The sequence below is a fragment of the Mustela erminea genome, chromosome 18, assembly GCF_009829155.1.
Source record: "Mustela erminea isolate mMusErm1 chromosome 18, mMusErm1.Pri, whole genome shotgun sequence".
Taxonomy (NCBI): domain Eukaryota; kingdom Metazoa; phylum Chordata; class Mammalia; order Carnivora; family Mustelidae; genus Mustela; species Mustela erminea.
In genome coordinates this window covers 36,771,565-36,878,087 of record NC_045631.1, presented here as the reverse complement: position 1 = coordinate 36,878,087, position 106,523 = coordinate 36,771,565, and the positions used below count along the sequence as shown (strand labels likewise).

The following is a 106,523-nucleotide window of genomic DNA, read 5'->3' as shown; positions in this document are numbered from 1 at the left end:
CTTCCTCACATCCTAGAGGTGGACATGGATGCTTTACCGAAGCGGATTCCCTCCGGTTACACCTCACCAACAATAGAACAAACCCTCATGCTGCCCTCCAGATTTTCCCGTTCGTGACCTCCTTTTGGAACCTCTCCCTCATCCAAGGGTTGGGCCTCCACCTGAGGGCCCCAAGAGCTAGGGCAAGACCCCAGGACGTTCCACTACAACCTCCAAGACCCACTTAGTCAGTGGACTCTGGGCTGCTATTTGGGTAGAGGCTCCTTCTCCCCTTCTGACAGCCCACTTCTTTGGCACAGCCTCAGGCAAAGGAAGGAAACTCCGGGCAGCACCACACCCATCACTCCGGGCCTGACTCACCAAGGCTTTGGGGGTAGGCCAAACATCTTTCAGGGGGATGGGTAAGAAATAGAAAACAGGGTCTATCCTCAATCCCCCATTTCAGTGGGGATAGGGCCCCCACATTTGTTCTCTCGCCCAGTGGATTACTCCACGGAATCAGCCTGTGATGCCAAGGCACCATACAGTAGCTGGGGGGAGAAACCTGGGTTCCAGACCCAGCTCTGCTGCTTCCCCAGCTGGGACTTCCAACAATTCTCTTAGCCTCTGAGTCTTTCCTCATCTGAAATTAATGGGGAAATAGTAACAAGTGGGAGAGCACTGTGGTTAGAAGCATGGGCACTGGACTCGTGTTCTGCTTCCCCATCTCAGCGCCCCCACTTTATATCTGCCTCTTGGGGGTAAAGTTATACAGTCTTTCTGTCCTCTCATCAGTCCAGTGGGATCTATCAATTTCTCTCATTGGGTTGCTGTGATATTTTGGTAACATTTTATGTCAAGCACTAATGCAGTATCTGATGCTTATTGAGCCGGTGAATGGTCTTCTGACATAGATTCGACTGTAGTTATTATGCCTGACCTTGGGGTAGTCCAACTTTTCACCCCTATGGTGGGGAAAATATGTCGTGAAAATGTCTGTAAATCATAACGCGCTATCAGAATGTCGGGATGGTTATTCTGAGTTCTCCCCAGAGCCTCTGAGCTCTTACAGGTGCAGCACTATAAAGCGGAGAGGCGGCAAACCCCTCTGTGTTCTGGGTCCTCATGAGATGGAATGAATACTCCAGAAGGGTAAAAGCTTCCCTAAAACTGGGCCAAGAGATTCAACCTGATGACCATTCCCTGGTCCTGATCCCCTTGCCGGTGCAAGGAGCACCCACAATGTCAAACTTGGTCACCGTTGCTTCCTCTCTGAAACCCACTCTCCCTAGGGAGCGTTCGCAGACTCATCCGAGAATTAGTGACATCCCCCACTGACTCCTTCACCCCACCAACACCACGCTCTTCATTTTGGACAGCCTTTCCGTGGACCTATTGCTTAGACGTCCATCTAAAGAATCCCAGCCCTGGTGACCTGAGGACAGGGACTCTATGCATCCACGTAATACCCACATCCACGTAAGGCCTACATCCACGTAACGCCCACATGCATACAACACCCACATCCACATCATCCCGTGCTAAGTAAAGACCACTCTTGAAGACAAGGATGCTCAATATAACACATTCAATCTCCATCCCATTCCCCTCCCCTAAAAATGTTTATCAGAACCTCAAGCTGCTGGGAATACTTATTTATTTGGTCTATTAACACAAAGATCTGCAAAAAAAAAAACAACTTCTAAACACAGGATAAGAAAACTTGAACATTAACATTCTTCAATTTCGTGTAAGCTCTGCAGTACGGAAAATATACAAACTTCAAACAGCTGCAAAAATAGTGTCTTTGGGAGAAAATAGAGTTTCTACATCGATACAAGAAAAATAGGCATTTTTCTAAACCACCCCAGTCCCGGGGCAGGTGGGGGGATGTGTGGAGTCGCCGCTTGCCACCGGGAGGAACGCCAGCTCTCCCTCTCTGCCACCACCCACCTGGGGCTGGGCAAGCCGGGCTGCCGCTGAGGACAATCTTAGGGTGAAAGCGAGATGAAAATGCCACTTGGGAAAAACGCTTGGTTCCCCCCTCTGCCAGCAGCTGGATTGGTCAAGTGTTTTGGCCCCTTTAGGGCTACTTTGGTCAGCTCCTCCAGTGAGAGGGAGGCAAGGGGATGGGGGCTGAGAGGATGGGGCTGTCTCTTTAGATATCCTCTTCCACGTCTGTGGAGGAGAGGGGAAGGAAATATGTGGGGCTCCCTCTCCTTCCATCATGGTCAGCTTGCTCCATGACAAGGTCAAGGGCCCCACAGACAGTCCTTTGGACTCACACCCCAGGGTGGGGTGACACAAGACCTTCAGGTGAATTTTCCACCAAGTGAGAGAGGCGGCAGGAACACAGGTGTGACTTGTGAGCTGCCCAGCTGCTAGTGGAGAAGGCAGGTCCCCTCACATTCGGAGGGGCCAGTGTCCCTCAGGAGGACGACGCGGGGCTTTGACACAATCAATGAAAGTGCTTGAAGGCCGCGAGGGAAGGGCTCCCTCATCCCCCACCTCAGGGGAGCGAGTGAGGGGCCTGCCACCAAGGCACTGGTCTCCATGGCAAAGTGGTGGGGTTGGGGCCCTCAGACCACCAGGGAACTCTGGAAAAGCACGGGCTCTTCTGACGGCGGGGTGCGCTGCCACGGCTCGAACGGCAGCGAGGCGGCTTTGGGGGCCTCTGGATCCTTCCGAGGTGGTGGCCTGGGGCTGGCAGGGGGCAGGGGGGACCCCGGGCCTGAGGGGCAGTTACGGAAAATGAAGCCCATGCTGGGGAAGAGGGGCTTCATCAAGCTGACGGGGCAGAAGGCCGAGCCGGTTGGGTTGAAATGGACTTTGTTCTTGTCAGGACAGGAAGTCAGGAAGGCCAGGTCAGGGCCTGGGGACCTGGAGATTGGAGAGAGAAACACACACACACAGGGAGAGAAACAGCCAGTGAGAAGGGATGGGAGGTGCCATGGCGTCAGGGGAGCAGGGGAGCTGGGTGTCTGTTCAAGCAGGGTGCTTATTCAAAGTTACTCAAAGAACTCCAGGCCATGGAGCAACAACCAGTCTTTAGGCTCAGTAGTCCATTTATGAGAAATATGGCTGAACAACAGGAAATCTGGGCGCCTGGGTGGCTCAGTGGGTTAGGCCATTGCCTTCGGCTCAGGTCATGATCTCAGGGTCCTGGGATCGAGCCCCGCATCAGGCTCTCTGCTCAGCAGGGAGCCTGCTTCCCTCTCACTCTCTCTGCCTGCCTCTTTGCCTACCTGTGATCACTGTCAAATAAATAAATCTTTAAAAAACAAAAACAAAAACAAAACAACAGGAAATCTACTTCGGCTAGAAACAGGAGGGACTGAAGCTAGATGGGAAGGAGAACTTCCTGATGAGGTGATTTTAGAAGAGGAGACCATGGGATCTTTTAATTTGAGAGGTTTCATCACTACAGTGTTCTGAGGGCAGACTGCTTGTCTAAAAGCAGAGACCCAGGCAAAATGATTTCCTAAGACACTGCATAGCCTGAAGCAGGGTCTCTCAGCATCAGCACTATTGACATTTTGAGCCTGTCGTTGTGGGGAGCTGCCCTGGACACTGTAGGATGCTTAACAGTGACCCTGGCACCTCCCCACTAGAAGCCGGGAGCGCCTGTGCCTCCCTTAAGGTGTGACAACCCAAAATGTTCCCTGACATTGCCAAATGTCTCCTGGGGGGCTGGGGGTGGGGAATGTGTCCTATTGAAATCTACTGACCTAAGGAATCTCATTCTTGAACACATTTGAAAAGTGTGATTTTCCAAAACCCTTGCTCAGACACAAGGATAACAACCCGGGTGAGAAGGCGGGCGGACCTTCGACCTTCGCAGGAGGTCTGGCCTCTAACTCAACAGGTGGTCTTGACCCACCCTCCCAACCCCACTCCTCTGATCATGTGGAAGAAATAGAAGGATAAAAGGAGGGAAGTCAGGGAGTTCTGGAGTAATGCATGCCTATAAGATGAGGAGCATCTGGCCGTACTTTAAGGGGGAAGCAGCTGAGAAGCCGCTGGTTGTGAGGGCTCCTAGGAAGGCCAAGGTGTGGTGCGATGGTGAAGCTCTGTTACCAGGAGATCCCTCGATCGCCTTCCTCTTCACGTATAATGTACAGACAGGAAAATGCACTTAGCATATAGCATAGTAAACTGATGACCGTTCTAACTGCAGAATTCTAGTAATTCCAAACCCAGGAAATAGAGGGAGACAGCAGAAGGGCAGGGGTGAGCCCAGGGCAAGAGTTGGAAGAAAAAGGTGAAGACCCCTGTGCTGGCGGTCTCTGGGAAGGCCTGGGGTCCCAGCGGAGTCCACAGCGGCCAGGTCTCCGCTGACCAAGAAGGGTTTACAAGAATCCCACCTTACGGACAGTGAGGAATGGGCAGGAGAGGTTAATGCTCTCAGTGTGTGCATGCCCACGTGGGGAAGGTGCCCCAGGAGGCCAAGCCCCACTCGAAGGACATGAGGGCGAATGGTTTGACCCTGAATGGCTTGACTCCCCTCCTGGGAAATCCAGACCATCTTACAGGACCAGCAGCTAAGAAAAGGAAAATGTGACAGAAGAACTGTGAAACACAAGAACTTTCCCAATGGGCAAGCTGATACACGAGAGAGGCCCCACTGAGCTGAGAATCTCTCTCCCAGGGTCTCTTGGAAAGCAATCTATAGGTCACCACCTCTTTTTTTGTTTGTTTTTGTTTTTGTTTTTGAGATCATGACCTGAGCCAAAATCAAGAGTCAGATGCTTAACCAATTGAGCCACCCAGGGCCCCAAGAGTCACCATCTCTCTCAAAGGATTAACGCAGGGGCAGGAAGCCGGAGGAGATGGCTTGAAGACCCATGTTGGCAGTCATGAGTGTAGAAGAGTCAGGGAAGGCACCAGCCTCATTTCCACAAGTAATCCCAGACTGTGGCTCCTCAAGCGTAACGTGGACTGGGGAGAGACACACAAGCCCAGTCTGCTTAAGGGGCAAGATGTGGTCTTTTCCTCCACACCGCTCCTGAGGACCCAGGAGCAAATAGCCTGGGGGGCCATGTTTTCTAACTCCCACTCTGCCTTCGAGCTGTACCCTCTGTCGCTACCACACACTGTCCTCTCCCACACCTGTGATACGACTGGAGCTCTCAAGGCTCCAACTGTGTCCTAGCGACATCTCAGCTCACATGGCCAGGACCAAGTCTTCCTGACTGAGAATCTGTCCCGCTGACTGTGAAGCTGATTGGGGAGGGGAAGGAAATGAGCTCTTTGGGGTGCCTGCTATGGGGGACCAGGTAGGCGTCTGGAAAGGTTCAGCCCTTGATCCTCTCTGCTGATGGGAAGGCACTGTGGTAAAGTCAATCAACATCAGAATGACTTCTGAATTGCCCCACCTGGCTTGGGAATATTCCACAGTCCTTCCTTGTAAGGACTGGAAATTTCTGTCTGGGAGTTCATGACATTTGAACTACTACAGCCCCAGGGTGAAGACTGGGAAGCAGGGAGGAAGCTGTTCAGACCCCCCCGCCACCACTCCACTGGGAGCAAGACACTTCCCCTCTTTGCCTGAAAAGAACTACTAGTATGTTCTCTCTCTTTCCGACTACCATCTAGCAAACTCCCACCTTCCCCAGGGATGGGGGGAAAAAGAAAAGAAAAGAAAAAAACAAAGGGTTTGGGTTTCAGATCTCTTTCCTTTCCAGCTCCCCTAGCACTTGTGGCTGGCATGTGGGCAGGGAGCAGGTTTCCATAGAGATCATGATAAGCAAAGATTGAAGGGCTCCGAGTAGGTAATGTCAACAAGTTTGGTCGCGGAAAAAGTGCGATCCCGAGCATCTGAAGTTGACCATGGCCCCAGGCCGAGAGAGAGTCCAAGGCGGAAGAAGGGCCTGTCAGAGAGGACAGCGCAGGGGTGTCACCCCCATCCCGACCCCACCCTGTCCTGTCCACAGTGCAAGGTCCACAGGAGGTACTCACACGGCCTCTTCGAACACACGCACTCTCTCGCAGCCTTCCGGGGGCTCCCGTTTGAAGACGTAGCTATGATTGGGCCGAGGGGAGGCGGCAAAGGCAAGGACCGGAGATGGGCTGCTGTCTTCAAGGCAGGCTGGGCGGCCCGGAGAGGACGCTGCAAAAGGAGTGAAGCTGAGGTCAGTGGAGTTGAAGGAAAGGAGGCTCTTTGCCTTCCTGGGCTCAGGCTTCAGTGTAAAGGGGTGAGACTAGGACATGTGGTGGGGGGGTTGGCAGAGTTATGCTAATAATCCACATTGTCTGACCATGCTTTACCTGAAAACAGCTTTGAGGCAGCTAATGAAAGTCTATACCTCATTATGCAGGATAAAAAATTATCGTTGAGGGGTGCCTGGGTGGCTGTCAGTTGGGCAACCGACTCTTGATTTCAGCTCAGGTCATGATCTCAGGGTCGTGAGATCGAGCCCCACGTCAGGCTCCATGTTGAATGGGAAGTTGCCTGGGATTCTCTCCCTCTGCCCCTCTGCCTCTGTGCTCTCTCTAATATATAAATAAATAAATCTTTTAAAAAATATATAGTTGTTTTGATGGAAAAATCAGGTCTAACAGCAATTCTGTATTCCCACGAGGCAGACTACAACTGGGACTCCAAGTCAGGATTCATCCTAACTTCTGTCTCCCTGCTTTCTTCCAAGACCACACCGCCCTGCTACAACATACCACAGCTTCGTCCTCTCCACAGTGTTGTGAAGCTATCCCTTCCTCCAGGAAGAGCTCTTGTACAGTCTTTACTCAACCCCACTCATGGGATAAAATCCCTCTCCCTTTCCACTCAGCGAACATACTTGGTCTAGGCTGCCAATATTGACTTTATCTGTATTTATCTACCATTTATTCCTTATTACTCTATGCTCTGTTTACCTCTGTGTAGTGTGAGACATGCCCTTGACCTGCCTACCTCACAAGCCGTTGTAAGGATCCAGTTCAAGGAGGCAGGCCACAGAGCTATAGGAGAGGAGGGTCATTATCGTGGGGAGGAAGGGCTTGGGTCTTTCCTCCAGGGAAGGAGCCAGGGCACAGGACAAAGTAGAGATTTGGAGTTGGAAAGGGTGGGTTTCAATCCGGGTCAAGTAGTGTGACCCCAGGGTGAGAGACCACATTCGCTCATTGTCTATTTTTCCCAAGTGCCTTGAGACCTGTTGCTAGTAATGGGCACAGTGGACCAACCAAACAGACCCACTCCGCATGCTAACCTTAGCCAAAATAGGAGGATGAGAGGCGCTGCTGCCTGGGTCCCACTGAGACTAGAAGTGCAGGTGCAGAGACTTTATATAAATTATAAATCAGAATCTGTGGAAAGCACTGTTTCTATGGCTAGTATGGCACACAGAATAAAGACGACCCATGAAGATATTCTATTTGGTTAGTAAGGAGGATTCCCAGGCTTGAAATTGATTAGAGGGGGAAAGCACATGGAGGGCCCCCTGGACCTCAGGCGGGCCCTGCCCAGCACCCCCTCTGCTTACCTTTGTCATGAGGGATGGATGCCAGCTCCTCGACTGTACCCCGGTGTTCCTCGCGGCTGGCCGGGCCCGAAGGCTGGGGGGATGCCAGGGGCATGGAGGGAGAGCTGGCAAGGTTGCCAGGCTCCAGAAGGAGGAGGGGGTGGTCACAGCTGCCACTCTGGGGGGGAGCTGGGGCGCGGTGCCCATCAGGGATATCAAGGATCTGCCAGGGAAAAGGGTGGGGAAGTACTCTCAGGCCCCTCTCTTCGGGGCCAGGAGAGCACCAATGTCCCTTAAGCTCCTCCCCTCGCTGTTCTGGCCACTATCCCTAACACACAGCGACACTGGGACATGGCTTTCTCAAGTCACTGATTCAAGGGAAAGCCCCTCTTTATTTCTCCCCTGGCCCTTGCAACCCAATCTAGAATCACATGCTTATTTGTACAGTCTCGACAAGGTGACGCCACCAGCAGGCTGTAAGCCTTGAGGGTGGGGACATTCTCCAAGAACACAAAGATGAAGAACATGTGAGAAGCATGCTAAGGGATGAACCAACAGGCCGCTGACCACGCGAGCCCCTGCAGGACAGGCACAAATGTCATTATCACGTAGGAAATACCCCCTCCTTGCTTCCTGGTACTAGTACTAGTACTAACTAACCCCAGTACCTAGTACTACTAGTAACTAGGTACTAACTAACCCTAGTACCTAGTACTACGTACTAGTATTGGTACTAACCATCCCTGGTACTAGTGCCCACAGCTCACCGAACTGTGTGCAGGTGTCTGGGTGGGTATCAAATCCTACACGGACATTGATTAAAAAACAACCAGCACGTAACTCATAAACTGAGGAGTGTGCCCCTTGGAATTATATTAATACTGCCCAACTGGCACTGTCTAGTTGTACTGTGTCAGTATAAGAACGTGCCTGAGATGGCAGAAAACGCAGCACATGATTCTGCCTGGGAGTGGGGTGGGGTGGGGGAGGCTGCCCAGGGGTACCTGGACATGGATGAATGCTGGACATGGGGGGAGAGGTGAGAGACACAGGCAACTGGGGCATGGGCGGGGGACAGTGATGGTGACAGGGATGAGAAGGCGGGGAGCAGGGAGCTGGTCGGTAAGCTGAAGAGCACTGCCGAGACCCTTCCTCCTGGCTGTGGAGTCTCCCCTCCACTTGAAGCCGGCTCCCTCTTTTCCCACCCAGCACCACAAGCCTGCCTCCACTCCACCGCCTGGCTCTGCTGTCCTGCTGGCCAAGTCTATTCTAATCTAATGAACTCGATTTGTGTTCCTTGTGCAGGCTGGTATTTGCACCGCGCTCCCAACACGGCCACGGCCCGGAGGCCCCCAGAGAGCTGGAATCCTGCCGACCTGCACCCACCCTCAGCAGGCCGCTGGCTGTCCCGCATCGAGGGCGCGCCCCACTCACCCGCAGCAGCTCCTCTTCGCCCTGTTCCTTCACAAACACCTCCTCCAGCTCTTGATTGAGCCCTTCCAGGCTCCGGTGCAGGCAGGGGCTGAGTCGCAGGACAGGTGATCCTGAGGGGAAGCTGGGAGGGGAAGTCTGAGGAGGAGGCAGACAGTGATCACAGACCACTCCTGCCCCTGGCCCCGCAAGCCACGCAGTTACTAGTTCTGACTGGGGAGGGTAAGGTCATGTCTACACAGCAGAACCAAGTGGGTCAAGAAGGATCTGGGGACAGGGTCGACTGCATTAGGAAAACTCAGGGGGCTTTTCTTCAGAAGTTAGTGCGTTGAGAGGTCTAGAGTGTGCTTCTAGAGTGTGCAGGCTCACCACTGGGTCAATGATAAGGGGGCGTGGGGGTGGAGGGGAGAGCCATTGGCCCTCCCGGGTTCACTCAGCGAGCCCAAGTTGGCGCGTAAACCACCTAAGCACCGGGTGGCCACAGGGCAGGCAGTGTGACAGGCTCAATCAGCGACCATAAGACCTGTGAGGACCTGCCCACACGGGGCGATGACAAGGGGCGCAGGCCCAGGAAGGGGGCGGACACATACATACCCTCAGGGCTCCCCGAACGGCATGGTCCCCTGGCAGGGGGGAGCCCCGCTCCTTTTCTTTCCCGCTGCGGCTTAGCTTTGTCCTCTGCAGCTGGTGCTTCAACTTAGAAATCTGTCAGCCCAGAGATGGGAGAGAGTGGGGAGAGGAAGGTGAAGCAAAGCTAAAGGGCACGGAAGTCCCTCCTCCCTGGTGCGGCTGCTGCCCAAAGCCCATCAAAATGCCTAAGAGGAAGATGGAAAACTTCCCAGGAAAGCTCGGTGAGTTCAGAACCGATACACGCTCATCGAGCAAGCCAGAGACCTTATGAACGAGGTATTTGCGGTTCCTGAATTTCATGTATTCCACGGATCAGTTAGAAAAATGAATCAGATGGATCAGTTTCCAAAAAATTCAAAATACGCAATGCCGAAACCATTTTTGTCTTTCACGGATTCCAAAGGCGTGGAATACCACGCTATTAATAGAAATGGGAAATGATGATTTTGAATTCACTCTTCAAAGTCCATTTACAGCTATCTCAGAGGCCCTGGGACCAGGAAGGTTGGAAGGATTTCCCCTCATTTTAAAGGAGACTGCACCGAGCAAGGAGCCCATGCTCAACAGGGAATCTCAGATTTTGTCCTAACTTCCATATCTTGTAACAATTACGCATTATTAGAAATGGTTTGGATTATTATCCCTGTCACATGTGTAATTCTCCACTCGCCCTCAGCTGGCGAAGGCTCAGGAAATGCAGATCTTTTTAAATATGGGCCCAAATTGGGGCGCCTGGGTGGCTCAGACACTAAGCGTCTGCCTTTGGCTCAGGTCATGGGGGATCTAACCCCACATCGGGATCCCTGCTCGGCGGTAAGCCTGCTTCTCCCTCTCCCAATCCCCCTGCTTGTGTTCCCTCTCTTGCTGTGTCTCTGTCAAATAAATAAAATCTTTTAAAAGACCTGTCAAATAAAATAAAAATCTTTTTAAAAAATTTATAATAAATAAATAAATACGGGCCCAAATTAAATAGGATCCAGAGAAGAGATCTGCCATACAAGTTATGACCACTGCCAAAAAGAAGTGGTTTTAGATCTGTTCTCAGGCACCATTCACACCGTGACCACGCTTAGTGTAAACACCTTGCTTACTGATCATTCCAAACTTCACATAGTCTGTATTTCCCACTAGCTTTTAACTTGTAGAGCATTCCCTTCACATTTTCTCTCTGGTCTTGCAACCAAGAGTGGCTCGAGGGGACTCCCAGAGGGTCGGCCCTCAGGCGCTGCCAGCTGGTGTGGCAGGTGGAAGTGGTTTGCAGCCCAGGATCCCCGTCTGTGCCGCTCTCTACTCGGCCTCAGTGACGGGCATCCTCCTGAGAGAGGGGGAGGGCCAGCGAAAAGTGGGAACACACTACTATTTTTCTCTTTTTCTAAAAATAAGGCTGGGGGCACCTGTGTGGCTCAGTGGGTTAAAGCCTCTGCCTTTGGCTCAGGTCATGAACCCAGGGTCCTGGGATTGAGCCCACCGCACTGGGCTCTCTGCTCAGCAGGGAGCCTACTTCCTGCCCCCTCTCTGCCTTCCTCTCTGCCTACTTGTGATCTCTGTCTGTCAAATAAATAAATAAAATCTTAAAAAAAAAAAAAGGCTGGATGGGATGCCTGGGTGGCTCGATTGGTTAAGTATCTGCCTTTAGCTCAGGTCATAATCCCAAGGTCTTGGGAGCAAGCCCCGTGTCGGGCTCCCTGCTCAGTGGGGAGCCTGCTTCTCCCTCTGCCTGCCCCTCCCCCTGATTGTGCTGTCAAATAAATAAATAAAATCTAAAAACAAAAATATATATATATATATAAAAAAATAAGGCTGGATGCATAGTTAAGTAGGTGGTGAGGTTGGAGGCTTCCAGTTCCCGGAAACTCACTCCCTGTCTTCCTCCAGCCTTGGAATGGCTTATCCAGATATAACCCCCAAGCACACGGAGAACAGTGGCAGCTCCCACCCTGCGCCTGGCTGCTGGAGGGCACCTGTAGTCCCTGGCAAAGCTCCTGCCGGTGGAAAGGTATGGACTCCTAAGCTGGGCCATGACACTGACAGGTTAGGAAAAGGCAAGTGAGACCGAAGATCTGAGGCCAATTTGGAGCAGACGCATCTACAACGCTGGGCCTAGGCAGGAGGCAGCTACAATGGCCACCGAGTCAAAGGGGTCAGTTACCTCTTTTCGGTGGTCTGTGCTGCCCCAGGATGCTGAGCGCTTGTGCGTACAGGCGCTGGCCCGCTCTCCTTCCAGCTCTTGCCAGCACAGGGGCGTCTGCAGGGAGAGAAACGCCATGAGACAGAGTGGCTTCTCAGGCTCCAGGGAAGCAGCCACTTCCTGGTCAGAAGTGGTGGCTCTCTGAAGGCTTCTCTGTCGTCTGGTCATCAGCCTCCCGAACACTGCCAGCCTCTTTTATTCTTTGAGGCTTCTCCACCTGCACTGTCCCTCTCCCAGTCGACATCCTCCAGGAAGCCCTCCCTGATAAGCCAACAAGGCCAAACTGCTTTTATTCTTGTGACCTTTACACATGGATTTTTGCCGCAGCTATTCCAGGTGCTCCCCAAGGGACAAGTCCTGCCCTCCCTATCCCAACCAGCCCCAGAAAAACACAGGCTCAGGGAACCACCGGCATCCTCATTCTTGGACCCTTTATGGGTCTGGCACAGGTCTGGGATCCTGGGAGCATTATGCAAAACAAGTTACTAGACGGGACTCCAGTAAGCAACCATACTTGGTAAAACAGGAAAAATGTCAGTAGGGGTCCCCAATCCTCCATCTTCGACCAAAGCAGGAGGCTTCCGTGTAGCACAGTGTCTCCAGCTGGCTTCATGATTTTTCCCTCCACACGGACTGAATGCTGGGGGCCCCAAAGTCCTCCTGAATAGTCATGGGAGGGGACATTCTCAGCAAGGAGGAAGCCAGAATTCTGAACTCAGCCCTGACCCTGACCCTTCCTGGCTTTATCACAGCTCCTTCTCCTGGGCCCTGTGCTGCCCTTTGTGGGAAAAGACCTCTCAGTCGGCCATAACTCCCTCCCTGGCTGCATAGGAAGGCCAAGGGCACAAGATTGAGGCAGAGGGGGTCGCCCCACTTCCTGGGCCCCAACCTGAGGGAGGAAGTGTTGGCTCAAGAAGGAAGCAAAGGAGGACTAGATCACTTCCCACCACCAACACCCCCTGCTTCCATTCCAAGGGAGGGGCCCAAGGGGGAATGTTCCAGGGGAACCAGCTCTAAGTTCTCTGCACGAGCTGCCAAACCATGAGGGCCTGGGAACCATCTCTTCCAGCAGATCTGCTGACCTCCCCCGAGAGGTTGTTGCAAACAGAAAAAGGGGAGGATAAGAGCCGGGGAAAAAAAACCCAACCACTCACCACCCAACAGCTGTGAAGAAGAGCCGGGGAGGGGGTGGGGGGCAGACTGCCCTGTGCAACAGCTGGACGGAGGGGCAACAGGGAGCGGAGTCTCCCTGGCTCTTCCTTCTCCCAGCTGCTGACCAGGGCCTTTCCTGTGCGACACAGCCAGGGTAAGATGGCTACCCCACCCTCTTTCCCTGACCGCGCCACAAGGAAGACCAGCCGGGGCTCCAGAGTCCACGGCCCCCTCCTTCAGGAAGAGGGCAGGCAGCACATCCTTCAGGCCACAGCCCAGACCCTGGAGGCACAGCTAGCTGTGACAGCATTCGGCATCCAAGCGGCTAGCTGGTCGACTTCCCAATGCTTGCTTCTCCCCGAACTGGGGTGCCAGTACACAGAGCCTCAGGAGAGCTGCTGCGCAGACTGCAAACGAGGAGGTCCCCCTCTCCCACAGTCTCCTCGGCCCAGCAGACGCACAAACGCACCTCCCCGCCCTGGGCTTCAAAGCCAGCCCTACAGATGGATAGCTCTACTCATCCAAGCTGAGCTCGCATACAGGTCACAGAGGTGGGATGGTGATGGTGATGATGCCCATTTCCCTTCCATCGGGAAGGCACCACACTCACAACAGCCCCACCCATTAACATCTCTTACAGGCTCTTCAACTGCCTTCTTCCCTCAGAGAGGTGTGGGGGGTGGAAGGAGACACATGGGTTGACAGTGGAGTCTAGAAAGGATGTGAAAATTCACGCCAAACAGGGATCATGTCTCTCGGACCATCTTACCTCACCTCTCTCTGCTCAGCCACATCTTCTAGCAACCAGGGCCACCCCTGTGTAAACCATGCTACAAGGTCACTGCTTTGCCGCAACACCTGGCTACGTCCTGGTCACGGATGTCGCTGTCTTACCTTCCATCCCATGGGCCCTCACCCTCACTGTCTGTACCCAGGCAAACCTAGTTCTGCCTCCTTTCTCCCCTTACCCTGGACTTCTAAGCCTGCCCTCTCCATCTAAGAGGGCCTGCCCTATCAAGTCTTCCCGGCCTGCCCCTTGGGGAGCCCATCTAACTTGTGTATCTCTTACTGACTACTCCTCTGCTCGTCTCCTCTGTACAGACAACTCAGAGTACACATCACCCACACACCAAACCTACAGTTACTGAACACACACCGCATGTCAGGTACTGCTCCAGGTGCTGGCGATACAGCCATGTGCAAAACAACAAAAATCCTTGTTCCCTTTGAGTTTATGTTCTAGCTGGGGACACAGTGATACGTACTAAGAGAAAAACACAGCAATGAAAGGAGATAGGAATGCTAGACAGGGGAACATGATTTTAAATGTCAGGGACATCCTCAATTAAAAAGTAACATCTGAAGGAAAAAGTGAAGGGGATGTGGGAGTGAGCCAGGCAGATATCTGAGGTGCAAGAGATCCAGATGGCAGAAACAGCCAGTGCAAAGGCCCTAAGGCAGGAGTGAGCATGGTTTGTTTGAGAATGATAAGGAGGCAAGGCCAGTGTCACTGGAGCAGTGTGAGCAAGAGGCAAAGCAGGAGAAGGTGAGGTCAGTTGGTGTGACAGCCTGAAAAATGGCCCTACAAAGATACCAGATCCTGATTCCTGGAATCTATGTGTGTTACCTTATATGGTAAAGTTTTTACAAATGTGATTAAGTTATGGATCTTGAGATGCTAAGATTACCCTGGTTTATCCACACAACCTGGGTCATTACAAGTGTCCTTATAAGAGAGACAGAGGGCAATCAGACACACACGGAGGAAGATAAGGTGATGTGACCACAAAGACAGATTCCAGAGTGATGTGGCCACAAGCCAAAGACCGCTGGCAGCCACAGAAGCCGGAAGATGCAAGGAATGGCTCTCCCAGCACCCAGCCCTGCCAACGCCTTGATCTTGGCCCAGTGAAACAGAATTCTAACTTCTGGCCTGTGGATCTGTGAGAGAATCAAGTTTTGTTGTTTTAAGCCACGGAGTTTGAGATCATTTGTCACACCAGCTCTGGGAACCTAAGACAGCAGGTCATCCTGTGCTTGAAGCCATGGACATCTGAGCATCTGTAAAGCAAGCCCATGCACGAGTGTGGGCTTTGGCCCCTCCGACTGAACGGTGTGTGTCAAGAGTGGGACCCACACCCTGCTCCCTAGTTCCAGTGCATCTGGGCAGACGGGCGGCTTCACCTCTGGATCTCACGGCAGAGGTCTAAGCCGAGGTCTTCCTGGAGCACAGAAAAGCCACAGCTAAGGAAGCCTACCTTTAGAAGAGCCCCCCTTTTATTGCACAATAAGGGTCAAGCCATGCAGCAGGATGGCTTCCAGATGACCCTCTGGAAGTGGAGCTTCAGCTCAGCAGGCCAAAGCATCATGTTCATCAAGGGGATTCAGGCACTGGAACAGATTTATTTTAACACCCTGGCCCACGGGGAGTAGCCGAGAGAAAAGCAGGACCACGTACTAGCCATAAGCAACATCACCAAACTGTACAGGACGCTGATCAGATTATGCCAGCCTGGATAGGGGTCAAAGCCAGGAAGCCTTGCCTGGGCATCTCAGCTGCCAGAGGATTAACTGGGGGTGGGCATGGAGGGCAGCTTTCCAAAGAACAGCCTGACAGAACAAGTAGGCAGGGGCGGGAGGGAGCCGAAACCCTCCGAATTGGAACCTGGTTCTCTGACGCCAACCCAACTCACTTTCCACCTGGACTTCCAGGCAAGAGTCCTGGCCATGCAGTTTCCAGGAACCTTGGCAGAGCCTGGCAGGCCCTGGGAACATAGCTCTGCATACCTGTGCAGGGACCAAGAACAGCGTGGTGCCTGGCCTGGTACAGACGCTCAGTAACTACGTGCGGAACATGACAGTCAGAAGGGACTCAGCCCCCGGGGGACTCCGGCGAAACACAGGCAGGAAAAGGCTCTCTGAGGGAGGTCCACCGGCTCAGGCCAGGAACTCCGGCTGGAGGTGGCCAAAGCCACTGGCCTTGGTCCTCCAGTGACTATGGAACCCTTGGATTTTCCAGCACGGACCCATTTTCAAATATTCTGTGCTGCTGTCAAGCCATCTGCTGAACAACTGGTCTTGCTTGCCAGTTTGGAAACCAGGCGCCATGCCCAGGCCCCACACCCAGGGCTGGGATGAGCAGCATGGGGGGCCGAGCAGAGCGGGAACCCAGGGTCCCGTGTGTCTGCAGGATGAGACCAGCGGGGGAACTGTGCTCAAACAGTCATTCCAGCTGTGGTGAGACCACTTCCTCCCTGCAGAAGAGCACACGGAGACACGAGGGCTTTGCACGGCAAGAAGGGAGGTGGAGACAGCACCCAGCCCTGGCCCAGCCACTAGCTGGGCCGGCCCAGAGCACTTGGTGGCCGGCTTGGATTTGTCAGCTAACCTGGGGACACGGTGGTCCAGAGAGGGGAAAACATCTTCATACTGGCCTGAAGAAAACTGAAGAAAGTTCTCTAACACACGAAGAACCTCCTCCTGATGATGGTGACTCCATCCAGGAGCCTTGCCAGTCCTCCCTGACTGGTCGCTCTGTGCCCTGCTCCCACCGTACCCAAGCCCTTCCTTGGGCTCACCCAGCTTGTCTCTGGCTGGGCAGCTCTCTCCCATGGCTCTTCCGGGCTCAGAACATGCAGAGCTTCACAGAACACCCTATTCCACCAAATAAGACTCATCCCCCTCTCTTCCTCCCCTGACCCAAATAATCTGAGTAACCATCTTGTGAGAAAAATTTGAGAATGCAGCATGCTCGGCTATCCAAATGACAGGTGCTCTATGTCTCCTGCCTAGGTCAGAAACTTGCTTGGAACGGGGAACATTCTTGTTTCCTCTAGAATGTTCAGCCTAACAACGGCTACTGCCTTCACTACAAGACATGTCCCCGGGAACACCAGGGCTGATGTGGTTTCCAAACACACACACTCTAGCTGCTGGCTCTGGGGTTGGGGGTAGGGGGCAAACGGGAGGGCAGAAGCGCGGGCCTGTCTGCCAAACACAGCAGGAGTCCTAACACTGGTGTGTCTGGAAGAGATGGGGCAAAAGGCAGGGGTAGGGCTCAGAGGAAGGAGGGAAGGGTGCCAGCCTCAATTTTTTTTTTTTTTTTTTAACAACATAAAAGCTTTCAAGGACTTTGGTAAATCCTGCCTCCTTACTTTCCCTCTACCTTTGTCCATGCTCCCTTGTAGCTCCCCAATAAATCCTCTCCCTCATCTCTAGTCTGTTCTGGGGATATGCCCGTTCTGCAGAGAGAAGGAACACCAATCACTTAGGGAGAGGGCAGGGCAGGGCTTCCTGGTATAATGTCAGTGTTGAAGGAGGTAGCCCGTGCCAGGCTGGGGTAGAGTGGGGGCCTCAAGCAAAAATGTGACTGGAGCCCCAAGTCTAGAAACCGAAAATTCCCAGAAGGCCAGGACTGAAAGATGGGCAGGACTGCATACTTTGGTTTGGATGCCTACGTTGATCAGAATTCTCCCACGTCTTGACTCCGGCCACAATATTGACAGGTTGCTAAGAGTTCCTCGAGGGCTGGAGCCCATCCCGGGAAAAGAGGAAAGCTGCACAGCCTGGCCTTGCCAGACCCACGGAGGCGCATCGCTGACCTCTGTCTCGCCGTGGCAAGAAGCCCAGACTTGTTATATAAAAGATCTGGCCTGCAGCTGGAGCCCGAGCAAAAACACACAGCCTAGAGCCCAGGCCTCTAAATCCCGCCAGGGAACATCTGAGGCCAACCCTCCCTTGAGTTGACAAAGAGAACAGTCTCCAAGGAGTGGGGTAGAGGCTTCCTAGAAGGTCGGTAGCCGGAAGTGACAGGGGCAGGGAGAGGTGGGAAGCCCGCACCTGACAAAGGGGGATGTCACACTTGAGCTTGCACACTGGAAGGAGCCTCAGGTCCTGTCCTCCTAGAAGCCCTGCTTGATTAGATACCTTCTTTGAATTAAACCCTCCTCTCCGAAGAGAAGGGAGTGTGTACTCCAGGCCTGTGAGGGGCAGAAGGTGTCTTACTCAGCCTTTCCCAAGGATACAGGGCACAGCAATGCCTGGGGCTCCAAGGAGGCAGGCCCCTGCTGTCCACCACTGGAGCATGTCCTCCCTTCACATTCTGTCCGTAGATCCAAAGAGGGCCACTGATCTCAGCTGCGGCAAATTCCTTCTGGTTCAAGGTGGGGCATTCCCATGAGAATTTCTCTCCTCTAAACCATGCCAAACATTTGGCCTCATCTCATCTCTTGGCTGTCTGTTCACTGGCCTTCATGGAACTGGCATCCAGACTCACAGAGGCCAAATCTTGTTCTCATTTCCTTATCCTTCATTCCAACATGCCGAGAACAGTACTGGGCATTCAGACGTTCACTAGCAACCTTTGAAAATGGAGCTTACTAAAAAAAATAATAATAAATAAAAGCAAGGGACCAACGGGATGAAGAGGCAGGGGGATGTCAGGGACGAAACACTTTCACGCTTGGCTGTCACCCCACCTGCGAGCAAGCCAAGCGGGTACACACTCCCGGCTTGCAAAGGAAGAGCTGACTTGCTCAGGACCCCCCAGGATGCAGGCCTGCTTCTGAGGCTACCCACCCTGTTTCCTCTTTCTAAGAACAAGTCGTTTGTTCTGAAGTCAAAGAGGAATGGGTTTATGTATCAAAAGGGAAAAGATTGGACTCAACTGCTAAGAATGGTGAAGTCCTGAATCAGATTAAGAAGTATCTTTGTATGGGGTGCCTGGGTAGCTCAGTCAGTTAGCTCAGAGTCCAACTCTTGATTCTGCTCAGGTCGTGATCTCAGGATCATGAGATCCAGCCCCGAGCTGGGCTCTGGGCTCAGCGGGAGTCTGCTTGGAATTCTCTCTCTCCCTCTGCTCCTCCCACCCCTGCGTGTGCATTTCCCCCACTCAAATAAATAAATCAATCTTTAAAAAAAAAAAAAAGAAAGAAAGAAGTATCTTTGTATAATTTTACATAGGAGATGACCCCTTGCTCAGGTGAACACTATCTTATTTGAAAACTGGCCAAGGGGCCAGGTGACCCGCGGAGTTTCCTCTGAAGTTCAGGATTCTTAGTGAAAAGACCACCAGGAAGAAAAATACTGACAGAGGACCTGGGCTCCAAAGGACTCAAACGGTCCCACTGGACTCCAATGGGCTGCTGGCTAGGGCTGGAGTCTTCACAATCTGAGAGCTTTCCACTCCTACTGCTCCAGGGAGATCTATCCCAGCTCAAGACACTTTCTGGCCCCCTCTCCCAGTTGTCTGGGGAATGTAAACTCGGTTGAATGTTGGCCTGCTTAATTTTAGAAAGGTAAATCTCATTTTTGAAAACCTAGAAGAGATTCCAAAGTCAACTCTTGCTGACCCACACACAAATACTCAAAGTCAGACTGGGAAACCCAGACTGACCTCTCTTGCACCAGCCAGGTGGGATGCAAGCTCGTTTTCATGGTAGGTTTACAGACAAAACTGAGCTGGTAAGTATCAGATGCTGAGAAGCCACATGGTGAAGACATACAGCCAAAACCCAGGACAGATCATGTCAGTGACTGCAAGTTGGTAAGCAGACCAAAGGCCTCCTGAGCCAACCCCCGCCCCCCATCCCTATCCCCTTAGGAGAACGAGTCATTACCTGGGTGGCTTTGTCATTGGTACAGCAGGTGAAGGCCCCATCGGCATCTCGTGGCCACTGGCCCAGAAGGTAGGAGCTGAGGATGGTGTCCAGGGAGAATGTACGCCGGACCTGGGGCGGCTGAGGCCTACACACTGACTTTTCTGGGGCCACGGAGCATGGGACGCTGGCTGGAAGAGAGCACAGCCCGCACACCTTGACGTCAGCATGGAGGAAGGAGACGAGTAACCAATCCTGTCTCCTAGGAAAGCCTCACCTGACGACCATGTCTTCACTTGTATCCACCTCCATCCTAAAAGATTATTTGAAGAGGCCTATAAAAGCAAATACAGTCTGACCAGAGCTATTCTGACTTAACCAGCTGGTCTTTATCACTGGAAATGATTTACATCATTTTACTTCAGACAAGGGGTGATTTTATTATACATGTCTTCTTTCTCCTGTTCCTAAAGGACCAGGAGCTCTGAACTCCTAAGTCTCGAAGTACCCGAGGGCAAGACTGTTTCCCATCATTAATGAGGGAACTCTAAGGGGCCCCCAAAACAAGTTTTTATCCTCTGCCCTGCCTCTCTCCGGCACCCACTGCAGGGCTCCTGAGGACTGCACGAATTCAACCCAATTAACTGAAGGACTCTTCACATTTCCTTCATGACTGGTTAGCTCAGGGAACCTAGGTGACTAAGACAAAGAGAACAATAGAACTCCTTTCAAACATCAGGAATGGAGGAATCTGGCTTAGGAAAATCATTCTTTTGGTTCCCTCCTCTGTCTCCCCTCTTCTGGCTAAATTGGACAAAAATAAAGCAATTATAAATCCATACATTTAAATTTTACCTTGGTTAAAGCTTTTTGGGAGATGGTAAAAACTGAGGCTGCTGATAAAATCTAAGGGGTCCGGAATCATCTGTTAAGTTTCAATCAGCTGGGTTGACCCTGCTTTCCACAGCCACACTCAGAACATTCTATCTTGGGGTGCCTGGGGGGCTCAGATGGTTAAGCGTCTGTCTGCCTTTGGCTCAGTCATGATTTCCAGGTCCTGAGATCAAGCCCCACGTTGGCAGGGGTGGGGGAGGGGTCCCAGCTCAGCTGGGAGTCTGCTTCTCCCTCTCCCCCTGCTTGAGCTCTCTCTGTCTCTGTATCTCTCTCAAATGAATAAATTTTTTTAAAAACCTTAAAAAAAAATTCTACTATCTTATGATCTGTAAAGGCTCTTTCCTTTCAACAGAGCAAAACGTTTTCACATCTGTAGCAATCCCTTGATAGTTCGTGTGTGCATTAAGCAGAGCAAAAGGAACTAGGGATCGTAGGTATAAATAAACTTGAAGAGCTTTATATTAAAAACACACCAACAGGTTGGCAGTTCCTCAAAAAGTTAAACATAAAATTACCATATGATCCAGTGATTGCACTTCTAGGTAAACATACAAAAGAACTGAAAGCAGGGTCTTGGTCACTCATGTTCATAGCAGCGCCACTCTCGACAATCAAGAAGTAGAAGCTACCCGATGTCCATCAATGGGTGAATGGCTAAACCAACTGTGGGGTATACATGCGATGGGCCATTAGTCTCCAAGGGGGATGAAATTCGGACTCATTCTACAATACGACGAAGCTTCAAAACATTATACTAAGTGAAATAAGACAGACACAAAAGGACAAATACTGTATGATTCCACTTCTAGAAGGCAAACTCATAGGGGCAGAAAGTAGAATAGTGGTTACCAGGGACTTAGGGGGTGAAGGGAATGTGGAGTATTCATGGGCACAGAGTTTCTGCTTGGCATGATGATAATGTTCTGGAAATGGATGGTAGGGAGGTTTGCACAATATTGTGAACGTACTTAATGCCACTGAATAATGAACTTGAAGTGGTTAAATGGTAAAATTTATGTTAAGCATTTACCATGATAGAGAAGTAGATGCTAACCACACTGTATATTCTCTAAACCTGTTTACCTACTTATACACATTTTTACATAGTTGAAATCAACATGAAATATACATTACGTTCTGCTTTGTTCTACCCATTTCATATACCCACTTCCAAGTATCAACAATATACTTATTTGCCATTTCCAATGACTACATAATATCCCACTAGGTTGGTATACAGTTGCCTGCTTAACTACTCCCACATTATTATCCCATATTTGAAGGGTCTCCCTGCCCACAATCTGGACATCACAAATGTTACCACCTGGATAACTTTCAGACTGTTTTTATCTAATTCCTGGCATATTTCTGAGACCTCTCCTTGAGCTATCATATGTGTTCATTTAAAACAGAAGAAAATGGGGCACCTGGGTGGCTCAGTGGGTTAAAGCCTCTGCCTTCGGCTCAGGTCATGATCCCAGGGTCCTGGGATCAAGCCCCACATCGGGCTCTCTGCTCGGCAGGGAGTTTGCTTCCTCCTCTCTCTCTGCCTGCCTCTCTGCCTACTTATGATCTCTCTCTGTCAAACAAATAAATAAAGTCTTAAAAAAAAGAAGAAGAAAATGACACACTGCAATAGTAGTAAGTGTGAACTGCAGAAAAGTCAGGAAATACACAAACAAAAAGAAAAACCTTGACTCTCAATACCCAGAGATAAGCCCCACAATGCTATGAGATACACCTTTGTCCGCCAGACTGCTGTGTGTGTGCTTTAAAATAAAAAATGGGATCATGCCGTACATACGATTTTGCAATATGTTTTCACCTTATACCATAAACACTTTTCCAAATAGTATATACTGGCCTGCAAGATACCCTTTTAAAAGATCTTCAACATTTCTGTTAAAACTCTTCAAAAGTTCACTTTCGTTTTCGAAGACAGTAGCCAAAGGCCTTATGTCCTGGTCCCACTTACCTTTCCTGCACATTTCACTCCTCCTCAGGGTCTCTGTGTCCTGGACAAGCTGTAAAATGCACCATTTCCCACCATGTCCTATGCCTTCCCTCCTCTAACGTTTTGCACAGGTGCCCAGAGTCGGTATCTGCCCCATGTGCTGGGGCCAGCCTAATTGTCTCCACCTCCACAAAGCCTGCTGGATTCCCTGGAAGAATTTTCTGATTTCCCTCAGCACTTTGTACTCTTTTAGTACCTAGAATCCTCTCTCTTGGATTATGGGTATTTTAACTCCTAGATAATAAACAACCTGTGGCCAAGGACTGTCTCTAATTTATCTTTGTACCCCATACAGTGCTGAGAACACAGGGCTAGTGATTGGCAGATGCCTAAGTTTTCATATAAAATTAAAAAACCATTAATACAAGGGCATCTACTCTAATCAGATCAGGGATTTGAAGTCTGTCTGCCTGGCACATCCATGCTCAACCCCCTTCCCACGAGTAAAGCCCCCATGGCTGCTTGTCTCTTTTTTTCTCTGGCTCAGGAAGGCCTGGCCTCTCTCTTCTCCTCCCTGGGCCTTATCACCCAGTCAGTCAGTGACAGGCATGCTGGCTTCAAGTCCCAACTTCACATCCCCCATTTGCAGTCAGCCACTCTTTCTCCCATCCTAGGTTTAAGATTAAAAGGTGGCAATCCAGGGGCGCCTGGGTGGCTCAGTGGGTTAAAGTTTCTGCCTTCAGCTCAGGTCATGGTTCCAGGGCTCCTGGGATCGAGCCCCACATCGGGCTATCTGCTGCTCGGCAGGGAGCCTGCTTCCCTTCCTCTCTCTCTTCCTGCCTCTCTGCCTATTTGTGATCTCTGTCTGTCAAATAAATAAAAACTTAAAAAAAAATAAAAATAAAAATAAATAAATAAAAGATGGCAATCCAGATATTTTGGGGAGGTTTTGATGCATGCTGGTCAAACACAACACCGCTGCCCCGTAGGCCTCTAAAACTGTCTTAGGAGAGCCTAGGGAATGAGGTGGGCGGCAGCCCCAGAAAGTGAGTTTATGGGATCACATGACAGAGCCGTAGAGAGGTAGGTGGCAAGCCGATGAGGAAGAGGCTGGCATAAAGGCCAGAACGTGGTGATCCTGACAGCTGCTTCGTCGCTGTGCGAATGAGGGCCAGGACTCCTAGGCAGGACAGTGAGGAGGGAATCTCTGGGAACAGCCTCACCCAGTCTTCCCCCAGAAACTGCTGCAAAAGCCTCCTGGAGATTTTTCTTTCACCGAGACCATGAGGGCTCTCTGGTATCTACAGAGAACTTTTAAATTTCACCCCATCTGCAAAGTCCTTTCTGGGTCTTTACTCTCCCATCAGCCCCAAACGGGGCGGGGGGTGGGGGTGTAAGGGAACCGAGGCCCAGAGTGGGCCAGTCTCATACTGGACTCGGTTGCCCATGAGGTCTGAGGCAGTCCTACACCTAAACCAAGTCTCCTTCCTCCTCAATCACCCCATTTGGGCTCCTGGCCCTTCAGCATCAGAAACACTCTCTGAGGTTGCAGGGGACACCTGCCTACACACCTGCCAGAAGGACTGTCTTTGGAGCACCTTTTTGGGGAAGGGAGTCTTTTGATGGCAGGCATTATCCAGGTGTCTGTACTGACTTTCTGTTTTTCAGGTTGGTTGGGTTTTTCTTTTTCTTTTTTTTGACGTTTTTGAAACCTTGGCCTTCTACGATCTCCCAGGGATAATTTAAAGCACACCCATTTGATAACTGTTCACATTACCCCTCATAATCCACCCTACTCATGAGCTGCAGCAGGAACCCAAGCTTAAGGGTGGCAATCAGAGATGGGACCATACTCTCAGTACCCCTGGGGTAAGGCAGAACCCAGAATCCTAGAATATGTGGTGAGAATCCAACAACCCACTCTGGTCAACTCTACATGCTTTCTGGCTACCTTTGACCAAAGTGATTCACAAAGACCCTGAGGGGGTCATGGGTCCTGACTTGCTCTTCCATATACCAACACCCCCACCCACACACAAACACACTAAGAAAGAAACACACACAAAAAAGGAAGAAAACAACATCGGGGTGGGAAATAGGAATGGAGAGAAACTGAGGACCCCAATCCAGGACCAGTGACCCCTGATGCCCTTCTCTCTGCCAGACCTGCAAGGACCTCACTGCATCCAAGTCAAACCTGGAGGTCTTGCCTCAGTTTGTTTTCCTTCAAGGAGGCAGCTGGGCCTCAGCCTTATTTCTAGGGTGACCACATCCTACCACTGGCATAGCTCCTACCAGTCACAAGGTGACAGAATCACCTTCTGTCTCAAGACACCTCAGCAAGTCCCCACTTCCCCTCCCCAGCCCCCAATTCTTGGCAGTCCTGACACCTCTGAAGAGAGTTAAAATGCCATGTTTCCTTCATGCCCAGAAAATGAGAGGGGCACTTCTTGAAAAATTCAATTTTGATAGGAAACGAAAACTCACCACTTACTTCAGAAACCTCATCCTAAGTGGTTTGGCGAGCACCTGCTGATGTGGGCGCTGAAACCGATGAAGGGCTAAACCCATGTGTCAAGTTCCCCCCAAGTACAACACAAACCAAAGCTAGAATCTGACAGTGACGGGTCTTGTGCCATCCTCCAAGGGGCGACAGTGGAGTGTGAGCAGTGTGGTCCCCAAGAGGTCAGATGTGAGGGACCCACTTCTTACAGATTTTATTTATTTATTGGACAGAAAGAGATCACAAGTAGGCAGAGAGGCAGGCAGAGAGAGAGGAGGAAGCAGGCTCCCTACTGAGCAGAGCGCCCGATGCAGGGCTCGATCCCAGGACCCTGGGATCATGACCTGAGCCAAAGGCAGAGCCTTTAACCCACTGAGCCACCCAGACACTTCAAGGGACCCACTTCTGACCAAGGCTCCAAAAGGACCCACTTCTGACCTTCCTTCTTATGGGATTGCAGCCACCACCACCCAACCTCCCAGGGCCTGCTCTCCCATCTGGCAAGTGGGAGCTCATGCCCAGCCTAGGGCACTTCCTAGCGATGCTCTTAAGAACAGAGGGTGAGAGGCAAAGCTGCTTTAAGTCTTCACTAGAAAGCTTACGTCGAACCAGTTAACATCACTTAAACCCTCCCTCCTCCATAATTCTTTAGGATACAAGGTCAGGTAAAGGAACCTAGAAAAGGATTCAGCCCAGCAAAGATGCAATGAATGAATTCCAGCCACACTGTCCCTTGAGACACATGGACGGAGTGACAGCCTACCCCAGCACAGATACCGCCTTGAGGAACTGGTGGAGAGGCTGTCTGTGTGTGCCCGTGCTGCCCACGGGGGCCCTAACTCTGTGGGGAATGTCCCCAAAGAAAACTCACAAGTGAGCGTAGTTCAAACAGGAGCTCGTGGGCTTCTCCCTCATGGAATATACCAGAAAGATCTGGGAACTGGGTTCTGCCCCGCCGTTGTTGTGATTATGGTCAACGAAGAAGCATTGAGAAGTCACAACGGCTGTTTGTGGCTGGAAGCTGAACTGGTTTCATTTCTGGAAAGTACCCCTCTCTCAGATTTGGGAAACGGGGGTGGGGGGGGAAGAGGACCATCGGCTCCCCTGTCTGAGCAGGGACGCCCAGATCGTGCCAGGCCATGACAAAGCAGCAGGCTGCAGGGGCCCCGGCTGGGTGCCTGCGGGAGGGTGGAGTGTCCTGTTTACGGCGCGGTGGGGTTTTATCGGCCCATCGCATGCAGCCGCCTCCACAGCCCAACCACCTGGCGAAGCACCCTGGCACGAGGCCAGGCCATTTCACCAGGCAGTGGAGCAGCGGCGGATGCTGGGGTTCTTGGGCAAAAGCAAATGGAAAAAACAAAACAAAACAGCACACACCGGAGATAAGACGCCTTGGGTGCTATCTTCCAGAGCCACCCGCTTCTGTTTCCCAACTGCTGCATGCGTAAGGCTGAGGGGACAGGGGCTCTGAATGCAGACAGCCAGCGGTCAGGTGTCTGTGCTTTGGGGGAGGAGTCCACGGGCACAAAGCAAAGAGCAGACCAGACACTGGACCGAAAGCGGCCAAGAGGGGTCCAGCACACCACCAGGGACCGACCGATTCCAACGGCGGGACTTTGAGTGCCCACACCGAGCCCGTCTACAACCACTGCTGACACCAGAGGAGGAACACCAGAAGCGGCCGGCGAAGGTGAAGTGCTCGAGGCCGCTGCAATCCCTAGGATCCAGGCTACCAGACACAAAGCCTGGGGACCCCCCCAGCAAATGACACTTCAGAAGGACCAGCAAACTCTCTCTGCACCTCCCTCCTGTCTCTGGCTCAGGCTGGGACCGCGCCAGCAAGCCCCCAGCCTAGGAACCCAGAGGAGGAGGATAACAGTACTCAGAAGAAGGGCAGGAGGGGGTCAGGGGAAGGCAGCAGACGAGGCAGGAAGTGAGGCTTCTGGGGCTGCCTTTCTCAGCTTGGCCAGAGACAGAGCGTGGGGTGAAGGTTTGGCAGCTCACAGGGAGAAAGCGGCCTCTGGCCAAAGGGTCCCAGCTGGGGGGCGATGTCACTCCCGTTACCAGTTACCACCTCCGAAGCAAAACAGAAACCTGGGAAATGAGACGAGGCTACTCTCCCCCACCCAAAATACCCAAGAAGGACAGCCAATGAGCTCATACGCATGGCCCAAACACAACAGTCAACTGGTCTAACAAAGGAGGTACGAGTCACTTTCTCCTGCTGTGGGGGCTCTGAAGCACTGTTAGCACCAGCTTTCCACCTCTCCTCTTAAGAGATAGCTCGCGGTACCAGAAGCTGTACCTATGCTGGAGGAAATAAGAAAATGCAGATGAGCAAGAAGTGAAAAATAAAAACAGGGCCTGTCCCCTGGCCTGAGATCGCCGCCTGTCCACATCCTTCCTGGTCTCTCCCCATGCACACATGTACATGTGTCTTTTTAATAAAATGAGATCCTATTATATGTATTTTTCTGCCATCTGCTTATTTCCATCACAGATCTTCCTTTGGAAAAGAGGAGTAGGCAGGGGCAGGGCAGCCTAGGAAGCGGAGGCCAGGCACAGGGCTGGCCATCAAGGGAGCAGGCCCTGCCCTGTCCATCCCCCACCAACCCCAGCTATGATACAGTACTACTTCTGCTGGGGGCCCAGGAGGGAGGGGGTATATGTCAATCTGGAGAGGAACAAAGTAAACCAGGGCATCAGAATTTCTAAACATTCCCCCAATAACAGATTGGCAGTAAGTAGGGGAAGTTCCTTCCAGCAGCTTGACAGGGATTCTTTTTCCATTTCAGTCGTGTGTTGGGATTAAACACTGCGGGAAATCTTCTGAGCGATGTGTGATCCAGAGCCACTGAACCACTTAACTCAGGGACATGTGGGTTCGGGAGGGAAGTTGTGGTCAAACTGAAATCCCCACTTATGACGGTACAAGAGTAAGAAGCCCTCCTTGGAAAGCCCAAGGAGACCCCATCCATCCCAGCTGGGAAAATTACACCTGGGGCTCCGAGTACTCTCAACATCAAGCAGAGCGCTCACTTCAGCCACAGCAGGGAGAAGCAGCTACAGAAACGAGAGTTAAAAAGAAAGAAGGAAACAAGAGGGACATCGCATTTCCCTGACCAAGGAGGCTTCTCTAAAGAGAGAAGAGTGATAGTTGTATACGCATGGAAAACGAACTCAGCCGGGCCCTGAATTAATGACTAATTCCACGGTTAAAGGTGCAGCTCATGTGAAAGCCTTTCTGGGCTCTGTGTCTGACTTCCTAGCACGCAGGCACCTCTATGGGAAGCTGAAGAGAAGGGCCAGGAGAAACCCATCTAGAGAGGTCACTGCGCAGAAAGAAGAAAGAACACACTGAGTCTGTATCAACAGGGAGGGAAAAGGGCGATCCCAAGTGTGTGCGCACGTGCATGGATAAGGAACAGACAGCATTTCTGTAGACGGTTGTTCAATTCTCAAGAAGCTGCAGTTAGAAGAGAAGGAAGTGGTGTGAACTCTTCACCTTTTATCTGAATTCTCTGAAGAGTTCTGTAGGATTTCAACATATTTAAAACAAAACAAAATACTAGCAGTTAGTGATTGGAGCAGGCTTTCCTTTGGGAGCCGTTCCTTGGCCTCTGCAAGAAGAACAGAAATAGCACATAGCCTGGCCCTCTCCATCTTAAAAAAAAAAAAAAAAAAAAAAAAAAAAAGTCCCCACTGATGGTTATTTGGGAGTGACCAATCTCTAAACTCAGGGGACAGGCATAAACCCTTGAGGATCTCCACTTCTCATAACAGTCTGATTCCTATCAAGGCAAGAAGAAATCACGACATCCAGCTAGCCCTCAGGTAGTCTTGGAAGATAAGTGAGGGAGAGGCAGAAACAGAGATCAAGGGGGTTCATTAATAAACCCCATGAGAGGGGCGCCTGGGTGGCTTGGTGGGTTAAGCCTCTGCCTTCAAGCTCAGGTCATGATCTCAGGGTCCTGGGATCGAGCCCTGCATTGGGTTCTCTGTTCAGCGGGGAGCCTGCTTCCCCCCCGTCTCTCTGCCTGCCTCTCTGCCCACTTGTGATCTGTCTGTCAAATAAATAAATGAAATCTTAAAAAAATAAAAATCAAAAAATAAACCCCGTGAGAGGACAGCTGTGATTGAAACTTGCAGATTCCTACTCTAACAGCGTGCACCCTATACACTCGTGAACTCATCTATGGAAGAGAAGGGAGAGCTTCCAAGGGGTCACAAGTGGGGGCCTGTGATACAGATCTTTCTTCCTCAGAAAACTTGTGACAATCGGATCCCCACCTCTGTGTTCCACTGTCAGACTCAACTGTCATGACCGCTTGGCTGGCTGCTTTGGTTCAGGGACTAGTCCACGGGCTGGAAGGGTTCTAGTCCTTTCCCTTGCTAGGAACCAGGGTGATCATACCTGGGTCTCAGGAATCCTGTTTTATCCACTGGACATCTTGGGTGAGTCAAGGGAGAGAAAACAATTAAAAAAACGAGAGATTCCTCTTCTAGTGAGGAGAGCGGAAACTGCATGAAAGAAAGAAAAGGAGAAGAGAATTACAGCTAACTCCCAAATAGTCAAAAAATTTCTGCTTTGTGAACCAACTTATTTTTAGCTCCATCCAGCCTGCCTTCCCCTGACCTGAAGAAAACTGCCAGATAGAAATAGTTGTAAGCAAAAAAAAAAAAAAAAAGGAAAAGAAAAAAAAGAAAAGAAATAGTTGTAAGCAACTATTTCTTAATTTAGTATCAATACCAAGTCATACAAAACACCTAGTCTTTGACAGAATTTGATGGAACCCATTTTGTTGCCTTCCCCCACCAACCTATGATTTCCATAAAATAAAAAAATTTTTATTCCTCTTTTGAACTTCTCATGTCCATACTCATGTCCATTAGTGCTAATTCAGAACTAGCCTTACTGCAACTCTCAAAGTAATCTCTTAGCCAGGAAGAGCCACCAGTGGGTGCCAAGCCACTGGGAGAAACACTACAGGGAACAAAATGTTCAAATAAACGCCAAAGTATCAAAAACCACTTATCAAAAGAAGAATGTATTTTTACAGTGGGAAATCTGCTGGTGGTCACCACCTCATGTGATCAAGGTTAGCCATTACTCTTAAGGGATACTCTGACCTAATATACCTCCTAAAATGATACAAAGTACCCAACTTCACCCATGAAATGTTCTTGCCAGGAGTGTTTTACCAGAACCAAATCAGGCCCCAGACCTAACTTTCTAGTTACAGGAAATACAGGGGATAGAGGAACAAGCTAAATGCCACCATGAAAAAAACAGCCAGAAAAATGCAGAATGTGGGAGAGTTAGAAGGCAGAACTGGTTCATGCTTTTCAAAGTCCTTGAAAACCAAAAACCAAAAACACAAGTGGAAGGGGAATTCTTGATAAAGTTTTTAAAAAGACATAACCGGGGCATCTGGGTGGCTCAATTGGTGAAGCGGTTGCCTTCAGCTCAGGTCATGATCTAAGGGTCCTGGGATCGAGCCCCATGTGGGGCTCTCTGCTCAGCAGGGAACCTGTTTCCCCCTCTTCTTCTGCCTGCAGCACCCCCTGCTTGTGCTCTCTCACTCTCTCAAATAAGTAAAATCTTTAAAAAATAAATAAATAAAAATAAAAAGATATAACCAAACGAGAGTCTTTACTGGATTCTGGCTCAAAGGCAAAAACAAGGGGCACCTGACCGGCTCAATCAGTAGAGCATGCGACTCCTGATCTTGGGGTTGTATGCTCCAGCCCCACGTTGGATGTTGAGATTGCTTAAAAAAAAAACAAACCTTAAAAAATAAACAACAAACAAACAAACAAAAGAGCAATCTGAGGGGCAATTTGAAAATGGACTGGATACTAGATGATATGGGATTACAGATAATTCCGTTAGGGTAATAATGTTATCATGATTATGTAGAAGAATGCCCTTACTCTCAGCGGATACCATTGTGGCTAAGGGCAAAAAGTGTCATGACATGTGCAATTTATTTTCAAACAATTCAAAACAAATAAACAAAACACACATACAGATGCATATGTAAGTCTAGACACACACATATGTAATCCCCAGAAGGAGAGAAAAGAGATCTGACAAATGCAGCAAAAAGTGATCAGTGAGTCTAGGTTAAAGATAAATGGGTATGCACCGTGCTTATAACTTTTCTGTAGGTTTGAATTTCTTCCAAAATAAAGTTGTGGGGGGGGGGGGGTGGAGGGAAGGAACCGGCTTAATTTGGAAGGACGGAAATTCAGTTCACTCCTCAGCAAGGATTTAAACCTTTTAGCGTTTCAATCTTGGCAGGTTGTAGTCATAGAATTTGTAGTCAAATTCAACTGAGTCACTGCTCTGGACTTCTAATTTGGGGAAAGGGAAGGTAGGCAGGAAGAAACGAAACCCTGAATGAAGCTTAATCTGAGGCCAGGAATTGAAAGATGTAAATCAGGACAAGGTAGAATAAAGATACCGAATGAAGGAGGCGATGATAAATTAAGAAAGATAAATTAAGAAAGGTGACAAGATCCCGGTAGCAAGACCAAGACCACAAGACTGTGGGCAGAATGAAAGGGCTCCTGCAGGTCCAAAAACACAGCTGAACTGGACAAGAGCTTGGCTCTGCCTGGCAAAGTTAGCACTGGGCATTCATTGGCCACAGGCATAGAGAAAGCAGTGAGATCTCATGGAAGATGGGTAAACATGGCTGACAGGAACGTAGGTAGGTAGGTAGGTCGCAGGGAACGGTGAAGGACTTAGAATTTATCAGTCTTCTGTACGGATGAAAAAATGAAGGGACGGTAAGAGACTTCAGTTAGGAGAGAATTCAGCTAGATAAAAGGAAGACCTTCTCGCTGATCCCAGTCAGATGAGGAAGGCGACTACGTAGAGTCTGCCCTGAACAGCTCTGGGAGCGAAAATGACAAGCCCCCCCAGATGGCTCAGTAGTCCCCCCGGGAAGGCAGGGAAGTACAGCAGAGGAGTCTGAGTCTCCTCTAGTTCTAGAATTCCCCAAGTCTCATTATAGGGTAAACAAGAGATGGCCAATTCTGCTTAATGGAAAGCTCAGGGCTATTATCTGGGGTGAGATAAGTTCAGTGGTTAGGTGGGGGAGGCACAAATTCAAAAGGATATTTGCCTTACCTAAGCTGATCAGACAGCTGTGCCGTGGGCTCCCAGACCAAGCAGGAGGGTATAAACAGCACTCAATTTACCTGTGGCTAGCCACAGGCAGAAGGCTGATCACATGACTGGGCAAGCAGACATCAGAGCTCAGAGGGTGGGTTGGCTCACTGGCTACACCTCACTAGGTTGGAACCTGTCAGGCTCTCTGCTCTGAACACTGACTCAGGTTCATCTTGCTTGGGACTGAGGGCTGGGGCGAGGAGTTCCATAAGAAGCAGTTGCTCAATTATTCAGGACCAGGAAGTTATAGTCACAGCATCTGCTTTGCCTTCAGGGTCTAAAATCCTATTAGGGTCACTCTGCCCAGCCCTGGCCGCCTTACAAAGCTGTGTGGACCATGCTGCCCCACTTGCAGAAAGCCTTCTCTGGTTACCTCCATCTCCTTCCGCAGGTTCTACTGTGTCCCCGGCTGCAATGGGGAGAGACATCCAAGTCCGCTCCATCCCACCTGGCCTCCGACATCCCGTACCTGACCCAGCCTGACCTCAAATCCCAGGCAAATTCCTGAGCCGTCACCCCACCACTGGAAAAACCCCAAAGCATGCCAGGCAACATTCCGGGGCAGCCCCTTCGTGGCAGCCTTGGTCTTGCCAGTTGTTCCGATCTCTTAAGGGAGGCTCAAAGGTTATGCAGTGCCTCCAGGGTAAACCTCTTCTGAAAAGTACAATCAGATGGTCCCCCTCCAGAAACAGCCTAGAAAGGCATGACATTGGGAAGGTTTTTCCTACCATCAGTGTACACCCAAGACCACGGAGGACTTCAGAGCAGAAGGACGCTGGTCAGGTCACCTCTCTCCATGTGCTTGCAGAGGCAGAGGCGGGCAGGACAACACCCATCACTAGAGGGTAAGTTACACTCCCTCCACAAAGTACATGAAGGGCTTTGTGTCTGCTCTTAATCAAGGGCTTAACAGTACCAGTCTCTTCTTTCGTAAGTCAGGCAAAGAAAAGGCTGAGGCTCCTGAAACAAAGGAGAATTCAATCCAGGCAAACAGTGAGGGATGTTCATCACCAAGACATCCATCCTACCTATATGTCTAAGAACCAGAACGCAAAGCCGTCCCATCTTAAGATGGCTCTGTGGGGCACCTGGGTGTCTCAGTGGGTTAAAGCCTCTGCCTTTCAACTCAGGTCGTGATCCCAGGGTCCTGAGATCAAGCCCTGCATCGGGCTCTCTGCTTGGCGGGGAGCTTGCTTCCCTTCCTCTCTCTCTGCCTGCCCCTCTGCCTACCTGTGATCTGTGTGTGTCAAATAAATAAATAAAATCTTAAAAAAAAAAAAAGATGGCTCTGGCCATCTGCACACCTCCATGCTGCACACGAGTCATCAGGAATCAGGCAGGCAGCCTTTCCTCATCCTGCTGTACCCTATTCTGCCCCTAGATACATCCACCCAGAACTTATGCTGGGGCAGAACAGAACCAGGAAGAATCAGAGAACAGAGGCGACAGCCTGAAACAGGATAACTGCCTAAAGACAAGTGATCTCAGTATAGGGGTAATAATACAGTAAATGCTCACAGGTCTCTTTCACGTAACTGGCTGGAGCCCATGGGGAAAAAAATACTTTGAAGCCAACTTAACCACAGCCTCATGGCTCTAGGAAGGCACTGCAGATAAAGGACACTTGCTAAAACTAAGATTCCCAAAACTGTTTTATTAAGAAGCGGAGTCAGACTCTCACTCAACCCTAATTCTGGAAGCTGGAGGGAAGTATCAGTAAGCGAAACTGTCAGGAACGATTTAAGTGCCTTCCAGCACAGAGAGATGGAGGCCATGTGGTTTGGTGTTAGAGAAAAGGGGCCAGGAAACAAGCAGCCGTGTTTGAACCTCTCCTTCCGCCGCCAGCATAGCAGGACCATCAAATGCCTCCCTGGGCCCTGTGGTTAGCAGTTTTCCCTGACAGCGAGTCCTCCCTCTGTGGATGAAGCTGTAACTCCCAACCCCTTGGTAAGATCTGCCATAAGAAACCACATAAACGTCCTCCCTCGGGCTCCTGTACCTCCACAGACGGGACGGGTGCGCAGTCGAGAAAGCTCTCTGGCCCGGGGTCCACACTCTGGCCTTGCTCTCCATGCCAAACCCGACTGCTTTTAACCCATCCATTTCGGACATAAAAGCTCGAACTAGAAGAGCTCTGTGGTTCTGGCATAAGAGGGTTCTCATCTCGTGCTGTTGCAGAAGCGAAGAGAGTCAAGTGAACAGCAGAGTAAGAGTGTTTCTTAGGATAATGAAGCAGCTGTCCCCAGAAGGTACCGGGACATCCTGTGTGCGCTTGGCACACTTTGGCAGATTGGGGCACGCCTGCTGACCCCCTCCTGGGGGAGCATGGGCCATGCACGGGGCGTGCGCACACCGCAGCAGGTACCCGATTGTTCCTGGACTGGACGCCCCCCACCCCCAGGTCCAGTTTAGGGAGTCCGGGCAAGCAGCAGTCTAGTCTCCTGAGGGGTGGCCTGCCACAGTGGTCAGTACCTGGGCCCAAATCCTGCCTCGGCCCCGGGGTGCTACATGAACTCGGTCATTTGACTTCTCAGTTTTGTTGTCTGTTACATGAGGAGAATAAGAGATGTTATAAGAGGAAGAGAAGAGAACTCACACTCTCAAGAACTCCTGGCACCATCAAATTAGTCTAGCATGTACTTAAAAGTTTTTATTTGGAAGTAATTTCCAACTTCCAGATACGAGAACAAGAGCGGTACATGGGACACTCATAATAACCTTTACCCAGATTCACCGTCAGGCAAACATTTGTCCCACCTGCTTTGTCACTGGCTTTCTTTCTCTTACATGCACTTTTTCACACACATGCTCACACTCAGCACCTACATGCTCACTCACGCTCAAGACTCACACTCACACACACTCACATTCAGATAAACACACGCTCTTACATCCTTTGTTGGGTTTTGTGTGGTGTTCCATTGGAAAACAAGGATGTACCAGACGGTGGGAGGTTTGAGATGAAATGCAAACAGAGGGGGGAACCTTGCTACTTGGTGATGGCTCCAATGCTCCTCTCCCTCCTCCCTGCCACCAAGGCAGATGGCTAGTGGGGGGGCCCTGACTTAGGGATGGACCATCACATGGACAGGGACCAGAGAAAGTACTTGATACAGAAGAAGTTAGTTCCTCTTCTCTTTAAACAACAAAAGCCACAAAACAAAACAAAACCAACAAAGCATTGATATGAACCATGGAAATAGCTTTATTATACAGAATTGTTTTTTTATAACGTTTGTTATAATGGGATTTTACCTGATGAAGTGGAGTGGTCACAGGCAAAGAAAGGATGTGCATAAGCCTATGGTTACCAGGACATTCAAGAATTCTATACAGAGCCTGATTTTCTAAGAAAGGCAAGCGGGTAAGAGCTGCCTGGAATCCTCTCAGGAGGGCTAGGTAATCTCTGTGAAGCAGGCCAAGCAATTCCCCATGATACCAAGTCCCTAGATGGAGCCTTCTCTCGAGTTCAAGTTCCCACTAGTCCCCTCTACTGGGCACATGCTTGTCTCATAAAGGCATTACCATGTACCACAGTGATTCTACTTCCACTTAACCTAAAGCTAGGAAAAGGGACATACTCAAAACAGAGCGTGGCAGGGAGGGTGGGGGTGGTTTGCACTACAGGTTCCCTACATGGAAGACTAAGCTGTCATCAAGATGACATGCCACCTGAACCTACCCCCGTCAGAGGAACGCACCACCCACATTTATCCCCAGATGCTCTTTGGGGTTCCACATAGAAGAGAGACACCCCTTCCTATAAGCTCCATCTTAGCGTTATCTTCCTGACATGGCCCCGAGCCCAGTAACCATGACCATGACTCCCCTCTTAAAAGCAGGAAAACCCTGCCTGCCTCCTTGGGTCTATCTGTCCCTGGGGTTAGCTTCTTGTTCCACCTGGAAACTGCGTATCTCAAATCTGGTGGGAGGTACTCAAGGGCCGCCACCGTGTCACACATTTAATGTAACAACCGTCACCTTCCAATTAGCCACACCAAGAGAACAGTCACTTAAAGGGCGCTGAAGGAACGACAGACTTCGCTGCTGCCCATCTGCCTTTCCAATTTTCTTTTGGTCAACTGAACAGATGATTTTTTGATCCTGGGATCCAGGCATGTGAGCAGAAGGGAAACACGGGCTGGGCGTGTGCTGGGCCGGCACACAGACGATGCCAGCTCAGGAGCCCATTCACAACAGACTCGCCCTGCATGTGTGGGAAGAGCTCTGGGATTGGGAGCAAAAGGGCTCTAGAGTCATATGGTCTTGGGCAAGTCACTTCCTTCCTAGGCCTCATGTAACTTCTCTGCAAAAACAAGTCCATGCCACCTGCAGCTGCATGTCAGGAGGATAAATGAGAAACATTCCAGAGTTCCCACCAGGAGCCACAAAGAGCTAAATGAATGGAACACACTGTTAAAACGAAAGCTATCTATATGCTCAACTTCCCTGAAAAGTACAATTTGTTGTGATTCCCAAGCTTTTTCTTTCCACTGAAGCAGCTGTTTTTGCCTTCTCCCGTGAACGCACAGCTACCGAGGACTGTGGTCCCAGTAACAGAGAGCCCAGGCGCTACTCTGGGCGGTCAGGAGTGCACGCACCACTAGGGCAGGACTCACACTGCCATCTTCCCAATCGCTGCCCCGGACCACGTAATCCTGCGACAGCTCTCTGGCTGCATCCCCCTGGGCTCGCCAAATGGCATCCAGCCCCCACCCTCAGCCCTGGCACGTCCTATCTGATGGGTATGAGTTACAAAGACAATCCCTAAATGGAGGCCGCGCCAGCTTGCAGGTGTGGGGCAGGGAGCGCACGTGTTATCAGCCGTGGTTCTCTCAAAGCGATGTGGGCGATCAAACAGATCAAACACACACCGAGCACAGAAAACTCGTTAAAGGGAAGGTAGTGTGTGGGGCAGGGAAGAGAAGAAGGGAGGGCAAGGTAAGAGAAGAGCTCTTTCCGTCTTCTCAATTGCAGTTTTACTCTGTTCCAGCTGGGCAGGTTCAGAAAACCACCTGACTAAGCTACCAGGTCCGTGGTTGGCAACCCAAACAACAGGACAACGTGAGCCCCATGGATGGCACTGTATATGTTCAGGGGGTGGGGAATGCTAATAAGCATCTCTTTCCAGCATTTCCCAACTTGCTGGGGGGGAGCGAGAGAGGTTGGGGGGGGGGCAGGTATGGGGAAAGAAGGTGAAACAGGATAGTGCCTGGCTTGGGAAAGGGGGCTTCCAGCCTGATCACACCTCTGGAGAAAGCCTGAAGCCTCCCCTAAGGCCCATAGACAGTTCTGTTCCCTAGCCTAGAAAAATCACTGATGCAGATTTCATTTTTCTGCTTCCCTTTCCTATACATTAGCCCTACTAGGAATTTGTTATAAATCTACCTGGAGTGAAAGGAAACCCAGTATTCGTCTTGCTTTCCTTGGCCTGTCACCCATATCCACTTCTAAGCCTAAAGCCAGGGAGTCTGGCTTTTTTTTTTAAATAAAATCCTAACAAAATCCTAGGTGTTGGCTGTTTCCATGGATCAACCTGGTAACCAACTGCCCAAGCTCACCCCTCTGGCTTTAAGTGCGAGGGGAAGGGAACCTACAGGCCTAGCAATGACATCCATGGAAATGCCACATCTTTGCCACCAGCTGGGCTTCAGGCCCAATGACCAGGATGAATAGGAGACCAGTGATTTAAAGAGAGAGAGAACACTAACACTTCGGTGGGGGTGGGGGAAGGTTGCCTTGGAAGTAGCTGCAGAGAGGGGTATTATAAAGGGGGCACAGTGTGTGGGGACCAGAAGTGGGAAAAACCATCTCAAGGGAGACTGGGGGAAGTGTGGCTCGCTCTCCCCACCCCTGCTGCCTTTCCAGCAACTCAATCCAACAAGTATTTATTGAGCACGACACTCCCCATCTGCCCTGGCCCTCCCTCTGCAAAAACACTCAAATCTGTTCAAGCTGCAGGGTGAGTTCCATTGCACTTGAACTTGAAACATGAGGTGCCTACCTTTTAAAAAGGCAGGCACACAATTTGCAGCACGGGCTGAAGAGACTAAAGAGTGCTGAAAAAGTGAAGAAACATGGTTGACTAGACAGGGCCACACCAATATGCCACTTTTGAAAGGGAAGGGAAGGGAATTAGTCAAAATTTCATTTAACCTTAGGGAGAAAAACACACTGGCCAATTAAAGAAAAAAAAAAAAAGCTTACTGGAAATATCCCGGTTAATTCTCCAATTAACCCTACCTAACACAAGAATAATAAATATTCCTTTATTCTATGCCTCCTCCAGCTTGAATTAAATTTTATCCACTTGTGGATGTGTTAGTCATTTGCTTTTGGAGTCCTATGTTTATCCTCCTTTCTCTCTTAAGGAGGTGAGACCTCAGTGCTCCCCTGCATGTTTTCATTGAGGATCAGATGACAGGGGATTCAGGTAACAGAGCTAGGGAGGGACTAAACCTATGCATATTGGCATAGTTCTCTCCACCTCGAAAAGCCACACGAAAAGCCACACTCGTTCCTAAGATGGGGAGCTCAGGGTCTGAGAAGAGGCATCCCAGACTTACAGCTCTGCCCCGCCAAATCAAATATTCTAAGAAGCCACATCCAGGCGGCCTCTGAGAAAACTCTACCATCTTGATCACAGGCCTACTGCTTCAGAGCAACCAAAGCCCTAAGAGGAATCTTCCCAGGCCTTCTCCAACCTCCACCCATTAAGGAGCTGGAAGCAGAAACTGCTTGTGCACAGGCACTGCTGAGCCCAAAGCTCTCCATCCATCCCCAACATCAGCCGGCTGGGGCGCACAAGCAGGGCATATGGGAGGTGTCCAGAGCCCTAACTTCAATTCCAGGTTCCCCAAGGGCTGGTGCTAATAGATTCCCTATTATGAAATACTTCGATAGCCTTCTTTTAAGTTCATTAAAGCCACCCTTGGCTGGCTGTGGTTTTCTGACACAGTAGAAGTCCACTGAGGCTTATTTGGGCCTGAGGATAAACATTTAAATGGCTCTCAGCTGAGCATGCAACTTTGTAGTGACCCTGAGGAAAATGCGCGGAGGAGGAGAGCCAAGTGCCAGGAAGAGTCTTCCAAACCAGGAGGTTTGGTGGGGACCCTGAGCTGGAGGCCGGAGTGTGGGCAGCCAGCTGTAGAGAAACTCCCTCCATCCAGCTGTTCCCAAGAACAACGGCCCCTTCACAAGCTCCACACCACTGGAGAGGAACTGGTGCACAGATAATTTAGAACTTCAAATAGAATCCAAAACTCTTTTCTCTCTGAGAGATCAGGATTTGTTTTTGACCTAACAATGTGAATAGATTCGGCTGGTGTTTGGTTAATTCATAACCCTGCAAAGCAAATAGTGCAGCCCTCTATGAAGACTCAACTCGGCCCTCAGCCGGGGCACGGCGGGGATGAGGACCGGGTTTCTCACTCATCTTTCGTGTTTCCACTCTTCCCAGCCCCTCTTCTATCCCCTTAGAAGTGGGATTAAAATTTACTAACCCAGGGGGCGCCGGGGTGGCTCAGTTGGTTAAGCCACTGCCTTCGGCTCAGGTGGTGATCCTGGAATCCTGGGATCGAGTCCCATATGGGGCTTCCCCTGCTGAGCAGGGGAGGCTGCTTCTCCCTCTCCCTCTGCCTGCCTCTACCCCAAACTTGTGCTCTCTCTCTAATTAAAAAAAAAAAAAAATCTTAAAAAAAAACCCAAAAACTTACTAACCCAAAACTTACTAACCCAGCAAGAGACTGTCCATTCCCACTTAGCGAACGTGCTGGTGGGCACCCATCTCCATCCTGAACTGGAAAGGAAACACAAGGTTTCCCCTTCCAGCCCCTTCAAAGGGCTCCAAACTGCCTACAGAGTGAGGGTAAGCCCAGGCAAGACTGGAGCTTGGTGTCACATAGCACTGATAAATGCGATAGTGTCAGTGAGGTTTCAAAACCAGACCTGCCTCCAGAATGTGTCACACTCTAAAGTGTGAATCCTTTCGGCACAAAGGCTCTATGTGAGAGGTATAAAAATCCAGAGGAGAATGCTTGATTTCTTTTCTCTCTCTTTTTTTTTTTTTTAAAGTAATCTCTACTCCCAACGTGGGGCTCGAACTCACAACCTGGAGAATCAGTCGCATGCTCTACTCACTGAGCCAGCCAGGCGCCCCTGAGGACACTTGATTTCTAACAGTTCCATGAAGATTGAGGGATACACTGAGTAATACAGAACTGTTAAGTCCTTATGCTGTACAACTGAAACTAACATAATACTGTAATTAAAAAAAGAACAAGATCAAAGAACAGTGTGGCGTGGGTGCCACATTCAGTATAAATTAGCCAAAAACTATGAGTAAAGTGTTCTCTGCCAATAAGCCCACCAACCACTTTGGCAACACTCACATGGCCACCGTAACTGGAAGTTTTGCAATCCTGCCCCAAATCTTCTGGAGATCCATCTATATTTGGAATCAGAGAGAATGATGTCCTCTTACCACCACACCCACTTTTGTTCTCACCCCTCCTCCACTGACCTCAAATGGTTTAAAATATCCCAGCTCTATGTTACATGAGTGGAGAGCTTCCCATCTCTACAATCCTTTGCTATCCGAAACACCGAAGAACACACAGACCCATGCTCTTTTAGATATCAACGGGATAAAGCAGTTAGGTACTCTGGAACTCAAAAGGATGCCGTCCCTGGTGATAACCTTTAAGACAGATTTCAGCAGTACCTCCTGGGGACCACGTGTGTCTGGGGCAAGCGAAGCTGTCAAAAACAAGCTAGCAACATCAGGCTAAGCAATGTCCAGTGCTTCCCAGTCCAGAGGCTGCCTCAATCACAGAGCATTCAAGGACGGTAGTAGCTCTTAAAGGCTTTTAAATGCATTCCCAGACTTCTTCATAGCAAGATGGGTCCTTGGCATTGAGAAGTTTGACTACTTCTAGCTCCAGAGTCCAAGAGGACCATGACTTGAGGAGGGCTTTTTCTCAAAGTCACTAATAAAGGCCCTCCTTTATGTGGTTCCAGACCTATCTAAACACCCACCCCCCCCAAGGACTAAGTTTTCAAAGCATTGCAAGGAAAGGAGTTTAATAATTACCAATAGCACTGCTAATAGCAATGCTGCCTTATATTCACTGAATTGGCCATCCTGGAGAACCGAATGCGTGTTTGAAATAAACCCATCCTACATCCCTGCGGGGAAGCCAGTATTTTAAGACTACTGCCGGCTGTCAGTGATCTGTTTGGAAAAATAAAAGGTAGTGAGAAAAATCCCAGAGAGGACATAAACCTAAAGCCATTTCCAACTGATCTGAAATGTGTTTGCTGCAGTTGTGGGTGGTTTGGGAAGGGTTATGAGGGGAGAGGGTGCACATTTGCCTAACAGTCAAGCTTTTATGTAAATCCAAATTAGTTTATGTCTACTGAACACATGCCACCTGACATTGGGGGGGTGGGGCGCAGGCAGGGAGGCAGCCTCCATTCACATGTGCTGATCCTCCACAAAGACTGAGAACTGACTGGAAGCTGATGACCCCCCCCTTCTCTTTTCACCTAAAACAGAAGTGGGGATACAGGCTTGTTACTTTTCTTTATCCCCTTAGAATATTCTGAGAAGGTGTACGCCACACGCACTGAAACTCATCTCTATATAGGAATAATGGGAAGGAACACTGTTTAAGACAAGGGTAGGCCAACTTTTCCTGTTAAGTGCCATGGTAGTCAATATTTTAAGCTTAATGGCCTTCTGGTCTCTTTGACAACCACTCAACTCTGTCACTGTCGTGCAAAAGCAGCCACAGACAATACTAAATGAAGGGGCATGGCTGTGTTTCAACAGATCTTTATTTACAGGGTGCCTGGGTGGCTCAGTCGGTTTAGTGTCTGCCTTTGGCTCAGGGGATAATCCCAGGGTCCTGGGATAGGGCCCACCATCAGGCTCTCTGCTCAGCAGGGAGCCTGCTTCCTCCTCTCCCTCTGCCTGCAGCTCCCCCTGCTTGTGTGCTCTGTCAAATAAATAAACAAAAATCTTTTTCAAAATTAAAAAAAATCTTAATTAAAAAAGCAGGCAGAGGCCTAGATTTGGCCTGCAGGCCATAATTGCCAACCCTGGGTCTAAGAAGGTTCTGGTGTGTAGAGGAGGTACAGAGGCAACATGGGGCTCCCCCAGGACCCAGCTGACCCCTGGGAGGCTGGTCCACTAGGGAGGAATTTGTAAAGCTCAATTAAACATTATCTTCTTTCTAGAGATATGGAGACAGAGACACTAGACAGGATAGTAAAAACCAGAACCCAGAACAATTTTCCCAGTCCCGTTTTGTCCATCAGTAATCCTAGAGGCACATAAAAGTTAGCAGCCTCCAACAGACATAAGACACAAACAAGAATTTAATTAAAGGGGGAACTGCCGTAATAAATGTATCCTGGGTTGCTACTCCCCATGGGGGGAATCTTAGCTTTCTTAGACTTGACCTTCATTTTTCTAGCTGTTCTCTTTTGCCTTCCACACCCCTAGCCCAGGCTCAGAAAAAGGAAGCCATTCCTCACTTTATAAAGACATCCTGCATGGATGAATGGCCACAGAAGGTAAATCCTGTTCTTTCCATCATCACCCTGTTTTTACAAGGTCTAACATATCTTGTCAGGAACGTAACAGGGCATGTGGTACAGGTAAGTGCACAGCCCAGGGCACTTCGGCACTTTAGGATGGGAAAGAAACAGTGACAACACCTAACTGGCCCTGAAACCCAGTCCCAGCTCACATGCCTCTTTAAACAGTTGGGGTCTGGAGCCCTGATTAGAAAAGCTCATTTTAAAAGATGAGGGAATACAAGTGCAAGAGGAGGCCTTGAAATTCTGAAACCTGCAGTACTGGTTTCAGACCAATATGGGTTTGCTCTTTGAAGCCTGAAAGGCAATGGGTTTTGGCCAACAATGCTCTCTCACGTTGGCGGGGTGGAGAGAAGATGTAAGCAGCGGTGAACACGGATGACATCTTCTAGGTACCTCGGCGCTTTATAACTGTTAACTCAGGATATAGTTATGATTCACATTCTAACAGATGAGGAAACGGAGACACACAAGTTAAGAAACTTCTTCCACGCCACACACCTAGTAAATGGCAAAGCCTGGAATTGAAATTCAGGAATCCTGGTCCCCAACGCCGGGAGGATTCTCTTAAGGGTTTATGAACGTAAGGCGTTTCCTCCTATCAAGTACGCCCCTGACCTAGAGGAAACCACTTCTGCCACTTCTCAAGTGCAAGGAATGGAAACAATCTGAACACACAAGGAGTAAAGTTAACGCGTAGAAGACCCGATGTGCTCCCAAATCAAAGGCCAGGTACATTCTCTTAATGCGTGCTCAGGAGGAAGTCCACAGGCTCTGACCACTCTTTCCTTCTATCTTTCCTCTCTACTGCCTCACTGAAAATCTATAGATAATCTACAGATAATAGATAATATACACCAGGTAAGTGCTTCATTAAGTCCTCTTGGATACTAAAAGGTGGAGGGATCACCCCTCGGCCCAATTCATACACAAGAGACCACTCAACTTGCCCTGAATCATCCAACAAGTTAGGTAGAACTCTAGCTTCTATGGTTTTTACTAGGATCTTCAGGACCCTGTCCCTGTAAAAAGGAAGAGGCCATGTAAAGAACTCAGTTATCCAAACCTACACTCTTCTCCATTCCACAGCATCCACCATTGTTTGTGACTTTCATGTCAGTTCTATAGCAGATATAAAATAACTGCCCTTAAAATATGACTGCTAAGGGTACCTGGGTGGCTCAGTGGGTTCAAGCCTCTGCCTTTAGCTCAGGTCATGATCCCAGGGTCCTGGGATCGAGCCCCACATCGGGCTCTCTACTCAGCGGGGAGCCTGCTTCCTCCTCTCTCTCTGCCTGCTTGTGATCTCTGTCTGTCAAATAAATAAATAAAATTGTTAAAAATATATATATGACTGCAAATAGATTTCCAGCTATCGCATAGGCAGGCTTTCTGTTGATTTCTACTAAAAGTGACTAAGGTTCTAGTGCTTGCTGTTACTACAAACTTCCCTAGACTCCAAGGAAATCCAAACAAAACCAACAGGTTTGTAATCTTGTGGTTTGCTTTATAGCTCATGATAGGCATGAGTCTGGGCATTGCTCTGCTCTCCACCACCAGAGTCTAGGCATACTTTGACTAATTGGTCACCACCTTGCTACCAGATTTGACCAAGTTTCTGCATTCCAATATGCAAGGTTAACATTTACAGTGAGGTCCAGATAGAGTTGGCCTTTCTACTTCAGAGACCCTCTTAACCCCATTCCTACCTAGAAAAGCACTGTAGCAGCTATACTTTCAGGAGGGAGTGAAGCCTAGTAATTACAAAAAGCTCAAGAAATTCTGGTGTGGAAAATGTCATTAACCATTAGAAGGTGGGGACCATGACTTTTGTACATTTGGTAGGCTCTAAGGCTTTGGAAGTGTGCAATGATCTTTTTCACATCTGGTGTGAATCAAATGCACGCCTCACTTTCAACTTACTGCCAACCTCCTCATGCAAGTAGGTTCCTTTTCCCATTCCTCACTGCCTGCCTTTGCGGGGGATCCATCGCAGCTTTGAGTGTGAAAGCAAGGTTAATCTTGCTCCTCCCCCGTTTCCCCACAACCAGCACGGCAAGCTGCTATTAAGAAGCCGTTTCAGGGCTGTTCAGAAAGTGGGGTTATTTGCCACAGTGTACTTGACTGTAGCCCTCACCCCACTGCCACGTTGGCTGGCAATGCCGAGGACTAAATAGCCCGGGTGGGGGTAGGAGAGAAAGGCCGGGGGCAAACTGCCCAGGCCCTACACACACACACACACACACACACACACACGCACGCACGATGGCTGGAATGAGACAGCCATATTAAGCAGGTCAATGATCTGGGAACATACAACTTCTGGGCCAGCCAAGAGGAATGTAGGGAATCGGAGCAGAGCGTTTGTACCGTAGTAAAAGCCGTTAAACTAACTTATTCCAACGGCTCGGATGAAATCAGCTCCGGAAGGTGGCAATATAGGGAAGTGCACGTGAAGGGGGTAGTGAGGGGGATGAACTCCAGAGCCGTAGTGCGGGATGCCGGGGCCAAACTCAAGTTGGAGAAGTAACACATGGCTCCACGGGGCTCTCCTCCATGCCCCTCCCCCTCCCCATGCAGACTTCCAGCGCCCACCAGCTCCTCGCTCCACAGCCAGCCGGCACAGGGCGCCCCCATCACGCGCCACTCACTCCTTCCTCACACCTCGCTGCCACCCCTACATCTTCCACTCACCGCCACACGACACCTCTGCCCACTTTTCGGTTACGCCCCCAAAGCCAGCCTCCGTCTGCCATGTCCCTCCCCTCACCTCCTGGCCCCCGACTCCCTGCACACTCTGTCCCAGCAGTAGACCCTGCGTTCACCGCTCCTTGCTCTCGCTCCCTCCGCCCTCGCAGACTCTGCGCGACCCCCTTTTTCTTCCTTCGCTCCCATCCACTTTCCCCTCACGCTTCTCCCCGGACCCCTCCCCCTCGTCACGCGCCCCCCCTCCCCCAACGGCTCCTCCCCCCGGTACCCGCTCCAGGCCCGGCTCACCTGCGCGGCCACCCCCGTCCCGGCGCTGGTGCGGCTGCTGCAGCTGGAACGGGACCGTGGCCCTGAGCGGCTGCAACCCAGCCCGGGGGGAGCCGGCGGGGGCTGGGGGAGAGCAGCCCCGCCGGAGCCCCCCGGCCCCTCCGCGCCCCGGCCCCCAAGGACCTCCGCCTCTGCCGCCCGCTGCGGCCCCCGCCATCGCCCGCCCGACAGCCTGCCTGCCTCGGCCCCACAGCGAGCCCCACACAGCCCCCCAACCCCCGCTGCTGCCGCTTATCTGCTCTGCGGGGCGGAGACCAGCCCCCTCAGCCCAGAACTCTCATTGGCCTACAGAGTCCCAGACCCCGCCCCCCAACCAATCCCTGGCTTGTTCTTCCCATTCCGGAGAATGACTGGCCGATATACCTAGCGATCCAACCCAAGACCCCACCCTCATCCCGCCCCTCCCGCTTTCCTCAGTCCGAGGGGGCGCTGATTGGTCCGTCCGGAAGAGGGCTGGTTCTCCGGTACCGCCAATGAGAAGACGCAGAAAAGGGGAGCGTCACACCCAGTCCCAGGTAGTATGCAAATACACTATCACGTGACGTCAGGCTAAGCGGGGGTGGGGCCGGCTGGAAGATGGAATCAAGCACTAGTGAAATCATTATGGGGGGTAGAGAAGAGTGTCAAACTTTGAGCAGTTGAGCCCGGCAAGCACCGAGAAAGCGGTAACTTCAAAAAGCATTACTTTTGATTTAACCTAAAAATATTAGCTGTGAGTCCTCATAGGCTCTCAGTGCTGCTCGCAAGCTCCAAAGTAAGAGTCTACAAATTAATGCAAAGTTTGCATATATTTGCATGCGATTTGCATTATATTCATGCACTTAATGGCCACCATGCCTCATGTGACACCCACATTTGTCTTTCTCCACGTTTCCATGTCCTTAGCTGGTGTGGGTCCAACTCCCCCCCGCCCCCAAAAAACACCCAGCGCTAGCCTGTAAATTATATTGAGACTGAAAAGGAGCAGGGAATTTCCCTTCAGAGCCGTCCATTCCAAGTCTAGCTCAGCGGAGTGTTAGGAACAAAATGACTGAGAAACGTGCCCAAATTTGTACAGTGACTCCATTAACAAATCCTGGTCTTCCCAGTTCAGTGCTCTCTGACCTACAATGAGATGGTCCCCAAAGAGAATGCATGCAGTTGAAAAAATCACATGCTCTAATATATATGAGGACATTTGGGAAGGAAAAAACATTTTAGTTACTATTAAAAACTATTACTCTTCAAAAGAAAAAAAAAAGTATTACTCTTGGTATTTATTAACCATTTTGTTCTATATAAGGAAAAAGCAAAAGGCAATCAACCCTGGATCCTCTGTCATAAGGGACCATACAAATAATTGGATAATTCCCTCCAGATTTATATTTAGCTATGAATTCTATTTTTGATCTTGCTACAGATTTATCTTTCTATTTCTGTTTTTGCCCACTTTAATGTTAAAATGAAGGTATTCCCTGAAGCCATCCTAACTAATCAGAGAAAGGAGGTAATCTGGGAGCATCCTGCAAGGCAAGGAGAGGTCACTCTGTGATTACCTATTGAAAACACTTAATACCCAAAGCAGAAATTCAAGCATTGGCTGAATATTAAAATCACCCTACATACGCACAACAAATGTGAGGCAATGGAACATCCTAAAGTATGGTTTTCTTTGCGAACAAAGAGTGTATGTGCTCTAGCAGATTCGAAGGGTTTACGTCAAGATCTGACATTTGAGGGCGCCTGAGTGGCTCAGTGGGTTAAGCCTCTGCCTTCGGCTCAGGTCATGATCCCTGGGTCTGGGCATAGAGCCCTGCATGGGGTTCTCTGCTCAGCAGGGAGTCTGCATCCTCTTCTCTCTCTGACTGCCTCTCTGCCTATTTGTGATCTCTGTCAAATAAATAAGTAAAATCTTAAAAAAAAAAATCTGACATTTGAAATCTTTTTATTGTCTGGGAAATGCTGTATTCCTTTTCCATGAAGAGGATGACTTTAATACTGGTAGATAGGGATCAACAAAAACTGATGGATGATAAGGAGTAGAAGTCTTTATAAACTTAATTCAGTTCTTAAAAAAAAAATCTTGCTATGGACATTGGGGAGGGTATGTGCTATGGTGAGTGCTGTGAAGTGTGTAAACCAGGCGATTCACAGACCTTTACCCCTGGGGCTAATAAAACATTATATGTTAATTTAAAAAATAAAATAAATAAATAATAGAGCATTAAAAAAAATCTGGCAATTTATAATGTACTTCAAGTCCAATCAGTTCAAAGTCTTCATATACTTCATATACTTTCGTATACCTTTTTCTTTTTTTTAACTCTTATGACAATCTGGAAGAAGAAAATTGTAGCCTTTTATTACAAAGCAAGTAGGAAAACCGAGGCCCAAAAAAGTGAGTCCTTTTGATTTCTAGCTCAAAAGGATCAAAAGATCTCTATCAGATCTTATTGGACCACCCTGTCCCCATCTCTCCATGAATAAAATAAGCAATGGTAGCAGCTATAACATTCCCTCGTTTGTTTGTTTCTTTTTTTTTTTTTCAAAGATTTTATTTATTTGACAGACAGAGATCACAAGCAGGAAGAGAGGCAGGCAGAGAGAGAGGAAGGGAAGTAGGCTCCCTGCTGAGCAGAGAGATGCAGAACTCCATCCCAGGACCCTGGGATCATGACCTGAGCCAAAGGCAGAGGCTTAACCCTTTGAGCCACCCAGGCGCCCCAACTGGCTTCTTTCTTTACACCAGGTATGTGTGTATGTTCTCTCATTGAATGCTCATGACCACACCTATGAGATGGTATGGTCTTCAATGAGACTTCTTCAATGAGGTTTCAGAAAGAAATAACATGCCCAAGGTTATTCAGGCAGTCAGGCAGCAGACCAGAACTCCTATTTTTGTAAAACTCTGTTATGAACACAGATGGATTACTATTTGTATTTTACATAAAGAGTCTCCAAAGATGCAAATTTGCCTGAGACGTTAAAATGAACATTTGCCTAGTACTTTACAACTTTCATATACATCATCTAATTTTCACAATGGATATGTAAAGTAAAAAAAAAACAAAAATGCAGACATTATTATCCCTGTTTTATAGAAGGCTAACTCACAGATGTTAGGTGACTTCCTCCAAATCATCCACTCAGTAAATGGCAGACCCAGGATTTATATCCGAGGTCTTTTGACTCCAAATTGAAGTACTTTCCCAACCAATGCTCAACTTCTAGACCATTGGCCTACCTAAGAGCTAAAGGATGGCTAGTTGATCTCTTGAAATCTGTTCTTTCCTGAGATCCATTTTAGGACCCCTCAACATGTAAATTCTCAGGCACTCTTAGGAGATGATGGGTAATTTTTATTGGTTAAGCCATACAGTGTGTGTTAGAGGGCAAAGCCCTGAATGACGAATCTTGAAATGCTTTGGGCAGGTAGCATCCTTTCTCTCTGCAAAAATCACCTCCATTAACCTCACAGAGTGGTTCTAAAGATAATATGGCACAGTAGTAGGCAGATGCATTCTTCTGTTGGAGAGAAGGCTAACGTGGATAGTCTCAAGGACACGGTGTTTAAATTTTGTTCTAAAGCCAAAACACCAGGAATTGAGGACCAGGACAGTGGAAGAAGAACCAGTGGAGATGGCACAGCTGAAGAATTGGATCTTCTGAGTCCAGAGAGTCATGGTCCTTCCAGATAAGTTGTTGGCAGAAGACACTCAAGTTGACCTAGCCGGAGTGAGAAGGCAAGCTTACATAGGAGATCCCCGTCTCCTCCTTACACAAGTATCATGCCCAAGCAGCTGTCTCTTATTCCCTTCTCTATCACCGATAGCTTCTCCTGCCATGGGCTTGATGGTGGGGATAAAGACCTCATCTGAAGATAAACCCTTGTCTTTTTCCTCCACTGAAGGAAAACCATGGCTTTGAGGAGGCTGTGTGCTACTAACGGAGATGCCTTGCCTTACAAAGCATCTTGTGCTTGCAAAACAAACAAATAAACAAAACAACCCTTTGTTACTCTTCCCCCTGTCATCCTTATCAACATGATAGTTATTAATTCACTCAGCACAAATTTATTCAAATGATCACTAGGTACTGGACACAGAGCTGGGCACTAAGGAATGACAATAATGTTCAGAGACATGGTCCCTATGCTGAAAGTCACAACCCAGCAGGCCTTGAAGCCTGTATGCAGAAATGGTACCCGGCTAGATGCTATCTGATTGAGACCTGACCTGGTTCCTGCCTTCAGAGAGTTTGGGTCAGAGGCAGGCACTCAAAAACAGCAAAAGTGGAGGACTACATACACGAAGTATGGCCATACCTTGCAGGAGTCTCAGGGAGTACAACGACCAAAGACTGGAGGGAATTCTAGCAGATCAGAGGATCAGCAAGGAGGTCTTATCCTGCTGTCTATTGAATTAAGAGAAGGCTGGGGTCCTCATAAGCAAGTGAAGGTTTCTAGTTCTGATGGTGCTGTCTGGCCCTATTTCCAGGGCACCCTGACCCTCACCCTGTTCCTCTGTGCCACAATTACAAACAAGCATGGGAATTCCAGACCACCATTTTTACCCTCCAAAACCTGACACTTCATAGCAATTGTTCAGAGAATAGAGAGCTCTTGATATTCCTGGGTACCTGGCGGACTGTCTCTGCACTTTCAGGTAAATGTCCAAGTGCTTACGTCTTTGGGCCTCAGGTTCCCAAATAATAAAACAGAACATAAGATGACGCAGACACACTGTGTCTCTTTCCGACCTACCTCCTTTCCTCAGCCTCTGTCTGAAATGTCAGGCCCGGCTCCTCAGGGAATGAGATCCTGAGGAAATGGGGTCAGAACTGAAGGAGCAGAGCAGCCGGAGAGGGATGGGAAAGGAGGGTTGAGGGAATGAATGAGGTTATGGGAACAGAGTAGGGAGGGGTCCCAGCCCTCAACACTTCTCCCACTGTGGTGGCCTCTCTCTCCCTCTCTCCCTTCCCTCTTACTCCCAAGGTAACTCGTTGGCCTGGATTTCGACCTTGGGGGCTGCCTCTGACACATATCATCCCCTGCTGTGGCCCACCACTTCCTGTCTTCTGGTTTACTTATCTCAAGTGCTCATTTTCTGTCTTTCAGACTGGATGACATTCACTCCTTTACTCTTCCTTTCAGTGGGAATCAAACTTTCCTGCTAAATGGCAAGCTATTTAAAAAGAAGTTTCCTAATCCTTAACCATATAGGATATGGTGGAAGTTCTAAAACAGATAAAGGGTAAATGCAGGGTCAGAGATGTCAAAATTTTGGAATACTGGTCCTAGTGACACTCCATGAAAAATACAAAGAAGTTTTTTTTTTTTTTTTTTTTTTTTAAGAATTGAGGGCGCGCCTGGGTGGCTCAGTCATTGAAGCATCTGCCTTCGGCTTGGGTCATGATCTTGGGGTCCTGGGATTGAGCTTTGCATTAGGCTCTCTGCTCCATGGAGAGTCCGCTTCTCTCTCTCCCTCTGCCCCTCCACCTACTCATGCTCTCTCTCTCTCTTTCTCTTTCTCTCAAATACATGAATAAAATCTAAAAAAAGAAGAAGAAGAAGAATTATTGAGAGAGATGTTAGAGACTCTTCCTGATCAGTCCTCTGATTTTACAAATGGAGAAATGGATGCCCAGACAAGAGAAGGGCTGGTCAGAGGGCACTCAGGATATCAGACACAGGGTCAGAGACCAGGGCTCCTGCATGCTGTTCAGTGTTGTCTCAAAACAAAATTTAGGTGGAATACTATTCAGCAACGAAAAGGAACAATTATTGCAATATGCAGTAGTATACATAGACCTCAGACACATGATGGTAAGTGAAAGAAGCCAGATGCAAGAGACCATGTATTATAGGATTCCACTTATATGAAATGTCCAGAAAAGGCAAATTTATAGAGACAGAAAGGAGATCAGGACTTGCCTAGGGCTGGGATGGGGAACAAGGATTACCTGAAAACAGGCATGAAACTTCTGGGGAGGACAGAAAGGACCCACAAATGGAATGTGGTGATGGTTGCACAAATCTAGAAACTTACTAAAGGAAATCCCATGGTTATAAATATATAATAAGTCAATTCTGTGGTACGTAATTTATACCTCAATCAAGCTGTTTCCTAAAAAAGAGGAGCTAGATATGTGTATGAATGAGGGATCTCGGATGTGCGGCAAGCCCTGCTCATCTTTTAAGGGAATGTCTCGGGAAACAAACAGAGCTACTCTCATTAGAGCTACTCTCATTATTTCCCTTTTAAAAGATCACTGTGAGGAGTACCCGGGTTGCTCAGTCATTAAGCATCTGCCTTCAGCTCAGGCCAGGGTCATGGGATCAAGCCCCACATCGAGTCCCACATTGGGCTCCCTGCTCGGGGGGAAGCCTGCTTCTCCCTCTCCCACTCCCCCTACTATGTTCCCTCTCCTGCTATGTCTCTGTCAAATAAATAAATAAAATCTTTAAAAAAAAATGAAAAATAAATAAAAGGTCACTGTGAAAGACATAAGATTTGGCTTTTTGGCCTATGGAACACTCAGGCTGGCATTTTTCATTTGTTACACATGTCCTCCTCTCTAACCTAGAGAAGTTTCCTAAGGAGAACAGGTGTGTCTTGGTCATCACTCTCATTACTCAGCAAGCGCTGGCCTGACATGCACGCAGGGTCTAACAAAAATGAACTTGGCTTCTGCCAGGTCATCTAATCACAGGTACCTTGGAAAACCATTTGGTATCTAGAGCCGTGCCTTGCTAGGAACAGTTTGCGCCACCGCCCCCACCCCCACCACCAGGCCTTCTCAGAGATCAGAGTCTTTGAAGAAGACAGGTTGGGGGGGTGCCTGGGTGGCTCAGTGGTTAGCTCTGCCTTTGGCTCAGGTTGTGATCCCAGGGTAGGATCAGCAGGGAGCCTGCTTCCCTTCCTCTCTCTCTGCCTGCCTCTCTGCCTACCTGTGATCTCTGTCTGTCAAATAAATAAATAAAATCTTAAAAAAAAAAAAAAAAGACAGGTTTGGTTATGCATACTTCCAGGAGACTGCAGAGTCTCAGCTCCCTTTATTTTTTTAAAGATTTGTATTTTGGGGAGGGGGCACCTGGGGGGCTCAGTCAGTTGAGCATCCGACCTTCAGTTTTGGCTCAGGTCATGATCTCAAGGTTATGAGATCAAGCCCCACATCAGGCTCCATGCTCAGCATGGAGTCTGCTGAAGATTCTCCCTCTCCCTCTGCTCCTCCCTTTCTCTAAAATAAATAAATCTTTAAAGATTTGTGTTTTTTTAAGTCATCTCTATACCCACCGTGAGGCTCAAACTCAACTCGGAGATCAAAAGTTACACACTCCACCCACCAAGCCGGCCAGGCGCCCCTCAGCCCCCTTGACTTCTCTCTTCCCTTCCCATTTACCTTAAATTGGCCTCAGAAACCTGGGAGCAAATAAACTACATCACCATAAACATTCTCTATCTGATTCCACATCCAATCCCTCTCCCTTTGCCTCCCACCATGCGCCGAATCAGGCATCAAGTATCACGAGATCCAACTAAAAAAGACTGTAAATGTAACAGAAGGAAGGAGTTGATTAGAAAGTTGGTTTGCAGTCTGATTTCCTTTAGATCCGGGGCACAGGCTCCAGAGCTTATTTTCAGAGCTCAAAATATTATCTCTAAAGGGTTTTTGTAACAGATAACTATGAATTATCACCAGAGGGTTTTTTTCACTTTTATTCTCAAGTATATGAGGTTTTTCACTTTTATTCTCTGGTATATGAGGTTTGCCCTTGACCCTGCCCGCCTCCTGGCAATACTGTCTTCTTCACCATCTGCTTTAACCTCCAGGTAGACCTCACTTCCTCCAAACATTCCTCAGCCAACCTGGTCAGGCGCTAATAATTCCCTCAGCACTTAGGTAATTGATTTAGGCATTCAACTTGCTGCCTATTATTTTGTCTGAGCTTATGGGTAGCTTTCTTACGTCTGCTAAGTCATTTCATATATATTTGTCCCTTCTCTCCAGTTCGGAGGAAGGGGGACCATTTGCTGCCATATTTTTTGTAAATTTATTCATTCAAGGTTGTGGAGGGGGAGAGGGAGAGAACCTGAAGCGGACTCCACAGAGCAGAGAACCCAACACAGGGCTTGATCCACAACCAACTGGGAGATCATGACTTGAGCCCAAACCAAGAGTCAGACGCTTAACTGACTGAGCCAGCCAGGTACCCCCGCTCTTGTATTTCGTGTCAGCCCCTAATGTGAGCACTGCTCTGGGCAGTGGTGAGTCAGTATTGGTTATTTAAGACTGTTGCTCCAACTTATTGAATGTTCTTGAATGTTCAAGAACTCTTGAATATTCCTGATCACTCTTGGAAGTTGGGGTTAAAAGTCCTGCTGACCAAAAGGAGGGAAGGAAGTCTCCAGGTTTTGTGAGGACTCATGTTTATCATCTGGGGTTCCTCTTTAAGTTAAGGAGTAAAGAAGTTATAGAATTAGGTACAAGGCCCTAGAAGGGTTCTGTGCAAGGGAGGGGATCAGACTCTTAAAGTTTCATTAAGCTTCATGGTAAGCTTTGTTTCTGATTGGAAGAATGAAGTCTGGTTATATCCCTTCCAACTCTTGAGCCCTGACTAAATGAGGTGCCTACTCCTGGTTTTCCTATGGATATCCTATACCCAACACATGCATTCCACAAGATGGCTCTGGCTCAACAAAATGGCTTTGGCAGCCAAGTCTGTCTATCTCATGAGAAAGTCCCAAAGGGCTGGGTTGACACTCTTCCCATTTAGTAATTTCATGACACTTAGAACCGTTCACCTTTCAGAGCAGGTGGTTTCTCCTGCTTGCATCATGGAGGGTATGAGCTTGTGCTCAATCCTAGAAGCCCCCAACGGCTCAAAGACTTGAGGAGTTGTGTTCCTGTACAGTGGAAGGGCTTGGAATGTTCCAATACATTCCACCAGAGGCCTTTGTGACCCCTGCTTCCAATCAACTTGGGCAAAGGCCTGGTAGTCTACAAAGTAGCCTGTATTCTGCTGGGGTAGGAAGCATTTGGGTCTTGCTTCTTCCATGCCACTCTGATAGTACGACGCGAGTTGGCACTTTCCTTGGAAGTCCCACCCAGAAGCTCTATCCAATTCTTTGACCTCCTGGGTGTTTGCCCAGAATATCAAGCGAGGGTTTAGAAACTGCCCTGTCAACTTCTTGGCCCTATACACTCAACTCTGAATTCTTCCCAAGGCAGATTGGAAATTCTGGGATCCCTGAACCAGCGATGGGCCTGCATTCCTCAAAATGCCCCAGAAGTCTGTACCACCTGTGCAGACATTAACATCAGCCCCCCAGGAAGGAAGTAATATAATCAGGATGCCAAAGGCCATGTACCCCTGCTACATAGCATTAGAAGAAAACATCCACTTACTGGGTGCTTACTATAGGCTATGCAATTTGCACACATAGTCTCATTTAATACTCGTAGTTTATACCTTATACAGAAGGTATAATTACCCCATTTCACGGGTGAGAAAATTGAGGCTCAGAGAGATTAGGAAATGGGTTTAAGGTTATATGGCTAGAAGTGACAGGTCCACCTGCTTTCAAAGACTGTGCATATAACCACTATGGGGCAGGGGTTCACCACCCCTTACCCAGAGGTCGAAGGTTGGAGTAGGGAATACAGGCCAGACCAGTCACGCCACCCATCAGACCACCCACTCCCCTGCCTTCCTGCCACTTCCCCAGCCCTAAACTTACTAGAATTCTGACTTTGTTTATATTGCAGGAAGCAGTGCTCAGAAATTATGGAGGTAAGTCTAGCAGGTTCCAGCTGTTCCTGGTGTGGGAGTTGAACACTTTTTGGAACTTTTCCTTGGCAAAAGCATGTCTTTCCTTCAGTGGACTAGCTTAGTATCAAATCCATTTGCTTCCTCCAAGCTTCCTAGCTTGGGGGAAGAAAGAGAGATGGGGAAGCTGGGGGATTTCCATTAGGAGAAAGGAGAGAAAATAAAAGGAGGTGGAAGGGCCACCAGAGTTCTGGAGCCAAGACTCAAGAGATTTCTGCAGTATGGCAGGTAAAGTGAGAAAGCTCTTTGTGGGGGTCAAAAGAGAGGCAACAAGAGGAGGCCCTAGGGAACACTAGGCAGAGAAGGGTGGTAAGAAGGCAAGAGCTGATCCAGGACCGAAAGTGTGTTTTAATTCTGAAACCACCGTGATCACAAAAGGAAGGGCCTTACCCCTTGACTCTATCTCCCCCACTTCTGGGGCGGGGCAGCCAAATAAGGTGCTCTCCGAGGCCAGAAAACACCGGCCGCACTGCTGGTCCAGCCTGTCTGAGCGTGTTGGAGACCAGTACCCGACTTGCGGTGTTTGGCAGGTTAAATAATGAGCACCCCTGCCTGTTGCCCATTCTCTCTTCTCTCTGCTTAGTTTGCTGCAAACTTCTGCCTGGCAGGGAGTTCCAGAAAGGGGTGGGGTAAAAAGGGTCCTCCAGACAGTATTTAATACTCTGTGATTTATAGGCTGCTGGAAGGGGAGGGGTGGGGGAGCTGTGAGGGGAAGCCCCTGGGACTAGTTTCCATGACGCATCAGTACACCACGGACAAGAGTCAAAGTATTTTCTTGATTCCTGTGCCTTCAGTTTCCAGAGACAGCCCACACCCCTCCTGGGGCCCAAGGCTTGGGTACCATCTAGGCTGAGACCCATGGAACTGGCTAGAATGAAACTAATGGATCCACATCCAAATCTGCAGGCTCTTCTGTAAGCCTTGCTCTGCCGGGGGAAGAAGAAATCTGTGAGGTCGAGCAGCTCAATAGCTGTTTTTGGAGGATTCCCTTTTTTCATGTACAAGAATTCTTTTGAACCCTCCATGGTTCCAAGAAAAACTATTTGAAACGTCCCTGCTTCAGGGGCCAGGGGGTTAAGTGCCAGGGATGGAAGGCTAAAAGCCAGAGATGCTGGTTGCAGGGATTCTTGGAATCGGGGCTAATGGCCTCCCTGCTGTGGGCTTGGGAATGCCAGGCCCAGGCTTTGGTTGCCCTGAGAGATGCAGCCATTTTTACTCCTGACTGAAGGGCACCACCTTCTGGGACTTTCCCTTCTCTGGTGAAAAACCAGAGCACAATATGCCCCAGGGACCCACAGGACATGTGCCCAATAGTCTGGAGGGCATTGAAGGAGATAATGTGGGGTACGATGAGACAGGTGCTTTATATAGTTTACAGTTTGGTTCTGGCTGGTGGGAAGAAGACGCCTTCCGTGAGAACGCCCGGTAATGTCCTTCATAAGTGTGATCTCAAAAGGTCAAGGGATGGGCCTTGAATAGCCCTAATGTCCCTGAAACAATCTATTGTACGGCTATTGTCTCTACATGTAAAGGAACCCTTCTTGACCCTATTCTGTACTTTTCTCTTTTTCTTGCCTCTGGAGTTTCCCAAGTGAATAACTCCACGCTACCTTGTCCCGAGACCCGAGTCTACCGCCTTTAAGCCTTAACAACAAGAGAGTTCACCCATGTTTCTTGAATTCCTACTATGTGCCAGGCATCACACTCGGGGTTAGGGGGATGGAGGTGAACAACACACATAGTTCACTTCTTTGTTGAGTCCACAGTTAATTTTCAACAGATTTTCCTTTGTGCTTTGGGATTTGGTAATCCAGAAGGCAGATAACTGCTTTCCATTTTCACATGTGGGGCTCAACTCCTCAGCCTCCCTCCTTCCGCAGTCTTTTAAAGTTTGCCTCATAGGGTGACTTTCCCACTTTTCCCTTGGCTAATAATTGACATGACCTTTCTCTGGACTCTGATGGGTCTTCCTTGGGAGGCAAGTGACAGGAATTAGGCACTATATTTTGTATACGAATGTGATATGCATGTATATACACGGGTAACACAACGTTTTCTAACTTCCTTCATTTAACTGTTGGCCATGCTTTCAAACACCCAAGAGTGAAATGGGGTGAGCGCCTATCAAGCACGGTGCTTGGTACTGAGGATACTGTGGTCTGGGGTGTATGTTAGGGGATGGAAGATAAAGAATCCAGAAGTCACACAAGTCAATGTGTACCTATAAACGGAGATGAGAGTTATGAAGAAACGTACAGGGTGCCTAAGGGTATAGAAATGGAACCTGAATCTAGTCTGGAAGCTTTAGGAAACAGTTCCCTCAGGAAGTGACATTTGGCCTGAGATCTGAATGATTAGTGGAAATAGGTGAAGAAGAGTATGAGGAAGAACATTCCAGGCAGAGTAAAGTGCAAAGGTCCTGAGGTAGAAGGAACCAGTGCCCTCCAGAAGAATTGCAGGGAGGCCAGAGAATAAGGTTGTGTGAGATGAGGACTCCAGCTGCCAGGTAAGGATCCTAGTCTTTATTCTCCAGAAGTACATGAAACAAAAATCTACAAAAGAGCTAAGAGGTGCACCTGGGTGGCTCAGTGGGTTAAGCCTCTGCCTTCGGCTCGGGTCATGATCTCAGGGTCCTGGGATCAAGCCCCACATCAGGCTCTCTGCTCAGTGGGGAGCCTGCTTCCCCCTCTCCCTCTGCCTGCCTCTCTGCCTTACTTGTGATCTCTCAAATAATAAATAAAATCTTAAAAAACAGAACTATTTAATTAAAAAAAAAAGAGCTAAGAATGGCTGTTTTCCCCAGATTACTGATGCTGTTCATACTTGTCTTAAAGGAGAATGGTAATAATGGCCTGAAGTGCTAGGAATTTTCCCAGTGTCCTGGCATGGTGTGGCTCTCTCTGCACTGGGGAGGCCCAGGACTCACCAGCCGGCCCCACAGCCCTGCAGCCCTCGAGGCAAGGGATGGCCCCTGCTCATGTGGACAGAGGAGCAGGGTGGAGGGTGGGTGGAGTGCTTTGCCTGAGGTATCAGCTCTGCAGTGACATCTGGAACAGCCCCAAGACTTTTCACTCTTGTTCCTAGATAACTCTATCATGTACGCCCCCCCTTTTAAAGGCCTGCTCACCCTGCCACCCTTCTTGTACAGCTGTTCTTCCCACCCAATCTGGGGAAGGCCCCTGGATAAGAACTCTTGATTACCCAGAACCTGGGGTTCTGACCTGCTGAGTTCCAACCTCAGCACTGTCTAGAACCATGTATATTTACATACCCTTGACAGATTTGCACTGGTATTACTGGAAGTCCTGGGAGTAAAGGGTCGTGATGGTTGGGTGGTTAGCCTTTAGGAAGGCCTCTCCTTCTTTCTTGGACTATTTTTGGGAGAATGTGGTTTGGTGTAGTGACATCTACTGGCAAAGCAAGGCAGGTAAGCTGATGACCAGATAGATGCCCACTTATCCTCAAGTAATTTCTAGACTAGTAAAAACAAACAAACAAACAAACAAACAAAAAAAAACCCCAATTATCTGAAGCCCCTGATATTGGTTAGAGCAAGGCTAAGAAGCCCACAGTTGTGGGTTTGGACCATATATGTGTGGGTTTGCCTTAAACAGAGAAATGTTTTTCCTAGTTGCAGCTTGCCTCCCTAACTTTGGCCAGTTGGTTCATGTTTGGCTACAGTTAGTCACAAGGGAGACTGGGTAAGCATGTGTATATGACTCAGAGGGACCCATTCCTAGCCCCCATTCCTGGGAAAGCATCTCCCAACAAAATAAAAAGACCCACAGTTTACAAATGGCAAAATTCAGGGTCATTTTTCATCCTCCCGAAGCTTGATTGGTTTGGGAATTTTTTTTCCCCTTCCTGGGACTCGGTTTCTCCTAGGTCACTGGGAAAATGCTGTTTACATAACCATCTTCAATGTTCCTGTAATGGGCAAGACTACTTTTATTTATTTATTTATTTTAAAGATTTTATTTATTTATTTGACAGAGAGGGATCACAAGTAGGCAGAGAGGCAGGCAGAGAGAGAGGAGGAAGCAGGCTCCCTGCCAAGCAGAGAGCCCGATGTGGGACTCGATCCCAGGACCCTGAGATCATGATCCAAGCCGAAGAGAGAGAGGCTTAATCCACTGAGCCACCCAGGTGCCCCAAGGCAAGAGTTCTTTTAAAGTGGCCCCTTGCCGCTTGCTGAGGTAAAAATGGAGACTGCCTCCTCAGGGATTTCATGCCTGTCACCTCCACACTCCATTCAAGGGGCCCTTCTCTCTCAGTAGCCTGCACACTTGACTAGGAACTTACCCCTAGAGGTCACAAGCAAGCCAGAGGGAAACAGGAGAAAACACTAGGCAAGAATTACAAAGCAAAGGTTCTGCGTTCTTAATAACACTGACTCTGTAACCAACCGGGGCTCACACAAAGCATCTGCCTATCTATTTATCCATCCATCCATCCGTCTGACCCTTGTTCAGACTCAAAAAGAAAATCCTCAAGACCCCAGCAGAGAAATGGGTAATGAGTAGGATTCCATGGAAGAGGAAACAGAACTAGTAAAGGAACACATGGGAGAGACGGAAGTAAATCCTTACCAGGAATCAAATCCAAAGTACATCAGAGGGAGGCACAGTTTTCATTTTGACTAAAATTGCAAGATCTTTTTCTTTTCTAAAATTTTATTTATTTACTTGACAGAGATACAGAGCACAAGTAGGCAGAGCGGCAGGCAGAGGGAGAGGGGGAAACAGGCTCTCTGCTAGGCAGGGAGCCCAATGCGGGGCTTCATCCTAGGACCCTGTATCATGACCTGAGCTGAAGGCAGAGGCTTAACCAACTGAGCCACCCAGGCGCCCAAGATCTTTTTTTTTTTTTTTAAGGATTTTTATTTTTAAGTAATCTCTACACCCAAGGTGGGGTTCGAACTCACAACCACAAGATCAAGAGTTGCACACTCTAGACTGAGCCAGCCAGGCACCCCAAACTGCAAGATCTTATGAAGTGGTAACACTCACTTCTGGGAATAATGTCTTAAAATTGGCACCTCACATGATGATGGTGACACTTCACATTTGGGAAAGTCTTTGGGGAAAGAGAAAAAGTGATACATACATAAGGGGTAGACATAAACACAAAAGAGAACTACAGAGGCGTGCAGACACTCCAGGCAGCGTTACCTGATGTAAAAGATCCTCAGTAATCCCACACAGGGGACTAAGCACATATGTCACAGTACCATAAGGTGACGTCACACAATGATCATAATTACAATTATGAAGACCATAGAGAAACATGGCGCATGTGGAGAATACGTAAATATGAAATTTCATGTAAACAATGGGTGCATCTATACAAAAATATGCACGATAATAAAATGTGTTCATGTGGTGGAAAATTGGAAAGGTCATCTGTGAAAAAGAAAACTAGCTGTGTGACAGCGGCGAGATTAAGGTCTTATTCTCTCACAACTTATTTAGTGTTGGGGTGCCTGGGTGGCTCAGTCCGTTGGGCCTCTGTCTTCAGCTTAGTTCATGATCCCAGGGTCCTGGGATTGAGCCCCATGTCAGGTTCCCAGCTCAGCAGCTAGTCTGCTTCTTCCCCTCCCCCTCCTTTTGCCCCTCCCCCTTGCTCATGCTCTCTCTCACTCCCTCAGAAATAAATAAAATCTTAAAAAAAAAAAATATCCAAGCACCTTATTTACTGTATTTCTGTTGTGTTAATGTTTGAAAAGGTGGAGGGGTTAGCGCAGGTGAAAGTCATACTCTCCCAGCCCCCTCTATACACACTTGTCCTACATCTTCTGCTCCAGGAGGGGAAGGACCACATCTGCTTATCCATGGTTGCACTCAGCTCCCAGCCCAATCCTAGCACTTATCAGAGGTTCAGTAAATATTTGTTGAATGAATAAATGAAAGTGCCTGCTGTCCAGAAAGTCTTAACCCGGGATCACTGGGCATGTTCCATTTGGGGAGTGAAGAAGAATTTGGTTTTGCTCAAAGAAAAAAAGGAAGGCAGGGCACCTGGCTGGCTCAGTCAGTACAGCAAGTAGCTCTTGATCTCGGGGTCATGAGTTCAAGCCCCACACCAGGCTTAGAGCTTACTTAAAATAAAATAAATTTAAAAAAAATGAAGGCCCATCCATAAGAACAATTCCCCTGTCTTTTTGATAAGTGAATTTGGGCTTGGAGAACCCAGGGAGAGACAGTCTGCTAAAGCAAACCCAATTACCACCCAGGAACATATGTCGCCCTGAGGCCTTTGCTGCCATAACAACACTGTGTAACTATAACTACAGCCCTGGAGGGCTTTGGCCCTGTCAAATATGGAAAAGGATGTCTTTATCACACGCAGCCTTTGTGCGCAGACTGACTTCCCTAGGGAGCTTAGATCAGGGAAGGGAGGTAGATAAGTGGAGGAAGCGGGGAGGTGAAGGTCAGGAGAGGGAGAATTGCTATTGAATCAGGATTAGGGTGGTTTTTTTTTTTTTTTTTTTTAAGCAAGTCTCAAAATGTAGTTATTTGACTGTTTAGTTTTGGTGGTTATTTATAACCCCAGCTGCAGAGGCGGGGAGCTGTGCCTGAGCCTGCTGGGATCTGTCCCCTGTCTTCCCCCGGGGGTGGGGTTGGGGGTGGGTGGTAGATAAGGCTGATGGAGAAACCAAATTCACAAGGCGCCAAGAAGGTAAGAGAAGTTCCAGTCCACCTCCAAGAAGACTGAGACAGAAGTGACCCTTAGTGACTGTGCTGACTCCATGTTGAAGGCAGCTGTGAATGGAAAGATTTGAATATGAATTACCGTCCCATCAGCAACCTCTGAGGGTCTCCCAAAGGGCCAGAGACTAGGCCAACGCTTCCACTGAGAAGTCACGAGATTGGCCTGGCTATGCTAGCCACTCCCAAGGGCAAGGCAGTCTTCTCCACCTTATAGGTGGATGGCTAGATAGGATAGTGGTCTGCACACAAAGTAACTACCATCTCTAACCCCTCCTGGGCATATCCCTGGTCAAAAACAGGCTTCAAGGAGAGAGGGTGGCTGGTTTTGGGCAAGTCTTACCTAACCAGCCAACACCTGGCAGTGGCCACTGCATTTACTGAGCCCTTGAAGAGGTCAGGCGGCCAGGGAGAAGCTGGAGACGGGGTTGGGGGGGTTGGGGGTAACTCGGCCAGGCAAGGCTCCCAACCTCCAGGAGCTCCCAGACCTCTGAAGCAAACAACAAACAACTCCACTTTGCATTTGAAATACCTAAGCAAGGAGCCTGATGCCGGGCTCGATCCCAACACCCTGGGATCATGACCTGAGCCCAAGGCAGACGCTTAATGACTGAGCCACCCGGGCACCCCAAGGGGAGCATTTTAAAGGAAACTGAGGGATCGTTTAGAGAGCTTACAAATGGGACTGAAGAGACAAGATATAGATACAAGAAAGACAAGACAGCAAGAATGCACAAAAGATCAGCCCTACGCCCCCTGCCCAGTTCAGTTCCTCAACTCTGGATATGGTTATTTTTTGTTACAGAGGGATTCTCACTGGTCTCCCTGCCCCTCTGATGAGTCCCCCTCACAGCTTGTAGAAAGAGATCTGTTAAGTGCTAGTGTGATCGTGGGACTACTCTGCTTAAAGGCCTTCAGAGATGTCCCATCACCTCCAGTCCAGGCTCCTCAGCAGAGCTTTGCCAAAACCATTCCTGCCTCTTCTCTGGCAAACCCCCCAACTCCACCCTGCCCTCAAGTCAGTCAGTCACCACCGCATACTGTGCTGCTCTGTCCCTCTGCACTTTCCTGCACACTGCTGGCTCCCTTTGCACTGAAAGCCCCTCTTCTCCTTGCCTGCTGGCAAAGTTGTCTGTCCCATGAAACCCCATTCTTTCACCTATTCTAGAAACCCTTTCCCTTACCCTCCAGACAAAACACTCTACTTCCTCCTCTGTACCAGGTCTGACCCTTGCTTGTCCTTCTATTTTTCCACAGTATTTGGGGACCATGAGATTACTGGCTTGGGGACACATGGTGTTTTGCCCCTATTGGGTGTGGCCCAAAACCTGAGATAGAATTCCCGGGCTTATCACTCCATGTTTCTTGAGCTGAGGTGAGGTTGAACAGACAAAGGCAAACAATCGCTAGACTCGGTAAAGATATATTCACTAACAGTAGGATGTTAGCCAAGGCTACGGTGACTGAACTATAAATATCACTAACGACAGCCATTTACAAAGTATTTACTGCAGCAGGAACTGTGTCAGTGTCTCCATTTCATGGATAGGAAAACTGAGGCACAAATTAAAAAACCTGTCAGAGAGCAATGCAGACAGAAAGTGGCAGAGCTGAAAGCCAGTTCCTGATCTGACATCAGAGCCCTGGACTGGGTACTAGTAGAGCTATGACTAAAATAAATAGGAGTTCCTATTATCTGTTTGGAAAGGAGAAAGAGGAACAGAACATCAAGCAAACTGTATAAACTGTATAAATATAGCAGTCAATGTAAAATAATGTATCACTATGCCCTACTACTTTAGAATGAATACATCAGGAAATACTTTTTTTTTTTTAATTAAGATTTACCTATTCATTTCAGAGAGACAGACAGAGCTGGAGAGAGAGTGGCGGGGGCGGGTAGGGGGGGCAGAAGGAGAAAATCTTCATGCAGACTCCCTGCTGAGCTCAGAGTTTGACGTGGTAGGCTCTATCCTGGGATCCACCAGATCCTGACCTGAACTGAAACTAAGAGTCAGACACAGCCTTCTAAGATGCCAAGGTGCCCCAATCAGGAAAAGCTTTCTGAAGAAAGTAAATGTTCAAGAAAGACGTATCCAGGCAGGAAAAAAAAAAGCCTGTGTGAAAGTGTAAAGGCAGGAGAAACAGTGGAGCTGAGCAGCCTGTGAAGTCTGGTGGTGAGGCTGAGCCCGGGCAACTAGCCAAGAAACTTTGAAACCAACATCGGTTCCTGCTTCAGGAGCTAATTGCGCCATGATGAAAATGTTCTTTAAAGTAAAGATTATATTTGATTCAAATAAAGAAAGGAAGGAAAAAAAAAAGAGCTTTTAGGGTTCCCTTTTCCCCATTCTAAATATAACTAGCTGTTCTACTTTCCTCTTAAGTACACGTTTTCCTTTTGATCATCTCTCTATCCTATTGACGTTAGTGTTTTTTCACCAGAGTGCACACTTTCCAAGGAAAAGAACCATGTCTAAATGAAACTGTAAATTCTTCAGCATCAGCTGTAGTGTTTGGGAATTCAGTGTAAGCGATTAATGCTGAACATCTGTAATGCTGGTATTTGTATGATGAATGGTTAAGTTAGGATAGGATCTTTTTTTTTTTTTTAAAGATATTTATTTATTTATTTATTTGACAGAGAGGGAGAGCGATCACAAGCAGGCAGAGCGGTGGGCGGCATAGGTGGTGGGGGGAAGCAGGCTCCCCGCTGAGCAGAGAGCCCTATTCGGGGCCTGATCCCCAGACCCTGAGATCATGACCTGAGCCGGAGGCAGAGGCTCAATCCACTGAGCCACCCAGGTGCCCCAATAAGATCTTATTCTAAAATACTAATTTCCAGGGAGGGATATTTCATCATCTTTGAGTGCTATCCATTCAGAGACTGTGGAACAGTAAACATGTTCTGATTGACTGGCAAGCATTTAGTGTGGGTGTAGCATGGTCTGGGCACACTATTAAGGATGACACACAAAACTGAGACAAGGTTTTAACACAAGATCGTCTTACCCTAGTCTGGGAGCCAGAGCATCCACGACTGACCTCAGGAACACACCAGGTAGTGCAATATAACAGTAATAGTGGGAAATTAAATGCTGAAGAGATACAAGAGGAAGAAACGTGAGCCCTTTTCCAACAAGTTCTTATGTACAGTTCAAGCTTAGGTAGGTCATTCAGAGGTATTTATATGAAACACTTAAAGCTAAATACTAAATACTGAAAGCTGCGGGTCTTAACCACTAACCCAGAATATCCCAGACAAGGGCAGTGCTAAGGGCCTGGAACTTGAATTCTTCAGAGTCCTCTGTTTTTCTCAACAATCAGATGTTGACTTTCTGCTGCTTTGTTCTTTAGCTTGGCTGGTGGGGGGAAAGTCAGGTGAAACTGGGGTCCAGGATTCTAACTTAATGACTCTGAAAGCATTTCCTCCAGCGAGGTTAAATCCTCAACGCCTGCTCTCCACTTCCCAGCTTTTTAAAAATGGCTTTTTTAGCCTGACATCCTTGACCAGCTTTTCCTTCCTCTCACAACCGACCCCATTATTATTATTGTTGTTGTTATTATTTAAATACCCATTGCCTTTTTAAAAAGCCAGCTTCACTAAAAATATTCCTTCCTCTTCTTCCCTCCCCCAACTCCGGGCTCAAGCATTTTGATTTCCAGAGATCACTTGGGCTAAATGGAGTTCACTGCTTCTCCGACTCTGCTACTGCGCCGGCACCCACCCCCACTCCCGCGGGCCACCCAGGGCTCTCAAACCCAGACAGAACAGGGGAAGGAGGTGGGCGCTCACCGTTGAGTGAAACTGGGGATTCTTTGGAGCTACAGCTTCTGGAGAATGGTTTTACCTCTTTCCGCGACGTGAACGGCTAACTTACTTGCTGTTCGCTAAGGGCAAGGACAATGTCTCCTCTACCAGACAAACGAACTTCCTGATGATGGACGCTACCCGTTAGTTCCTTTTACAAGCCCCATTCCCACCACTTTGAGATACAGAATGGCTTTCAAGATACAATTTCTTGTGCAAAATATCCCTTCCCAACTTCGAATTTATACGATAAACAGAAATGTCCTTTAGCCAATTAGGCAACGAAGGGGTTAAACCTCAGCCACCTGATGGATTCTGGGGGTTTCCTTCCTCGACTTCAGAAATTAAAACGACCGGGAAGGGAAATTTTGCCCAAGGTAAAAATGAGAATGGCTAACTTCAATTGTCAGGCTTCAGCCCCAAACAAGAATGGCTGCCCACGTCCACAAAAGGTGCCAATCCCCTAACTAAAAATGGCTGGCCCGGATTTCCACAACTGTGCTACTATCTGCCCAGTTCCAAAATGGCGCTCACTAGCCTCACCAGGAGGAGCGAACCTCCCAGCATCCTCTCTGGCCCTCAACGTCAGGTGACGCGAGCCCCAGCCGGAAGTGAAGGAAAAAGCGCCTCAGCCCGCGGCGCCTGCGCAGAAGGGTCTAGACGCTGTGAAGCAGGAGGCACTTGGGATCGTCCGCAGGATTGGGACTGCTACAGAGGCCGCCACGGAGCCCGCCGGAGCCACCGTTCCTACTGCTGCTGCTGCCGCTGCCCGAGTCGGAACTGTCGGGCCGCAGCCGCCGGCAATGCCGCGAAGGAAGGTGAGAGGAACGGGACAGAAGGGATGGCGGGTGTCTAAGGGCAGTCGATTGAGCAACGTGACGCAGTTGGCCACGCCTCACAGTGGTTGGGTTCCAACTTCCCGCTCCCCCGAACCTAGCTCAGCAGCCTTCTCTTCTGTCCATACCCAACAGAAAAATGTGGGCCCAATCCTGGCCTCGGCCTATGCTTGCAACTATTCCCGCCCTCTGCTTGCCTGGCTCGGAGGCGTTCTTCTCGTTAATTGGTCGCTGGAACGCCTAGAAGCGTATTGATTGGCTGGTGGCACCGCCCATTTGGGTCCAACGGTCACCTCCCCGCGTGCGGGGGCGGTGTCGGGGCCGGGCCCTACGGCTCTGCGACTGGCTGTGGAGAACGATCCCTCCTCTCTTGATTGGCTAGGCTTGGCAGTCTGTCCCGTGGGGGCGCGGTGTAGCAGTAGCGCCATTGGGTGGCACGAATCCCCGCCCTTCCGGCCGGTGATGCTGATAGGTGCATAGGCGGGGTTTTGGAGCATCCTTCCTTTCCAGGCGGGGGGCACAACAAAGCAGAGGACTGGGTGGTTGGGAACCAGCGCCCACTCCCTAGGGATCCCACTCAGGCCTGTTGCATCTAAGCTGTAATTTTTCCTTATTTGCCCAGTTGGACAGCGGACAGAAAATGCGTTCCAAAAGGCTAAAACTTTCCAGAGTTAGATAGGTTCTGTAAGGTCACCTAGGGACACCCCCATTACTTTTCTTTGCAGCTGAACAAACAGAGATGTAATGGAGTGCCCCAAGCCATTCCCATTAGGCAATAATGGAGCCAGGACTGCAAAGCAAATCTAATTCAATTCAACACATGTTTATTAACTACTCGCTACTGTGCTAGTTGCTGGAGATTCACAAATTAATTAGACACGATCCCTGGCTTAAGGAGATCACAGTCAGATGGGGAAAACAGACATATAAATAACTAGAAGGAGCTAGTAAATTCTCTACTCCGGGGTATATGCTAAGTATTGTGGGAGGGAAGTCAGGGAGCAATTAAGTCTGCTGTGGAGTAAGATGGGGAGTAGATGGTGAAAGCTAGAGAGGAGAGCTGAATTCCAGAGTCAGACCAGGAGGGAATGGTCAGGGATTCGAGTATCTGGGTAATGGACTAGACGACCTTTAAGACTCCCTCTTCATCCTGTGGAATTTCTGTGACTGGAGCCTCTGCTCTTTTCTGAGCAGATTACGCTTGAAATATTTGGAAAGCTGTGTGGTATTCTTGCTCATTTCTGCAGAAATCTTTCTTTTCACAGAGGTTTTCAAACATTTGTACCTTTTGTTTTCTCCTAAAATGGCCTACACTCATAGGCAGTATTTATGTTAAGGCTCACCAAATGCTGGAATAGTACTGGTGCCTTGGAATAGGTCCATAGTCCCTTTTCTGCAGTTCCCAAATACAAAGAGCTTTTGAAAATTTAAGTGTTTTTAGTAACTTATTTGGTTGGCAAAACCTGTCTTAAACTATCCTGAGCCTACTTACAGTTTCTGTGTGTCTCATTGGGTGATTGTTTATATATTCTGCTGTAGAAATATTAATGTGTTTGATGATGCGTGTTTCTTGCGGGATATATGCAAAATGTTCCCTTTCCAAAAAGTTACGAATTTCAGACACAACTGGCCCTAAGGGTTTTGAATTAAAAAAAAAAACAAGGGGCTTCTAGCTTGAAGTTTTGTAGGGTTTTCTAAGCAAATACTCTTCCCCTTTCTGGCTTAGGGAAGGGTATATAGTGTTAATGTTCAATCGTTAAAAGTTGTCTGTATGACTAGTCATGCTTCAGGAAGCTAATAATTGACAAATAATTATTAATTGAAGAGATGATAAAAATCTCTGTTCTTAAAAATGTACAAGTCTTCATGTGCAAGCTACTTTTTTTTTTTTTTTTTTTAAAGCACATTTGGTACATGTGGAGAAACTTCATGGGTAGATAACATAAGAAAGAAGAATTTTAGTCTTCTTCTTTAAGTTCTCTTGGGATCAGAGTTGTGGATCATGATATTTAGAAATAGTATATGGTTTAAAAAAACATGATGGCCTTTCGTGGAGACTTTGAACAAAAGCTACTCTAAAGTTAAAAGGAGACTAGCACTGATATTTTTCCTACCACCATGGACTTTAAGTGCCTAGTACTGTCGGCCAGACCATTTTGAATTGGTACTTTTATTTCCAGTTTGTAGTGCTGACCGATAAATGGCCTTGTGTCAGAATTAGTGTTAATGAAGTAAGAATGCTTTCTTTCATTCATTTAAGAAAAGTGCATTATTTGTAGGTTGTTCCGTTTAAATGCCTTAAGTAAAGGGAATTTGGCGATGGAATCCTTCCTTCGTGTTTTCGGGATCATGGTTCATTTTATTTCCAGTGTTAACACAAACCCACAGAATAATTGCTTCTGTGCTAATGTCTGGATCTATGGTGTTACAGAGGAATGCAGGCAGTAGTTCAGATGGAACCGAAGATTCCGATTTTTCTACAGATCTCGAGCACACAGACAGTTCAGAGAGTGATGGCACATCCCGGCGATCTGCCCGAGTTACTCGCTCTTCAGCCCGGCTGAGCCAGAGTTCCCAAGGTATAAGAATTCATTCTTCCTGACCATACCTCACAGCCTGCTCACTGGTCATCATATTATTGTGTTAATATGGAAACTGGTCCCTTGGCGTGGTGTAGGTGACAGAATCTGGTAAAATGCAGAGTGAATGACTGCAGAAGTATCAGGTCTTTAAAAAATAGTTCTGTTGGGGGTATTGTCTAATCTGTAGACCCAAAGGAACTATGTCTGATGTAATGGCTGTGTGACACATGGATGTCTTAAGTCGCTTCACTTTTTTTTGGACTACAGCTTTTCCATCAGTAAAATGGGAATGCCGTCTCTTCACTTCCTGTTGGAATGGTTTAGACTTAGGGCCTTAGAATAGTCTCTTGAACTTGTTTTTTGAGGAGGTTCAGTACTTCTCCATACTTCCAAAACTTACATTTAATTCTGTAATGTAGTCAGACACAATTATTAGATATAATTAGTTACACCCAACTGTCAGTTGTTAAATACCTAGAATTTCGCTTTGGTTGTACAGAATGGAAAATCTCTGTGTTGGAAGGTAGTTTGAAGGCTCTCTTGTGCAATTGAGTTGTCTCGGCTTAGATTTGGAGGGTACCCCTGAATCCCTCCTGGTTCTGCTCTGGGATTCTCTGGGGAGGGAAGAAGGTTGCAGTTAATGCACAAAGCTGGTAATCAATAGGTGATAACAGATTAAGGGGAAGGGGGGAAACTGTAATAGGCTTCAAGCACTTAAATAGTACCCATTTGGTCACTGCTTCATGAGCACATTGCAAAATAGAGAAAAAACGATATTTCAAGCAAGAAAACGGGAACATTCTCCACAGGTGTTCTTTATTTTATTTTTGAATTTAACGTTTCAGTTGAAGTCACGCTGTTGTCTCTTGAGTCTCAGTTTGTGTTTATTTTTTGAGCACAGTGGGAATAGCGATAAATGACTGCTGTAATTCAGATACTATGCTTACTGGAATGCCGTGATAGAAAAATCAGAGTTCCTGCCCGTAAGGTGCTCACAGTTTAGTGCAAGATACAGAAATGTCAGTCGATCGTGGTTGTGCATTGTGGTAAGGGCTCTGAGAGGTTGGCATAGCATATTTTGGAAGCTCAGAGATGGGTCCGGCAATTTGGGACAGGTCTCCAAGGTGGATCCTAAAGGATCTAATAGGACTTTACAAGTTGAAAGATGGGAAAATGTTATTCTAGGCAGAGGAAACTATATGCAAAGGAAGGGTTATAATATTCTTACAGAGTGTAATTGGTCATTGCCCCAGACACCTGAAAGTTGTAAGTATTCAAAACAGCTAGGAAATACCTGGGCCCTGGGTCTCTTCCTAGTTGTTATACATCATAACTGGAGACTTGCACAACTCCCAGGGGCATTGTTCACAATGTAGTCTATGTAAGGTGGCCTTCTCAAAAGCAAAATGTAGGCTCTGTTATGAATTGAGCCTTCTCGAGGTATGCAAGCTGATAGCCTAGCTCTGTGTTGAATTCTTTTACTGAAAAGCTTGAGAATTTTAGTTTAGTTCTTAGGAGAACCTGTGAGATTTACATATCACCTTAAAGATCTTTTGTCATCTAAAATATGGTTTAATTTCAGCTTTGAATCTTTCTCTAGTTCTTTTTTTTTTTTTTTTTTTAGATTTTATTTATTTATCTTGACAGAGAAAGACACAGCGAGAGAGAGAACACAAGCAGTGGGAATGGTAGAGTGAGAAGCAGGCTCTCCACTGAGCAGGGAGCCTGACGCGGTGCTCAATCCCAGGACCCTGGGATCATGACCTGAGCTGAAGGCAGACGTTTAACAACTGAGCCACCCAGGCACCCCTCTCTAGTTCTTTTTAAAGTATCATCAAATTAGAGATGTAACGAGGCTGCCAGGTGCTTCAGAATAGGTTTTGGTATCTTAAAAAATTCCAAAACCATGTTCTTGGCCTCACTTTTTGTAAACCTATTATGACTTTGCTTCAGAGTATCAGCATGATCAGGAAGAACACAAGAGATCCCTAAAGAAAGGAAATTTTTGTATATTGTTATACCTTTAGTAGTAGATAAAATATGTGTTTTTTGGTGGGTTGGACTAAGGGAAGAAAGAGAGGATGCAGCTAACATTTAGAAAGCACTAGACTAGGTACCAGGGATCATATTCAGTGAAATTTATATGAAGTATCTCACTTCTTACAGTAAACATGAGGAACGTGCAGCTAGTGTTTTACCTTTTTTATAGATCAGGGAAAGGCTTGAAGAGGTGAACTTGCCCAAGATGCTATAGCTAGGCGGTATGGTAGAGTGGCATGGAATGGGAGTCAGTCTTGATTCCAGAACCTAAACTGTTAATTTTATACTGTATTGCACCTCTACTTCTGATCTAGGTTCTTTAGCTTATACTTTATTTAATAGAATAGATATGTTAACTATTTGTTAGATTTTTGTGAAGTATGAAGAGGAGGGCATACATGCTAATAAATCATATGGATAAGAAATAAAACAAATTTTCTTCTTTTCTCTTTAAATTATTATCTTTAATATTGGGGATCAGATTCCAGTCCTGTTCGAAATTTGCAATCTTTTGGCACTGAGGAGCCTGCTTATTCTACCAGAAGAGTGACCCGTAGTCAGCAGCAGCCTACCCCGGTGACTCCGAAAAAATACCCTCTTCGGCAGACTCGTTCGTCTGGCTCAGAAACTGAGCAAGTGGTTGACTTTTCAGATAGAGGTGAGTGAATATAGGATCATTTGGTCAATTACAGAGAGGATCTCATCAATTCCCTCTTAAGGAAAGCTTGAGGCCACTGCAGATAGATGCCCAAGACTGACAATATTCAGCTAGGTAAATGATGTTTGCCTGATTCCTTTCTTGAATGTGTTGCTGAGGACAGTTCTGTACTAGAGTACTCTTAAAGTTTAGAGTAACACATAAATTAGATGGAATCCATAATAGGCAAAAGGGACTGGAGACCTTTTACCCATAGATGAAGAAAGCTTGCACCAGATTTTCCTATAGTCATGCTTGTCAGTCCACTTACCTCTGAATTTCTGAGGAGGAGTGACCTTCGAAATGGGGGTTGTGAGCTGTTGAGATTGTGATTCACCAGCCCAAATCAGATGCCTTAGAGCACGGGTTATAGACTGGGGCACCCAGCCTGCCAACATGCTCTGTTGGTTTGCTTGCATAGTGTTGACCTTTTTTTATTTTTATTTTTAAAGATTCATTTATTTATTTTATAGAGAGAGAGTGGAGAAGCAGAGGGGGAGGGAGAGCGACAAGCATACTTGCCAGGCTTGATCTCAGGATTCCCAAGGTCACAACCTGTGTTGAAACTAAGAGACACTTAACCGACTGTGCCACTCAGGTGCCCCAGTGTTTACATGTTTAAAAGTTTGTTGCCAGCATTTGGAAGTACAGAATTTCATAAAAAATGAAGAAAACCTGGGTTACTAGTTTCTTTTAAAAACTGGAAAGCTCTGGGATGCCTGGGTGGCTCAGTAGGTTAAACCCTCTGCCTTCAGCTCAAGTCATGATCCCAGGGTCCTGGGATCAAGCCCCGCATCCGGCTCTCCGCTCAGCAGGGAAGCCTGCTTCCTCCTCTCTCTATACCTACTTGTTATCTTTGTCAAAAAAAATAAATAAAATCTTAAAAAACAAAACAAAACGAATAAATCCTGGAAAGCTCTGAGAACATGAGGTGGTCATTCACTCACTGTATTGACTGAATTGGAAGAGTAGTTGTTTTCTTCTTCTTCTTTTTTTTTAAGGTTTTATTTATTTATTTGACAGAGAGAGACACAACGAGAGAGGGAACACAAGCGAGGGGAGTGGGAGAGAGAGAAGCAGGCTTCCCACTAAGCAGGGAGCCTGATGTGGGGCTCGATCTCAGGACCCTGGGATCATGACCTGAGCCAAAGGCAGATGCTTAATGACTGAGCCACCCAGGTGCCCCAGTAGTTGTCTTGAGGTGGACAGTCAGCTCTCGATTTGGCCTTGCTCAGCCCTTGTACGCATTTGGCATACAACCCATGATTTATAATCTGAATTGTTAGATTACTAACAGGTTAGCTTGGGAGTCAAGTTCATTCACACACTCACACCAAGTATATCATCCAGAAGGACACCCATTTTTATTAATCTTCCATCCTGTGTGTTTCCTGGAAGGAAAGTTAGATGGTCATTTTATTTTAAAGATTTTATTCATTTATTTGAGAGGGGGAGGGAGAGACCACACAAGTGGTAGTGAGGGGCAGAGGGAGAGGGGGAAGCGGACTCGTCCCTGAGCAGGGAGCCCGAAGTGGGACTCAACCCCAGACCCCTGGGATCATGACCTGAACCAAAGGCAGACACTTAACCAACTGAGCCACCCAGGCACCCTATGGGTGGTTATTTTATTTTATTCTATTATTATTTTTTTTTTTAAAAGATTTTATTTATTTATTTGACAGACAGAGATCACAAGTTAGCCGAGAGACAGGCAGAGAGAGAGGAAGAGGAAGCAGGCTCCCAGCCAAGCAGAGAGCCCGATGCAGGCTCAGGATCCCAGGATCGAGGGATCATGACCTGAGCCAAAGGCAGAGGCTATATTTAACCCACTGAGCCACCCAGGCACCCCTGGATGTTCATTTTATTTTATTATTATTATTTTTTAAAGATTTTATTTATTTATTTGACAGAGATCACAAGTAGGCAGAGAGGCAGGCAGAGAGAGAGGAGGAAGCAGGCTCCCTGCTGAGCAGAGAGCCCCATTCAGGGCTCGATCCCAGGACCCTAAGATCATGACCTGAGCCAAAGGCAGAGACTTAACCCACTGAGCCACCCAGGTGCCCCATGGATGGTCATTTTATTTTTATATATATATATATATATTTTAAGGTTTTATTTATTATTTGACAGATACAGATCACAAGTAGACAGAGAGGCAGGCAGACAGAGAGGAGGAAGCAGGCTCCCTACTGAGCAGAGAGCTCAATGCAGAGCTGGATCCTAGGACCCTGGGATCATGACCTAAGCCGAAGGCAGAGGCTTTAACCCAAAGCTACCCAGGCGCCCTGGATGGTCATTTTAAAGAAAGATTTCTTCTGTCCAGTTTTGATTACCCATGATGGGGGGCTTATGAGAAACACAGATAAGTGAAATGTACTAGGATAAATCCCAAACTGAATTTTACTCAGAATGTAAAGTCACACAAAGTAGTTGTTAGTTTCTTTTCATTTTCCTTGTAGCTTTACAGCAGGTAAGTGACTAAAAGTCACTGGTTAAATGATAGAGGATCTGGGAAGCCCATTAACTCTTCCAAATAGTAAACCTCTAAATAAAAGAACCCCACTTATGAGCTTCTACCAATTGCTTTTGCTTTAGAAACTAAAAATACAGCTGATCATGATGAGTCTCCACCTCGAACTCCAACTGGAAATGCCCCTTCTTCTGAGTCTGATATAGACATCTCTAGCCCCAACGTGTCTCATGATGAGAGCATTGCCAAGGACATGTCCCTGAAGGACTCAGGCAGCGATCTCTCTCATCGCCCCAAGCGCCGTCGCTTCCACGAAAGCTACAATTTCAATATGAAGTGTCCTACTCCAGGCTGTAACTCTCTAGGTGAGTGTGACTGGCTTCATAACACCTGTGTTCCGTGGTTCTCGCCCTCTGGAATTAGGATCATGAGGAGATGTTCTGTGTTCTCCTGTGATTTAGCTTCTTGGGTTCTCAGTGGCGCTGAGAGCATCACTGAGTTGCCCACATGAGTAGAGAGTATTTTTGCTTCTTGGTTGCAAGGACAAGAAGTGTGATGCACCAATCAGTTTCCTGCGAGTTTCTCCCTGCGAAAATATTCCTCCTTTTTCCTGCAGATACAAAACGGAAGACCGGTTGTCTCTAAATGGCTCATTGTGTTGTGCACAGTTCGTGCTTCATGAGGAGTGTAACTAATGCAAAGTACTGCTTGTGTGGCCAGAGCTGCTAAGAAAATGAGAGAAACAGAGTTCTTATTGCATGGTCGTGAACGTAAAAGGGCGCAGATGAGATCCTGGACTTTTGTGACTTCAGTGGTTTTAGGCTTTGTATACTTGATAAGTATAAACCGAACAAGTATCTCTTCTCAGATAGAAGAATATCTCAGTGTTTTCTTACGACCTTTACCTCTACTGGCAGATTCTTATAATTGTTTAAACCAGTGGTCCTTAAGGCGAGCTTCTGTGCAGACGTTGGGATTAAGCTTTCGTTTAGAGCTAGAAGGCGCTGATGGAGATTACAGACTTTTCTCCACTGGGTCTACCTCTCAAATTGTGAACTTTTCAGCAGGGCTGTCAGGTTCCGAAAAAAGGTAGAACAGCTGTTGCTTTACAGGCCCACAGTATGTTTTCCCTAGCATTTAATGTATTTGGATCTTTTCCTGGTCTTAGGACCAGTATCTCTGATAATCTCAACTCCTCAGAATGCCTAGAGCATAAGTTCCCCTGAACATCACACCAGTCATCACTTGAAGAAGCTAATCATTTTAGCCTAAATGAGTTTTCTTGGGTAAATGGTGGAAAAACTAAGCATAGACATCATCATGTAAACACTGGTATTTGAGTGCTAGCTAATGCTTCAAGAGGGTGAGGGGATCTACTCGCCAGATGGCAAAGAGACTCAGGCCCTACTTGTCACTCTCCCTGCTTCCCTAAATTGTCACTTTCATGTGCTCTGTTTGCCACATGCCAGACACTGTTTTAGGTTCTGGGGGTGTAGCTGGGAACATGTCCAAGTTTCTACCCTCTGAAGCTTATAGTCTTAACTGGGGAAGGCAAACCAGGTGGATATGTAATACGTCAACTAGAGATATTTCCTTGAAAATTAGGGAGTGCTGAGAGAGTAAGGTATTGTGCATATATACAACCACACAGACACACACACACATACACACACACAGAGACAGACACACTCATTCACTCTCACACAGCCAAGTGCTAAGGCTGTGGGGCAAGAGAATGTTTAAGCAGTTTGAGACACACTTACGGGCCAGTATGCCTAGGGCAGAGCAACCAGAATGGGCACAAGGAGACGAGGTCAGAGTTGGGCCTAACTGTAAGTTATTTATGCTCAGTACTTAACCCCCCTTAGTGGGGTAGATGAGAGGATAAATGTAAATCTGTTGCATCAGAGGAAAGTTTACTTTGACTTTTGGTGTTAATGTACTGGCAAAGTTTGAAAGGTACGAACCTGAGCTTCCAAAATTATTTTTGATAAGGGGGTACCTGGCTGGCTCAGTGGAGCCTGTGACTCTTCATCTTGGCATTGTGAGTTCGAGTCCCATGTTGGACATAGAGATTAGTTAAAAAAAAATTGCTGAAATTATTTTTGATCCTGTCCTACTCTTTATGTTCAGCAAAATAACATCATTAATTTTTAAAAATAATTTTGGCATAAAAGTAGTCTGTGCTCGTGAAAACTTAAAACCCTGCAAGAGCCTTGAAATGCATAAAGGTTTCCTTTACTCATATCCCTGGATATAAAACTATTCTTGGTAGTTTTTTTTTTTAAAGATTTTATTTATTTGACAGAGCGAGAGGGATCACAAGTAGGCAGAGAGGCAGGCAGAGAGATAGAGGGGGAAGCAAGGCTCCCTGCTGAGCAGAGAACCCAATTCAGGGCTCGATCCCAGGACCCTGAGATCATGGCCTGAGCCAAAGGCAGAGGCTTAACCCATTAGCCACCCAGGCGCCCCTCTTGTAGCTTTTTATGAATGCTTTCAGTAAGTTTGTGTGTACATGCGAGCACATACACATATATTTCTATTTTGTTATCCACAAAAGGGAAAGTACGATGGTTTGGCATCTTGGATATTTTACCTTTCTCAGAGTTTCATCTGTTTAAAGAATACAGAGAGGGGCGCCTGGGTAGCTCAGTGGGTTAAAGCCTCTGCCTTCGGCTCAGGTCATGATCCCAGGGTGCTGGGATCCAGCCCCACAATGGGCTCTCTGCTCTGCGGGGAGCCTGCTTCCTCCTCTCTCTCTGCCTGCCTCTCTGTTTACTTGTGATCTCTGTCTGTCAAATAAATAAATAAAATCTTTAAAAAAAAATATTAAAGAATACAGAGAATTCTATTATATTGATAGTTTATATAAATTTTTTACATTGTCCCGTATGGATTGATCTTGAGATTATTTCTCATTTTATTTATTTTGAATAATACTGTAGTGGATAGCCTTGTATGTGTGTATTTTGGTATCTTCCTAAGAAAACCTGTAGGAATAAATTTGTAGCAGTAGAACTGCTAGATCAATAGACTGGTTATCCTTTTTAACACTTTTGATATAGACACATTAGATCGGTTTCAGTTTATATATTCCAGAATAAGACATGACTTGAATAATTTACCCAGAAGTTATAGATGCATAATATCTTAGAAAGAAATACTTATACAAGTATTTTTTTAAGAAATATCTATAGAAAGAAGGCTTTCTGTAGTATCGATGCTTTACATTTTATACATGGTGTTTGATCACTGAGGGTAGTTTTTTCTGTGCAAGATAAATTGAATGGATCTCTAAAATCATATTTTTAAATAATACAGTCCTGGAGAAATGGCAGCCTGCATATCATATGTTAATTCCTCTCTCCCCCAGTACTTGGATTAATTTCATCCTGTAAAGCTTACTCCATAAATCATGTATGATTTTTTAAATGCCAATGTCTCCATTACCCAAAGGCTTTTTAAACCTTTTGGTTAAAGAGATGTGTAAAAAGGAAGTGACATTCAGTTCCCTGTGTGTTTCCCAAAGCCACATGAAAAGTAGAAAAGTGAGGAGATGACCCGTTAGATAAAATGAGCTTTTTGTATTGTTATTTACTAACATTGTCCACTCATAAGAGTGCCTTGTGCTAACTTCCCATTTATTTATTACAGTGTTAGATTAGTTTCAGGTATGTAGTAGTGATTCGGCATTTCATATATGAACCAGTGCTCATCAACATAAGTCTACTCTTGATCCCCTCTATCTATTTTACCCCTTTCTCCCCTCCCTGCTTTGGCAGCCGCCAGTTTCCTGTATTTAAGAGTCGGGTTTTGTTTTTTTCTTTGCTTTTTCCTTTGTTTTGTTTCTTACATTCCACATACGAGTGACATCATATGATATTTGTCTTTCTCTGACTGACTTATTTCACTTAGCATAATACCCTCTAGGCCCATCCGTATCACAAATGGCAAGATCTCATTCTTTTTTTTTTTAAAGATTTTTTAAAATTTATTTGACAGAGAGAAATCACAAGTAGATGGAGAGGCAGGTAGAGAGAGAGAGAGAGAGGGAAGCAGGCTCCCTGCTGAGCAGAGAGCCCGATGCGGGACTCGATCCCAGGACTCTGAGATCATGACCTGAGCCGAAGGCAGTGGCTTAACCCACTGAGCCACCCAGGCGCCCCTGATCTCATTCTTTTTTGTGGCCAAGTAATATTCCACTGTGTGTGTGTGTGTGTGTGTGTGTGTGTGTGTGTGTGTGTGTGTGTGTAGAGAACACCTTTTTCTTTATCCATTTGTCTATGAATAGACACCTGAGTTGCTTTTATATCTTGGCTCTTGAAAATACTAACTGCCTATTTAAAAGTCTGATTACAGAAGAAGCCTGAATCTTTATAAATTTTTTTTAAGATTATTTATTTATTTATTTGACAGACAGAGATCACAAGTAGGTAGAGAGGCAGGCAGAGAGAGAGGAGGAAGCAGGTTCCCCGCTGAGCAGAGAGCCAGGACCCTGGGATCATGACATGAGCCGAAGGCAGAGGCTTGAACCCACTGAGCCACCCAGGTGCCCAAGAAGCCTGAATCTTTAAACAAAATCAGTCCCCCGCCAAGAAAATAAATATATTTAATCTGGTTCAGAATTATCAAAATATGCTTATTTGTGTATTAGAAGAGTCCATTTTCTTTATTTTCCATAAGTTTCTTTTGATTATTGAGAACTCAGTTCAGATTGGATAGCATTGCATAATAGAAAAGAAGGAACACTTAGTGTACATATAACTTGAAAATTTAGCTTAGGAAAGTTAGATTTCACTGAAAGGAAATGTTCATTTTTTTGGTTCCTTTATTATAAATGTATGGCTTTATGACTTTTTTGGAATTTGAGAAATACATTATCAGAAGAACAGAAGGAACTACAGTTGATACTGAATATATACAAGTATGTTCAAAGATTGCCAGATCCATTCTGTGGAAGAAAAGAATTCATTGTGGGTGCAAGTTATGGCCCGTCATTTACCTCTTTGGTGGATTCAGTCTGTGATCAGATAATATATTGGGTAAAAAAGATACAGCAAAATAACATGGTTGATGTACAGAAAACTATCGTTTGATGAGCTTAAATCTTTTATCTTGCGATTGAGTTTTTCCCTCTTTTAACAGGACATCTTACAGGAAAACACGAGAGACATTTCTCCATCTCAGGATGCCCGCTCTATCATAACCTCTCAGCAGATGAATGCAAGGTAATTGTAGTCATTACTTGACGTGTACTTACCCAGTGAGTGCTGTCGTAAGGTTTGCCAGGCACTTGGCTAAACCCTGGGGATCCAGTGTGAACAAAATAGGCAAAGTCCTTTTTCTTATATTCTAGTGGAGGAAACGTAATAAAAATACAGTTAAAAAAAAAATAGTTGAATGTAAAAGAATTCTAGGAGGTAATGAATACTTTGAAGGGAATTAATAGGGAGATTATATATGGAATATTTGGAGTATCATCTTCTAGTTCCTTGATACTTTGCTTTGAAAATTGACTTCAGCGACTGCCAGGCACCTTTTCCATTAGGAACTAATTTGCATAAATATGTGATCTCAATATTTATGATTTAGGTTCTCTTCTCATGAATCTGTGAAGACATTTTGCTCTTTAAAGTTTTTCAGAATTATTTTCCTATTTCTCTGTTTCCGTGGAATATTTTCCCTTTTTGTTATTCTCAGTCATGCCTACTCTTGGCTAATTCTTGTTTTAAATTCTTGAGGACTATAGTCCTAAATAACCTTTGGGATTTGGGGTAATGGCTTTGGGGGAGAGCCCAGGATCCTCTTTTACATGTTCCTGTATGGGTTGTTGCTACCAAGGATGGAACTAATAATAGGGAAGCAAGAGTCGAAATGTTCTTAATTAAATGGTTTGCGTGGGTAGTATTTGGATAGGTTATCCAAGCTCATTGGATCAAAGTATTAACTGTCGTTCTTGTGGCTGTTATTTTCTGACAGTGCCAAGGTCACAGATTTATTCCTGCCTGAGCCGGTTTCATCCTATGAAAAATTAGAATCCCTAGCCAACATTAGTTCTTTCTGAGTCAGGAATTTGGTTTCTTATTCACAACTAGACCACACTATGGGACATTTCTTGATGTGTTTACTCTTTCAGCAAAGTAGTGTACTTTGAATGCTTATATGGATTTTAAGGTTAATGAAAACATTCTTATTTTTCTTCATTCCAAATCTCTTGTGTAAGGAAGGTCATTTCTTTTGCTCCGTGTAAGAACGAGTGGTAGGTCTTCCCATTATCTTGCCATTTGCCTGAGACCTGATCAAGACAGGAACAGCTCGGCCAACATCTGCATCAGATGCCGACAAGGCGCTAGGTCTTTCTTTCTCTGAAATGAACCATGATCTCTTTTTGAGAGTTGTCCTCTGCCTCTTGTCTTTAAGTATCATGATGGGATACTGTGGATGGTCTCACATAGAAGTCTTCCTGAAGTACAACTTGTAAATTGTTGGCTTGTGGCAATGTGAACAAGTTAAGCAATTTATTTTTAAAAAAGAGGAAGAAAGAATTCAGTTTGGGGAAGAAAATTCTGAAAAAAAAGGAAAGCATTTCTTGAGTCTTTCCTTTGTTATGCTTTCTTTTTCACGAGAGCAGTGAGGCTCCACATAATCCATCTCTACTGCTGGAACCTGGTGGCTCTGGGGAATTTCTGAAAGATCTATATTTTTATTAACATTTAGAATCCCAAATGGAAAAATTAGACTAATTCCTGCATTTACTGAAAGCTCTGTGATTTTTAATTTACTTGCATATATGTGATTACCCTTGAGTTTCCGGTAAATGTTTGCAGTCAAGGATATTGCCATTTTCATTCCGTTACAGATTGCCATGACTACATACCGTGACAGGTATCTGAGGATTCTCTGAATGGGATAAAAAGACTGCGTTCAATGAGTTGACTTTCTCATGGGGGGAGGCAAAGCACATACAGATGAATAAGTAGAGAAGAATTTCATGCAGTAATAAATGCTGTGAGAAACAACAACAAAAAAAGATACAGAGTGGCTGTTTTGGGGGTGATGGCTGTTTTGGCGGGGGGCGGGGGGTGACGGGTACGGCACTGCTTTTGTGCAGGTGGTTAAGGAAGACCTTCCAGAGGAGTTGGTGTTTGACCTGAGTCGTGGCTGAGGGCAAAGAGACTGTTGTGTCCGGATCTAGGAGAAGAGTTGTAGGTGGAAGGATGGGCAGGCACAAAGGCTGTGAGGTAGAGATCAGCTGCTGGGTTGGAGGGGCCAGAAGTAGGCCAGTGTGACTGGCGCATAATGGGAAATGAGGAAGGAGGATCCAGATCCCAAAAGACCTGTAGGCCTTGGCACAAGGAGTGTGTCTTTAATGTGATGATGGTGGGAAGCACTTGGAGGGCTTTTAGCAGAGGTGTAATATAATTTCTTAAATGCTTTTTAAAAATCAAAACTGTTGTGTGTGGAGAGTGGACTGGTTGGAGGCAAGAGTTTGATGCAGGGCAACTAGTTGGAAGGGTGCTCCAAGGCTCAGGCAGTGGCTGGTGGCCCGGACTAGCGTCATATCCTCGGAGATAGTGGGAGCTGATCGGATTCAGGATGTATCTCGGAAGCAGCCTGATCGACTTGCTGATGGATGTCATGAGGAGAGAGAAAGAGAAGCAGCAAGGACGACCTTCAAGTTTTTGACCTGATGAGTTGTTTAGAAAGTGTTACTGTCTGTCGACAGAGGGAATGTTTGGGAGTTGCAGATCTGTGGGAGAATACCAGTCATCGTGTTTTGGCCGTGCTGAGTTTTGGTGTGAAGTGGAACAGGCGGTTAGATGTGAGCCCTCACTTCCAGAAGGTGAAGCGGAAACTGTTGGAGAGCTGATGTGGTTTGCCTTAAGAACGCATAACTGCCGAGTTCAGTTTCCCTGGAGACTTGACCCCCCAGCTATCCACCTTTGCCTGTGCACATCTTCACCCCGTTCTTGCACTTGCTCATGGTTTTTTGTTTCTTACCCATTGTGCGGCGGGAAGGGTCCAGTCTCCGAGTCCCCAGACTTCATTAAAATCTTCGCCTTGTCACCACGTAGCCCCGAGGAGTGCACTTCTCTGATTCTCAGTTAGTGGCCGAGAAAGCAGATGGTGAAGCCTTCCTCGTTCTTGGAGAGATGGTGATAATAAACGTGAAGACTCTTTGAAAGTAAAACCGCAGCGTGAATTCAGGGGATTTCCATGATATTCTTATTCTTTTACATAAACCTAGTCTTAGAAGCAGGTGGATTTATTGACGTTGTTGATGGTTGCAGGTGAGAGCACAGAGCCGGGATAAGCAGATAGAAGAGAGAACGCTGTCTCACAGGCAAGATGACAACAGGCACGCAACCAGGCACCAGGTACGGGCCTCGCTCAAGCTCCGGCCGCTCGCAGCCTGGGGGCCAAGTCTTGGCTCTCCTCGGCCCAGGAGCGGGCGTTAGGTCTCTCCAAGTCTCTTGTTCCCCGTGGTATTTCTGAGTAACTCGTCTTAACTCGCCTTCAGTTGTACACTCAGGAGCATATTTGCTTTCCAGATAGTAAAATTTCATGAAACGAGCACTTCTGCCTCATAAATGAAGAAATCGTGGTGTTTATGAAAATACTGGTTATCGCACGCAATCCTGATGATTTCTGAGATGGCACTTGCTGCTCCATGTCGCATCTCCTTTTTAACCTTTTGTTACTTTCAAACCCCCTCGCTGTGCTAGCATGGTTCCAAGGTCGCCAGTGACTTGTGCTATTAGCATTTGACACGGGGATGGTGTCGTTTTTCTTCTACTTCTCTCTTGCCTTGGATTCCAAGATGCTGCTTGGCCCTAATCTTTCTGCTTCTCTGAATATTCCTGCTCATTGATGACGCTTAATTTCTTGTTCCTTCGTGACTGCTCTTGCCGTTTTTCTGCCTAACTCTGTGCCAAGAAGGGATTGTATTTCTCCTTCAAGGCCTTCAATCCCTGTACTTCTCAGCTGTTGTAGAAATTCTTCTCAGACCTCCTACCATTGAGGCAGTTCTTCTATAGGTGTTCTGTTGTAATGTTCTCAGGATGCTGGTTTAGCCCTTATCTTCATCTTATATATACGTAGCTCATCATGCGGTGTCTGTTTTTGTGGTTAGATTATAGGTAGCTAGCAGAGGAAGCCTGGTGAGGAGGGAGAGGTTGGGATTTGGCGCGAAACAGATCTGGATTTGAATACTGTGATTCTGTGATACTAGCTGTGTGGTCTAGGACAGGTCAGCTACCCTCCTTAAACTTTATTTCCTTGTTCATAACAAGGAGTGAATAATAACTACGTAGTATGGTAGTCACCCACAAAATCCCCTTCCCTGGTACTTGGCAGGTAATAAGCTTGCCGTAAGTTGTAGCTGCTCTTATTTTCATGGTCTATCTGGGCTTCTAGTCTGACTCAGTTTAAAAGTCTTATTCATTCTTGTATCAGTGCTTGGAAAACAGTAAACATTCAAGAAATGCTTATTGAATTGACACACCTTTATTTTATTCCTGCCGCTTTGGTGGAGACATCCCTCCTTAATTTATGTTCTGTTTAGTTTAATACTAAAATAAGTACATTCCTGAAGACATATTAACTGACTGTAACCATGGTGGTCCGGGAACCGTTTGGGATTTTAAAATCGCCATAGTACACGGGGTGGCTGTCACACATTGGGCATGTTTTCCTTCCCTGACCAGGTTGTGGTTTGTCTTGTGTTGTTACTTTTCATCTTGAAACTGAGTGACATAATGCATTTTCCAGCTAGCGTTTCAGTGTCCTCTTCTTGCCTTTCAGGCACCAACAGAGAGGCAGCTGCGATATAAGGAAAAGGTGGCTGAACTCAGGAAGAAAAGGAATTCTGGGCTGAGCAAAGAGCAGAAAGAGAAATACATGGTGAGAAAAAGTTAAATAGTTAAGACGAATTCTTGCATTCGCATTTGATTGCTTTTGGTTTCTAAGCCCTGCCTTTGAGAATACCCTGGAAGGGCCCACCTCTGGCCCTTAGAGTTTGCCATAATCACCCCTCACCCCCAGATTGGGTTGTTAAGAGTGGAAACAGGAGGCTTCGAAAGACAAAATGCCATTAGAATTTAGATGAAAAAAAATTCAGTCCTGTACTTGTTTGTAAACCTCACTTTAGTTGTAAAGGGTTAAATTTAGCCACTCGAACAAATAGCAGGATGTTGGAGATGTCTCTGTAAGGGAAAGTATTCAAACTAAGTGATGGTCTGTATATTTTAATGGGAAAACAAAATTTCTGCATAGTATAAAGTATTGGGTGATATATTCTATAGGAAGATTTTTTGGGTAGTATTTTAACTATTTTTCTAGTTTTAAAAATAATGATTTTTTTTTTTTTTAAGATTTTATTTATTTGAGAGAGAGAGCTCATGAGCTAGGGGAGAGGGAGAGGGAGAAGCAGAATCCTCCCATTCCCACCCCCAAGCAGCTGGGCTTGATCCCAGGACCTGAGCCAAAGTCAGATGCTTAACTGACTGAGCCACCCAGGTATCCCCAAAGTAATGCACATTTGTAGTAGGAAATGCAGAACACAGAAGTATACAGAAATAAGCATCAGTCCTACTACCTAAAAAGTAGCCATGTTAGCATTTGGGGATATTTCTTCTTAGCTTTTTACAAATGCCTAATTTATGTAATTTGGATTTTACTGTAAGCACAGCTTTGGATTCTGTGTTTTCACTTAAATAACTTGAATTGTAATTTCCTCATTTCATAAAAATTCAAGAAATTTTTGCATAAAATTTAACTGTTAAGTAAAGATTTATTGTAAACATGATTTATAAATCATGTGTGACTCATATTTATAAATGTGTTAAATGCTTTCTAATGAAAATACCAAAAATATTAGAGAAGAAAAATTCCAATAAAAATCACCCTCTGAGATAAGAAGCCCCTTCCCGTGCCGCGTGTTTTGCTGTGAGATCTCTCAGGCTTTTCCTGATGCATATTTTTATCCTTTCAAGGAATTGGAATATTGGCTTATTTAGGCATTAAGTTATTTAATGTATGGCTTGTGGATATTTAGCACAACTACACTAAGGCAAGAATATACCAAACCATGTATTTACTTTTTTGGTCATCCTCACTGCCTTGAAAATGATAATATTATGAATGAGATGGATATGGCCCAGCAGGAAACGGGTGGTGGGCGGATCGGTAGCTAACTGCCTACACCAGACTGTTGGGTTTGTAGAGGGGAGGGTTCTAGTAGTGGATTGCCAGGTGCAAAGTTGTATTCCTCCCTGTGCCTTGTTCAGTGTTTCTATCTACAAATTAGGTAGATGTGGAAGGAGTAAAAATGATAGTGGCATTTACTGAATGCTTATGTGCGTAGGCACTAGGCATGGTTATGTTGTTCCCATCATTTTTCTGACAACTCTTTGTGATGGGCGGTGTCTTAACTATTTCATAGATAAGAAGACGGAGGTTTCGAGAAGTAACTTGCCCAGAAATCATATGGGGGTTAGAAAGAATGTCTGAAGTAAAAGCTCCTGAAATTGAGTTTACAAACATCTGCTTTCCAAAATTGGAGCTAGGTTATTTGGACCCAACCTTCCTGTTAAAAATGCTGGCTAGCATATTTTTTATAAGCTTAAAAAAATGATTATGAAACTAGAAGAAAAAACTTCATATTTAAGAACCTGAATCTTAGATGCAAAAGGTACAGGTCAGATGGGCCCAGAGGAACCGGAAGAGATTGTAATAGGGGTTGAGGTACTGGTGAATAGTTTTTTCATATGATAATATACATGCGAATTCTGTAATGTTCTCCCGGGGATGAGCCATCCACTCCACTTAACAACCATTATCTTCTATTCTCTGGGTGGGAGGTGGAGTCTGGGATGGAGTGGGAAGGGCTAAAATCAGAGGTTTTAAAAGGGAAGTTTCCCTTGTGGCCTTTCTTTCCGGTGCCAGGATATTTGTTAAGACTGCCATGGTAAGATTTGATATTTACTGAGAACTGGCTTACTTTTATGCTTCTGATTTTCTGAGTATTGTCTCCTCCTCCTTGCTTAATATTTAGCACAGTGTTTTTTAAAGGGGCCAGCCTGTGTTTCCCATGCGCCAGGGCTGGAGATCCCAGGTGGCAGCTTCAGGCCTTGGGCTGAAGAGCGTCATGGGCGCAGCGACTTCGGGGAAGGAACTTAGCAAGGACCACTCAGTGTGGATACCCCTTCCTCGTTGAGACTTTTCCTTTCCATCTAAAATGTGAGACTCTATAAGTCTCAAGAGATTTTGTGTATTTTGTTTTGTTCTGCTTTGTTTTGCTTTTAAACACGGGAGTATCCACCGAGGTTCCTTCCAGATTTCAAGATTCTAGGAATTTGTAGTGCCTTTGGCTTTGTTACATTTTATTTATTTGTATTGTCATGCACATTTTCAGATGAAGAAATGGAGGCATAGAATTCTGACCCTCGAGGAGCTCATTTAGAGAGAGAAGAATGAAACTCCCTTTTGAAGGTGTAGGAGCATTTTCTTTCCAGATTCACTAGGGTGGATAATGGTTGTTTTTGGCATTAACCTGGTAATAGTGTGTCTTATGCTCAGTCCCCAGTGCCTAGTATAATGCCTGGCATATAGTAGGCACTAAATAAATAGCTTATAGTTGTGTTTGGCCCTCTGGTTGGCATTGACTGAAATAAAATAGATTAAGTTCATAGAAGCAGTAAGACTCACGTTCTGATTATTTTCCTAGGAACACAGACAGACCTATGGGAACACTCGGGAACCTCTCTTGGAAAACCTGACTAGCGAGTATGACTTGGATCTTTTCCGAAGAGCACAAGCCCGGGCTTCAGAGGATTTGGTGAGTATTAAGATCTTCAGGCTTATGGACTGCTTGTGAAAGTCTTGTAAACTTCCCAGAAAAGTGATAGTGATCGATCAGTTGATGGGAAATAATGAAAATCTCTTTCCCTTCCCACAGCTACCCTTTATCAGAATGATCTTGCTTCCCATTCATATTTAAACATAATTTCCCCTCCTCCCTTTCTTTTCCCTGACCACTTTTCCCTCCATCTCGTCTCCCAGAAGGACTTGTTTGGTGGGAGTGTTGAGGCCTGGGTTAGACAATAGGTGCCCCTCGGTCTCAGTCGGGCAATTTGCAATTCTGAGAGCCTCTTATTGGTGGCTAAGCCTCTCTTATTCTCTTAACGCCCCCCTCCCAGGAGCTAGCCTTTGCAGGCTTTGCTTGGCCCTCCATTCTAACTTCAAAAGAATTAAGAGAAAAGCATAGAGGAGTAATGGAAAAGGCTGTGGTCAGACGTTTTATAAAAGAAATTAATCTTTGACTTAGCCATGTTTTGTCTATGAAGGTGATTTACCATTCTGATTTTTATTTACAGTTAGTTTCACTCGGTTTTCATACCCTAGGCAGAATTTTTAACAAGATTGCTTTAAAAAAATTGTGGTACCTGTGATTTAACAGACGAAATGTGTTGAAGGAAACTTAGCTTGTAGAGTGAATATCCTCTTTACCTTTTTTTTAAAATTATGTCAAATACTTGATTCACAAATCCTCAGAGAGACTTGTTGGAACCTTGGAGGGGGCAGGGTTTGGTAGTTGCTCTTCTCCTTCCTGTTCTGTAGCAGAGTATTTCCTGTCACAGCTCTCTACCTGGTTAGGCGTGAAAAATTGTCCTATAATCAGGTCCTAACCACTGGGGAGTGATATCCAGAGATATTTTCTGCCTCATCTGGAGTAGAGTCCAGTACTACAGCACTGTCCATGTTTCAAAAATGTTTTCAGGGACCTGCTTTGACAGGATGGCCCCGTATACCTGTGGATTTACGTCACACAGATCCATACAGCTTTAGAGGCAGATAGTAAAGCACATTCTAGATCATCTTTCCTGGTTGGTTTTACAATGTCTGGTAAGGGCGGGGCATTTTTCTTTGTGGTAGATTGCCTTTATCAAGTGGTTTGGTGCCAGCTGATGAGAAACAAAATTTTACCAAGGACTTGGTACTGAAGTTCTGGAGGTGAGGCCCATCCACAGCATGGTAGGGAGCCAGAGGAAAGCTGTGGTCTGTTGAGACCTACACTTCCAGGCAGTGTAGATTGTGAGTTTTCTAGAAGCCATCCTGACTGTCTGTGTCCAGGTGGGCAGCCCGTTTCAGTGCAAGTTTTTCATGCATTAAAAGTCAGTTCTTTTTTTTTTTTTTTTTTTTTTTTTAAGATTTTATTTATTTACTTGACAGAGATCACAAGTAGGCAGAGAGAGAGAGAAGCAGTCTCCCTGCTAAGCAGAGAGCTGGATGCAGGGCTCAATCCCAGACCCTGAGATCATAACCTGAGCCAAAGGCAGAGGCCTTAATCCAGTGAGCCACCCAGGCGCCCCTAGAGTCAGTTCTGTTTTTTTCTCCTAGCCTACCATGGTGACATGCGAACAAGCATACTAGAGACTTTTTGAAAATAAAGATGATCAGTCTTAATCCTCTGACTTTCTGATTTCTTCTCTACAATAGGAGAAGCTAAGGCTGCAAGGCCAAATCACAGAGGGGAGCAACATGATTAAAACAATTGCTTTTGGTCGTTATGAGCTCGATACGTGGTACCACTCTCCCTATCCCGAAGAATACGCGCGCCTGGGACGGCTCTACATGTGCGAATTCTGTTTGAAGTACATGAAGAGCCAAACGATACTCCGCCGACACATGGTATGCCATCTTGGGGTTCTGCGATCGTCACGGTGGAGCTCTGGATGTTGACCTCTACCTGGATGACCTCCGCCTCTAAGCCTCTCTCAGTGGTCCATAGGAATGGCACAGAGGCATAGGAAAGGGCAAGCCCATTTCAAGGTGGGGCCTGGCAGTGGGGGGCAGGTGGCACCCGAAGCAGCTGATGTCCTGGAACCACATCCTGTCACACACACTGCCTTGTATTTTTTTCTTACTGCCTGGTACCGTTTCTCCCTGGGATACGAATTACCTCTGCCCACAGTTTTTATGTGTCCCCAACTCGAAAAAAAACAAGTGGACTTCATTAGACAGGGCAAGGACGTGACTCACTTCATATCCCTAGCAACCAGTGGGGGCAGGAAGTGCCCTGTAACTGCTGAATGGATGCGTATTTAAAGGAGACAAAATATGGAATTAACAAAATGGCTCCTTTGGTGCCTTCTCCCGAGTTTAGTGCTTTCTGGTTCCTGAATGTTGTCCTTCCTGTTCAGATAGGAAGAAAGACTTATTTTATTGTTCATATATATGCTCACTAGGTATTTTGTAGTTTTAAGCCATTTTTTTGTTGCCTAGCTGTAGAGTGAAAAATCTCGTCCTAAATAAGGGAATTTCTGGGAGCAGGGATGGGGTAGAGGAAGGAGCGTTTCAGGCAGGCACCTTCATTTTCCTATTTCTGTCGTCCCAGCGTAATTTGGCTCTAAGACCTTTTAGGGTGTACCTCCTTCCATCCCCTTCCACTTTTATTTCCCAGGTTTTCTGTGTGCTGAGCTTCTGCGGCCCAGGCTTTCCCAGAGTTCCCATCCTTTCCCCCACTTTTTTTTTTTCTTAAAGATTTTATTTATTTGACAGAGACACAGAAGAGGGAGCACAAGCAGGGGGAGTAGGAGAGGGAAAAGCAGGCTTCCCACCAAGCTCCCCAAGGAGCCCAATGCGGGCTTGATCATGACCTGAGCCGAAGGCAGATGCTTAATGACTGAGCCACCCGGGCGCCCCATGTCCTTCTCCTCTTGTCCCCAGTTGGTTTGGAGGATAACTGCGTTTTGTGTTCTCTGGAACACACACAATGTAGTGTTGCAGCCTAGAACTCGCCGCTGAGTTCAGCCTTCCAGACTCCTGCACACTTGCCTAGGGGCAGGGTGCACGAACGGATGAACGGATGGAGGACTGGCGGGGACACTGGGCCACAGGGGTGAGGGTAGCAGAGGACTGGTCTCCGTGATGGTAGACCATGGAGATAAACTAAAATCTAGTTCTCCTATGTGAAAGGTATTTTGACTGATGTGAACTGCTGACCATTTAGGTTTTACTTCTTTTTGTTTCTGGTTACTTAGTGGCACTAACCAATGTAATAGCCCAAAAGGGCAAGACATAGTAGTAGGTGGGGAAACAGAGGGTTTGGATAAATCTGAGGGTCAAGTAAACATTTTGAATATTGGAGGATCTGTATTAGGGGGAGGTACAAAAATCGATTTTCAGGTAATGGTAACCCGTTTTTTCGTCTACACTTCTGATTCCCATTGCTTCATGAGTAATCGCTGAAATGGGCCATTTTTGGCTTCTGTTTCTTTTTAAGATTTATTTATATATTTATTTGACAGAGAGAGAGAGCGAGATCACAAGTAGATGGAGAGGCCGGCAGAGAGAGAGAGAGGGAAGCAGGCTCCCTGCTCATCAGAGAGCCCGATGCGGGACTCGATCCCAGGACCCTGAGATCATGAGCTGAGCTGAAGGCAGCAGCTCAACCCACTGAGACACTCAAGCGCCCCTTGGCTTCTGTTTCTAAACAATTGTTGCATTAGTTGGGTTGTTGTTGGAAAGAGCCAGCATGAGTAAGCAGGTGGATCCAGCCACAAACTGGGGGCAGAACTTTTTTGAAGCGATTCCAGTTAGCGTTTTGATTTACAGGTGGCAATGGGGCCTTTCTTGAGTTGACCAGAAGTCAGAATAAAACTTAGTAGAAAATGTTCCATATACAAACGCTTCTTAAATGATGTTTTTTAATGTGTTTGCATAAAACCTTAAAAGAATTCACATATTTACAGCAAGGGCTGACTGGCTGCGAATTAAATCCTTTCGCAGATGAGGGTGAAGAAAGGGGGAATTTGTGCCCCCTTGTGGCCAGCTGTCCACCCACCTCCACAGTTTCTTGCTCCGGAACCAGGCTACCTTGCCTGTTTTTTAAGCCACGGAAGGGCGTCCTCATCTTCCTTATATAACAAAGGGATAACTTAGGTGTGGGGGTTAGTCTTTATTGTCGTGGGTGTCTTTTCTAATCGGAAGAAAAGATTGACGGTGAGGCGGTCGCAAAGTTTACTAGTAAAGGCGAACATGAAGTGTTCCTGCCTTTCCTTAGCAATTCTTAAGCTGCTGGAAATAAGCTGCTCAAGAATTTCCTCTTGGCACAGAGTGTTTTAGAATCGAGGGTATTTTTTATTTATCTGGCTTTTACTTAGTAGATGATTTTAATCTCCTGGGTTGAAACAGGGCCAGAGTATGATCTAGAAAACTTGTTCTAAACTGCTATAAAAATACTGTAAACACATTCCTATGACTTTAGAAGCTGGTAATTGTTTTACCAAAAAAAAAAAAACCTTGCGTACGTTCTCAAGTGTGTCCAGTTGTCTGTCATCTCCGCTAACTAAATTTGACCTGTGATTCATTTTTCCATTTAAGCAGCAGTCTTGTTGGGGAAGGCTTTTTCCCCTGATACGAATTCCATTCTCTTGCAGGCTAAATGTGTGTGGAAACACCCACCTGGCGATGAGATCTATCGGAAAGGCTCCATCTCCGTGTTTGAAGTGGACGGCAAGAAAAACAAGGTAAGCAGGTGCGGTGGTGAAGGGTGTATATTCACAGGTCCCAGCAGCAGTTTGTTCCACCTCCCATCTCCCCCACGTAGAGGTGATAAGACTCTGCTGTTGACCAAAGCACACTTTCTGCCTCATCAACAATGATGATAGGATCTTTAGGTTTAGGCCTTTATCTGATAAGTTGAGGAATCACTGGCCCATGCATGAATTCTCTTTCTCTGCTTCCAGATCTACTGCCAAAACCTGTGCCTGTTGGCCAAGCTTTTTCTGGACCACAAGACGTTATATTATGATGTGGAACCCTTCCTGTTTTATGTTATGACAGAAGCGGACAACACCGGCTGTCACCTGATTGGATATTTTTCCAAGGTCAGCAGGATCTGGAGATTAAGAAGCTACTGGCCCCAGAAGGGTGATTGATGTTGGCATTTGGGGACCCAGATCACTGACAGGAAGAGGCCGGACCCTGGGCAATGATGACAGCCCTTCTCCTAAGGATTGGGTGGGAAGGTGTCACAGAAATCTATGTATCAAAGATTGTTTAATGGAAGTATGCGATTCTTTATTAAAAGCTTCTGGTTTATTCCTTTCTGGACTTGTGGCTTAGAGCTGCCTATTAATTACCAGCCAAGGCCCTGCCTACTAACCCCGAAGCCCACATTTTGTAGTCAGGCCAACGCTCCTGGCTTTGCTCTCTGTTATTAGCCTAAAACCAGGAATATATTCCTTTTGCCTGGTTTTCTAGCTGGGCTTATTCTGTGATAACACCACTCTGCTTTTGAAAGCTGAAGGCCAGGTTTTGCTTTTGACTTTTTAGTAGGAACTTTGTTGAAATCTGATTCACATGCCACACACTTCACTCATTTAAAGCCTGTACCTCAGTGGCTTTTGTATTGCCAGAATAGCGCAGCAACCACGCAGGGCCCCCTGCTCTGTTTTCTTTACCCCATCAAGCAGGCCTGCCCATTGCCCCTCAGCCGCTGCCAGCCCCCGCCAGCCCCCTGGCTCTAGGAGTTTGCCTGTCATGAACATTTTCCATAAACGGAACCGGACAGTATGTGATGGGAGTGTTTGTTCACTCCCTTCCAAACTGGACTCTTCCTGGTGGGGATCCCTCTCTTTATCACTAGCCAGTCCCCTTTTGAAAAATTACATTTACAGAGGGTTGCCCTGACCGACTCCACAGTCAACCCCTCCTGGCCTTGCTCTGACTAGAAAGAACTCCGTCAGCCCCCCTTAAATTGATACTGGTCTCTGAGCAAGGGGGAGCCTGGCATGGCTGGCTTTGGCCATTATTGTAACCAGTGTGGGTGGAACAGCTGTGAGTGTGACAGCCACTTCCTGGGACTCCTTGATCAGAGAGTTTGCCAGCAGCCTTATTTTCTGTTTGTGGGACTCCTGACAACTTGGGTTCCAAGCTCTCCTAACGTTCTCTCATCTGTTTTGCTCTTGACTGTAGGAAAAGAATTCATTCCTCAACTACAACGTGTCGTGTATCCTCACCATGCCTCAGTACATGAGACAGGGCTATGGCAAGATGCTCATCGATTTCAGTAAGTGCGACTGCTGCGGCCTGAGCTCCGCAAGCCGCGGGGGTGATGAGAGCAATTGGGTCTCTGGTTCCTGGCACGCAGCAAGAGGACAGATGTGTGGACAGAATCTGAAGGTCCCGGGTCAGCTGGTATACCTGGAACCTTCAGTGAATGCAGGCCTCAGTCGCTACCTGATGGTGGGGCATGTAGGGGATAGGACAGAAGGTGGTCCCCATTTGAGACAAGGAGCAGCACATGTATGCTGAAGGCTTCAAATCTGTTCCTGGATTAGGGATTTCAGTTTTGTAGGGACTAGTCCAGTGGCAATCCATGGACCTGATAAAGGCCTTGGGCCTCTTTAGTAGTGTATTCTGTATTTGGGAGTTTGCCTACTCGAATTTATTTTTAATCCCCAAATCTGTACTCTTGGCACGTCTACAGTCACTTGTGGACGTGCATACAGCTGCAAAAAGGAAGTCACCACATTTTCTCTGCTCCGGTCAAACAAGCAGGTGCCTTGTTTTGGCTCTCCATGTAAACACATGTTTTTTTCAGTGTGTTAGTGCCATGCTTTTCATATTTTTGTCCATTTTTTTGCTGATTTTATTTTATTTTATTTTTTTTAAAGATCTTATTTATTTGTCACAGAGAGAGATCACAAGTAGGCAGAGAGGCAGGCAGAGAGAGGGGGAAACAGGCTCCCTGCTGAGCAAAGAATCCGATTCGGGGCTCGATCCCAGGACCCTGAGATCATGACTTGAGCCAAAGGCAGAAGCTTAACCCACTGAGCTGTGGAGGTGCCCCTTTAATTTTTAAAGGATTTTATTTATTTGAGACAGAAACAGCATGAGGCAGGGTGGGGGAGGGAGGAGGGAGGGGGAGAAGCAGACTCCCCACTGAGCAGGGAAGTGTGGGACTTGAGCCCAGTGTGGGACTTGATCCTACAACCCTGGGACCATGATCTGAGCTGAGGGCAGACACTTAACAGACTGAGCCACCCAGGTGCCCTTGTTGCTGATTTTATTTATTTATTTATTTACTTACTTACTTACATAATTTTTAAAGATTTTATTTATTTGTCAGAGAGAGAGCACAAAGCAGGGGGAAACATCAGGCAGAGAGGGAGAAGCAGACTGCGTGCCGAGCAGGGAGCCCGAAGTGGGACTCCATCCCAGGACCCTGGGATCATGACCTGAGCTGAAGGCAGATGCTTAACCAACTGAGCCACCCAGGAGTCCCTTGTTGCTAATTTTAAATGGCCTCTAGGTGTAGTGCCAGAACAACAGGTTGTTGTGCTGTTGGTTGGGAGTTCGATGCTAATGAGTCAACCGTGTATATTTTAAAAGGTATTGTTAAACAGAAACACCTAAGACAAGGTAACCATAATGACGGGTTGATGAAAATATGACCAGAGGCTTACAGAAACCTAACCCAGGTTCCCTTAGGAGCAGTGGTTCAGTGTTCGCTAACTCAGTGCTTGCCATGACTTTGCAGAACGTAACACCTATATAAATGATGCGAGCCAACTGTATTTTATTCAGTGTTCCCTGTCCTACAACACTCTAGTCAGAATTATAATTCTTAGAGTTAGTCTTCCAGTCCATTGCCTTCCAGCTGCGAGAAGTGATGAAATCAGGAAGTGACACAGCCTACGGAGGAGGGGTCCCTATATCTTGGAATAGGTGACGCCTATTTTATAATCCTGATTTTATGTAGATTTATGTAGATTTTCAAACATATATAAAAGTGTGGAATAGGGGCGCCTGGGTGGCTCAGTGGGTTAAAGCCTCTGCCTTCGGCTCAGGTCATGATCACAGGGTCTTGGGATCGAGCCCCGCATTGGGCTCTCTGCTCAACAGGGAGCCTGCTGCTTCCTCTGCCTGCCTCTCTGCCTACTTGTGATCTCTGTCTGTCAAATAAATAAATAAAAATCTTTAAAAAAAAAAAAAGTGGAGTAGTTAGATAATAAAAGCCCTCGTAACGTATGATTAACGTTTCATGGTCAGTCTTGTTTTACCTCTATTCTCAACCTGTTACTTTCACATCTCTAAAAGATAAGTTCTATTTCATGTTTAAAAAAAAAATCCAAACCTCCCCAAGTTACTTAATAGCCTAAGTTAACAGTGTTCAAATTACCCCAATTTTGTGATTTTTCCCTTTAAAGAAAACGCACATGTAATTATTTTTACTAAGCACCAAGTTGAGTTGATACATTGGGATTGATAGATGTAGCTTGTAAATCCCTTTTAATCTGAAAAGTTCCCACTCCCATCTCTTGTATTTCTTTCCTATTTATTTATCAAAAGCCCATTAGTTTTCCGCGTGCATTTTGCGGACTGCGTCTCCATAATATGTAATGTTAGATGTTCAGATGTTAGAGCCAGAGGCTGCAGGATACTCAGTACTGAGATAATCTATTCTTAAAATTGAAAAATTTCAAAATACATAAAAAGTGACTTAATGAAATGGCTCCCCATCTCTGTTCCAGCGCACACCTACCTATTACTGTTGTTATTAACATTTTTATCTTGTGAAGCCTTCCAGAGTTTTCTTAATGTCTATTACAGCTAAATGCGAACACACCATTCTTCCCTTTTGGCTTAGCCCAAGGCAGCACTCTGTTACGTCACTGTCCCAGCTTGAATGTCTGACCCCTAGTTGGTACCATGAAGCAGCCTGTCCTTAAGCTTTCTGTGTTGGCATAGCAGTGTTTGCCATTAGGATGAAATACAGTGTCTGCATTTTGTTCCTCGGTAGGTTACTTGCTTTCCAAAGTGGAAGAAAAAGTCGGCTCCCCGGAACGTCCCCTCTCCGACCTGGGGCTCATAAGCTATCGCAGTTACTGGAAAGAAGTGCTTCTCCGTTACCTGCATAATTTCCAAGGCAAAGAGATTTCTATCAAAGGTTGGTTTTTGGCTCTTGAGGATCGTTGGCACCCAAGATGTTAATGGCACTGGACATTCCAGCTTTTTTCCTTGGCCCTGGTCGGCTTGGTCACCTGCAAAGAGAAAGCTTCCCCTCAGTGCTTCATCTGAACAGGAGAACAGATGACCCCTGGATGCAGGCCACTGCAGAGACCCTCCCAAAAGTGCCAAAGGATTCCAGAGCATTTGGCCCTTTGGGAATGGCCATATGATTTTGGTTTCACAAACCTGGAGTGGTTAACACTAGTTCTTAAATGAAAGTCCAGAAGGAAGAAGAATGTGAATTTTTTTTTCCCAATTCTTTGGGAAATGTAGGACCTGATAAGATATGCCTGTATTATTTATGTAAGGGTGGAAGAAAGTAGGTCTGTTTTTGACCTTGATTTCTGTACGGGTCAGAGTGATTTCTTGCTGTTGGGTTTCTCTTTCATAGTTCTTAGGATCCGTCAAATAAGTGCTTTGTAAGCTTTTTCTGAGCAGGTTGGGTTAAGTATATGACTCCAATCATCTGGGTTTCCTCTAAGCGGGGTGAGGGGCTTGGGTTGGTGGGGGTCAGTGGAGGTGTGGGTCTGTACTTTGGCCTGGTTCTCAGTAGCACTTCTGTTTCAGAAATTAGCCAGGAGACAGCTGTGAATCCTGTGGACATTGTCAGCACTCTGCAAGCCCTTCAGATGCTCAAGTACTGGAAAGGAAAACACCTAGTTTTAAAGAGACAGGTAAAGTTTTTTTGTCAGCTGCTGGCTCAGTGCTGAATGTCTCTTGAGACCTAGCAGAGCAAAATGGGGCCTTAATAGCCTAAAAGTAGCCTTCTCTCTCTCTCTCTCTCTTTTTTTTTGTTTGTTTGTTTGAAGGTTTTATTTAGTTATTTGTCAGAGAGAACAAGCAAGGGGAGCAGCAGGCAAAGGGAGAAGCAGGCTTCCCGCTGAGCAGGAAGCCAGAAGCAGGACTCGATCCCAGGACCCTGGGACCGTGACCTGAGCTGAAGGCACTTTACCAGCTGAGCCACCCAGGTGTCCCTAGCCTTCTCTTAATGGAATTTGCCTACATGTACCTTTTATTGGGTCTCTCTCTTTTTTTTTGAGCATGCAGTGATGCCTGTTGGGCTTACTTCTTATCTTACCCTTTATCTGAAGCTTTGAGTAAGCTCCTGTCTCCGATTTGGATGACACAAGCAAAGCAGCTCAGTTAAGCAGCTTTGTGTCACACAGCACTTTTGTCCTAAAGATTTTCTTAGATTGGAGCAAATTCCCCACCTGTTTGAAGGGAATCCTCACAAACTCCAGGGCTTGTGCACTTTAAAATATTTTAAAATATCTTTGTGGAAGTGCACTTGAAATATATATATATAAAATGTATATATATAATCTGAGCATGAAGCCTGATGCTGGGCTTGATCTCACAGCCCTGAGGTCACCACCTGAGCCAAAACTAAGAGTCAGCTGCCCAGCCTCCTGAGCCTCCCCGGTGTCCCTCATGTAAGTGCTTTTAATTTGTTTTAGTTGACAAACCTATAAGGAAAGGTGAATAATTTCAGTTTTTTCTGAGGACAGAGTCGGCAGCAATGGGTATTTGTAGGAAAGCATTTTCTAAATCAAAAGATAATTTTTTATACCTGTTTCCCTCCATAGTGTATCGTTAAGCCTTTGGAGATTCCTCCTTCACTAACAGGCATTTTAGAATCCGTATATAAAGACATTTTCGTTGAATGTGTAAAGTCATTTTTCCTGTTCTCCCGCAGGACCTGATTGACGAGTGGATAGCCAAAGAGGCCAAAAGATCCAACTCCAATAAAACCATGGATCCAAGCTGCTTAAAATGGACCCCTCCCAAGGGCACTTAAAGTGACCTGTTACTCTGAGCCAGCGAACCCCAGCAGTAGGAATCCGTACCCTAGGGATCTGTCTGTCATTTCTGTTGCTCTTGTGATTGGCAAGTACAGTATCCTTTGGGAAGGCCATCCCCCTCAGGACTGTCCTGGCTCCGACCCTCGTGTTCACTGCAGACGCTGGTTCTGAGGAACTGCTGTTTCGGCCTCAGTGAGGTTGCCTGGATGGGATCTCTGTTAGACTTGAGAGCAGATCCCTCGTAGCACTGACCCAAGGTGTTCTGTTTGGTACTGTACCTGTCCAGTCACTGGTTCTCCTCATGTCCTCTAGCCCCACGAGGTTGTGTTGTGTCTTCTAAACTTTGTACTAGTGCTTCTTGCTGCCGGGTCACCAGACTTCCAGACCATGGTTTGCCACCACCAGGACCTTTCCAGTTCCTCCTTACATGTGGTTTTTTGGGGGGTGGGGGGAGAGCAGGGAAGAGGTAACATTTCTGACTCTGTGTACTGGGAGGGGTCCATTCCCTTCGGAGTTTAGCTCACTTTAAATTTTTTTTCCACCATTTTTATTGAAAGAGGCCGGGTTTTGATCAGTGTCAAGCTTACAAGAGACCAGTATTTTTTTTAGCCTCTCCCAGGGACTCGTCTTGGCAACTGCACATAATTTATCCGAATGAAATGGAGAGGAGAATTGACAGGTGGTGATTCTGTACTTTGATTTGAGTTTACCGGTGGGCTGCGTGTTGGTGGAAGGGAACGAGTCCTTTTTTGCCTCACCAGAAAGTGCCCAGCCCTAAGTGTTTTCCTCTCTTGTGATCCCCTGCCCCTTTTGTCATTTGCAGGGGCCAAACAGTGTCCGGTTCTCCCTCTCATGCTGCATGCTAACCGGTTCATTAGACTGCAGAAACTCCCCCTCCCCGCACCACCCCCAATACCTGTCGCTTGGATCTGGCACACCTGTATTTCTGCCTCAGTTGCATTGATTTTTGCCCGAACCTCCTCAGAGAAGTAGGAAATGATTGCACCTGACTTCCGGCTCTCCTCTCAGCCCTTGACTCTGCAAGGCAGAGTGCCACGGCCACCCCCCACCCCCACCCAGCATTTGCTTCTCCCACCACGCCTCATCCTCCCTTGAACCGAAGTGCTCCTGCCCTTCCAAGAACTCCTCCATTTCCTTTTTGGGATTTGACACCGTTCCCCACCCGGGTCTCTGCTCTCCTATTTTTGGTCTCAAGCAAAGGAAGAGCCGCTCCCTCTAATTTCTCCAGCTCATTATAACCCGCTATCTTGAGGCAGCTCTGGATGTAGGACATGTGCTCCTCTTCCCGACTTGGTCTTCTCCAACACTGCTGTCCGAGTGTGGAGCCCTCCCCACGGTCCCGACTCTGGTCATTTGTGCCTTTCTCTTGTCCTCTCTGTACACTACTTATACTCACTGTGGGTTGTGGGGAGCTCCTTTTAAGCATGTTCGGTGGCAGCTCCCCGCCAGTTTCAGTGTCACTGTTAACGTTTATCCAAAAGCAACTTCACTGCGGGTTTTCTTAAGGGGTAAAGGTCTTTGACCGAAGCTAACCCTTCCCCACATGTGGTAGAATGTGCTGTTCTCTATCTACTCCTCAATAAAGCATGTTCTCTGCTCAAGCCTGTTGCACTCGGGAGCTCTTCCTTAAGTCTGGAAATGGGGCAGCCGACGTGCTGCTGATGGCAAGCATGCTTGGCATTTATCTTCCCCAGCAGTGAGCTGGCTGTTGACGGATGTGGTTTGTGGCTGTGGAATTTTGCTCTGATGCAGGCTATAGAGAGAGCAATACTCTTAACTTGTCTAGTTGGTGGGATGAATTCTCTCTGCCTTGCTTGGTTGCAGCTAAGAGGTACACATAGCATTGACAAAACCATATTCCTTTTTTTTTTTATCTTTATGCCCAACGTGGGACTTGAACTCACAACCCCAAGATCGAGTCTCATGTGCCTCCGACTGAGCCAGCCTCACACCTCTGTGTTTGTTACTCAATCTTGAGCTCATTTTCATGTGATTTCAAGGGCATAGGCACAGCAGGAAGTTAGGATAGACGGAGCACAGCGGATACTTGGGATGGGGTGCAGGCTGTTTTATCCCTGTCTCCGAGTTCATTTGCCATTAGGTGAGCGTTGTCACCTCCAGTCATGGATTCTTTGCTTGAGAGGATTTCTGAAAGACCCCTTGTCTTGTGGCACTTACCCAGGGCAGGCAGTCGGGGCCAGCACTTATCTGGACGCTGGAAGTTGGATTTGCCGGGGTGGTTTTTGCTCACCATGGAAGGGTTGAGAACCCATCCCAGTGAATAAAGTTTCTCTTTTGTAAGGTTAGAGTCCTGTATGCCATGTACTAGGGGCAGAGACCAGGTTGAAGAGAAGTGTGAGGTTACAAAAAGACCCTTTTTACACTGTGAGGTTGATGTATGCCCAGATCTCCCTCTTCTGCATACTTGTATCAAAGGGAAATTCTGCCTCACGTTTCAAAAACATCGGGCTAGGTGATCTGAACCATGCGACTGGGTGCTGAGAGGTCAGGGCACCTGAAGTTTTGTGTGTCGGGCCCCCAAGACCCCCTGTTGCCATCCGACTTTCCTTACCGAAAAATAAAAGGAAGGTTTCTCTGGTTTAAATCCCTCAGGCATGGGAACAGAGTGTTTACTTCCGTAGCAGTGTTGTGTAAGACTGGCCCCTCTGACTACCTGCAGGAGAGCAGCCCTCCTTCCTTAGAGCAGGTCCAGAGCTATTCCTGGTGGAGCTTCTGAAACCCTTGAAGTAGAAATGCCTACTCTGTATCTGGAGGAAGAAGGGGACCCTGGCATGTGCTGGTCGCTTCCTGTATGCTTGGCATGCTGGGTGCCTTCCCACTGCCTCTGACTCTCATGTCAGCCCCGGCGCGGTATTAACGCACTGGAGTGGCACGGGGAGGCCGGGAGCCCAAGGTGACAGCAGTGAGGGCCGAGAACTCCCTTTGGTCTGTCCTCCCTGAGCACTTCACCGTCCTCTCTGTTCTTTGCTTTCTCTACTTCTTTAGTTCTGTAGTGATTAATCATCCTTTCCTTTTTAGTTAGATTTCCTGGTTTCAGCCACAGGCCCCTGTGCTTTTAGAGGCTTCCATTACCAGGGGAATGATGAAACTGGTGGAAGCTTTCAAATGAAAGATTTTAGTCCATCCTGTAAGTAGCACTGGGGGGACTAGAGACCCAGGAAGCAGCCACTGTTCCCCATTCTGACACTGATGCTGATTCAGGAATAAGCAGTTCAGTAAGCACTGTCACTTGACTGGTTCCTCTCCTCACCACACCTCTGTAAGGTGGGTATTCTCTGCCTCTTCGTCATGGAAAAGCTGGAGGCCCAGAGGTCTTGCCTCTGGGTTATGGAAAGCCGGCCCTGACTCAGCTTCCAAACCCATTCATGATGCTGTCATGAGGCCTCTGACGCTGCTGTGTGTTCCATGTCTCTCGAGGCAGAATAGGGAGGCAAGGAATTATTTAACAAGATGGTTTGCCCTTTATGGAGCGGGAGGACGCTTTTGACTTGGCTTTGTTTTGTCCCTGCAGTTCTGGGCAGATTGCCTGCCTCCAGTTAGGAACAGCCTCGAATGGCATCGATGTGAAGGCAGTTGGTTCAGGTCAAGGTTGGGGCTCCATGTGAAAGGCTAGTAGAAAAGACCACAGCTTGCTTCTAGTACATATTCCTTCTGGAAGATGGAGTGGAGTGGAGCGCATCTTAGAGGTATATTAGTAACTTCAAGGGAAGTTTTAAACCTGTCTATTTGAAGAGCAATCGATAAGCCTAAAGGCATTCCAAAAGCAGGGTTTGTGTGAGCGGTGCCTGGATCAAGCAGTGTAGTTCTCAGCAGTGATCCTTTCTACCTTTTTTCTCTTCTGACCTTCTGAGAAGAGCCCTAGCATTGGATCCTCTTGAACACACATGAGGCAAATAGGCACAGATTTGTTTAGAAAATTGAGCCTTTGAAGTCCATTCCTACACTGGGGTCATATAAGAAACCTTGGTTTGGGGTACCTGGGTGGCTCGGTTAAGTGACTTCTTTGGCTCAGGTCATGATCCCAGGGTCCTGGGACCCAATCACAGGCTCCCTGCTCAGTGAGGAGTCTGCTGTCGCTCTCTCTAAAATGAATACATAAAATCTTAAAAAAAAAACAAAAAAAACCTTTGGTTTGAAACAGAAAGTGATCATGAGCAGGTATGAACCCTGCCTTAGCTCACCCCAAGGCCCTGAATGGGCTTATATGTGCAGGCTGAAATGACAGGTCCCCTCTAGTGAAGCCGAGTGACCACCAAGGGAGCAGGCCTGACTCCCTGGCTCTCCACTTCCTCCCACGGCCTGACAAGTGTGTGTATATACAAAATGCAGCCCAGGGTTCTGCATGTTATTAAGAATAAAGTGAAACCTCCTTTGCTGAATGTATGGTGTGTGCTAGGAATTCTAGAAACTATCTTGCTCTTTACGGGGATCCTGCAATGCTAGTACTAGACCCACGGGTTTTACCCCAGAACTTTCTGCTACAGACTTTTCTGACCGCCTCTTCCAGACTATTTCCTGCTGCTGGGGGCAGTGTAATTGCCCACTTCCTTTGTGGCATCTTCCAACAAAATGCCAATGAATGTCACCGAGAAGGAGACAAAGGACTCCCCGGTGGTGACAAATGTCCCAGGTGCTGGTTGTCTCTCCTGTCTTATGCAGTCCCTGTCCATGTAGGTCCTGCTGCTACCCTTTGGGGGCTGGGGGGTTGGTTTATTTGTGCCCAGAAGTGGAGAAAATAACGTGCCTCTTGCGCAACATTAGCTTAGGGGCCCCTCCCAGATCCTCTCCGTGAGATGTAAACACCTTTATCCTCTACAAGTCCGGTTCAGTCCAAGAAGCTACTCTTTCCTTAACCGGGTGCTGGTTTCTGGGAACAGCACTGTGTGTGTATTCCAGAGTTATTAGAAAGCTACACACTCACACTCACACAAACTTGGTGTGGTAGGTCCTCTCCAGAGCAGGCCACCAGCAATTTCTCCCATTTCTGGGTATGTGTTCTGCTCCTCCCAGTAAGACTTTTTTCCTTCTTGAGGGTGGGCTGGACTTCTCACTTGTTTTGATTAATCGACTGATTAATAGAATGTGATACTCAGGCAAGCTTCCACTTTGGCTGTTGGAAACCAGCAGAAATGTTTTCGAAAGCAGAAGTTTGAGCTTTTGTGAACAGTGAGGGCTGTGTAAGAAAGACCACGAGGGAGAGGACCAAGAAGCTGCAGACGATAGCACCCGAATCCCAGACCTCTCCCCACTGAGTGCGGCCTCAGCGGTGACCCCTGCTGACCCCAGTTAGCTAAAGAAATGCAGCTGAGTCCTGCCAACCTCGCAATTGTGAGAAAGACTGTTGTAAGCTGTTCATTGTTTGGGGATGGCTCCATGCACAGCAATGGGGAAATGCAGGAGGAGAACTTTTGAAACGAAAGAGCTGGAATTCAGTTTGGCCCCAGAGGTTCTGTCAGCTGATTGCGTGTGACTGGGAACCAAATGGGTGGGCGAGGGCCACCACCCTGTGTAACTCCAGGGGGCGCTCTTCCTACTCCATACAATGGGAGCCTGGGAACCCCTTCCAGCCCTGTTTGGCCATTCAGCTTGTCTCACTGTCACTCAGATTGCTTCTAAAGTCCCTGCCTGGCCTGGGAATCTTAGCTACTTATTACAGAAGTGGATCAGAAAAGAAGGATATACTGCCCTCTAGACCTGGCTCATCACCCCTGCTCAACCACACAGCTTCCCAGTGCTGCCTTTTTTTTTTTTTTTTTAAAGATTTTATTTGACAGAGATCACAAGTAGGCAGAGCAGCAGGCAGAGAGAGAGGGAGAAGCAGGCTCCCAGCCAAGCAGAGAGCCCAATGAGGGGCTCGATCCCAGGACACTCAGAGCACGACCAGAGCCCAAGGCAGAGGCTTAACGCACTGAGACACCCAGGCACCCTGCCCCCCCTAGTGCTTCTTGCATTAAGGTCCCAGATCCTGGCTTTCAAGTCTGTCCATAAGTGGACTCCGCCTACGTAGCTTTCATCACTCCACGATACCTAGTCTCAAAGTGCAGCTGCCTTCATCTGTCCCCTTTCCTGTTTTTGCTGGGAAATCCAGCACTTCCAACAGCACCCCTACCCCCAAGTGTGCTGCATTGAACACAATAGTATGGGCAAAAAGGATACTGTAGTCCTAGAACTTGGAAGACACTAAGTTAAAAAGTATCAGTATGTTTCTTGACATCAGAGCTTCTCAAAACATCCTCCCCTTGGGAGTTTTCCTAGAGGAAGACACAGTAACATTTCCTAAAATGATCTCTGGAAGGAGCCTCCCAGACAACTGGTACAATGGAGGCAGGTTCTCGGAAATTTCCTTCCTACCAACTCATTTGGCCCCACTAAAAAGGAATTCCTTGTGAAGTTTTTTTTTTGTTTGTTTGTTTGTTTGGTTTTTTTGTTTTTTTTTTAAGATTTTATTTACTCAACAGAGATAGCACAAGTAGGCTGAGCGGCAGGCAGAGGGAGAATTGGGCTTCCCATTGAGTAGGGAGCCCGATGTAGGGCTCCATCGAAGGACACTGGGATCATGACCTCAGTGGAAGGCAGAGGCTTAACTGACTGAGCCACCCATGCGCCCCTTGGAATTCCTTGTGAAGTCTTAATTCTGCCTGAGACTTGTCTGTGTGATCATGGTGTAGACCAAGTAAAGCACGGAGAGGTTGGGTGTTGGCATGAAGGCACCTGGGCTCAGATCCTGGCTCTGCCATTTTCTGTATAACTTTGAGCACATGGCTTATCATCGCAGGGGGAGGACAATAATTGTGGAAGGAAATCTGCCTTGCAGAATGCCTGATTTGTGCACCCAATGCTTATTTGTACAAAAAAGATGTGGACCTTGCATTCTGGAGGAGACAGATACCAATACATGTGATTTCTAATTGTGATCAGTGCCACAAAGGGAAAAGGACAAGTTGTGTGAGCAGAACTAGAGGGGACCCTGCCTGAGGAAGGGCCTGTATTCTAGGGCCTGAACAATGAGGAATGGGGTTCCTGGGTGGCTCAGTTGGTTAAAGCCTCTGCCTTCAGCCCAGGTCATGATCTCAGGGTCCTGGGATTGAGCCCCGCATCCGGCTCTCTGCTCAGCAGGGAGCCTGCTTCCTCCTCTCTCTGCCTGCTTCTCTGCCTGCTTGTGATCTCTGTCTGTCAAATAAATAAAAAATAAAATCTTAAAAAACAAAACAAAACAAAAAAACAATGAGGAATTAGTCCAAGGAGGAGTGAAGGGATGGCGGCAGCATTCAGACAGTGGGGACGCCTAGGGACAGACCCCAGTATAAGGGGCTCCTTCGTGTGTATGTGAGGGCCTTCGAGAAAGCCTGGCTGGAGGGGGAAGGACCTGAGAACACAGGGCCTTGGAGGCCTTCATGAGACTGTAAGGTTTATCCTAAGAAGCTGAACCGTGGCCAGCAGGGGATGGCATTACCCAATTTCTCATTTTAAAAGCTCGGGCTCCCAGTGAAGAATGGATGGGCCATCTTCCCAATAAGATGGGAAGCAAGGAAGTCTCCCGGGGCTTCCTCCTTCCGGGCAAAGCCAGACTGGTTTGTATTAAGGGTGGTAGTGGAGGGGGTAGGAATTGGAGATGAATTTGGAGAAACCAAGAACCAGGGCTTCTATATTCCATGTGGGGAGCATAGGGTAATACCCAGGTTTCTAGTTGGAGCAGCAGAGTACAGGGAAGCACCATTTGCGGGATTGCCCACCACAGTGAGGAATGGCCTTGGGGCAGTAGGTGAAGAGTTCAGCGTTGGGACACACAGAGTCCAAGAACTACAGGATAGGCGTTCCAGAAGCAGTAACTGCTATTTATTTCAAGCACTTGTGTGAAGTGTGGCTCTCTAGAGACAGAGACTCCTGGAGGACAGGAAGTGTGAGTCCTTTGTCAAAATACTCTCCAGGGACCTCTCACCGGGCAAGCACTAGCAGTGGCGCTGGGATAAAGATGAATGGGTTGTGGTCTGTGTACTTGAGAGAAACGAAATTGGAACATGGTATGTTAAGTGTCATGGAGGAATGTTCAGGGGGCTTGGGGAACTCATAGGAGGGAGAGAATGGGTAGTTCCCAGCTTGGGAGGGCTTTAC

The 106,523-nt window shown here is 47.2% G+C and overlaps 2 protein-coding genes across 9 annotated transcripts; one reads left to right on the top strand and one right to left on the bottom strand.

The window, feature by feature from the left end:
• Positions 1–1,619: 1,619 nt before the first annotated feature.
• On the bottom strand, positions 1,620–65,970 carry FAM117A (family with sequence similarity 117 member A). Of its 5 annotated transcripts, XM_032322664.1 has the most exons (9): positions 20,843–20,860; positions 19,711–19,768; positions 19,455–19,624; positions 11,647–11,742; positions 9,462–9,572; positions 8,871–9,005; positions 7,458–7,659; positions 5,938–6,088; positions 1,620–2,859 (listed from the first exon to the last, which is right to left on the bottom strand). In XM_032322664.1, exons 1-9 carry the CDS (start codon positions 20,843–20,845, stop codon positions 2,559–2,561), a joined length of 1,227 nt encoding a protein of 408 aa, XP_032178555.1. In that variant the 5' UTR covers positions 20,846–20,860; the 3' UTR covers positions 1,620–2,558. The 5 variants fall into 5 exon arrangements, with proteins under 5 accessions (XP_032178555.1, XP_032178557.1, XP_032178553.1 ...); XM_032322666.1 differs by lacking the exons at positions 19,711–19,768; positions 20,843–20,860 and adding an exon at positions 65,908–65,970; XM_032322662.1 differs by lacking the exons at positions 19,711–19,768; positions 20,843–20,860 and adding an exon at positions 45,564–45,795.
• A 460-nt stretch (positions 65,971–66,430) lies between these two features.
• On the top strand, positions 66,431–100,691 carry KAT7 (lysine acetyltransferase 7). 4 transcript variants are annotated; one of them, XM_032322659.1, is made up of 15 exons: positions 66,575–66,740; positions 69,190–69,337; positions 71,862–72,038; positions 74,673–74,912; positions 79,693–79,775; positions 82,839–82,925; positions 84,352–84,450; positions 87,275–87,385; positions 89,047–89,238; positions 91,989–92,078; positions 92,298–92,438; positions 93,529–93,622; positions 96,359–96,505; positions 97,135–97,241; positions 98,264–100,691. In XM_032322659.1, the coding sequence occupies exons 1-15, from the start codon at positions 66,726–66,728 to the stop codon at positions 98,363–98,365; spliced, it is 1,833 nt and encodes a 610-aa protein (XP_032178550.1). In that variant the 5' UTR covers positions 66,575–66,725; the 3' UTR covers positions 98,366–100,691. The 4 variants fall into 4 exon arrangements, with proteins under 4 accessions (XP_032178548.1, XP_032178549.1, XP_032178550.1 ...); XM_032322657.1 differs by lacking the exon at positions 69,190–69,337 and having other exon boundaries at positions 66,431–66,740; XM_032322661.1 differs by lacking the exon at positions 82,839–82,925.
• The last annotated feature ends 5,832 nt before the right edge of the window (positions 100,692–106,523 follow it).

Coding starts and splice junctions, on each gene's coding strand:
- FAM117A (XM_032322662.1), bottom strand. CDS start 45,759: ATGGCGGGGGCCGCAGCGGGCGGCAGAGGCGGAGGTCCTTGGGGGCCG. Junction 9,006..9,461: donor CCGTTCGGGGAGCCCTGAGG/GTATGTATGTGT, acceptor CCTCCTCCTCAG/ACTTCCCCTCCCAGCTTCCC. Junction 7,660..8,870: donor GCGAAGAGGAGCTGCTGCGG/GTGAGTGGGGCG, acceptor TTTCCCTGGCAG/ATCCTTGATATCCCTGATGG.
- KAT7 (XM_032322657.1), top strand. CDS start 66,446: ATGGCGCTCACTAGCCTCACCAGGAGGAGCGAACCTCCCAGCATCCTC. Junction 93,623..96,358: donor CAAGATGCTCATCGATTTCA/GTAAGTGCGACT, acceptor GTTCCTCGGTAG/GTTACTTGCTTTCCAAAGTG. Junction 96,506..97,134: donor CAAAGAGATTTCTATCAAAG/GTTGGTTTTTGG, acceptor CTTCTGTTTCAG/AAATTAGCCAGGAGACAGCT.